Source organism: Myotis yumanensis, unplaced genomic scaffold, assembly GCF_028538775.1.
Source record: "Myotis yumanensis isolate MYYU_CA2020_CCGP unplaced genomic scaffold, mMyoYum1.0.hap1 SCAF_6, whole genome shotgun sequence".
NCBI lineage: Eukaryota > Metazoa > Chordata > Mammalia > Chiroptera > Vespertilionidae > Myotis > Myotis yumanensis.
The window spans coordinates 55,587,312-55,694,364 of record NW_027223757.1 but is presented as its reverse complement, the minus strand read 5'-3'; the positions used below and the strand labels follow the sequence as shown (position 1 = coordinate 55,694,364).

The 107,053-nt window shown below is 39.5% G+C and overlaps 2 protein-coding genes across 4 annotated transcripts; both read left to right on the top strand.

Moving 5' to 3' along the window:
• Nucleotides 1-23,322: 23,322 nt before the first annotated feature.
• On the top strand, nt 23,323-27,629 carry RIPPLY2 (ripply transcriptional repressor 2). Its single transcript, XM_070418161.1, has 4 exons — nt 23,323-23,432; nt 23,616-23,694; nt 24,022-24,077; nt 27,432-27,629. Exons 1-4 carry the CDS (start codon nt 23,323-23,325, stop codon nt 27,577-27,579), a joined length of 393 nt encoding a protein of 130 aa, XP_070274262.1. The 3' UTR covers nt 27,580-27,629.
• Nucleotides 27,630-29,990: 2,361 nt separating this feature from the next.
• On the top strand, nt 29,991-100,573 carry CYB5R4 (cytochrome b5 reductase 4). Of its 3 annotated transcripts, none has more exons than XM_070418158.1 (16): nt 29,991-30,181; nt 35,648-35,801; nt 53,613-53,713; nt 55,444-55,525; nt 63,278-63,307; nt 66,580-66,640; nt 68,268-68,325; nt 70,461-70,554; nt 73,348-73,380; nt 75,297-75,419; nt 81,304-81,444; nt 83,275-83,427; nt 86,449-86,599; nt 86,901-86,987; nt 98,316-98,480; nt 99,903-100,573. In XM_070418158.1, exons 1-16 carry the CDS (start codon nt 30,107-30,109, stop codon nt 99,955-99,957), a joined length of 1,563 nt encoding a protein of 520 aa, XP_070274259.1. In that variant the 5' UTR covers nt 29,991-30,106; the 3' UTR covers nt 99,958-100,573. The 3 variants fall into 3 exon arrangements, with proteins under 3 accessions (XP_070274259.1, XP_070274260.1, XP_070274261.1); XM_070418160.1 differs by lacking the exon at nt 29,991-30,181 and adding an exon at nt 32,391-32,414 and having other exon boundaries at nt 99,903-100,572; XM_070418159.1 differs by lacking the exon at nt 63,278-63,307.
• Nucleotides 100,574-107,053: the final 6,480 nt, after the last annotated feature.

Below are 107,053 nucleotides of genomic sequence, written 5' to 3'. Positions count from 1 at the left end.
TGTACATGTTCCAGTTTACAAGTGATATAGACGTGGCAGAAACAATAAATATATAAATATTATCTATTACCTAAAAGTAGATGTATAAAGTTTAACCCAGATCTAATTAATGATTTTAGCCAATGTATCATTATTACTTCTGATCCTATGACAATTTAAAAATGACTAGGGATAGTGTAAAGTGAGAAGATTGCTTAACATTGGGTAAAGCTTGATGTCCATATCATGTGGAAAATGCCTCATCTGATTGATGTGGATTGCCTTTTTCACACCTAAGCATTCCACGTGGACGAATGTTTAAAATTAAATCCCTTTAGTAAACATTTATTAGCATACCAGTTTCGGCATTGCTTTAAAATCTAGTACTTAAATTAGCTTTTCTAGAGAGGGGTTTATGCTCTAGCAAGATAGAAAGGCCTCAATAAATGATTAACTATATTCCAAGTCGCAGGAATATAGTGAGAGAAGAAAGAATAGTGCTGTCCTAAGTAGAGGGAATTGAGCTGAACTTGGGAGCCTGAATAGGAGTTTAATAACTTATCAGATAGATAAAGAGCAAAAGTAGAGGGGTAGCAGAAGCAGTGTTTCAAAATATTAGGAATTCTTCCAGTGTAGTTGGAAGAGACAGAAGGGAGAGAGGCTGGAGATGAAGTTGGGAAAGTATCCTGGGAGCAGGATGGAAAGAGCCTTGAGAACTGTATTAGTTTCCTTTTGCTGCTATAATAAATTGACACAAACTTAGTGACTCAAAGCAAGTTTATTCTTATAATCCTACTAGAGGCCCAGTGCACAAAAATTTGTGCACTCGGGAGGGTCCCTCAGCCTGTGCCCTCTCACAGTCTGGGACCACTCGGGGGATGACCACCTGTTGGCTCAGGCCCGCTCCCCGGGGGATTGGGCCTAAGCTGGCAGTCAGACATCCCTCTGGCAGCTCGGGAGCCACCAGGGGATGTCCACTTGCCAACGGGGAGCAGGCCTAGCTGCAGTCAGACATCACTAGCGCTGCTGAGGAGGCGGGAGAGGCTCCCACCACCACCGCTGTACTGGCAGCCATCAGCCTGGCTTGTGGCTGAGTAGAGCTCCCCCTGTGGGAGCGCACTTACCAGCAGGGGGCAGCTCCTGCACTAAGCATCTGCCCCCTGGTGGTCAGTGTGTGTCATAGTGAACAGTGATTCCCAGTTGTTCCACTGTTAGGGTCAATTTGCATATTACCCTTTTATTATACAGGATAGAGGCCTGGTGCATGGGTGGGAGCCAGCTGGTTTGCCCTGAAGGGTGTCCCGGATCAGGTTGGGGGTCCCGCTGGGGTGTCTGGCCAGCCTGGGTGAGGGGCTGATGGCTGTTTGCAGGCTGGCCACAGCACCTTCAGGGTGGGGGTCCCCACTGGGGTGCCTGGCCAGCCTGAGTGAGGGGCTGATGGCTGTTTGCAGGCTGGCCACAGCACCTTCAGGGTGGGGGTCCCCACTGGGGTGCCTGGCCAGCCTGGGTGAGGGGCTGATGGCTGTTTGCAGGCTGGCCACAGCACCTTCAGGGTGGGGGTCCCCACTGGGGTGCCTGGCCAGCCTGAGTGAGGGGCTGATGGCTGTTTGCAGGCTGGCCAAGCCCCCAGCAGGGACCCTCACCCCATGAGGGTGTGGCCATCCTGGGAGAGGGACTGATGGCTGTTTGCAGGCTGGCCACAGCCCCTTCAGTGTAGGGTTCCCCACTGGAGTGCCTGGCCAGCCTGGGGGAGGGGCTGATTGCTGTTTGCAAGCTGGCCAAGCCTCCTAGCAGGGACCCTCACCCCATAAGGGTGTGGCCATCCTGGATGAGGGTCTGATGGCTGTTTGCAGGCTGACCACAGCCCCCAGCCACCCAAGCTCCCAGCGAGGCTGGCTGGAAGCAGGTATCTGGGATTTATTTAGCTTCCCAGAATTGAAACTTTGTTGCCTTATGTGGAGGCCACAGCCGGCCAGTGCAGGCGAGAAGCTTGGCTTCCTCCATTGCCAGGGCAACCAAGCCTCCTGCTTGCTCCAGCTCCTTGGCTGCCGGCCGCCATCTTGGTTGGGTTAATTTGCATATAGTTGCTCTGATTGGCTGGTGGGCGTGGCTTGGGTGTAGCAAAGGTATGGTCAATTAGCATCTTTGTCTTTTATTAGTGTAGGTAGGCCAGAAGTCCAAAGCAATCTTATAGTGCCAAAACTAAGGTATCTCAGGGCTAGTGCCTTCTGGAGGCTCCAGGGGAGAACCCATTTGTTGCCTCTTCCAGCTTCTAGAGGCTGCTGCATTCCTGGGATCCTGGCCCCTTTCCAACAGCACCCAGACCTCTTGCTTCCATTGTCAGATCCCCTACTACTGATACCCATCTGATGCCCTCCTATAAGGAGTCTTGTGATTACCTTCGGCTCACCCAAGTAATTCAGAATAACATCCCATCTCGAGATCCTTCAACACATCTGCAAAGTCCGTTTATCATAAAATAGTCACAGTTCTGGGGATTAGGATGTGGACATCTTTGCGGAGATGCAGGTGTCCATTATTTCACCTACTATAGGTAATATGCTGTTGAGTGTAAGAATAGCTATAGGACTCTCAGGAACTATTATAGGTTTCAACACTTAACCAGATTTTCATGTGAGAAGATAACAATGTCTGTAGGGCAGAGACAAAGACTTCAGACAAGTCTAGGTTGATGGTGAGGAAGGACCTGAATTGGGAGGAGGACAATGTATATGGAGAAAAAGAACATAAAACAGCCATAGCAGAACATAAATATTCAAAATATTCAGTCACTCTAATGTGAAAATTTGATTGTTTTGTTCTTTTTCCAACATTTTTTTTTTCTGAGTTAAAGGGGTGGAATGTGATTATTCCTTACCCTTAGGAGGGTTCATATATTGAACCCTCCATGCCCTTGAAGCATCCATCTTATATAAAAACTGCTGTTTGAAATTTTAACCCTGTATTTTGGCTTCTGTAAATACTTGCTTAAATAATAAGGAAAATAAGACTACTCCCATTTCAGAGGGGCCATTAAACCTTCCCCAGACAAAGTTATCAGTGCTGGCACCAGGCCAAGCCTTTGGTTGAGATCTCAAAGCCCCAGCACATAGGGGCTCTTTAAAAGCTTGCAAAGGGGATCGGAAAACCCCATATTTGAGAGACAAAGAGGGTAAAATGGTATAAATACAGGAAACTTCCTGTGTGACTTCACCCAGAATTTGACATTTCCCTCTAGGCCCGCGCATAATAATAATAATAATAAATGTAACTCCATCTCTCTAAGCATTGCTTAGTTCTGCTCCAGTTTTCTGTAACACTTTTAGAGAAAGGGGTTTGTCTGTTTTGGCCTGCTGAGGAGCATATAGATGGCTTCGCAATTGTCTACCGAACAGTGTGACAGGGAGAAATATTTATCCATCACCCATTGGTTGAGGGTGGCAACAGAAGGCAATAACTCCCCTGACCTCGGGGCTGTGCATGGGGCCTGCGAGCAGGTTCTGTGGTGTTGGAACACCTGCCCTGGGGCAGGCAGAAAAGATGCTCAGAGCGTTCAGGAAGCAAGTTGTAGGCAGAAAAGATGCCCACAGCATGCAGGAGGCAAGGTGCTGGCAGAAAAGATGCCCAGAGCATGCAGGAAGCAAGGTACTGTCCGTGTGAAGCCATTTGAGCCGCCACAGCACTGTTTGCCAAAACCAAGGCTGTGAACAGAGCTGAGGCTGAGAGGGGGTGAGGGACCAACAGGTGTCTGACGCAAGCTCTTTTCCTGACAGCACCCTGATCTCTGTATGGGGAGTCGTTGGGGACATGAAATCCTCATTCTTATCTCCCATTTCCAAGAAGCTGAAAACCAACAGTACAGATCTGTCCTCTGTGCGGTCTAAGCACCCCTCACGGGCAGTGGATGACTCTGAGAGACAGGCTGTACACACCAGGAAAGGTCCTGGCAGGGTCAAGTCCAGTTTCCCACAGTTGTGGGCAACTTGATAACATCCTCTTATAGTGGCAGGAACATCCATGACCTTGAATCCTGAGAGAGCATAAGCAAGGATGGGACAATTTAAAGATCAGTCTTATACAGCGGCAGCCTCAGCAACAACACGCTGACCAGGCTGTCTCATGGATGACGGTCCATATTCCCTGCTTCCTGCACCAGCCTCTCTGAGTTTCTTTGTTCTTGCCATTCCTTCACTCGAACTCCAGCATCCTTTTGGGTCTATGAACCCCTAGTGTTCTTCTACCAAATTTACTTTTCCTTAAGTTAGCCACAGTCAGACTGATAGAACAATCAGTGAGCAAGACCGAAGACAAGGTGGGGAGAGGGACAGGGTGGAGAAGAAATACCATCTCCCTCCCTAAACAGTCAGGCTTGAACTAATTGCATGAATCTCCGTTAATCTGTGTAATAAACTACTGGATTTAACATCCATTATATATTATGTATGTTATGTGTACATATATGTATTATGTATACTATGGCACATTTTTAAGTAGAATGAAATTATCTATAGAAACTAGCTCAGGCACCATCTTGCTAGAATTAACAATCGTTAAGAAAAAAATCCCTCTCATTTTTGCTTCAGCAGTTATCAGTAATAGTCTTATCACAATAAGAGTCTACACTTCTGATTTTATACGGACCTAGAGATTGTTTTGGTTCTGCTTCAATCCAACTTACCTTTAATGATATCTGATAAGAGATATGTGAAAGTGTGGATTGAATATACACAGTTCTCTCAGTTCTCCCCTAAAATCCTATCAAATGACGGTAAAGGAATGGAAGAAAGCATAGGTGCTCAAGGGCAAAGAGAAGAGGAGTGAATGGAGGACTGGTAACTGACACATCAGTCTGAGGAAAGCTGACACCTATACCCGCAGTGGGAGATGGCAGCGACCAGAAACAAGCTGATTCATGCTGCAGAGCCCTGGGAAGCCTCAAGGATCAGAGGTGCCAGGTATATTGGAAGATGACAATGTTGGGAGGTGCTGAAAACAGAAGAATTCGTTCAGAACTATATTTGCAGCAGTTAGACGCCCATCCTCCTTCCCCAGCGCAGGCACCAGGCAATCAGCCCTCCCCCACCACAGCTGGGTCCTGACAAGGTCTGGATCTGATCCCAGTAGACACTGCTGAGGTGTGGGTGAGGCACTGTACTGAGATGATAGAGGGATTAAACGTACCTATTACACTCTAAAAACTTCAGATAAAACAAAAAATCCGTTGCCATATAAGTTACAAAGTTTTCAATATTTATGTGTCTAGCTTAACATAACCTTTCTTTGCTAGCATGTACAAATATGACTTCAGGCCCTCCGAGGGCTGAAACCTGCCTGGCTCTTGATCATCCTCTGTTGTGGAAACAGGATGAATCCATGACCATGGACCCCACCCCGGAAAGCAAACCTGCTCTCCAAGGTGAGCCACCCAGACACTGTGCATTCTGCCCAGTACTTCCAGTGTTCAGCTCCGGTCATTAATTCTTTATCACACGGTGGTTAGAGAGCACAGTCTCCGGAGTCGAGTTGCTTGGGTTCAAACTTGAGCTCTGCCAGTTACCCGCTAACTTGGCTAAGCGATCTTAGACAAGTTACTTAACTTTCCAGTGCCTCTTTATCTGAAATAATTCTTAAATGCTTCCAAATCTTTGATAGTTACCATATGCCAAGGACTTACTTCGGTTTTTTATTTAAAAACTACTCAAAAATTACATTGTGCTCAAAGACAGAATTTGAGGAACTTCCTGTTTGTGTCGCCTCAAAATTCATATGTTGACATCTTCACCGCAAAGTGTGATCCTAGGTTGGGTCCTGGGCCAGAAAAAGAAAAAAAGGTATTATAGGCATTATTGAAATTATATGGTGGCACTTGAATATGTACTGGGGATTAGATAATAGTCATTGTGTCAATGTCGAATTTCCTGATTTTGTTAATTGTGCTGTGATTATGAAAGAAATTGTTCTTGATTTTAAAATACACTCACAAAAGTATTTAGGGACAAAGGGGCATGTTGTCTGCAACTTACTTTCAAATACTAGTAATTGAGGAAAGTGTGTGTGCGTGTGTGTGTGTAGAGAGAGAGAACAATAAACCAAGTGAGGCAAAATGTTTAACAGTTGATGAACCTAGATAAAGTGCATATAAGAGTCTTTGCACATTCCCATAAGTTTAAAATGCTACAACATTAAAATTTATAAAAACAATAAACTATGGAGAAAAGATTTCCCCTGGTAGGAAATAATCTTCTCCAGGTAGCATTCAGTGACTAAGAGGGGTCCCTGTAGACCAATGTGCCCGTCATCTCCCCTTCCCAAACTTAGAGAAAACTTGATTTTGAACCATACCCAGTGCTATGACCAAAGGCAAGATAGCCCCAGCCTCCCAGAGCCCACTGAATCTGAGTGTATGAAAGAGGAAACCAACTCGTTTATGAATAATTCCTCTGATAATATTTCCTGCAGGTAGTTCTCAGTAGTACCTGCTACTGAACAAAGTGTGGCAGAATCTGCTAGTAGCCACACAAATATTAATTTTTTCTTGGTAACAAATCCCCTGATTTTTAGGTAAGGCTATAGTGTTGCTTATCATAAAATATAAATTCCCCAATTTCCCTTGCAGCTAGGTGTGGTTATGTGATTAAATCCTGGCCAGAGAGACTAAACAGAAAAGTTGAAAGGCAACTTCCAAGTTACCTCCTCAAAAGACATCCGTCGTAGGCCCTTTTCCTCTTCTTTGTCTCTTCTACCATAGTATTACCTGGGATATGGATGTGATGCTGGGATCTCTAGCAGCTGTCTTAGGCAATCAAGGCAAGGTCCACACCCTAAGGTTAGTGGATCAGAAAGAGAGAAGGAAACTGTGTGGGTCCCTGAATAAAAAGAGCTGTCATAACAAACCTGGTAGACTATTTTATATGAGAGAAAAAATAAACTTTCATTTTGTTTAAATCACTGCTAATTTGAGTTTCTAGTTGCATTATAAAACAAAATTGTATTTTTAATTGATTTTAGAGAGAAAGGAAGAGGGAAAGAGAGATAGAAACATCAGTGATGAGAGAAAAATCATTAATTGGCTGCCTCCTGCATATCCCCTACTGGGAATTAAGCCCAAAACCCAGGCATGTGCCCTGACTGGGAACTAACCGGGAATTAAACTGTGACCTCCTGGTTCATAGGCTGATGTTCAATCACTGAGCCACACCGGCCAGACCGGTTTTTGTTTTGTTTTGTTTTAAATAAAGAGCTAAGATCTGATGTGGACTCATAATTTCTATGAAATTTTCAGGAGATGGTTCATGAGCATGGATCCCATCAATGTTTCTCTCTAGAGCCTAACAGACTCTTCACATAGTTTCAGTTGAGGAATATTTTAGAATGAATGAAGATACTTTTAAATGAAAACAACTCTAAAATGTTGCCTTTAACAACATTAGAAATACATCCCAATTTGGTATTGTTTTGATTATAACAATTTGCTTCAAAGATCACATTAAATATATTTCTTTCTCTATCAATATTTGATCAAAGGTAATATAATCCTTATCTGGTATTCCAACTTGTTAAAATTATAGAGATTTTTTATTATACTTATTTTAATTTTATGATTATGTTATTTTATGATTTACTTCCATAGCATTCTGCATAAAGTAAAGTGAATCAGGCAGGTCAGGCTGAGTTATGCCAAAGGAACAAGCCATTCCAAAATCTCACTACTTTAAAACAACAAAGGTTTTAAAGGTCAGCAGAGGGCCCTGTTCCATTTTGTCCTCATTCAAGCTGATGGAATCTCCTCCATTCAGACAAGGGGGTAGGGAACATAACAAATTGTCCATTGGTTGTTAAAGCTTCCATTCATAAATGACACATGTCACTTCCACTCACATATTATTGGCCAAAGAAGTCACATGACCACACCTGACTTCAAGGAGCAGGGAAGAAGTGCACCAGGCAATGTATTTAGGATGAGCATCCCAAAATTATTGGAGAACACTAGTCACTACCAGATATAGCATTTCATAATTAATTCTGAGCTCATGTCTTCTCATTTCAGTCTTCTCCTGAATTTGCTTTCAGTAATTTTTAAAGATAAGAAACACTTGGTTGGCTAATAGAACAAGCCAACTACATTTATTATGGATAGTAATATTTTCCTGAGGAGACAGGGGATTGGATCTAACTCTTCTAATCTGCTTGTGTTTGCTTCTGACTACCTGATGATGAAAGGCAAAACAACATGGCTTCTTAAAGTCTTATCAGTGAAGCCTATATTATCTTAGGTCAGTGGCTCACTAAGTGTGCAGGACTCCTGGGGGACCTCTAGAATGCAGATAAGTCCACAAAATGCTTCCTTTTCCAGACATATCTGCTTGTGACCAGCTTTTCTCCATGCACTGCATCCAAGATAACATATTGCAACAGATTGAATGCAGAGCAGACATGAGAATCCAATCCTCTTTTATTAAGCCAAACATTAAAGAGATGTGCAAAAAAATCAGTTCTGGAGAACATATTCTTATGTAAATACATATTTATGATAATATGCAATGGGTGATTGTTATTTTAAAGAAATTAATAAGAACATGTAATTTAAAATGTTCTTACTTTTAACTTTTAATACAGTAAATATTGATTGATAGGTATAATCTACATAAGCCAAAGGTCTTTGGGGCCCTCAGTAATTTTTATTTTAACTTTTTGTTTTGAAATAATTATCCTCAACATATTTTAATAGTTTAAAAAGTCCTGAGACTAAAATGTGTGAGAACTACTGTCTTAGATAATAATACCCTGCTTGGTAAATTTTAATTTTCAAAGTAAAGAACCACTAAGTAACATTTTCTCTACAATGAGGATTTTAAGAATCAATAGTATAATTATGGCAATTTGTATTTACAAACTGGAACATGGCATTGTGAAAATGTAGCCTGTTGTTGCAGAGAGTAGTTTGACATATCTATATTGAAATACCAAATAAATTGTACATTTGGATTACAAAAGAGTATGTTCAGTTAATCTATTTAAGACTACCTGAGAATCAAAACCAGTCACTTAATGAAGATATATACAACTGGAAATAACTAAAACTCACCTACAAGAGGTTAAAAGTAAAATAAGAAAATTTATATTCTCATGGAAGAGTCCAGATGTTAGATGTTTCCACAGATGGTTATTTGATAGGCTCTGCAGCATCAAAATATTCCAGTATCTTTACATCCTTCCAACCTGCTAGTTTCAGGATCTTGGCTCATGTAAACTCTAGTTAGCTCAAAATCCTGATATCACACATAAATACAAGATCAAGAGGTAGAACATGGAGGAGTGATGTGTTTCCTTACATGATTTTCTTTTAGGCAGCAAGAAATATTTTTCCCAGAAGCACATTGGCAATCTAACACTGACTCCTTTTCAAAAATCACTGATCAGAATTGGATCACATGATTGCTCAAACCAATCATTGGGAAGAGGAATGAGGTTGCCATGATTGGCTTAGACCAGTGGTCGGCAAACCGAGGCTCGAGAGCCACATGCGGCTCTTTGGCCCCTTGAGTGTGGCTCTTCCACAAAATACCACATGCAGGCGCACACATACAGTGCGATTGAAACTTCATGGCCCATGCGCAGAAGTCGGTTTTTGGCCTGGGCAAGTCTATTTTGAAGAAGTGGCGTTAGAAGAAGTGGGGGGTGTCGTTCGGTCGGGCAACGGGAGACACGGTGCAAGCTGCAAGCGGGCCGCGGGATACGCAGCGTGGGGGAGTTGCACGCGATTCATGCAGGAGTTGAGTGAGCCAGTCAGTCAGCAGTCATATGTGCAGTGGTTAGTGCTAGTTGCGTCCACAAATCGTGCGCGGGTGACAAAAGTAAAGTTTATTAAGTTAATTTTAGGGAACGTTGTGGAGTGAAAGAAGATGTAGTGTCGAGGATTGAGAAAGGTATGTTGAGATGGTTTGGACATATAGAGAGGATGAACAAAAGGAGATAGACGAAACAAGTATACAAGACGGGTGTGGATGGGAGAGTTGGAAGGGGTTGACCTCAGCGAACGTACCTCAATCAGATTGAGGATGTTTTTAGCAAAGGCCAGCTTAGGAGTACCCTACTTAAGTTAATAACAATGTACCTACCTATGTAGTTTAAGTTTAAAAAATTTGGCTCTCAAAAGAAATTTCAATCGTTGTACTGTTGATATTTGGCTCTGTTGACTAATGAGTTTGCCGACCACTGGCTTAGACCAATCATGATTCTTTCTTTGTGTTTGAGGAAGGGCCTAGGTTTTCCAAAAGCACTTGATTTCTTCATATCTGTACAAAACTGTGCATTCAGTATAGAATAAGACCAACATATGCTTTTAGCAAGAATGGGGGTGCGGGGAAGTGGGGAATAGCTAAGCTAGTTAACCAGTAGGTTCTTACACAATCCTGACAACTGAAATTTCTCATCTTAGTAGCTGAGGCAATTATGGGATAATGGGAACATTCCAGAGAAGTTTTATAAAAATTATACTTGCCTGTTTTCTTTCTTTCAGTTAGTCGTTCGTCATTGAATTTCTAGCAGCATTAAAGTTATAGGAAGTCTCATTTTCTTAAATCTTCATTGACAGTTCATTCTTAACGTTTTTCTTCTGTAAATTCCATATATATCTCATTCAATAACAACAGAAAGTCAATTCTACTCAACCTCATACTACTACATTTTTGTTTCCTTATTTAAATTATCATGCCTTGCCGAAACCGGTTTGGCTCAGTGGATAGAGCGTCGGCCTGCGGACTGAAAGGTCCCGGGTTCGATTCCGGTCAAGGGCATGTACCTGGGTTGCGGGCACATCCCCAGTAGGAGATGTGCAGGAGGCAGCTGATCAATGTTTCTCTATCATCGATGTTTCTAGCTCTCTATCTCTCTCCCTTCCTCTCTGTAAAAAAGTCAATAAAATATATTTAAAAAAAAAAATTATCATGCCTATGTCATTGCTGACATATTGTAGTATCACACCTTTTAAACTTAATGCTTTCAGTTAAAATTTGGCTTCCAATTAAACTGGGAGCCATTCACATATTTAAAGAATATCAATTTCACTCTAAAGTACAATAAGTTCTCTAAATAATGAGTACAAGTCAGAAACAAATACAGAAAAAAAATACTAGTCAACATGTCCTTTACTTTATGGAACAACCTACATACCAGCTGTCTGGTCTCCCCCTAATGGTATGAGCCAACCAGGGAAGGTACATATTTTCTGCTATGATTTTGTGTTGTCTGGCTATAGCAGGAATGGTTTATAGATCATTTAGAAAATTTTTTTTTTCATATCTTAGTTTAAATGTCATCTCTTCAGAGGCTTTCCTTGACCACCCTGTTTAAAAGAGGCCTCCTCTAATTACTTTGTATTAAATCACTCTTCTAATTCTTTCTATAGCACTCTTGCAAATCTGTAATTATCTCCTTTTGCATTTGTTTATTTTCTGTTTCCCATTTAGAATATAAGCATAAGAAAATATGTTGGTCTTATTCTATACTGTATGCACAAAGCTTAATACAGTGCCTAGCACATAGTGGCTGATCAATAGATATTTGAGTCTAGTTTTCTCTTCTGAATTATCTCTCTATTTTATGCTATATCTGAAAGCAAAATTTAAAACCAAACCTTTGTGTTTACTATATTTTGGCATTTATATTTAATAATATACAATATTAAAATTGAATAGTTAAAAGATACTTACCATAAGGTGTCAAATGTGGTAAAACAGTAAAATATAGGAAAATTTCTTTTATGTCAAATTGATATATTTTTATATACTTTATTTTTATTTTATATAGCTTATTAGGTATGAAAAATGAACCTATTTGGGACCAGCAGAGTTTAGAAATGTCTAGAAGTGAAGCCATCAAGAACTCACAATAGTTTATTTGTACAAATCTTCAAATATATTGTACCTTCAATATACTTGGAATTGGAATTGCCTCAGGAGTCTCATTGTGGTTTTATTAATATACATCCAACTGTAACCATAACATACAGCATGGACTACTTCAGGCCTTTTAATATTATATGTTAGTGTTGTTATTAACCAAGTAAGAAAGTTACTTGAAGGGTACAACGAAATGTGGCTGTTTTCAGTGGAGATATTCCCATGTATGAGTGTGATTAGCACAGACTTGCTAAATCTCTCTCTGAGCCATCTGTGAGCACCTTCTTGGCTTAAAACAACACACGCTGGCTTTGCTCAGTTCTAAGCAGCTTTTACCACAACTGTTATCTTTACTTAAACCTGGGAAGATTCTCAAGTGCCTGAAGCTTGGAAAGCCACCTTTCGCTAAGAATCTGACCCTCAAATTGAAAAAAAGACTTCAATTAAATCAACTATCTCAAATGAGATTTTTTTGGCATAAAATGCTGACCACAGAAATTCGCATCCAATTGTAAGGGGGGTGGGATGTATTAGCTTACTAATAAATTTAGAATACATTCATGTGTTAACTTTTTAATGATGCAAAATAAAATTCCTAATAACTTGAGTATATTAGCTTGCTCTTTAATTCAATCTCAAGTTAGGGGGATGCAAATGCTCCTTTTATACTGGCCTCAGTGTGTGCTCCCGAGTTCTGGTAAATCCACAATAGTGGAGACCTCACTGACAAAGACCTGACAGATAGTTTGTCACTGCACTCAGTAGTTGGAGGCCTACCTCCTTATTGCAGCCCCAATATAATCTTTTCTAAAGAACCTGTTCTGACCAGAACATCCAGCATGGAGTGTCGGGGAGACTGCACTGCAGTAAAACTACCTAAGAACTGCCTGGAGACCAGTGTAAATGCAATAGATAAGTTCTAAAGTTCTAATAGACATTACAACAACCACTTTTCCTTCCAAAGATGCATGTGCTTCAAAACCTACACCTCAGAAACATTTAAAATAGGCTTGAATTTGATTGTGGTGTTTAGTTCTTCAAGTCCAGACTGAATGTGGTTAGAAATCCTTTAATGTCATATTTAAAGTTTTTATTTTGAGGTGTACTTTGCGCACCATAAAATGAACCCATCTTAATTGCACAGGGTGATGGCATTTAGTAAGTTACAGAGTTGTACACCCGTCACTCCATCCAATTTTAGACATTTCTATCACTCCCAAAAGATCCCTCATACATATTAAGTTTAGGGTTTTTGTATTGGATTTTTTTCACAACTTTTCTGCATAAAAACAATAATATACTTAGAATAAAATGTTAAAATGCTAATAAATTTGACTCTGTTGGCATTCAGAGACAAATGATTAATTTTCCTACAAAAGGATGTACACTTTTAAAAAGGAGACTAATTAGGCATATGTTACAGTTTTCCTTAAATAATTTTCATAAAATCCTGGATAAAAGGGGATGTGTATGAAATGAGAGTGACCCCGCTTTTGTGCAAGCAAAACCAACATTATTCAGATAGCACATGGTAGCCATAGCAGCTGTGAGTGATTATATTCCTCGCATTCCTTAACACTTCTGTTTCTCACCACAGCCTCTAATTGGAGAATAAGTCATACTCTAGCTGAGGTCATCCTGTCCATCAAAAGGGCAGGGCAACATCAGGTCACATTAAAATGGAAATCTAGTTCAAACTTTAATTTTCCTTCTCATTGGTTAATATTTTCTGGATAATAGAGAGAAGAACATATACATTGCTTTTATGTACTTGTGATCTCTTCCATTCTTCCTCCTCAGGGAACATCATCTAGCACCTTTTCTTCAAGGAATGCTTCTTTTTTGTCATCTTATAGTCATGCAAAAATCCAAAGACTAACAATAAAGCATGTTAGCTACATATGTATCATGTGTAATGTGAATTTATAATACTTTCTTTTAGTAAAATATAAAAGTTGATGGCTTAGATGTCTTAGAACTTTAGTTCCATGAAAATAGGGAGTTTTGTTTACTGACATGCACCAAGCTCCTAGAAATGTTTGTTGAATAAATCAAATGCAGTTCTTTCTTAAATTTTTCAATACTTTTGATCCTAAAAGATTATGTAGACTTTTTACCTCATTGATGTGTTATGAAAAGTATGTTGATATATTATATAAAGTACATAATATAGAAATGGATAAGTTCCTAGAAAAATACAACCTAACAAGACTGAATAATGAAGAAATAGAAAATATGAACAGATTGATTACTAGTAAGAAGATAAACCTCTCAACAAACAAAAGTCCAGGACCAAGATAGCTTCACTAGTGAACTCTCCCGAACATTTAAAGAATGAATATGTTAATCAAAATGTTCCAAAAAATAGAAGAGGAGGTAATACTTCCAAACTCATGTTACCCTGTTACCAAAACCAGACAGGGACACTATATAAAAAAAAAGAAAGAAAGACAATTACCTGTCAATATCCCTGGTGAATGTAGATGCAAAATTCTTCAACAGAATATTAGTAAAACAAATTCAAGAATCATTTAAAAAATCATACCATGATCAAGTGAGATTATTCCAGGGTTATAAGGAAGGTTCAATGTCTGCAATGTTACACACCACATTAACGAAATGAAAAATGAAAATCATATGATCATTTCATAAATACAGAAAAAGTATTCAACAAAATTCAACATCCATTTATGATAAAAACTCTCAACAAAGTGTGTATAGAGAAAATGTACCTCAACATAATGAAGGCCATATATGACAAACCCACAGCTAACACACTCAGCAGTGAAAAGCTTATTTTTTTTACTCTAAGATCAGTTACAATACAAGAATGCCCACTCTCACCACTTTTATCCAACAAAGTATTGGAAGTTCTAGCCAGAGCAGTTAAGCAAAAAAAGAAATAAAAGGCATCCAGAGTGGGAAGGAAGAAGTAAAACTTTTTCTTTTTGCAGTTGACAGGATATTATATATAGAAAACCCTAAAGACTCCACCAAAAAAACTGTTAGAACTAATAAATAAATTCAGTAAAGTTGCAGTAAACAAAATCAATATAAAAAATCAATTGCATTTCTATCTACTACACTTATAGCAAACTATCAGAAAGAGAAATTAAGAAATAATCCTATTTACAATTGCATAAAAAAGAACAACATACCTAGGAATAAATTTAACCAAGGAAGTGAAAGAATTGTACACTAAAAACTGTAAGCCATAGATTAAATAAATTGAAGACATAAATAAATGTAAAGACATTCTGTGCTAATGGATTAGAAGAATTAACATTGCTAAAATGTCCATACTATCCAAAACCAACTACAGATTTAAAGCAATCATAACAGAATTCCAATGGAAATATTCACATAAATAGAAAAAACAATCCTAAAATTTGCATGGAATCACAAAAGACCCTGAATAACCAAAATAGTTTTGAGAAAGAATAACAAAGCTGGAAACATCATGCTCCCTGATTTCAACCTATATTACTAAAGTAACTAAAACAATATGATATTAGCATAGAAACAGACACATAGATCAATGGGACAAAATAGAGCGCCCAGAAGTAAACCCATGTATATATAGTAAATTAATTTATGACAAAAGAGGCAAGAATATACAATAAGGGAAGGACAGTCTGTTCAATAAGTGGTATTGGGAAAACTTGACAGTCACATGGCAAAAGAATGAAACTGGACCTCTATCTTACACCATACACAAAAATAAACTCTAAATGGATTAAACACTTTAACATAAGACCTGAAACCATAAAACTAGAAGAAAACATGGGTGGTAAGCTCCTTGACAGAGAATTGTTATTTTTTGGATTATTATTATAATTAGAGAATTATTTTTTTGGATTTGACACCAAAAGCAAAACAAAAGGCAGGAAAAACTAAAATAAAGAAGTTGGACTATATGAAACTAAAATCTTCTTCACAGCCAAGAAAACCATCAACAAAACAAAAAGGGAACCTAGCAAATAGAATTTATTTGCAAATCATATATCTGACAATGGTAACTATCCAAAATATAGAAAGAACAAATACAACTAAATAGCAAGAAAACAATCTGATTTAAAAAATGGGCAGAGGATCTGAATGGACATTTTCCCAAAGAAGACATACAGATTGCCATCAGGTACCTGAAAAGTTGTTCAACACCCCTAATCATCAGGGAAATGCAAATCTAAACCACAATGAGATATCACCTCAAAGTGATAGAATGGATACTATAAAAAAAAAAAAGGCAAGAAATGGCAAGTGTTGGTGAGGAGGTGGATAAAAAAGGAACACTTGGCACTACTGTTGGAAATATTCACTGATGCAGCCACTATAGAAAACAGTATTGAGATTCCTCAAAAAATGGAACTACCATATAATCCAGAAATTCCAGTTCTGGGTATTTACCCAAAGGAAATAAATACAGAATATTGGAAAGATATCTGCACTCCCATGTTCACTGCAGCATCCATATATATATAAAGCTAGTGACTGTAATGGCCATAACGACTGTAACGACCGGTCGCTATGACGCCCACTGTGGCCAGCAAACTGGCCCGATCAGGGGGTGGGGCTGGCCAGCCAACCTCTCGGCCCCACCCCGCTACTGGCCTGCCCCTGATGGGACTCTCCACCCAGATCAAGAGCGGGCCACCGGCCAAATACCCCCTCGCTTCCCCCCAGCCAGCCCTGCCCCCAATCAGCCCACCCTACCACAATAGGCCCACAGCCTCTCCCCCTGTCCAGCCTGCCCTGATCACATCCCCCACCCCAATAGGGGGCAGGGCTGGCCAGCCAACCGCCTACAGCCCCTCCCCTGGCTGGCCACGCCTCCGGTGGGCCCCCACCACCCTGATCGGCCCACAGACCCTCCCTGTGGCCCACCCCACCCCTGAACGCCCCCCTACTCCCATAGGGGCAGGACTGGCCCTCCAACCTCCTGCAGCCCTTCCCCCCACCTGGCCCCACCCCAGATGGCCCCCCCCCCACCCCATCAGAAGCACACCGGCCAACCACCCATGGCCCCTCCCCCAGACCACTGACCCCCCCAATTGGCACCTCCCACCCTATTCAGGGGCAGGGCCGGAAGGCCCACCACCCACAGCTGGCCCCACCCACAATTGGCCCCCCAACCCCAATTGGGGGTGGGGCCCGCTGGCCAATTGCCCATGCCCCCTTCCTCCAGCTGGCCCAGTCCTAATCGGGCCCTAATTGGGGCGGGCCCTCCGGCCAACCTTCCGCCATCTCCTCCTCCCAACAGACAAGCCCCGATCTGCCACTACTGGGGCCAGGCCGGCCAGATCCCACCCGTGCATGAATTTGTGCACTGGGCCTCTAGTTATTTATAATAGACAAGATCTGGAAGCAACCCATCAATGGAAACTTGATCCACTGATAAAGAAGATATATATATATATATAATTCAGCCATAGAAAGAAGAAAATCCTGCCATTTGTGACAACATGGACAGGCTTCGAGGGCATTATGCTAAATGAAATAATTCAGACAAAGGCAAATAATGTATGATCTCACTTACATGTGGAATCTAAAAAGCAAAACAAAACACCAAACTCAGATATAGAGAATGAATTCGTTGTTACCAGAGAGAGGCAGGGGGTGGGGGTGAGTGGAATGGGTGAAGGTGGTCAAAAGGTACAAACTTCCAGTTATAAAAGAAGTCCTGGGGATGTAATGTATAGCCTGGTGCCTATACATTATATTCTAATGCATGTTTGAAAGTTGGGACTTTGCATACTTTCTCAGTTTTAAAATGTCTCATCATAAGAAATAGAATTTGTAATTGGCATGGTGATGGATGTTAACTAGACTTACTGTAATGCTCATCTTGCAATATATACAAAATATACAAATATCAAATCACTATAACTGAAATGATTATAATGTTATATGTCAACTATATCTCAATTTTAAATGCACTTTGGGGACCACATAAAATTCTAAAACAAATTTAAAATGTAACATGAATAAGTAATATTGGCCTGTCCACATTGGAAGTCAGTTTCAACACCTGTGTAAATAGGTGGCATAAACAGAATTTATAAACGGAAAATTTGGGATTTTCTAGCTCTATTAATCCACACTTATATTTCCCAGTCTACCTAAACTTGGTCAATCTTGCCATATATTTATCGATTGATTCTTCCTTTTTCTTTTTAGTAATGCATTCTTTCTTTCACGATTTTAAGACAATTGATGTTCTCTTACATTATACCACTCCTCCACACCAGATCTAATTACCTTGATTCAGCTTGTGTTCCAAGCCACGGATTACATCATTTATATACCATTTATATATACACTAGAGGCCTGGTGCACGGATTTGTGCAGGGGGGTCCCTCAGCCTGGCCTGGGGGGATCAGGCCGAAACTGGCTCTCTGACATCACCCAAGGGGTCCCAGATTGTGTGAGGGCAGTTCCTGGGTGACGCACCCTAGAATCAGGCTCCCTCCTCTCTGGTTCTGGGTGCGTCACCCAAGAACCACAGCTGCCAAGTCACCGCAGCTCAGCAGCTCCTGTGTTGAGAGTCTACCCACTGGTGGTCATTGCGCTACCAGGGAGACAGTGTGACGGTTGGACGGTCGCTTAGGCTTTCATATATATAGGTCATTATATATCACTAATGCACATTCTCCGACTGCATGAGAATCTTCCTCAGGGCTACTAACCTCATTTCTTCTTTCCTCCTAGGGGACCATAAGCCATCATCCAGTCCCCTCTCTCTAGAGCAGAGGTTCTCAACCTGTGGGTTGCGACCCCTTTGGCGGTCAAACGACCCTTTCACAGGGGTCGCCTAAGACCATCCTGCATATCAGATATTTACATTACAATTCATAACAGTAGCAACATTACAGTTATGAAGTAGCAAACGAAAATAATTTTATGGTTGGGTCACAACATGAGGAACTGTATTTAAAGGGCCAGAAGGTTGAGAACCACTGCTCTAGAAGCTCTGTTCTCCTGCCTCCTCTCATCATCTTATCCTTTCTTGTACCCTAAAAAGAAACCCCCTCTATTGACTCAGAATTCTACTTCTGACTCTTTTTTCCCCTCAAATGGGTAGCAAATCTTGCTTTTATTTATTTACCTCTACAGTTCAACATACTGGGGGGAAAAGGCTCCTGTCCTCCTGTCCCCATACAAGCAAGATGTTGTTTTAAAGTCGCTTAAACTCCTTAATTGCCAAATTCAATTAACACATATCCTTATCTTGTTGACCCCTTGGTGGCACTTAATGTCTTGGACCTTTCCTTCCTTGTTGGAATTCTTTCATTCCAAGTTTCCACCACACTTGCTCCACAAATGTACCTTCTACCACCTTCACCATTCCTTTTCAGTGAGATCGTAGTTGTTTTATTTATTTATTTATTTATTTATTTTATTGACTTATTTTGCATACTTTCTCAGTTTACAATTAAATGTTGCTCTCCAGAGCTTTGTACTTGGTTCTGTTTTCAAGCTACAAAATTTCCCTGGGAAAACCAATCAATTCCTACAGTTTTAGTTACCACCTAGTCTATTATGATTCCCACATGTAAATCTTTAGCCCTAAACTCCCTGCTGACCTCTAGATCTTATGTTTCTGGTTGTCCCCTGGGTACCTTCTCCACCTACGTGTTACCAAGCTTTCTAAAATCTATTAGATCACTTCTGGGTTCCTTTCTTTTTAGTATTTTACATTCAAGAAGGAAAGTTAACTAAATACTTGGTAGCCAGAGGGGCAGATTATGGGACTCTGATAATGCTGTTTATTTCTGTGCCCCTTCTTTGTGGTTACATGGTGGAAATGTATACCTGCTCCTTTGAAATTAGGTGTGAGATGACTTGTTTTGGCCAGTGAAAAATATTGGAGGTGATGTGTGTCACTTCTAGGTGGAAGCCTTTAAAAACTGGCATCCACATAATTTTATTCCCGTCTTCCTGTTATGGCAAGTGGCACCACTGCAGAGGAAAGAGGTTCCATTATCTTGTATCCTTCTGTGAAGGTGAGTGCAGCAGATCTCCTACCAACCAAAACTGGACATATAGCATGAGTGAGCAATAAACCTCTATTAAGTTAAACCTATGAGATTTTGGAGTTCTTTATTATTGCCATATGGCCCAGCCTGACCTGACTGATTCAAGATCCAAAACCAAATTCACCAATTTTTTGCTTGCACTTTATCCTATATAATAAAAGCCCAGCAACTGTAACGGTGTAATGACTAGAATGACTGTTCGACCAGTCACTATGAGATGCATTGACCACCTCTTGGTCCCTCCCCCGGCCCACAGGCTCCAATCGCAGGATGGCGAACGGGGAACCATGGGGAACCGGGGTGGGTGGTGGTGGGGCAGGACTGGGGACTGGCGAGCGGGAGGAAGATGGCCCTGATCGCAGGCTAGGCCTAGGGACCCTACCTGCACACGATTTTGTGCTCTGGGCCTCTAGTTAACAGATAAAAAAACATCAAATCATCTGACCTGACTTTCCTCCTGTATTCTCTGTTGCCTTATCTTTGAGCCATCACCATCTCTACCCACTTCACCAGGCCAGAAAACCTGGGGGCATATGTAATCTTCACTTTCATGTCCATCCACATTTTATGATTTGGCTAGTTCTGTAGATTTTATTCCCTAAGTATCCTTCAAATATAGTAATTCTTTTTTTTAATCCTCACCTGGGAATATTTTCCCACTGATTTGTAGAGAGAGTGGAAGGGAGGGGGAGAGACACACAGAGAGAAACATCAATGTAAGAGAGACACATCGATTGATTGCCTCCCCCTGCACCCCAACCAGGGCTGGGGATCAGCCTGCAATGGAGGAACATGCCCTTGATCAGAACTGAACCCAGGACCCTTCAGTCTGAGGGCTGACACTTTATCCAATGAGCCAAACCGGATAGGGCTCAAATATGTTCTTTCATGTACAGTCTATCTTTAATATCTATCTTCTCATCTGTTGCCTGAAATATTGCACTGACTTTGTAAATTATCTCCTTCTCTCTATTATCAGCGTTCCTTAAGTCCATCTTCCATAGGGCTGCCAGAGTGATTTTCATACAATGCAAAATTTGATCATTCCACTCTCCTGCTTAAAATCTTCACCAGCACTTACAGCATCAAACTGAAATGCTTTGGCATGGCATACTAGGCTCTTAATAGTCCAAGTCCTTTCTATCTCCTCAGCCACATCTCTGCTCTAGCCATACCTAGCCCTAGAACCACTGTTCCTTCTCCTCCCTCCCTGCACGCGCACACATGCACACACACACATACACACACACACACACACACACACACTGTACTATTTATAGGCTGAAATTGCAAATTCTAGAAATTGCAACTTACGTGCCATTTACTCTAAGAAGGCTTTTGTGGTTGTCCCAAACAGACATAGCTACAGTATTTCCTCCCTTGTGCCACTTCTCTGAGTAAAATATGCTTTTGTTCCTTAATATGGCACTTTTTAAAAACTTTTGCTTATGTGGCTATTGTGATGACCATAGATAGTGACGACCATATCCTCTTACAGAAATGGGAGCTATCTTATTCGCCATTATATCTGGAAAGCACAGTACTTAGCATATTACAGGTTCCTCAAAAGATGTTTACAGAACTGAAACAATAGGCCATTTGATCAAATAGCTCAACGTTTGGTAAAGGCCTATATTTTATTAAATAGCTTAAAATTTGTTGAGAGTTTACTATGTGTTAGGCACCATAGTAAGTATTCTGTAATTCCAGGGCAGTGATTTTCAACCCATGTGCCTTGGCACACTGGTGTGCCGCAATAATAAAAAAGAATGAATATATTTGAAGAATACTTAGGGAATAAAATCTACAGAACTAGTCAAATCATAAAATGTGGATGGACATGAAAGTGAAGATTACATATACCCCCAGGTTTTCTGGCCTGGTGAAGTGGGTAGAGATGGTGATGGCTCAAAGATAAGGCAACAGAGAATATAGGAGGAAAGTCAGGTCAGATGATTTGATGTTTTTTTTTTCTGTTAATAGAGTGCAAGATAAAGAGGTCAGTGCCCCTGACTAAATAGGCACTGACCTCTTTATCTTTAAATTGTCAAATTAAAAAAAAAATGACAACAGCCAACACAACAATAGCTATCTGGTGTGAATGAATCAAAATTAGACCTATTTTTTTTGTTAGATTGGCAAAAAATATATTTATTAGTGTGCCGTAAAATTTTAGTAGTTTATGTGTGCCATGAGATGAAAAAGGTTGAAAATCACTGTTCTAGGGCATTGAGACAGACATTAAGTACCTATCATTACAAATTTCATTATATGAAGCAAACCGTATCTCACCTTCCTAATAGGCCTTAGATATTAATCCAATGGATTATTTTCCTATGAGTAGCTGAATGAATAGCAGAGACACTATACTTACATTCAAAGTGTATTTTTTATCTACAACTTTTAAGGGGAAGTCAGCTCTAATATTTAAAACATTTTGAAAAAATATGGCATTTATATATCATCTTTCCTTTGAAGCACAACATTTATCACATTTAAGGGACCTCTGTAGTGAGGGGTAATTTAAACAAGAGAAACGGGTCACATAGAAGTTGACTAACTTGCCCCATATCATAACTTTTCAAGATATCATCATTCTATACATACTCTGCCCCCACAAAATAATGTTCTAATTATCATTGAGTGACAAACTGCCAAGAATTCTATATATAAAACTCAAGACTTATCTTCAGGGGACTAATAATATGTTGGGAAAAATCGCGACTCCAATTTCTGGCCTTCTTGGCTAGAACATTCAAGGTTGTACAATTTATCTCTTCTGGATTTTGTATTATCTTCAAATAATAAGAGGCAGATGTATGAACACAGGTATACTTTTTATAAGGAGTCCATTCGTTCACCCATCTTGTATTATGCCGGAAAGAGGAGTTAAGGTCATTTCTTTTCATTTATTCGCATCCCGTTTTTACAATATGGGGTGCAGAACCAGTTTCATTTGCCAAAGGCCAAAAAGCCTTGAAACTTGGGCGAGTCAAGCATTAATTACCAGCCACTTGGCCCATTTGCAGAAATACACAAAACGTGTAGAATCAGTTAATTTTATCCCCTCCTAATCTTTTCACTTGGAAATTGGCTGCTCGGGCGAATGTTGTTTTTCTCTCCGCAGCCATGTGTGAAGAGCGATTAACACTCGCTCGACAAACCCCTTCCCGGGCCATTTGGGAGCTGCACGCGTTCACACCCGGGTTCAGTCCGTTTCGCCTTCACGCGCAGCCTTTTTGTTTATGCGGCGAGCAGGGCAGAGAGGGGCGGAGAGGGAGCGAACCTCTCAATGTGCAGCAGGCCTCGGGGAGGCTATATAAGCTGCGCGGGGCGCAGGCCTGGTTTGTGCAGGGGCAGGTTTTTCTGTGAGCTGGCAGGGGCCTTCGGCCTAGCCCCGCGGCGCCATGGAGACGGCGGAGCGCGCGGAGAGCGGGGCCGGCGAGTGCGCGCACTGCTGCCGCCTGCAGCCCGCGGCCCCCGAGGGCCCCGCGCGGCACGGGAGCGCGGACTCCGGGTACCGCCCTGCACTTCCTTTACCGCATCCCTCCAGCGCATGCCTCTCCAGCTCCTCCTCTCCGCTCCCGCCCTCCACTCCTCCTTCCCTCCCCACTCCCCCGGGGTCCACGCTCGGCAGCGATCGGTTCTGCCGAGTCTGGGCTCATGTCTCCTCTGCGCGTCTTTGCTCCCCACTCCGCAGATCCGGAGGCTTCTGGAGACCGTGGGTTGACGCACGAGGAAAGCAGGAGGAGGAGACCCCGCACCACGCCGAGGAGGTGGTGAGTGAGCTGCGCGTGGCTGGCCGCGCCTCCGAGGGGCGCAGATAGTTCTCCTGGGCTGGGAACGCCGGCCCGAGGGAGACACGCGCCCGGCCAGCCCCTCGCTTAAGATCGCGCCCGCTGGAGGTCCTGCGGTGGTCCTACCCGTGGCCCTGTTGGTGCTGATGAGGCGAGAGCAATTGCGACACGGGGATCGGGCCAAAAGCGAGGCTGCAAAGAGCCCTGGGGTCACTCTCCCTGAGGGCGCGAGGAAGGCTTGGTCCCGCGAGTTTCCAGGTTCTAGAAAAAGGTGAGTGATAACTATGATTCATCTCCTTACGTCTCCAGATGCCCGGGATGACGGAAGCCTCTGGAAAGCTTTCGCGATACAGGCACCCAGTCAGGTGAGTGACAGGCCAAACCTAAGGTCTCCTGCTGCTCCAGCCCCTGGAAAGAGCCAGGGACTTTGCACGGCCCAGCTCAGCAGCTGGTCCTGCAGTTTTTCTATTGGAAAATCCTGTAGGTAATATCTTCAAGGTTACTTTATCTTCCCAGTCCCAGAGGTCTTTTAACTCATCGAATTGAAAAATGTAGGCGCTCACACTCTCACTTAGAAGAACTGTTAATCAGCGCATCCTCGGTAAGAGGCTGAAGGAATATTGTATAAATAGGGAAAGTGAACAACGATATAGTAAAAGTTGAACGTTGACATCTTGTGCCTGCAAAAGTTGTTTGCTTTTTAAGGTCAAGGCGTCCGAATGCAATTGACTTCACACCAGGCAAAGTGTATATATTCTTATTCTCCTGCAAACCAGAAGGAAGAAAGATGTTCACAGTTGCAGTTTCATAGAAGAGGGAGCTTGCTACCGTAGGAGAAAACGGAAATTCGATGAAAATTCTATAGGTCCCTAAGGGTCTTAAAAGGGATCACAAGTTGTAGGGCATAACAAGGAGGAACTAGTTTCCTACTCTAATCACAGGAAGTCAACCTTTTTGAATGATTCTCTGTAGCTTTTATTCGGGTAAAAGGTTAATTTTGCAGTTTGCCTGCTTCAGAGAGCTGTTAGGTGAAGAGCTATATGATGTTTGTAACTCGCCAGCCTGGCTATGTGTTTATAAATAACATGTTGCTTGCCAAGACCGGTTTGGCTCAGTGGATAGAGCGTCGGCCTGCGGACTGAAGGGTCCCAGGTTCGATTCCGGTCAAGGGCATGTGCCTTGGTTGCGGGCACATCCCCAGTGGGAGGTGTGCAGGAGGCAGCTGGTCGATGTTTCTCTCTCATCGATGTTTCTGACTCTCTGTCTCTCTCCCTTTCTCTCTGTAAAAAATCAATAAAAATATATTTAAAAAAATAAATAAATAACATGTTGCTTAATTTCCTGCCATGTGCTAGCACTAGTGCAGGACACAGGAAAAAAATAATCATGGCCCCCTGGGAAGTGTGAGAGAGTTCAATTGGGTCAGTGTTACACTTCAGGGCATGAAGTGGGGAGTGGGGAAGAGTCAGGAAAGTGTATCATAGGTTGTGGTCTTCAAGTTAGCCAAATGTTTGTAGGTGGGGAAGGCAGGGCCAGAAGAAACAGCATAGGGAGAGAGATAACAGGGTCATGGAACAGCATGGCTCCTCTGGGAGCATCAAGTTGCTGGAATTTGGGTGTGTGAAGCTGTGGTCATTCCAGAGAGGAAACCAGAGGCCAGATCTTGTGCACCTTGGTGCAGAGTTTTGCCCTGATCGTGTAGGTAGTATTGGGGATTACTCAAAGGATTTTAACCAGAAGAGTAGTGTGATCAGATTTATATTTCAGAAAAATCACAAAGGAAATTGTATATACTAGTAGTCTTAGAACACCAACGTGAAATTGAAAGGCATTGCAGTTGTTCAGACAAGAATGCTAAAGAGCCATTCTAAGGCTTTGGATGTGGGATGGGACTGGGTGAGTTGGGGGTATACCTAGGTGACAGTAGATTTAGGCTTATAATGTACTGGATATGGTAGATGAAGAAGAGGTAAAAAGACAGAATGGTTCCCTAGTTTGTGGCTGATGACCAGGTTGAATGCTGTACTAACAGATTGGAAATTAGGGCTAAAACAGATTTGGGGCACAAGATAATGGGTCCAATTTTCCATTTATGGTATTTAATGTGCCTATGGGGCATCCCAGTGGCAATGTCCATTAGGGAGCTGCCTATGTAATTCAGGGACTCATCATCAAGTTCTTAAGTGGAAAGGCAGACTTGGGAGCTTTGGAGAAATCATGGCAGTGGGTCAGGTCATTCTGGGGAGTCCAAGAGGGGAGATGATCACTTGTGATAAAACCATGGGGGAAGGCCAACACCTAACCCGTATACAGAGAAAGAAGCTCCACAAAGGAGACAGAGAAGACTTATCCAGAAGGGGGAATTCAGGAATGTAGGGGGTGCCTGGAAGAAAAACGGCCAGTGGGAAATTCTGGGGAGGATATGGTAACAATTAAACAAGGGTCTTTGTGTTGAGCAATTCCAGTAACACATTAAAAAATCTATTTGTTTCATATACAAGCAATTCTTTCCTATTCTGAACTACTGTAGAATTATGTTTGCACTTCTCTTGTTTATTTTACTTTTTAAAATTTCTATCTTGAGTAGTATTATGTGTTTCTAATTCTTTTTACTCAATTGTCAACTTCTTGAGGGTAGGGATTGTGATTTATTCTTCTTTTAATTATGAATTATGTCCGGCATAAGAAAGCACTGAAATATTTATTGAATGACTGCATTATTAATGGTTACTAATTTGACACCAAAATTGTAAACTATTTTTTACCACATTGCTAAAAACAGTTATAAACTACATTGCCTTTTTTTTTTTTTTGCCTTTTAAAATGGAGTATACTGAGCATAATGTACCATCTCTTTGTTAGAATCACTCTATTATATGAGTTCATGGGGCTATTTACACTGAAATGACTACACTGTTGTTGGACATTCAGCCTTATCCCTACTCTTTTCTTTTCCTTGGATGAAAAATAATAGATCAGATGACAAGTTTAGTATTTTTCAAAAATTTGAAATTCTGAGGTAAACATGTTTACTGCAAATTATTTGTATGAAACCAGTGTCATTCTAATTCTCAATATGGTGTCCCAAATTTGATTGGATGGGGAAAGGGAAGGGAGATGGGATCAAGATTGGGCTCAGAGGTAACCCTGCTGTACCTCAAGTTGTGAGCGCATAAGCAAACTTTTAAAAATAGTGCTTTTTGTACTTTTCTAAACTTACATTGGCTACATCTGTAAGAGTTAAATGTGTGAGCTTTAAGCAAGATTCTTGGTAATTTCTGCCTCTGTGTAAGGGCATAACATTTTATTGTTTTTATGAAGCTGTCAGAATTTCTAATGTAATGGTAGGATTCATTTTTCTCCCTAAGAAATTTGGAAATTGGAAGATAAGCCTGTTTTTGTAAAGAATAAATATATCTATAATGCCTGAAGTAAGCTAAATATTGATCTTAGGTTTACACAGGATTCAGTGTGAATTTGTTTGACTCAATTTACAACTTGGATAAAGATTTAAAATAATCAACCAGTTATTGATACTTTGGCAAGTGGACTCCATGAAAGCTGTGATAGTAGCATTTTAAACCCATTTCTTAAGACTGTGTCAAAGTACATAAATCAATTGTTAAAAATACATGGAGTTCTTGACTTTGAACATTTCATGAGTAGAAGGATTTTAAATATAAAAAGATAAAGTGTATTATGTTGTCTGCTTTTTTCAGACTATTTTGGCCAAAATCAAAGTGTTATGATTACTTATATCAAGAAGCAGAAGCTCTTCTGAAAACTTTTCCAATTCAAGCCACAATTTCATTTTATGAAGATTCTGATAGTGAAGATGAAATTGAGGAACTGGTCTGTGAAAATTAATCTGATTAGTTACTTTTGATGATATTAAACATTTGTAGGTTTTAAATTTAGTGTGCAAATATATCATAATTCTTTAAATTTATTTATTTGTATGTAAATTATTAATAAAATGAATATTTTGTAAGTACTATAGTAGTTGGGCCTTTTTTAAAATCCCTACACTGTTATTCAATGCTGGAATTTAAAAGTAGATGCCATTTACAAATATCTTGATTGTACTGTAAACATTTGGAGCTTACAAAAGATAATTTTGATCTCAAACTATGAAGTTTATCTCTAGTAATAATTTTGCAAATATTTAGTTATACTTTTGCATAGAATGACAATATTTTCAAACTGAATCTTGTAACATCTGCTATTTCCTATTGATTTCCATTGGATATTGTAGTTACAGATGAATATTATTTGATAATGAAGAAAATCACCTTATGTCCCAATTACACGTTATTATTATGTATTTGCTAGCAGATGGTGAAAAAACACTTTAAATCATTGTCTGTAATTGAGAATGGGAATTAGTATCAGGACTATTAAATTTTAGGCATTTTTAATGAATGATGAGTCAAATAATTCTCTCTTTAATACTCTTCTGCTGTCCTTAAATCCAGTAATAAAATAGCATGGATGTTCAATACTTATGGCAGTACATTGAGGAATCCCTAGAATTAAAATGTCTAAATGGGCATTACTTACATGGAGTCTAAAAAGGGCAGCCAAATGGTCAGAGTTTGATAGTGTTTTTTCCACTTTCTCTCCAAGGGGGAATTTGGGCAGATATGAAACATTCTCCAACAACATCACCTTCCTTTGCTCTAGTTTTCTGCTCTGATATTCTCATGAAAGCATTTTCTTATGGAACGAGAAATAAGAAATTCTCAGTGATTAGTGTTTTAAAGTAGATTTATAGAATACAACTCTTTTAATGTGAGAGAAAAAGAGTACTTTGCAAGGTAAAGGTAACAATAAACTATGGTAATGAATGAAGTTCCTTTTAGCTCAAATACAATTTTTTTCACAATAAACATTTCAATTGCAAATAAAGAATGTTTCTGCAATATTTCAGAACAATAATAGGCAGAGGTAAAGGTCTGAGATGGTTACCTAGCTAAGAAATGCCTCTTACTTGAATGGCTATTTATACTCCCTCATTTTCCTGTCTAACTGAAAAAAATGACAGACATTAATTTACAGACACTTTAAGGACAAGGCAATTGAAATAGGGCAAGTTCAAACCATAGTTCAGACTCAGGAAAAGTTAGTAATGGAATGAGGCTGTGGAGAGTTATTTAGAACTATATTTCCTCTGAAAACTTTCTCCCTTCACTGCATTCTGTTCTCAGATGTGTGTGTTCCCCAAGGAAAATACTCATCAGGTCTCCAATATGAAACCTTGAGACTTAGAGACTGCTGTTTACCTGCATGGTATTTGTGCTTCTCATCGATATGTTGGAATAGTATGAAGAACCACTGCCATTTATTGAGTGCCTTCTTTTATTTTTTTCTTTTTGATTAAGGTATTACATATGTGTCCTGATCCCCCCACAATATGATGTATCTCAAAATCACCATGCTGAATGAAAAAAGCTGGATGCCACCAAAGAATGCATATTTATATGATACCATATATACAGAATTCAAGAAAATACAAATTAATTTATATACCCACGGATATGTTTGAGTGCCTTCTTTTAACCAGGCACTGTTTTATGTAGTTTACATCATCTTATTTAATCCTTACTAAAACATAAATTCATTATGCAGATGGGAAAGTCAGGCTTTGAGATACTAAAGTACCTTGCATAACCTGACTCTTAAATACTGCAATTGGGGGTGGGCTGCATCAGTATACAATTCCTTGTATCTTTCAGGGAAGGCAGGAAGTTAGATGAAGAGGGAAAACTCATGAGCAGGCGAATGGAGCAGAAGACTGCACTAACGTCTTTGACCCATAATGTCAGCCATTAGCGGGGGTTCTTAAAGGTGAAGTTTTCTCTTCACCTCACAGGAGTGGCTGTTTGCATTTGTCACCTTGGTTTTTAAAGCTCCCCTTTCCTGTACAGCTTGGTGCCTTAGAGGAGAGGGTTTCAGAGAAATCAGAATTCTAAGTTGTGTAATGGTAGTGCTTGTTTAACAACGGACAGACACTTGTGGGTGAGTCCGCAAGCATTTGGTCTTAGATGCGGTCAGCACCAAGGCTAAGGAACAGCTTCACTCTGATCTTACGCAGAACAGCTGTCACGTCCCCGCGGTGCTGAAGTTCAGGCAGAACTAACGGAGCATGCGTACTTTCCCCCGGCTCCGCGTCTCCTCCCCAGCTAACTCCCTGTCCGTCACGTTTGCCCCGCCCTCCGCGACTCGACGTGCTGCGTCATGGCGCGCCTCACCCCGGGCGACCCCGGAAGTGGGTCGGGGGCTTGGCCTCTGCCCGGCCTCGGAGCCGGCGCGGGAGGTGTAACCCCGGAGGGGTCTGGCCCAGCGATCCCGTCCAGCGGCGGACCCTAGGCAGGGCCCGGGCCGGGGGTCCAGGATGCTGAACATCCCTTCCCAGTCTTTCCCAGCCCCCCGCTCGCAGCAGCGCGCCGCTTCCGGGGGGCGTAGCAAGGTAAGCGGCTGACAGCAGCGGACGGTCAGGCTCAGCGCTTGCCTCCCGCGGCGCTTCGGGTTCCCGCACAGCCCCTTCTCCCCTTCCTCCCCTCTCCCACCTCCGGTTCTCACCGCCGGCCCTTCCTTTCCTAGTTGGCAGTCTTTCTGATCCCAGGCTGCCCCATCCCTCGAACTCTCCTGCCCCCCTCTCCCCTCCTAGTCGCTTCTCTTCCCAGCCTTTACCCCGTCCTGTCCGTTCCCTTCTTCCAAGTCTCCCCGCGGACTAAGTTCAGATGTAAATGACAGGCCTGGCACTGTGCTTCCTGACTATAGGGACTGGGTATTGGCTTTCTTCCCTCAACCTGTCCTCCTCTCTGGTCTTTTGTTCTCTTTCTGGGGGAGTTCTGAGGAATGGGCGTCTCAGCGGAAGGGAAAGGTTGGGCAGTGGCGACAGTGACCCGAGACTATCCCTGCAGGGGTGGGGGCTCCCCGAGCTCGGGGAGATCGGAGAAGGGAGACCGCATGTCTGCAAACCTCCGGTTTACGGAGCCTTATCCTTGTCGAAGTCATACTGCCCTTCTTTCTTCCTCTGGGACTTCAGTTTTTGTGTTGTTGTTTATCACTGCCTTTTCTACAGATAACGCTTGATGACTTCGAAGCGAATATCCCTGTTAAGTTTTTGTTGAACCTAGTTACCGTTAGCAACAGGTGGAATACAATGTATTTTACATTTGCAAGATTTAATAACATCGTCTCCTTTGCTCATTGCAACATGAATTGCTGGCTCCTGCTATTTGTTGGTTCCTCATTCTGTAACCACATCGTGTTTTGTTTTTGAGACTTCCACCTGCTTGGACCACTCCGTTTTCATTTATGGGCTCTTAGGGCTTAGCATCATTTGGGACCTTCACCGTCATCTCTTTTCTTTTCTCTTCTTTCTTTTCTTTTCTTTCCTTTCTTCTCTTCTTTCTTTTCTTTTCTCTCTTCTCTTCTCTTCTCTTCTCTTCTCTTCTCTTCTCTTCTCTTCTCTTCTCTTCTCTTCTCTTCTCTTCTCTTCTCTTCTCTTCCTTCTCTTTCCTCTCTTTCTTTCTTTCTCCACTAAGACCTGGAGTTTGACTCTAGATCAGAATTATGAGTTCAGGGATCTGTAGCTCTCATTAGCTTTTCAGAAGTCTGTAAACCCAACTATAATAATAGTACAGCCGAGATTTATTCAGTGCTTACTGATGGCCATGTATGCTCTAAGTCAGCGGTTCTCAACCTGTGGGTCGCGACCATCGGAAAACACACATAGCATATCAGATATTTACATTACGATGCATAACAGTAGCAAAATTACAGTTATGAAGTAGCAACGAAAATAATTTTATGGTTGCAGGGTCACCACAACACGAGGAACTGTATTAAAGGGTCGCGGCATTAGGAGGGTTGAGAACCACTGCAAGTGTTCTCATTGCTTTACTTGTATTCACCCGTTTACTCTTTACAATGATCCTATGAAGTGGATGCATGTGTTATCTCCATTTCACAGAAAAGGAATCTGGTGAAGAATGTTGCCTTAGATCTTACAGGCTTGATGTGATGTGACTCTGTGGCTGTGGTTTTTTATTTATTGTTCCACATGTCATCTAGCCATTTAATTATTTGTCCCCTCTTCCTTGATATTTGACCTGTTTCTCTTCTTAAGCTGTAGGGAGCAGCTAAAGGGTCAAGCCTTGGATTGACCTGTGGCAGAGCCACATACAAGTCCCAGCTTGAAGGGCAGAGCCCTCCTAGCACAATTAAGCTTGACCTTATAGTCCTCCCTTGTTCCTTCCTAGGTAGCTAATGGGCTGCAGGAGGTGCAGCAAGTGCTGCCAAAACAAGGCTTGAGTAAGGAAACTCGAAATAGCATTGTAAACATGTTGACCACTCCCTTGTTTTGCTTTGTGTGATCTGACTATAAAGTTGGGCTTACAGGCTGGGTCACTGTTTCCTCATCCAGGCAGTGATCCACCTGGTCCCAACTGTATTCTCTTGTCTGTTTTCTTTAATCCTTCACTGCCCCTCCTCAGGTTCACCCTTGGCTGTGCTGGACGAGGTTCATTAAGCTAAATGTTTGAATAGGATAGCCTTTCCAGAGAAAGAATCTATGAATTAGATGATAAGTTTCTGCCCTTCTCCATTAAAACTACTAATCATTTTCTCAATATCCATTTAAAGGAGACAATTTAGAGGCAAAGACAAAAGATTCACAGGTGGTGATGGCAAAGGTGAATCTTTGGGTCCAAAAAAGAGAACAAAATAAGATTATTGTGCAACTCAAAGGGAAGCTAAGACTGTTTTTGTTTTTTCTTTGTGAAACAAGCTACTCTTGAACATGTTAGAAGCTGAGTCAGGATTGTATGAAATGGGTGGACTGAGAAATAGAACCTAGTTGGGGAGGTTGTATATCATAGTAGTTAAAAATCAGAGACTTTTAAAAAAATATGTTTTTATTGATTTCAGAGAGGAAGGGAGAGGGAGAGATAGAAAGAAACATCAATGATGAGAGAGAATCATTGATTGGCTGCCTCCTGCATGACTCCCACTGGGGATCGAGCCCAAAACCCAGGCATTTGCCCCAACTGGGAATCAAACTGTGACCTCCTGGTTCATGGGTCGATGCTCAACCATTGAGCAACACCGGCTGGGCAAGCACAGACTTTTGAATGAGAAAGACCCAGATTTTTTTCCCAGCTCTACCACTTAACCTCTTTGACTCAGGTGTAAATGGAATGACAGTACCCATTTTATAGGGTTGTTTATAGGATTAAGTGAGATAATGTTTCTTGTAGCACAGTCTTGGTATACTGAAAGCACTCACTAAATGTAACTAAATACCTCTCATCTTTTATTTAAGTATCAAGGATTGTGTGTACAACCCTTAGCACAGTGCCTGGCTAAAGTATGCACTCAGTATTTGTTAGCTATTATTATTTCTACTAACACTAGTAAATAAATATTTACTGAGAACCTACCTTATTCTACAGATAGGTCTCTGTTTTCAAGGAGTTTACTTTAGTAGGCTGCATGGACTAGTAAACAGGCAGTTATAAATGCCATAAATACTTTAATAGTGTGTTATGATAAGTTGGGGTCAGAGAAGGCTTCTGGAGGAAATAATGTCTGCAGTGGAGTGGGGTGATAGATCCAGGCATGGAGCAAGTGTTTCATCGCAGTCAAGGAGTCTGTTTCCATTTTCCCATTTAGCTAAAACGTATAAATGGGAAGGAGCAAAGTTAAACCAGGGAGCTAGTGAGGTTAGCTATGACCACTTCTGAAGGGCCTGGTAAACCACTGTAGGAAATTTAGAGACATCATTAGAAGGTAATGTAGGGAGCCACCAACAAAGGAGGGAGAGCCCATGATTAGATTAGCATTTTCAAAAGATTGCTTTTAAAATACCATGTAGAGTATGGAATCCACACAGACAAGAGAGACAAGTGAATTTGGTTTGGGATGGGAAAGGTCATAATCTTACCCTTTACTTTGTTTATTGGGAACAAATGACCTAGAAAGATTCAGTGATGGTAAGGATGAGATGATATAGGTTGATAGGAAGGAATATAAAATTAGAAAGGCACCATAGACCTGTTAACTTGGTTATTTTGGGGGTAAATAAATGCCTAAAATAGGTATGACTCAGGAAAGTGAGGTATGTACATGTCTTAGTCTGTTCTGGCTGCTATAACAAAATACCATTGGCTAGGTGGCAGATAAACAATAGAAATTTATTTTTCACATTTCTGCAGGCTGGGAAGTTCAAGATCAATGCACGAGCCAATGGCCAATTCTGTGTCTCATAAAGGCCTCATTCCTGTTTCATAGCTGACTTTTCCCTGGTCTTCAAAGGACTGAGGCATCTCTTTCAGGCCTCTTTCATAAGGACATTGATCCCATTCATGAAGACACTGTCCTTAATACCAAATCACCTGCCAAAAGCCTCACTTCCTAATTACCATCATGTTAAGATTTAGGATGTCAACATAAGGATTTGGCTAGGTGTTGGGAGGCACAAACATTCAGTCTGTAACAGTAAACTTCCTTGACTGTGTCTGCTTTTACATTAAACATCCCTCTGATCCTATGTTACAAACTAGTTATACAAGTTTAGATAGTAGTCCTATTCCATAGGAATGTCTTGAACATTTCTACTGGGTTGTCTTAACTGGTTAGAACACTAATAAATACTTCTCATCTAAAAGTTTTGAAAATGTATTTTGGGAGAAAAAAACACACACACACAAGAAACCAAACATCCTATATAATAAAGAGGTGATATGCAAATTGACCATCACTCCAATATACAAGATGCCGCCCCATGTGGTCAAAGATGGCCCGCAGGGGAGGGAGGGCAGTTGGGGGCGACCAGGCCTGCAGGGGAGGGCAGTTAGGGGAGACCAGGCCTGCAGGGGAGGACAGTTAGGGGCAATTGGGCCGGCAGGGGAGGAGTTAGTCATCAATCAGGCTGGCAGGGAAGTGGTTAGGGAGTGATCAGGCTGGCAGGCAGAAGCAGTTTGGGGCAATCAGGCAGACAGGTGAGTGGTTGGGAGCCAGCAGTCCTGGATTGTGAGAGGGATGTCCGACTGCCCGTTTAGGCCCAATCCTACCAGTATCGGGCTTAAACAGGCAGTCAGACATCCCTTGAGGGGTCCCTGATTGGAGAGGGTGCAGGCTGGGCTGAGGGACACACCCCCCGCACCCCCATGCACGAATTTCATGCACTGGGCTTCTAGTCTTGTTATAAATCCTCTGGGCAAGGGTAGGCAAACTTTTTTGCAAAGGGCCAGATAATAAATATGTTAGACTTTGAGGGCCACATAAGGACACCCATGTGAAAATTATCCTTAGCTCAAGGGCTTTATAGAAATAGGCATGGGCCAATTTGCCAGTCCTTCCATATAGTGTTACAGTGTTATTATTTTCCATTATTTGATAACCTTTGTTTTTCAGTGGATTCTTAGAAAATTAATTGCTGCCTAGTGATTTCCAGTATTCTGTGTATATTGACAATAAAAAAAAAACACCAATTTTAGCCAGTTGTTTATATTTTCTTCTATCAAGTCTCTCTTGATTTTTAAGGCAAAGAAATTTTGGTCCAAATTGGTAAGTGACTATAATGTATTAGTGACAGAGCCAGGACCAAAAGCTGTTTTCTGACTCCACGATTAATACTGTTCGTGTTACCATTATGATGGACATTTGTGTGACAGAATTTCTAAGCCCTGCCTCATAGCCCAGGAATTTTATGTGATGTTCTGTTTTTAATTCTAGTTGTAAGAAAATGATTTTGACAATCTCCTAAAGCTATAAAGAATATTTATAAAATTGTTAGATTTGCATTTTCTTATTCTTTTTAATGGGAATAAGAGTAATGAAGTAGCCTGAAGACAAGCAGCAGGAGAGAAGAAAAATCAACTAACTTGAAGAAGCCACATATAATTCTTCCCTTTTCCTTTTTTAGGTACCTCTAAAACAGGGCAGAAGTCTTATGGATTGGATTAGACTGACCAAAAGTGGAAAGGACTTAACAGGATTAAAAGGCAGGTTAATTGAAGTAACTGAAGAAGAACTTAAAAAACACAACAAAAAAGATGATTGTTGGATATGCATAAGAGGTAGGTGGTGTTTATGAAGTACTGCAAAAATGTTGGGTGGACCTTCCTGTTGTAATGCTTCCTGTTATTTGATTCACAAGTAGATAATAAAAATATGCCTTATGCTGGGCAATAAGTTATATAATTCCAAACTTGGGCAGTATTTCTTCCTTCTATACCTGTTTACATAGTATCCACACTATATTCTCTTTTAAAGAAAAGAAGTGTTTGCCAGGCAATTTAATACCAAAGTAGTAAAATTACTCTGTAACACCTAGTTTATAAAGAATAACGTTCCACCTTAGTGCTTTATAACAGAATTCTGTCAGAAAAGTGTCTCTGAGAATCTAAAGTATATCAGAAAGCCCATATTAAAGCCCAATCTTTAGTTCTCACTTGTAGCTGTCTTTATTATTTAATGTATATTTCTTAGCAATATTAGTTACCTGATTTTTCTAGCCTCTAGCAAATTAGAGGCTTCAAATTAGAAATGAGTGGATTAAAGAAGGTGAGCAGGAATATAAGAGGGTGGCTGGTAAAAGCAGACTTTATGGTATCTAACAACCTGACATGTAGATGGGAGCAAAATAATAAAAGGGCACAGAACTGTACAATAGGCCTCCATAGCAATGTCCTTGAGTCACTCAGATGTGGTTAAATATGTCCGCTATTCTCTATTGGAAGTGTGTCATTTATTGCTATTACCACAATTGCAAATTTTTTTTGTATAATTTAGGTGTATTTTTTTGTTGTATAATTTAGGTGTATTTTTGTTGTATAATTTAGGTGTATTAATTTTGTTGTATAATTTAGGTCAATTATACTAATTACACTAACCTATATGAAGGCAGGGACCATGTCAGTTTTACTCCTTTGTCCTTGGTGCCTGGAACATAGAAGTCATCAATATGTGTTTGTTGATTGAATGTAACTGATCATTCTTAAGAAGTTTGATTTCTTAAAGAGGTGTATGGTTGTCATAGTAGATTGGTGCTATGACAACTGGAAAGACACCAGTAGACACCAATTAGTTTGCTAGGAATGCCCAAACAAAATACCATAGACGGGGTATTTTGTTTGGGCATTGAAAACAACAGAAATTTGTTGTCTCAGTCTGGAGGCTAAAAGTCTGAGATCAAGCTGCTAGCAGGGTTGGTTTCCTTTGAGGAAGAAGAATCTGTTCTGTTACCTAGTTTCTGGTGGTCTGCTGCCAATCTTTGGAGTTTCTTGGCTTATAGAAGCATCACCCTGATCTCTGCCTTCATCTTCACATGGCATTCTCCTGTGTACTGTGTCCAGATTTTTAAAACTTTTTTTTTCTCATTACTCCTTGCCAGAGGATATTTTTTCCATTGTTTTTTTTTTTTTTTAGACAGAGAGTGGGAATGAGGGAGACAAGAAGGGGGAGAGAGAGAGAGAGAAAGAAACATCGATGTCAGAGGGAGACACATTGATTAGTTGCCTCCTACATGCACCCAGACTGGGGCTAGGGATCCAATCTGCAACCCAGGTACGTGCCCCTGACCAGGAATCGAACCAGGGATGCTTTGGTCCGCTGGCTGATGTTCTAACCACTGAGCAAAAACCGTCCAGGGCCAGATTTTCTGTTTTTATGAGAACACCAGCCTTCCTTATTTCATTAGGGATTTACCCTACTCCAGTATGACCTCATCTAGTTACATCTGCAATGACACTATATCCAAACAAGTTCACGTTGTGAAGTATTCATGGTTAGGACTTCAACATATGTATTTTGGGGTTGTACAATTCAACCCATAACAGAAATAATTAGAAGGTGAAATATTTTCAGTGGCAAAGAGGACGGAATTTTGCAGCAGGTGATGATATAACTCGTTCAAAGGCAGAAGAACAGCTGCTCTACTCTCCGAGGTTTCTCAGGGAAATGCAGTGTATAATACCAACAACTTGGAATGAGGATTCTGCCATGCAAACATTCCTTTTGTCATTTTATAGGGCTTTTAATACCCTCCTTGCCCTTCCGCTATGCTGCCTACCTATTTATCAGATGCGAGTAACTATCCAGTGATGGCGAACCTTTTGAGCTCGGCGTGTCAGCATTTTGAAAAACCCTCACTTAACTCTGGTGCCGTGTCACATATAGAAATTTTTTGATATTTGCAACCATAGTAAAACAAAGATTTATATTTTTGATATTTATTTTATATATTTAAATGCCATTTAACAAAGAAAAATCAACCAAAAAAATGAGTTCGCGTGTCACCTCTGACACGCGTGTCATAGGTTCACCATCACTGAACTATACAAAAGGACCTCCCCACCCTGCCTGTGTGTTTTCTGCTAGACTGGGTGAAGTGTGTATGTGGAGGGGAAGGAGGAGGGGATTCCGTTTTCCAGGAACATCTCAGCTGGCTCAGGCTGTAGGCATGTCTGAGCTCTGTTTCTTCAGTAGGAAGCCACTTCTCCAGAAAACTCATTTTTGTGAACCCCTCATATCCTAGTTATATCAGATAAAGGAGGTACTGTTGTAACATAGACATACTTTATTGTTCATTTGATGGAGTTAAAGGACTGGTTTGCTGTGTTCGAAAAGTAACATGTACTTTTACAGTTACTACTCCCAGTTACATATCTCCTTACTGGTCTGAATGCATGGCTCCTCTTCTGGTAAAGGTGTTGATTTCAGGATATATTTTTACAAGTTTTTGTTGGAGAATTTGTTCTGCTCTGTTAATAATAAAGCCTTTTTTTCCCCTCCTCTCGGAAGAATTTGGTTTTGTATTTTATCCAGAAACACTTATTCAATATAAGTCCTGCCCTTAGAGTTTCAATTCTAGTAGGAGAGGATAAGTGACTATTAGACAAGTCTGAGTGAAGTGCCATAAGAGGGCTGTAAAGAAAGTGGTATCAGATTGAAGAGAGGGAGGCATGTGGTTTAGGAAAACAAGAGACGCTTCGTGGGAGAGATGAACTTTGAAGTGATAGACAGGATTTCAACAGGAAACCAGGAGGAGGTACATCCAAATAGAGGGAAGGGTCTAACCAGCCGTGGGCAAACTATGGCCCGCGGGCTGGATCTAGCCCGTTTGAAATGAATAAAACTAAAAAAAAAAAAAAGACCGTACCCTTTTATGTAATGATGTTTACTTTGAATTTATATTAGTTCACACAAACACTCCATCCATGCTTTTGTTCCGGCCCTCTGGTCCAGTTTAAGAACCCATTGTGGCCCTCGAGTCAAAAAGTTTGCCCACCCCTGGTACAGACCCAGAAAAGTCTGAGATATGTGCTGGAGCTTAGGTTAACTGGTGGAGAATTATAAGAAAGAGGACTACAAAGGTGTGTTAGGTCAGGTTGTGGAGGACCTTGAAAGCCAGGCTGAGGAATGTGTTCTTAATTTAGACATCGCTGTAAGTTATGGGAGGTTTTTGAATGTGGGGACAGTGTGATCAGAGTGTGCCTTGGAAAGATCAGTTTGGTGGCGGTATGTCAGTTGAAATGCGACTAGGAAGGCATTTAGCTACGTATGGAAGTTCAGGTGGCAGTAGGTGAACCAGGATATTGACAAAGACAGTGGAGAGTTACAGGATGAACATGAGACAGATTACTGTAATTTCTAACAGGATCCTAAATGAAAGTAAAAGAAAGCACATGACTAAACGTAACTATCTTTTTCTTCTTAGCTTTTCTAATTTAAAATATTAATGATACCTTGAAGGGGGGATGTGTGCCAACTTAGCTTTACAGGTCAAAACTGTTTGGACCCAAGTTTTAATCAAAGCTGTAGAACAGAGAAGCAAAGTATTATAGTATCCTTTTTTTTTTTTTTTTTAAGTTTTAAATTCTTTATTTACTTTAACAACTGCCCCATTTTTAAATCAGGTCAAAATTCAGCTGACTGGGTTGTGGGAGGCACAGTTAGTCTCTTCAAGAAATAATTTTTATAGATATTTTGGGGACTTTTCTTTTTGGGGAGATACAGGAGTATTTCTGCCAGGTTGGGTCATGTTCATAAAAATGATGGTGTGAGAAGAGTACTTGGCTGGCAGCAGCCTTAAATGTATAAACTGTGGGCATTCTCTAAGGCAGGTAATATGGAGTTTCTAATTTGTTCACTCAGGTCTTAACGTTTTCTGTAAAGTTTGTAATTTCTTTACTGCAGTGGGAGTTAGATCATTAAGGGGATGGGCAGAGGAAAGATTGCTTTTTCAAAAACTTTGTTGAATTTCCTACTCATTCGTGCTTTTGTGGTTTTCTCCTTTATTGCTATTTCTCCCTCATAAGAACTAAAAGTGATTTACAAACATGTAAAGCTTTGAGCAAACATCGAAATTGCTCATATGTAAGAGTTCTATAGAACCTAGATCAGACTTTGTTTTTTCTGTAATATATTTTACTGTAGTATGTAGTCACTTTGGGTAATGATGTGTTAAGTTGTGAAATCATCATTGGCAGCATGGTGCAATCTTTGATCTTAATGAGGATGATAGGAAGTGTGGCCTGACCAGCAATCCATTTGAATAAATGGTATTTAGAAATAGTTGATTATAGTCCATAGACTGGTGGCCCTATTTTAAAAATCTAGTGGATCAATTCTCCAAATAGGATTTTATTTATAGCTTAGAAATGAACATGCTTTGATTTCTCTTAATGATTGTCATATACTAGTAAATTAGAGGTCTGCCTGTGACCCCTGACAAAGTGACTTTTAATGTGTCGGTATTTTCTTTTTTCCATAGTTTAAAAATCGTGGGAAATTGATTCTAAGAAGTAGTGTGTAGCTCTATTATACTTTATCACAGCTTCCTATTTTTACAGTACAATCCCCTTAATTCATCCATTTCTAATCTAATCCATATATTTTTCAGATTGCCTATTGTATTCCATTAATGCAGATAATCTAGTCTTTGTTGATTTGTTAGTTCTGTCTAACTGTTATCCAAGTCTTTTTGTTTTCTTTTACTCTGTCTTGATCTGTTTAACTGTCATTCAGTCTCTTACTTTTTTTTTCCCCCGATTCCTCTCTCTGTACCTCCCTTCCATTACTAAAAATCTAATAGAGTGAAAAAACTGTGGTCTTAGGGCCTTATGTAACACTGAGATGTTTGTCCGGCTGAACAAACTTCAGCCTGCATTTTGAAATTTTCGTTGTAGGGGAGTTTTGGATTATAAATTCAGTTTTAAAGAAAGATATGCGGTTATTCAAACTTTCTCTTGTTCTTGTGTCAGTTTTTTTATATTTTAGTGAATTTGTTAATTTCATCTGCTATTGATTATAGTGGCATAAAGTTGATTACAATATTCTCTTATTAACTCTTTATTGTATGTAGGTTCTATTGAGATATGCCCTCTTTTATTCCTGATATTGCTAATTTTTAGTTTCCCTCTTTTTTCCCCTCAATCTTACTAGAAGTTCACCAATTTTATTAACTTTTGGTTTTGATTTTTTCTGTTGCTTGTCCATTTTCTGTTTCACTGATTTCTAGTCTTATCATTATTAGGGAGATGGCTATTTTTTCCCCTGCAGCCATGGCATCATTATCTTTATGAAGATAACTTGGAATAACTCTCATTATATTTCTGGTGAATGTTTGAATTACTTGGTGGTGGCAAATTTAGTGTTGTGATTTTTAACCTCATTTATGTTTTTGCTTTTGCCATTATCCCTTCGCCAAAGTTTTTTTTCTCATTTGAACTTAGTATCCAGTCATACAATTTTCATTTTTTTAAAAATTAAAATCACATATATAGCTCAATTTCTCTATAAGGGGTGTCAGATCTGTGCTGTGTACTATTTTATTTTCATAACAAACCTGTGAGGTAGGTATTGTACTTCACAGATGAGGGTACTGAAGCTTGAGAATCCTTATTTTCCAAATGAGGAGACTGAAGCTGAGAGAGTATAACAGTGGGAACTCATAGATATAACTTGTAGAAACTCCAGTATAACCTGGTTTAACTAGAAAACAAAGATTGACTACAAAGTGGCAGGTAGAGCTAACTTGAGGTGAAGGTTGGTGCAGGGGTTCAGATAGTGTCCCAGGACCTGTTTTCACACCATCTTGTAGTTTCCTTTCTGGGATTGCTCCATTTTAGGACTCACTCTTTATAGCAGCAAGATGGATGCAGCAAATCTCCCTCTAGTTATTGTCAGGTTCTATTCAGTTTATCTAATAGGTAAAATAAAAGTCTTGGAATTGGCTCCGATTGACATAGTTTTGATCATGTTCATATTGCTGTAACAATAATTCTGTTTAGGAGCAAATGATGTACTTAATCACGTAAACCTAGGCCACAGATTTCATCCTATAGCCTAGTTGGGACCACACTGGAGCACACATGGCTCCTTGAAAAAACTGTGACCTTGTTGCTGGAAGGGGAGTGGATGCTGGTGGAGAAAATATTGATGAGAGTAAAGTAACTTGTTGAAGACATAGTAATGAGAATGGAACCTCCATTTTAACCTATGCAGCCTGATTCTGAGCTGTTATGGTTAAACTATACCATATTCAACTTCTAGATTTACTCCTGGTTTAGCATTTACTTTGAGTGCCATATGTAAATTCATTCATTAAGAAATTAGCATGAGGTGCATATTACTTGTTCTTCTCATGTGCTAATTAACATTGCTAATTACAGGATATCCTTCACTCATACAGGATATCCTTCTGAGACAGTTTTTAATTTTAGTAATTTAGTGAAACGTAGCTTTTTTTGTGACTTTGTGTATAGTTGTCATTCATAAAAAATAGAAAAGATAGATTTTAACTTTTTCTCTATCTTAGTTCATTTATTTAATCAATATTTCTGAGAGTCTATTATGTGTCATGTATTGTACCAGGTTCTGGGGTGGGTAACATGGAAATTTAAAACAGAGGTGGCCCCTGATCTTATGTAATTTCCAATCTGAAGGGGAACATACAGTATTAATCAAGTCTGCTGTGTATTGTAAAGGAGAGAATGCTGTGCTGAGTGAAGACTGCTGAAGACTGAGCCTAGATACTCTATATAATAAAAGCCTAATATGCTGAGTGCCTGGTCATCCGGTCATCTGTTCAGCCAAAGAGTAATATGCTAATGATATGCTAAGGCCACTCAACCGCTCGCTATGGCGTGCACTGACCACCAGGGGGCAGATAGTTGACTGGTAGACCAGTCGTTATGATGTGCACTTACCACCAGGGGGCAGATGCTCTGACTGGTAGGTTAGCTTGCTACTGGGTTCTGGCCGATCGGAACTGAGTGAGACAGGCCAGACATGCCCTGGAGCCCTCTTGCAGCCTCTCCCCGGCTGGCCAACCTCCCGTGTCCCTCCCTGGCCCCAGTCATGCATCAGTGGAGTCCCTTGGCTTGGCCTGTGCCCTCTCACAATCCAGGGCCCCTTGGGGGATGTTAGAGAGCCAATTTCGGCCTAATTCTGCAGGCATAAAAGGCTAATATGCAAATTGACTGAACGGCAGAATGACCAGTCACTATGATTCGCACTGACCACCAGAGGGCAGATGCTCAACGCAGGAGCTGCCCCTGGTGGTCAGTGCACTTCCACAGGGGAGCACTGCTCAGCCAGAAGCTGGGCTCACAGCTGGTGAGTGCAGTGGCGGTGGCGGGAGCCTCTCCCGCCTCCGTGGCAGCACTAAGGATGTTTGACTGATGGCCATCAGTCGAACATCCCGAGGGCTCCCGGACTTCAAGAGGGCGCAGGTCGGGCTGAAGGATCCCCCCGCCCAAGTGCACGAATTTCATGCACCAGGCCTCTAGTGAAGGATAAATGGGAAGTAACTAGACCAGTGGTTCTCAACCTGTGGGTCGTGACCCCTTTGGCGGTTAAACGACCCTTTCACAGGGGTCGCCTAAGACCATCCTGCATATCTGATATTTACATTACGATTCATAACAGTAGCAACATAACAGTTATGAAGTAGCAACGAAAATAATTTTATGGTTGGGTCACAACATGAGGAACTGTATTTAAAGGGCCAGAAGGTTGAGAACCACTGAACTAGACAAAGAGGAATAGAAACAATATTCCAGGCTCCTGGAAAAAGCATGTGCAAAAGCTGGGTGGTGTGATTGTATGAGAGAGAGGGAGAGAGAACACTCCATGTCTGTGAACATAAGGAACATAAAGCTAGTGATGTCTGTGTTTTTTTTTTCTTTTTTCTTGCATCAGAAAGATGTACTCCTTTCAAAGACTCCATTCCTAAGACACTCTTTCCTAAGTGGTAGTTCTTTTATGTTCTCTTAATCTCTCCAGCTTCCTCTATGATTTTGGGCAGTTGGTTGCTCATCCTACATTGTTTAACATCCTCAGTTCTTTCTTTCTTCCAACAGCTTCTTTCAGTCTCCTCATCTTTGAAAACCTGACTCTGGTCCTCTCTGACTTTGCTTTCTTCCTCAGCATTTATTGTAGGACCTCTGTTAGAAAACCTATAACATTTTTTGGCCACTTTTTATATTTCTGTCTTTCCATTTGACTTCAAATTAATATGCTGCTTCTCTCCCTAACCCTAGCACCTATCACAGGGCATGACTCATGGTTAGTGGTCAATAAATGTTCTTTGAATCATGTAAAATACTTTAAAACTACATTATAGTAAGGATATCTTAATGATTTCACAAATAAGTAACCAGTTGAGGAACTTTCATATTTGCTATTTCCAGATTATTGGTTCCTGGAGTTAAGTTATATACAAGTTCCCTAATCAGAAACATTATTTCTGGATAATTTTCTAATATGTATTAATGGCCATTTTTTTTTTTTAATATATTTTATTGATTTTTTACAGAGAGGAAGGGAGAGAGATAGAGAGCCAGAAACATCGATGAGAGAGAAACATCGATCAGCTGCCTCCTGCACATCTCCTACTGGGGATGTGCCCGCAACCCAGGTACATGCCCTTGACCGGAATCGAACCCGGGACCCCTCAGTCCGCAGGCCGACGCTCTATCCACCGAGCCAAACCGGTTTCGGCAATGGCCATTTTTTTTGAGCCTCATTTTAGAATGTGAGCTGTAGCCTGAAGGGATCATATGTTCTATTTCCTTTGTACAGCTTCATATTTCCTTTTTGGGGAGTTTGCATGCTGTGGGGATTGGGTAAATATTTAAGATTGCTTAAGGGCCATTTTGTCATTAAATATTTTTAACTAAACTTTGTATTTTGAAAAAAGTTTCAGACTTACAAAAAAGAGTGATGCAGTGAACTCCATAAACCCTTCACCTGCCTGGATTACCCATTATTGATAAAATCTTCATTATATTTTGATGAATTCATTTTATTTACATTGTTAATGTATTCTTCATACCTCTTTGTCTTCATTTTAGTAGTCATTTTAAGTTTATGATATACATTTTTACTTACCAGTCTATCGTCAAATAATAATATACCATCTCACATGTAGTATAAGAACCTTATCATATACTTCTATTTCACCCTCCTATGTCTTGTACTATTATTCATTTTACTTCTACATGTTATAAATCCCACAACATGTTATCATTTTTGCTTTAGACCAGTGGTTCTCAACCTTCCTAATGCCATGACCCTTAAATACAGTTCCTCATGTTGTGGTGACCCCAATTTCATTGTTACAAATTGAACATAATTAAAGCATAGTGATTAATCACAAAACAATATGTAATTATATTTGTGTTTTCTGATGGTCTTAGCGACCCCTGTGAAAGGGTCGTTCGACCCCCAAAGGGGTTGTGACCCACAGGTTGAGAACCGCTGCTTTAGACAGTCACCTTTTAAAGCAGGGGTCCTCAAACTTTTTAAACAGGGGGCCAGTTCACTGTCCCTCAGACCGTTGGAGGGCTGGACTATAGTTTAAAAAAAAACTATGAACAAATTCCTATGCACACTGCACATATCTTATTTTGAAGTAAAAAAACAAAACGGGAACAAATACAATATTTGTATTTGCATGTGGCCCGAGGACTGTTGTTTGAGGACCCCTGTTTTAAAGAGATTAACATAATAAATGGTGCAAGGGATGACTCTCAACCATCGGAGCCACACCGGCTGGACCTGATATCATGTTTTTTATTTTTAGTATTTTCATTAGACTCTTTTTTTATAGTTTTTATCTCTGCTGAACTTTCCCATCTGTAAAATGTCATTCACATTTTCAGATAGTCTTTTAAGATATTAATTATAGTTATTTTAATGTCGCTATCTGATAGTTCTAACTTTGCAGCATCTCTATTGTATTGCTTTTTCTCTCTTGACATGGGTTGTTTTATCTTTTGTAAAAATGCATCTTATAATTTTTTATTGAGTGTCACACATTGCATATCTATGAATGGTAAAATTTATACTCAGAAATAGGTATACTTTTTCTGGCAGACAATTAAGTTGATTTAGTCTAGTTCAGTGATGGCGAACCTATGACACCCGTATCAGAGGTGACATGCGAACTCACTTTTTTGGTTGATTTTTCTTTGTTAAATGGCATTTAAATATATAAAATAAATATCAAAAATATAAGTCTTTGTTTTACTATGGTTGCAAATATCAAAAAATTTCTATATGTGACACGGCACCAGAGTTAAGTTAGGGTTTTTCAAAATGCTGACACGCCGAGCTCAAAAGGTTCGCTATCACTAGTCTAGTTAGTTGTTGAGCTGGGTTTGGTGTTTATTGTTGCTGTTGATATCATCAGTGCACCACAGACTTCAAATTCCTTCAACAGTGGGTTATTGCTATCTTGTTTTTTGCATGGATCCAGCACTGCTAGAGGATTTTTCTCATTTTTCCTGCTCTATTCTTAGCTTACAGCTTGCTCTACGTACCTGGATAGGTTCTCTCTCTATGCTCTTGCTCCTCTCCCAGTGGCAGACTGCTTTTGCTTGTTACTTGGGACAAGAGTTGGGGCAGAAGGGGTTTTGCAGTTTGTCTTAGGCAGGTCCTGTGCACTTGAGCCCCAGGGGCTGAGTTTTCTTAGTACTTTTGTCACTTCCCCAGTGGCCATGTTCTCTGTCTCCTACTCAGGGCACAGGATAATTTAAACAGAATGTGATAAAGGTCGCTGAGCACTTCAGAAGGTCATCTGGGCATAATTACCAAAGATCATCTTATGTGACCTTATTAGTATTAGGAAAGACAATAAATTAAAAGGAAATTTACCAGTAAAAGCATTAAAAATTAACCAACATTCTGAGCAGTTACATTCTGAAGGAAGTTGATCAGATTGAAAGGTAATGACACCAGATGGAAGTTAAGATCTTTAGGAAATGGTAAATATGTGAGTAAAGAGACAAGATTACTTTTTTCCCTTTTAAAAAATGCATGACTGTTTAAAGCAAAAATTGTAACATTGTATTGTGACATTATATAAAGTATAGGGATAGAGAGTGGTAAATTGTCCTTATATTAAATGTGAAGGGATATACAATTTTAACCTAAGTAAACTAAATAACGTTAAGTATATATATATTATAATCCCTAGGACAGCCACTTAAAGTATAACACAAAGAGGTATAGATAACCACCAATAATATGAAATTCTGAAAAATATTAGTTTAACTCAAAAGAAGTCAGGGAAATAAAGGAACAGAGACACAAACAGAAAATTTGCAGGGTTGGGGTGGGGAAGAAAACTTGGGGTTGGGGAAAGAAACTAATAAAATTGTAGCTCTAAATTCAGAAAGAATGTTTATGCCTGACAAAGTTTCAGAATATATGAAGCAAACATTAACAGAATTGCAAGATAATTAAAATGCACAATCATTCTTGCATATTTTAACACCCTCTCTTAGCAGTTAGAAGAACTAAAAAAAACACCAGTAGACCTAAAATAGTAATATGCAGTTTCTTCACCGAACACCAGATGGCACAGTAGTCACATTGCTTGCAAAAATGGATGTGTACCTGAACATAGTGACATATGCAGTTCTTTTATTATGCAAACATACCTTTTTCCTCCATTTATTTTAGTGCCAAAAAAATGAACAATGGTAATTAATGAAATAAACAGAAATACTGCAATATGGTGCCATAATACTTGGCACATACATAATAGGCATTAAATAATTTTTTTTTGGAATGAATATAATGTGGGGCTTTGAAGTTAAATCTGTGATTAAATTTTGAAACAAAAATTATTTATTTTAAAATCTAATTATAAAAATACTGCTTTTACTTAGAGCAGTAGTTCTCATACTTTTTGGTTTTAAGCTCTCTGTACTCTTTTAAAAATTATTGTGGGCCCCAAAGAGCTTTGTGATGGCTCTTTATGATGGAGCTATTGATATTTACCTTTCAGAAATGAAAAAATTAAGAAATGCAAAGAATATTTTAAAGTTAAAAATAAGCTCCCTGTGTTATAAATAATACATATTTGTGAAAAATAACTACATTTTACAAAAAAATTTAGTGAGAAATTTGGTATTATTTTACATTTTGGCAGATACTTTTACTATATTGCTTAATAGATGACCACAGTAGTCTCATGTCACCTTTTGTATTTCATCTTATACACCTGTGAAAGAATGAGATTTAAAAAAAAAAAATTCGGATAGCATCTTCATAATATTACCAAAAAGTTTTGGTCTGGGACCACCCAAAGAGTCTTGAGCTCCCTCAGGAGCCCCTGGACCATGCTTTAGACTCTGACTTACAAAATAGCACAAAGGAAAAAAGAAAAATTATTGGTGAGTATATGGCCTAAATCATGGAGATGCAGGTCACTCCTTGGTGGAGGGCTATTAGGTTCCTGTGTATGGTTGCCTAACCTGAAAAATTGTGGGAGCCTCAAATGGGGGATAGATTAAATAGGTAAGTACAAAATGTCACTTAAGTCTAACATTGTACTGTCTCACATAGAGCTGGGGATTGAGAATAAGTTGGAGCATGCTGTAATCCAGTTCTGAGTTCAGTTATCTGAGAAATGTGGTGTGACTCAGGTTCTGTTGGTGGGAAAAGGCATTTTCTCCTATGCAGAGTTGGAGTAGTGCCTGAAAAAGAGCTCTTTGAAATTAGAATGTTCACATGTTGCTGCTGAGAATGGAAAACAGTCTGGCAGTTCCTCAGTAGGTTCAACATAGATAGCTATGTGACCCAACAAATTCACTTCTAAATGTATACTCAAAAGAAATAAAAATGTATGTCCACACAAAAACTCATACATGAATGTTCATAGCAGTATTATTTATAACTAGAGGCCCGGTGCACAAATTCGTGCACTAGTGGGGTCCCTCGGCCTGACCTGTGGGATCCGGCCGAAACCGGCTCTCTGACATTCTCCGAGGGGTCCTGGATTGCGAGAGGGTGCAGGCCAGGCCAAGGGACCCCACCGGTGCATGATCGGGGCGGGGGAGGGATGCGGGAGCTTAGCCAGCCAGGGAGGGACCGCGGGAGGGCTCCAGGGCATGTCCGGCCTGTCTCGCTCAGTCCTGATCAGCCGGACCCCAACAGCAATCTAACCTACCGGTCGAAGCATCATAGCGAGCAGTTGAGTGGCTTTAGCATATCATTAGCGTATTATGCTTTGATAGGTTGAATGGCCGACCGGTCGACCAGACACTTAGCATATTAGGCTTTTATTATATAGGATAGCCCCAAAGTGGAAACAATGTAGATGTTCATGAACTGATGAATGAATAAACACAATGTGGCATGTCCATCCATGGAATGTTATTCAGCCATTAAAAGAAATGAAGCATTGATACATGTAAAACATGGATTAACTTTGAAAATATTATACTGAGTAAAAGAAGGCAAACACAAAAGACCACATACTATATGTTTCCATTTGTACAAAATGCCAAAAATATGCAATCTGAAGAGGGAGAAAGTACATTTGCAGTTACCTAGGGCTGGGGAAGGTGGGAGGGATGCTAAATGAATGTTTCTGCATAACTGTTGTACTATCTGTTGTGGTCAATGGCCCCTACAGAGGGACTCATAATTCTTCACAATATCAATAGTAAATGCTCAAAGGGAGTTTCTGTCTTTTAAAGAACTAATGAATCTCTCTTTTTTTGTGGTTTGTTTGCTTGGCTCCTTGTAATGCTTTTTAAGATTGGATAATGAGACCACTGTTACTAGTATCTCTTTTTGGCTTTGGCTGCTAGAAAGTTCAGGACTACTAACAATCATAGTAACATTGTTAACTAGGTTAAGCGACTAGTGTATTTTCTTTTCTTTTACATGTTTTGGTGTGGGTTCTTTAAATTTTGCACACAAATGTAAGTATTTTATTGTAAGATGCCTGTGGTCTTTATCAGTAGCAGTTAGGATTTAAATTACAACAAATATAAAAAGTATATGTGAAAAACTAGAGGCAGCAGCTGCCAAGATAGAAAAGAGCTCTTTCTATGTAAAATAGCGACTTTAGTTTTTAGGCATAAAAGCAATATTGATCCTTAACTAGGTTTTTAAACAAACAGTGAGCTTGCACTCCTAGACACCGGTACTGTTGAAGCAGATTCTAGATGACAGTCTGTCTATAGATTTTGTAGAGGTGAATCCTGTACTGGATGAGAGGTCAGACTTAAGACTATCATTCTGTGATTGAATTGGCAGTGTAAGTTTCTGACTATACAAAGCACTGAGTGGTAATTTTAAAGTGGGTAATTTTTATTCTAAGAATTTATTTGACAGCTCAAAGTTTCAAACATATAATACAAAAGAGATAATTTAGTGTGAAACTATTAAAACAGGTACTACTAGTGCATTGCCTAAAGAACTCAGTATAGTGATTGTTCTGAATGTATGTTTTCAGTTGCATAGCACCTCTGCTAGGATGAATTAGTATTAAGTGTACCCCTGAATATTGATTGCTAGGGCATTTAAAAATTATGTATTTAAACATTAGAGTATATGTTCCTAACAGAACTGTTGTATTTTAACTTTAATAAGTTGCTGCTGCCCCTTCTTCCCCTCTCTTTCTCCTTCTTCCCCTCCCCCTCTCCTTCCTCCTCCTCCTCCTCCTTCTTCCTCCTTTTAAAAAAATACCATTTTCCCTAGTTTCATTGAGATGTAATTGAAAATAACATTGTATAAATTTATTGTTTGGTGAAACTAAGTTGCTCTTCTTAGCATTAGTCAGTCCTTTTACTGGATCTACTCCTGGTTAAAGTTTAAAAAACAAAATATAAAACAAAATAAAGTATTAGCAAAGAGGAGATAGCTAGATAGACAGATAGACAGACAATAGACTGACTCCCTAAATCTCCCTCTGCTACTAAAGGTCCCGTATAAATGGATCTAAAAGCACCATTCATGATGTTTCATGAATCTATTTCTGCCTGTTTTTGTTCTTAATGTCATTATTAGGATTTGGGTTTTGCCGAATTGATAGCTTAACATCAAATTGAGATGTTCCAATTTGATGGGTCCATAAATACTATTTATTTATATTGTTGTGCATATCTGCCACACCTGTGCCATTAGAGCTATAGGAAGAATTTAATTGTGTCATTGCAAAGTTTAGAGAATTGCAAAATTCGTTTCTAAACACCAGGTGATAGGAAGCAAAAAGCTTGCACAGGAGAGATGGCTGTCTAAAAGCCATGTGTAGTACAAATACTAGTAGATTACAATAAAGCGTGAAGGAAAAGCATAAAATTAAGTTCCTTGTGTTCCTTTTCTTCTGCCACATTCAGGGGTCCAGGTTTTAGGAAATGTTAGGAAATTTGTTAGGAAATGATTTTGAAAAGGAAAAAAGGAAGGAGACCTTAAGAGGGAGGATAGAGCCTCTGGGCCAGTGGAAATGTACCAGTTGCATTAAGGAGCAGGGTTTAAGACTCATAATCAGCAAATCACCGACACTGCCAGGTGTGGTTGGATCTAACAGTCTTAATTCCTTATAGCAGGGGTCCTCAAACTACGGCCCGCGGGCCACATGCAAATACAAATATTGTATTTTTCCCGTTTTGTTTTGTTTACTTCAAAATAAGATATGTGCAGTGTGCATAGGAATTTGTTCATAGTTTTTTTTAAACTATAGTCCGGCCCTCCATCGGTCTGAGGGACAGTGAACTGGCCCCCTGTTTAAAAAGTTTGAGGACCCCTGCCTTATAGTGAGGGATTTTATCCTTCCTAGTTTTGTCCTTTTGAAGAGGATGGGAAGTTCTTTAGGTTTGTGTCTTAGTCTATCAGAAAGGAAAGGAAGATTATGAAAGGATAAGTGTCAGTCTAAAGAGTTTAGGAAGCAGAGAACACATGTGGGACATTGCAGCCTTTATATGCTAATCATTGGTAGATAGTAAAGCTACCCGTTTATCCTCCTGCTGGTTGCTGAAGCACATGAAACTCTGTCCCAGAAGGTTAGATGATCATGTGTTGCAGATACCATGTTCCTGAGAACTCAAACTCTAGTCAAGGTTTGGTGGCAGAGAACGTTCAGAATTCTTTTGTTTGGAAGGGGGTTCTCTGTTTTAAAAAGTCTGTTGGGAATAATCTTGATCCTAATCCTTACCTCCAACATTTGTGGTCTTTGGATTTTGGAAAGGTGGACAGCAGGAGAAAGGAAGGACTCCACCAGTTCTTTCTTTTTTAGACTTATTTTGAGGACTGCTGGGAGATTTTGCGAATTTACTTCTTTTTGTTGCCTAAATTGCATTTGAGCAATTCTATGAAGACATCCTGACTGGTTGGTTATTTTCTAAAATTAAATTGGTAGAAAAACTGTAGTTATTTTCTTGGGTCTGAAATCCAAATTTTTCTTTTCTTCCAAGGTTATTATATAGAATGAACATTTTAAGTTATCCAGGGTTATTTAAATTCCAGAGAGTCATCATATAGGAGGGACAAGTCCTAGATATAAGAAAACCAGTTGTTCTCATTGCACTTGTTAGGTGTCTATAGGGCTGGATTTGCCTATTATTGTATCTGGTTTTCACGTAAAGGATTAAAAAGCAACTCACTTCCCTGGTAAGGCTATTAATTGAGCTGATCTCTAGTTGTTGTTTCCTATTCCTTTTTCTGAAAAGATAAAACTATAGTTAAAGATATGACTAGATGAAATGAATATTTTGGGAAGATAAAAGGATTATTAAGTTCTAAACAAGAAAAGAATCTTTGTTCCTTGGGCAGCTGCAGAAAAGAATTATACTTGCTTTCCTAGAGCATGCCTAAGTGGCCTGGTCACATTGCTCTGCCTTTCCTGAGATGATCAGACACGTGGATGAGAGTTCAATTCTTTTTTTCATCAGATTCTTCAACAAGGGCAGTAGAAGATGATATAGTGGAAATATGAGGGAGGGAGAGAGAGAAAAAGAGAGAGAGGGGAGGAGGGGAGAGAGAAGGAAGAGGAGAGGGAAGAGAGATCTTGAAAGCAGAGGCATGACTGTCTTTGCTCTGGACAGTCTTTTCAGGGATGTTTGCATGGCTAACAACCTTGAATAGTAGTAGAGTTAGTGTCTTCCTCTAACATGTTTGCTTACTGCTAAGTATAGTATTGTCTCCCTCTAGAACAAAGGGCAGGCACACTTACTGCCCATTCATTACAAAGATTCAAGTTTCCTAAGCTCAGAGTTTCTTTCCTGTTCTGCAACACATTGAGTATACAGGTGTTATCTGGCCCTCTTCACATAGAAGAGGGGAATTGGGAATTGGGGTTTAGGGGACTGTGCACATGCTGCTATTCTAGCTGCAGGTAGTGATGTGAGTATTAAACTGTCCCATGTCTATGACCTAGTAGTCTCATGTTTTCTTATAGGACCCATGAAATTTCAGGCTAACTTACTAGCTTCTAAGTATGGTGAAATCTCAGACCCTTTATATTCTTAGTACTTGAGCATAATAAATAGGATGTATTTTGAAAGATTTATTGGAACTTATATTTGTAATTTGTACAAGTTTTAAGAAGTTCATTTAGGATATTATTTCTCCTTGCTTTGACACAGGGTTTGTTTATAATGTTAGCCCATATATGGAGTATCATCCTGGTGGAGAAGATGAATTAATGAAAGCAGCAGGCTCAGATGGAACAGACCTTTTTGATCAGGTAAGATACTGAAAGTCATCATAGTATTACAATGGAAAAGTACTCAGAGATTTAGCAGTGTGATAGTTGTAGGAAAAAAATAAAATAGTTGCATAAATTTCAGATATAAGTAACAATAGTTCATTTAGGTTGCCTTTGAGTTATTTTACTAAACTTTTAAAGATGATTTCAAATCTGTGTCTAGGAATCTACTCTTTTATAAAAACAATTTTTAAAAATATGTTCTTACTAATTTTTAGAGAGAGAGGGAAGGAGAGGGAGAGAGATAGAAATATCAATGAGAGAGAAACATGGATCAGCTGTCTCCTGCACGCCCCCCACGGGGGATCAAGCTTACAACCTGGGCATGTGCCCTGACCAGGACTGGCGACCTCTTGGTGCATGGGTCGATGCTCAACCACTGAAGCACACTGGCTGAACTAGCCGTCTGCTCTTAAGTGCTTATTGCCTCTGTTGGCAGTTGTTTACTCAGTTTTGATCACTTTTAATAATGATTATGACTGAGTTATGGGAGGCAGTGATGATGAGAGGAAAGCAGAGATAGTGCTTTACACATTATTGGATGCTCCAAAAATAGTTGGTAAATGAAATTTTAATTTATGTTAATAAATGAGTGTCTATTTATAATTACATATATTTTCTTTACATATTTTCTATTTTAGTGTATACTTATTTTCTCAGGAACATACATAAAGATTCTGACATCAGAAGTATTTGACCTGATTATTTTGGTGATTATATAGTATTTTATCAAATAATATTATAATTTTCCTATACTGGTCTTTTACAATTGGACATTTAGGATGTTTCCAATATTTTGATGATATAAATAGTGCTGTGATGAGTATCCTGGTACTTGTATCTTTGTGTATATAGACAAATGCAAATATTTTCTCAAGTAAATTTAAAATTAATGAAAGAGATGCATACTTTAAGGCTTTTATTGTATGTATATTGGGAAGGTACCCTTCAGAAAAGCTGTTTAAATTAAATTCCCACTATAAGTCTGACAACAAATACCCTAATTCGTTTTCCTTAAGTGACAGTCTTATTGTGTTCCTTTTCAAGAAAATGTCTATCAGATATTTGCCTGAATAAAGCTTGTTTATAGGTCATTCTTTTTCTCCTAAGCCAGGAACAGCCTTTCAAGAAGAAAACTCACTTCAGTTTGCAAATCAAACAATTGCCTAAGGGATTTTCCGCAGGGCCACCATCTTACCTTGCAGTAGAAGTGCTTTTGAGGACTTCCATTTTGTCACACGGAATATAGAAAAGATTTGTACTCAAGGGTTGAGATTTAAGAAATTTAATAATATTTTCTACTTCCTGAAAGATGTTAAATGAAACCACGGGTCTGGTGAAGAATATAATGATTGAAATCACTACCTTAATTTATGCTAAGATGAAAGCAGCTTTATCCACCATTGCAGTTTTGACATTAGTGCCAAAGTTAACACAATGAAAAAGGCAATTTTTTGTATATTTTGAAACTAATCGAGACCTCATGGATATCTGAAAGGGCATCAGGAACCTCCAGGGGTCTATGGACAACACGTTGAGAACATTGTTACCCTATGTATGCTACCTTTCCATCACTCCCTTATTGGCAAATAATCTGCTTCTTCATTTTTCAGAGCAGTGTAAAAATGTTTTAGTTTTGTTCAGAATAAAATCAGAGCATCTCATGGAGTTAGTCATGTTGCTTTTCTGTCATTCCTATCCCATACCAGGTTCATCGTTGGGTCAATTATGAATCCATGCTGAAAGAATGCCTGGTCGGCAGGATGGCAGTGAAACCTGCTGTTCCCAAAGGTATGTGGTGCCAGTGCTGAGCTGGCATTGATGTGTGACACACATGTACTTTTTTTAACTTGGATTTCAACAAATAGATTTAAATAAATCACTATATTGTTCTTATTTTCACGGCTGCTATAAAGGTTTTACTTTAGTTCTTCTTTAAAATAAAACAATGACTAACCTTTCCTCTGTAGTCAGGGATTATTCATCATTGATCTCTACTGGCCTGACACTTATGGACAGAGACTATTATTAGATGGGTTAACTGTGTAACTGTCCAAACTGGGGCAGGTTTGATTCTGTTAGTAATTATGCTGGGATAACGTGGTAAATTGACTCTGACAACCCAGGGCATGTGTTCACTTTATAATCAGAACTCCTGGATGCAGTAAGAACAGAGGATGAAAACAGAGGTGAAGTGAGACTAGAGGATGAAACTAGATTAAGTAGAAATAGAGAATGAAAACATGAAGTGGGAACAGAGAGTGAAAAGAGATAAAGTGGGAATAGTAGGGGGAAAGAGACTTGCTGAGATGAGGATTTATGGAGGTGGGGTGGGGGTGGGGAGACGGTGGATAAACTGAAGAGGAATTTTATATATGGACTTCTCTCATTACCAGACCCCTGACACCATCATTTAGGTGGGGTCACCTGCCAGACATCAATGCAGGGGCATCCAGAATTGGCATTTTGTGGGCACCCGCACAGTTGGGCAGTGTAGTTTTCATTTTATCTGGTGGTTTCTAGTGTGGCAGTGGTGAAATGCCTGAGTATCTAGGAAGGAAACAGAAAAGCCAGCAGAGTCAGAATATAAAGCACTAGAGGCCCAGTGCACAACATTCGTGCACTCAGGGGCTAGGGGGTGGTCCCTCAGCCTGGCCTGCACAGCCTGGGAGTCCTTGAGGGATGTCCAACTGCCAGCTTAGGCCCGCTCCGCAGTCAGACATCCTTAGTGCTGCCACGAAGGTGGGCCACTAAGCTCGCCAGCTGTCAGCCCGGCTTGTGGCTGAGCAGTGCTACCCCTGTAGGAGTGCACTGACCATCAGGGGGCAGCTCCTGCATTGAGCATCTGCCCCCTGGTGGTCAGTGCACATCATAGCAACCAGTCGTTCCACCATTCGGTCAATTTGCATATTACCGTTTTATTATGTAGGATAATACTAGTGGATCCTTATTAAGCTAACAGTGTGATTTTTATATTTCATTGTTTTAAAAAATATTATGGTTTATGCTTTAGAAAGATATCAAAGAATAAAAAAGAAACGTTGAAAAGGTAAGCTGTAGTTGCTGATAATTTCTTTACATTCTCTGTCAAAGATGAAAATGTTCTTACTCTTTGCCCTTATTCTAGTCCATTTCTGTCATGGTAGCCACTAACTAGCCCCATGTGGCTATCTAGCACTCAAAATATGCTTAGTCCAAATTGAGATGTGCTGAAAGTATAAAGTATACACTGCATTTTGAGACTTTAAGTATGAAAAAAAGTGTAAAATATCTCATAATTTTTATATTGATTACATGTTAAAATGATAATATTCTAGATATAGTATATTAAGTAAAGATATATTATTAAAATTAATTTAACCCATTTATTTTTACGTTGCTCATGTTGCTGTTAGACAATTAGAAATTATACTGTGGCTTGCATTGTATTTCTTTTGGACAGTGCCATTCTAGATCATAAATCTACTTTTAAAAAATTCACCATAAGTCACATTTCTAAAATCTCATATTTTCCAGTGGCATAGTACGGTCTCAGGAATGTTTCTTCTTTAATTTCTCATTGCTTTATCATGATTTCTAATACTTTATGTTTTAGTTTTCACCCCACTCTCAGGCAGTTAATGACTATATGTCACTTAGAACCATGGATCCAGAGAATAGTTAAGATGTGGAAGAGGGCCTTAGAGCTGCTCTAACACCCTCAGTTTAAAAGTGAGGATGCTGAGACTTGTTTGTATATGTACATTTCCAAAGGCTTTAGTCATTTAATTATCCATTTTTACATAGTCAGTTTTCTTTTGCATATGCCAGTGGTTTTAACTGGGGTTGATTTTGATCCTGGGAGATAGTTGGCTATGTCTGGAGACATTTTGGTTGCCACAACTAAGCTAAATGCTCCTGGCATTCTAGTGGTTAGAGGAGAGGTTCGGGATGCTGCTAAGTACTCTATAACACACAGGATAGTCCCACAATAAAGAATTATCCAGCCCCCAGTTTTTATAGTGTTGAAGTAGAGAAACCCTCATATATGAATTAGTTTTTTATCCTTAAAAAATTATAGTATTAGTGGCACATGTCTGTGAAGTTGGTATGTAAACAAGACAGCACTGGATGGGCTGGAAGCTCAGCTTCTAAAGAGTCAGTGTTCTTTTTCCTAAGAGCATCAGTTTCCTCATTGGTAAAATAGGGACAGTTCAGGGCTTAAGTAGGTGGGCAAAACACAAGCTCAGAGGCTTATGTTGGGGGAAGCTAGACAGTTACTAGTGGAGGAAAAGGGACAGGGTGTCATGATGAAATGGCCTTTATTGAATGAGCAAATTTGATATCTCAGATTACCTTAATTTGCTTTTGCTACTAAAGAGTCTCTTATATTAGTTTAATCTTGGGATTTTTTCAGAGTATGTATTTGAACTATTCAATTCCTATTGTAATTCTACTGGTAAACTGCTTCTAGGATAAGGAGTAATTCTGGGCCTTGAAGTTTCAAAGATGTATAACATTTAAAGATGATTCAGAAGATGATTACAATGATGAATAGAGGAAAGTAAAAGGTAAAGAGAGTTAAGAAATAGAAAAATTATGAAATTTTATAACATTTAAAGATGATTCAGAAGATGATTACAATGATGAATAGAGGAAAGTAAAAGGTAAAGAGAGTTAAGAAATAGAAAAATTATGAAATTTTATAAGATACTAGAGGCCCGGTGCACAAAAATTTGTGCACTGGGGGGGGGGGGGGGGGCCCAGCCCGGCCTGTGCCCTCTCGCAGTCTGGGACCCCTCGGGAGATAACAACCTGCTGGCTTAGGCCTGCTCCAGGGTGGCAGAGGGCACGCCCAATCCCTAGGTGCAGCCCCTGGTCAGGCTCAGAGCAGGGCCGATTGGGGAGTTGGGGCGCCGCCCCGTCATGCACAGAGCAGGGCGGATCGGGAGGTTGCGATGCCTCAGGGTAGGGCAGATTGGGGGGTTGGGGCACCGCCCCCTGTCACACTCAAGGCAGGGTCGATGGGGAGGTTGCGGCTCCACCCCCTGTCACGCACAGAGCAGGGCCGATCAGGGGGTTGGGGCGCTGCCCCCTGTCACTCACAGAGCCGGGCCAATCAGGGTGTTGGGGCGCTGCCCCCTGTCACTCACAGAGCAGGGCCGATCAGGGGGTTGGGGCGCTGCCCCCTGTCACTCACAGAGCAGGGCCCATCAGGGGGGTTGGGGCTCCGTACCCTGTCACACACAGTGCAGGGTCGATCAGGGGGTTGGGGAGCTCCCCTCTGTCACGCACAGAGTAGGGCTGATATGGGAGTTGGGGCACCGCCCCCTGTCACACACAGAGCAGGGCCAATCAGGGGGTTGGGGCGCTGCCCCCTGTCACTCACAGAGCAGGGCCGATCAGGGGGTTGGGACACTGCCCCCGTCACTCACAGAGCAGGGCCCATCAGGGGGGTTGGGGCTCCGTACCCTGTCACACACAGAGCAGGCTCGATCAGGGGGTTGGGGAGCTCCCCCCTGTCACGCACAGAGCAGGGCCGATCAGGGGGTTGAGGAGCTCCCCCCTGTCACTCACAGAGTAGGGCTGATAGGGGAGTTGGGGCACCGCCCCCTGTCACACACAGAGCAGGGCGGATCAGGGGGTTGGGGCACTGCACCCTGTAACACTCAGGGCAGGGCCAATGGGGAGGTTATGGCTCTATCCTGTCACACACAGAGCAAGGCCCGTGGAGGGGGGTTGGTGCGCCACCCTCTATCACCCACAGAGCAGGGCCGATCAGGAGGTTGGGGCGCCGCCACTGTCACACTCAGGGCAGGGCTGATGGAGAGGTTATGGCTCTAACCTGTCACACACAGAGCAGGGCCCGTGGCGGGTGGGGGGATTGGTGTGCCTCACCCTGTCAAACACAGAGCTGCAGGGCGATCAGGGGATTGGGGAGCTCCCCCCTATCAGGCATAGAGCAGGGCTGATCAGGGGGTTGGGGTGCCTTCCCCTGTCACGAACAGAGCAGGGCAGATAGGGAGGTTGTGGCCCCGCCCCCTGTCACTCACAGAGCCGCAGGGCGGTCAGGGGGTTTGGGCGCTGCCCCCTGTCATGCTGATCCCGGTGCCAGGAGACCTCGCTGCTCCGCTGATCCCGGTGCCGGGAGGCATATTACCCTTTTACTATATAGAATAGAGGCCTGGTGCATGGGTGGGGGCCGGCTGGTTTGCCCTGAAGGGTGTCCTGGATCAGGGTGGGGGTCCCCACTGGGGTGCCTGGCCAGTCTGGGTGAGGGGCTGAGGGCCGTTTTCAGGCTGGCAGGTGACTGAAGCTCCCAACTGCTCCTTTTTTTCTTTTTCTTTTTTCTATTCTGGGCCTGCTTTAGCTCTGAGGCCTCGGCTGCTGAAAGCAGGTTTCTGGCCTTTACCTTCTGTATTTGATACAATGTTGCGGTCCGGCTGGCTGAAACCCGGCTGACTGAAAGCAGGTTTCTAGGGTTTTGTTTAGCTTCTATATTTGCAACATAGTTGCTTAGAGTTGCAACTGAGAGGCCGGCAAGTCAGGCGGGGAACGTTGGAGTCCGCAGTCACCGGAGCAAGCAAGCCTCCCTGTTCGCTTCAGTGCATGGCTGCCGGCCGCCATCTTGGCTGACAGTTAATTTGCATAAGGATATGCTGATTAGCCAATGGGAAGGGTAGCGGTCGTACACTAATTACCATGTTTCTCTTTTATTAGTGTAAATGAGAAATGAGTATATAACTTTTGAAACAAAATCAAGAATTAGGCCTAAGTTGTGTTATGAGGAGTTCCATTTAGAGATAATGGAAGAATGTCTAGAGACAAAATGGTTGTTAAACACATTGTAGAGAGCCAAAGAGTCTTCTGTCAAGGCTAAGCAGTGAAGGGAACACTATGGTATGTTTTGGACTTTGTGACTAAGATCTCTGGTAACAAGACTAAACTTATATCTGATGGTTTCATGATATCAACCTTTTTAGAGTCAGAAGGGAAGATGAGATATGTAGCTACATGATAAATGGAAAACATTCTGATATAAATGCTCAGTATATATCTTCCTAAAATGTTTTTTCAAGGCCTTTCTGACAAATGCATGTATAGTTTTAAAATGTAGCTAAATATTACTTCCTTAGTGGAGTCTTTCTAATTCCTTGTAAGTACAGATGCCCACCCTCTGTAGGCTCCCATACTACCTTCTACATACCTCTTTTACAGCATTTATCACATTGAATGAAAAAGAATATATGTAATGACATTTTGTTTTTAGTTAGGTTTACTTAATTTTTGAGTCAGTAGTGCATTCACACTGTTCAAGAATGAGAAGTGCTCTTATCATACTTGTCTCCCCTCTACCCTTCTCTCCTTCCATGCACACACAAAGGTAACCATATTACTACTTTTATTGTGAATCCTTCCAAATTATCTTCATTCATGTATAGGCAAACTATCTATATATTTACATTGTCCTAACTTTTTATCCAAATAGTTTCTTATTATGTCAGTATCCCTGTTAAGATGATGATCAACAGGTATATGTTAAAAGAATGAGCATACTGGCAAAGCAGGGTTTTTGTTTCTTTTTCACCCCAGGGGATCTGCCTGTGGCTCCACTCAGCAGAGGTGAACTAGATTGGGGTCACACACAATTAAAAGTGCTTACCTAGCCCTCTTACCAGAGAAGAGCAGGATGCTAATAGGTCACAGTGCTAGCCTTCCTAATGACCCTGACCTCTCCACAAAGCAGAGGTTCCAAGCAGAGTAATGCAGTTCATACGACATTATGAGAAAAGATAAATTCTCTTGGCCATGGAGCCAACCAAATGATGAATTAGTTATCAAGACAGAATAACAGGTTTCTAGTCAGATAGCAAAGTGTCTCATGTCAGTGACTAAAATGATTCAGATGTAAATATGCTTAATAGCCAAAAAATTGTCTTTTTATTTCTATGACTCAGTTTTTGAAAAGAGCTGCAAAAGTAGACTCATAGAGTTTTTAAAGATAATTTAGATCATTTGGTTAGAAGTTCTTTTCCTGATACTTTTTGTATTAAAAAAAGAACCAGGGAAAAATTACTAATTTCTCAGGATCCAGAAGTTTCTGACAGATTCAAATCAATTCAGATCAAGCAAGAAGTGAATACATATTTTTCAGTGGAAACTAATTACTTGGACAATTTCTCAAAATCTGTGAGCCTCTTAGATAAAAACAAATTGTTTTACATGATAAATGAAATTCATCAAACTGCCAGCTGTGTGGTACACTGAAAATAGATTTACTTGTGATACTGCTGTTCTAAGATAAAACAAAGAATCACAACTGCAGTAGCAAAGACAGATAAAACTGATGGAATGAGAGTGACTAAGCAGGGACATCAGCGGTCCCTTGAAAATTATAATGACTAGATTTTTATCTGGCATTTGATAAAACTCATTTTGAGGTATAGTCTAAATGGCTTTTAGGTATTTTGTGTTTTCAGTGAGTATTAACTCTAGCAATGTTATAGTAAGTGTGGTGCTAAGTTTCAGAAAAGATGGAGTCTAATCTTGGCTTTGCTGCTTAAGAACTGTGGATTTCATTCAAGTTCTGGACCTCTGATTTTCAGTCATAAATAGAGGATCACATGATAATTTGCTATGTGTTGTTAAGATTCCTTTCAGCTATGAAATTATTTTGGAAAATGGTGAAAATAAACAAAAAGGCTGGTCATCTGGTCCCCTTAAACATGATTATTTTATGACAGGTGCGTGAGTGAAATGGAGGTTATTATGGGATTCTCTAGTTGATTGAAAATCAGAACATAAAAAATGTGAAAGCTTTGATTTAAGTTTCTTTTTCTGTAAAACAAGGTATTATCACTCTAACAAGTGATGTCTTTCAATTTACTGCTTGATATTTTGTGTTAGCTTGTCATTCAGTTATTTTTTTAAACCCTGGCAACTTGCTGTGGGTTTTATTTTGACCATATGGTATAACTCTTGTGATCAAGCTATATAGATTGGTGAGTTGGCTGCCATCCTGAAAAACAATACCTGTTAAATTTTTTTTCTGGGTTGTAACACTAATAATTGCATTTTATATACATATGAAAGTCAACATATTTTCAGCATTATGGCTATTTAAATTTGGAGTAACAGTGGCAATTTTAAGTACTGACCTAGATAAAAGAGAAACATAATAAAGTATCATCCTTTGGGTTGTTAATATGTACGTTTCATTTCTAGAATATAATCTAATAAATTCTTGTTAATTTTGACTAATTTAAAATATGATAACCTGGAAAAAACTTGGGTTTTTATATGTTTTCTTAAAAAGTTAATCAGGATATTAGAAAAAATACTCAAATAGGTAGATAAAAAGCCCAGTGAAATGCCTGGAGAGATGGCCTGCCAATCTTCAGAGCTGAAACTTGTTTGAAACATGAGCCCTTATTTCTCTCTCAGACCTTAGAAAAAAGCCCTTCAAGAAAGAAGGGCTGATATCTTTAAGTCAATAATATTAACTGATATTCTCTTTGGCATTATAATATTCTTATCTGACTTTTTTTCTAAATCACTGTACAGACTATCATGAGGAAAAGAAAGTCTTAAATGGTAAGTCATACACTTATAGTGAAAAATGAATCATACTCACTTGATAATACATAATATTGCTTTACAGAATTACCTGGGGTATTCAGATATATTTTTAGGCTAATGATGTCTTTACTTCCCCAAACTTAAAGGATTGACAGAACTCTATAGATCCCATATTCCAGCCATTACTCTAATAGTAATCCCCTCTATGACATCCCTGAACATGTGTTCATCTGCCCTCAGCTTGAAGACTTGTAGTCATTAGGAAGCAAGACTGAACAAGTCACCTCCATCGGCCATGTGAGGTCACCTCCAGTGTTTGCATACAGATGCTCATAGCCTGTTAACCCACTCTTCTCTAGCTGGGCTCAGCAGCAGTGCCTTCTTCAGACATTCAGTATGACTTGGAACTATAACTGAACTATATTAATGTGTGTGTAGTAATAGGGTTTTTTTCTCTCTGCAAAAGAAAGTTTTAGAAAGTCAGCTAATAAGCTAAATTGCCAGATGAGTTATCTGTATATAAAAAAAGCCTAAGCGACCGTCCGACCGTCTGACCGGTAGCTTAGATGCACACTGACCACCAGGGGGCAGATGCTCAATGCAGAAGCTGCCAAGCTGTGGTGACTTGGCAGCTGTGGTTCTCGGGTGAGGTATCTAGAACCAGAGAGGAGGGAGCCTGATTCCGGGGTGCGTCACCCAAGAACCACCCTCTCACAATCTGGGACCCCTTCGGGGATGTCAGAGAGCCAGTTTTGGCCTGATGCCCGCAGGCCAGGCTGAGGGACCCCACCGGTGCACGAATCCATGCACTGGGCTTCTAAGTAGAGAAAATAGACTGTACTGTAGACTAATTTATGCAGTTTGCAATGTAACAACCGAAGTTGCTTATCCAATAGTATAACACTGCATAAATGAGACACTGATCTTAAATTCATCTGAAGATTGGCTCTTCTGTAATACTACACAAACAACCTTCACTTAAAGACTAATGACTGATGGACTGGGCATTTCATTTCCCACCACATATGGTTTCCAGAACCTTTACTTTCTTATTGCCCTGCTTTGGATGCATTGCATTTAACTACTACCTCAGTTAAAGGTGTCCCTAAAAATGGACTATAACATACCAGTGGTCTGGCTAGCACAGTTACCTCTTAAGATCTTAGATCTCTGAGATTGTTATACACACACATATACATATGCAGGGGTAAGAAAAAGTAGGTTTACACTTATAAGGAAAAATACATGCAGGTTATGATTATAATAATAATACAAGAATAAACTTTGTTTCACCTACTCACAACTGTAAACCTACTTTTGCTGTATTAGCTGCCTCTCGTGTTCAGCTCATTTAAGTCTTGGTGGTAACTGTATGCATTTGTAGATGTGATCTACCTGCCTTCTAAGTCTTTATTCATACAGTCGTTTAAAATACTGAATAGAATAAACTATTATAGTATTCCACCAGAGTCTTGATCCCTTCAATTTGATATAAGTCCATCAATCAGAATTTTGGAGAGGGATAATATCCATTCAGTCCAACTTGCTTTACCTAATTATTTTACTCCACCCCACATTAATCTCAGATTCCTTCAACTTATCCCAAGGATATAATGTGTAAGGTGTATATTATTTGGCCTATGGCATTATTCTCTCCTAATAATTTATATGTGTATGGTACTATGTAGTTTTTAGAATGTTTTTATTAATTCTGTTTATAGTTTTTTCTTATAGAAATTCTTAGATTGTGATGTGTTCATTTATATAAGAGGCCTCCAAAAGGTGATATATATATATATATATATATATATATATATATATATATATATATATCTATCTATCTTAATAAAATATCTTTTAGGGCTTCTCAAAAACTTATTTTGTTTTTTCTTGTTTTTATCATTTTAGAAAGAATATATTTTGATTTATTGTAGTCTTATCTCTTCTATTATACCTGTAGTTTTGTGGTAGAGCATTCTTTTTTAGGCTCACTACTAATTGCTTCATATCTTTGGCCTTACGTCACATCTCAGAGACTTCCTTTGTTTATCTGAAAATTAAGTGTATTCTGCAGAGTTCCATGGGATGAGATGGACACTAAGTGAGTAAGGCCTGAATTCAGGGTTCTCTGTCAGCCTCATCCTAAAAATATGGCTGTTTGACACCTGTGCTTGCACTTAAGCTTGTGTTTCAACGAAGATTTTCAGACTAAAAAGCATCTTGAAACCTCTAAACTAGTTTGTCTTAAAGGCACCTCCCAACTCTAACTTTATATAAATACTGTGACTTCTGATTTGAGAATTTCAAGACTCACCAGAAACTAAACATTACTTTCCTTTCCTACACAGTTTGAAAAATAATATAATCAATGTAGTGATTTTTAAAAGTCTTTTAGCAGTAGTACTCTTTTTCCCAAAGAAAATTTTATAGATACAGCAGTGCATTCCTGTTGTAGGAGGAAAATATTTCATGTTTACAGTATCTACAGAATTCTTACATGTCTCAGAGTTTTCCAATACAACTTTGAAAACCACAGCTTTAATGGACATTTAGAATGTTTTGTTGATGTATGCCCAAAAGAAGGACTGAAATGGAAAAAAACAATACCGCATGTCAGTGAGGTTGTAGAACAACTGGAACCCTCAAACACTTCTGGTGAAAAGTGTAAATTGGTACAACCATTTTAGAAAACTGTGTAATAGTATCTAGCAAAGCTAAGCATATGCACACCCTATATACCTACCAGAAATGTGGATATATGTTTTAAGAATATACATGTACAATAATATTTATAACAGCACTTTGCATAATAGTGAAAACTGCCCAAATGTCTGTCAACAAGAGAATGAATAAATTTTGGTACATTTATAGAGTGTAATACTACTCATTAATAAAAACGAACAAACTACTGAGGCATTCAACAGCGGATAAAATCTCAGAAAGTTCCAGGTTTGATTTATTGCTATCAATCATGCTTATTTGACATAAGAACTGTAATGTCTAAAATGCTGGACAAAAAAAAAGTCAGACCAAAAGAACATGTCATATGATTCCACTTTTAGAAAGGTCAAATACATGTATAATCTAATCATGATGTTCTAAGAATAATGATTACTGTTGGAAGGGTGGTGATCAGGAGGGGTTACAAACAGGGTACTGGGTACAGGGTATGTTTTACTTTATGAACATTTATTGAGTAGTACATAAGAAGTTTACTGAAAAGGTTAAAATAAAGAAAAGTACTGCCTCGATGAACTGTGGCTATTTTGTTTATTTTCCTTGTGAAGGCATGCTTCCCAAGAGCCAAGTGCCAGATGCACTTGCCAAAGAAGGCCCGGTTTCTCCAAGGTATGCCTTCTTGTTTTACTCTTTCAAAGCTAAATCAGTTTAGACCAAAATATACACATTAAAATATAAAACAGCGATGGGTTTGATTTATTGCTTACTATATTAGTCATGTTTCTCTGACACAAGGACTTTCTTTATCAGACATTATTGGAGAATGAACTATTCTGTAAATTTGAGTGTTTAATATAACTTACGTTTGATTCATTTTAAACACCAACACTTTAATAAAACTATCAAAATACTTTTTATTATAAAATATACATTTTTGGTAGAAAACTTGGAAAATGCAGAGAAATGCAAAAGAACATTATAAAAATCAATTGTTAATACCACCAACCTTAGATATATGGTCTTAATATTTGGTTTATTCTACCCGGTTTGATTCATATAATATCTACTTCAATATTATTCTCTTTTGAAAATATTGGTATTATGATATATTCTGTGCCCAATTTCCTATGTTATTAAATATTCTATAAAAGCATTTTTGTCTGCATTCTTTTATATGACCATACCATAATTTATTGAACTATTCTGTTCTTTGCATATCTAATTTTTTATACAATTTTTAATACTAGAGGCCCAGTGCACAACATTCGTGCACTGGGGGGGAGGGGTCCCTCAGCCCAGCCTGCACCCTCTCACAGTGGGACATTCCCCGAGGGGTCCTTAACGCTGCTGCAGAAGTGGGAGAGGCTCCTGCCATCACTTCTGCACTCGCCAGCCATGAGCCCGGCTTCTGGCTAAGCGGTGCTACCCCTGTGGGAGCACACTGACCACCAGAGGGCAGCTCCTCCTTTGGGCGTCTGCCCCCTGGTGGTCAGTGCACATCACAGCGATGGTTGTTCAGCCATTCGGTCGATTTGTACATTAGCCTTTTATTATATAGGATATGAAATGTCCATAGTCCATAAATATATATGGGCTATGGATATTTCACATGTCCTCAGAGTTATTTATGTTCTTTGTAGTTTTTTCTCTTTCTGCCTTTTCCCCTATTGTTAGTCTATATTATATCAGCAGCATCCTCCTATATTTGTTAAATTATTTCATATACAATCTTCTAAATTATTTTATATATGTTAAGGTCCTAAGGATACCTCCTCTAGGATTTACTTATGGGTGCCTATATATAGGTAATAAGTTCAAAACAGTAACAGTTTGATTAATAGCTATTACAAAACAGAAGACTTAGTTTTACCTTAAGTTTTACTGTTTACTCAATAAACCACCTTGATGAATTAATTTCTTGAGTAATAATATTTGTGACAGGGAGGAGTAAAAGTAATTATAAGCATGTAGATTTTGTTATGTTCCTTAAGAAAACCTATTGTATTTTGTTTGTTCTGATGAAAGAAAATTTTAGTAAGGAGATGTGTAACTTTTATAAAAAGTATCTTGTCAAAAATACCTGTTTGTGTTTTTTTAACCCAAGTTGGAACATGGAAGTATAGGTATTTTAAATTTGGAAAAAATTACCAATTATATAATGGTAAGACCACTGATTATTTAGGAAAAAAGTTTACCTAGAAGATATATTTCTCACTGCAGATTTTTAGTTATTTTAATTATGTTAATGCGCATTATTATTGATGTAATAATTCATTTTTTTCTTGATATTTTACAGCTATGACTGGTTCCAAACAGACTCTTTAGTCACCATTGTCATATATACTAAACAGAAGGTAAACATATCTTTAAAAATCAGAAAAAAAATAAGTGTTAACTCTGTGCCAGGTACTTTTCTAAGCACTTTTCTTGTATTAACTTATTTACCCCTCACCATTTACCTCAATGAGGTAAATACTTTTGTCATTCCTGCTTTACAGATAAGGAAACAAAGAGAGATTAAATTATTTACCTAAAGTCACATAGTAAGTTGCAGATCTGGCATTTTGAACCCAGGCAGGCTAGCTCCATTGTGTATGCTCTTAACAACCACACTATGGCCTCTTAGAAAAAACTAGACTAGCAAGTATTATATGTGCTTTTCTATGATTTTTTTTTTGAAAGCATGGATGGCAAAGCAAGAATCCCATTTAACTTCACCATGAGAACTAATTTCCTGACCATAAATTGGGATTTGAGAGACAGGAGAGACTGCTGCTGTGGCTTAGAATAGGTAAACCACTAATGGGGTTCAGATGCCCTCTTGAAATTAAAATTCAGGTCATAATTCATTCACCATCTCTTGAACACCTACTTTATTTGCAGTGCTCTCTTAGATGTCAGGGATCTAATAATATGCCAGATACATAGAGACTTGGCTTTTATTTGGCTTATAGTCCAGTTGGGAAATCAGATAAACAGGCAACTTACAACATTTCCAAACACATCCTCCAGCAACTGACAAGGTTCCCACACCTGAGAAACCATGTGGATTTAAAGACAAGCTAGGAGTTTCTGAGAATCCATGCTACTTCTGTAAGTAGCAAAACCACATCTGAGCCAGTGAGCTCCTCTGACTCTTGTAGCAGGACTTGACCATTCCATAAGAGCCCCCAGCCTCTGCCTGACAGAGCCAGGAGTGCCACAGGCACAGCTTGTCCCGCCTTCCACTCCCCCTCCTTATTGTCTCATTGCACATTCCAAAACCAAGAGGGCAGCGCCTAAGGAAGCTGGGTTTACTGCCTTTAGTAATATCAGCGAGGCACAGAGGATGGATGACTGTGTGTTATTATGTGTTCGGTGTAAGGTATAAATGAACAATTCTCAACCTTTTTATTTCATTGCACACATAAACTACTAAAATTCTGCAGCATACGAAAAAATATGCTATTTTTTGCCAATCTAACAAAATGTGGGTATAATTTTGATTTGTTCACACTGGATGGCTATTGTGTTGGCTGCTGTCGTGTTTTTTTTTTTTTAATTTTATTTGACAGTCTAAGGCAGCAGTTCTCAACCTGTGGGTCGCGACCCCTTTGGCGGTCAAACAACCCTTTCAAAGGAGTCACCTAAGACCATCCTGCATATCAGATATTTACATTACGATTCATAATAGTAGCAACATTACAGTTATGAAGTAGCAACGAAAATAATTTTATGGTTGGGTCACAACATGAGGAACTGTATTTAAAGGGCCAGAAGGTTGAGAACCACTGGTCTAAGGGAAAAGAGGTCCATAGCCCTGCCTAAATAGTCAGGTATTGCATTTTTAAGTTTTTTATTGAATTAATTAGAGTGACATTGGTTCACAAAACCATACAGATTTCAAGTGCACACACAATTCATTAAAAAGCCATCGGCACACTGCGTGGTGCACCCACTGCCCCAAGCATACTCTGTTTGCCTCTGTATCCACCAGCTCTTTGCCTAGGCCTCACCCTCGTTTCTCCCTCTGGCTGTCACCACACTGTTATCTGTGTCTGTGTGTTATGTATATGTTTTTTGTTTAATCCCTTCATCTTCTTTCATCTAGTCCCCCATTCTCCCTGCCCTCTGGCAGCTGTTAGTCTGTTCTATGTATTTATGCCTCTGTTTCTATTTTTGGCTAAGATCAAGTGTAGATATTACATCTTTTAAAAATTCTTTTGGCCTGGCTGGTGTTTCTCAGTGGTTTTTTTCCAAGGAGAAGAAAAGGGAAGGGTAAGAGGTCCCCAGTTAGATTCCTGGTCAGGACACATGCTCAGGTTTCAGGCTCCATCCCTAGTAGGGGGTGTGCAGGAGGCAGCTGATCAATGATTCTTATTGATGTTTCTCTCTCTCTCTCCCTCTCCCTTTTTCTCTGAAATAATAAAAATGTATATTTTTAAAGTATAGTTGTAGAAGTTTGGAAAAAAATACCTTTTAATCTTTCTCTTTTTGCTTTCTATTTAAGGATGTCAATTTAGACTCAGTAATAGTTGATCATCAGTATGATTCCTTTAGAGCAGAAACTATCATCAAGGATTATTCATATCTTATACATATTGGTAAGTACTTTATTCCTTATTAGTGCAAACAACTCCAATGTCCTTTACATATGGCAATAACTTGGTCTGAAGTCTAGGTACTAAATATTTATCTTCTATTATTTTTTAATCCTCACCCAAGGGTATGTTATTTTTATTGATCTTTTTTTTTTTAGAGAGGAAAGGGGGAGAGAGAGAGGGGGAAAAAAGAGACATTGATGCAAAAGAGAAACATCAGTCGGTTGCCTCAGTATGTACCCTGACCAGGGATCAAACCCAAAACCCAGGTATGTGCCCTGACTGGGAATTGAGCCTGCAACCTTTTGGTGCACAAGACAACATTCTAACCAACAGCCACCAAACCAGGGCTATCTGCTATTATTTTGGTTTAATATTTGATATGCTATCATTTTGGTGTATCATTTTTATCACTTTTTTCTGATATTTCTTTCTATTAATGAAATTGCTAGCAAATGGCAGTATAACTTCACCTTTCTTAAGTTTAAATAATTAGATGTAATCAAAATAAATAATAACATGAAATATTTGTTGGCCCAGCTTTGTCAGACTCTTCCTGACACCTACAAACTAATCTCTGGAAGCCTGTCTGTCACATGCTTCTAGTAGGCACCCGTCACCGGGTGCTGGTTTCATTGGCCTGTTTCTTGCCAGCTGGGTCACAAGGAAGTCAGGCTGCACTGAAGCAGCATGGACTGCAAGGTTGTATTATATCCCTCCATGGTCAAAGAACCACTGTACAATTCACTTCTGTCTGTTTTGAGAGATTACAGATCTATCAAAAGAAAGAAAATCAGGACTGAAATTTGGAATAAAAGATACCAGATTCTGAATCCCTTTTTGACCCATAATGAACTTAACTCTAGGATTTTACTCTTTTCTCCTTTTATGAAGATGATATTCTAATTAGCAGGTAGAAATGAAATAAACAAAAACAACAGCAAGTAGAAAATAATCTTGGTAATTGGTTTAAGTATGAATTCTTATGTATAGAACCTTTCATTTACTTTTGTAAAACACAGACTGAAATTCTCTAGATCTCAGCTGACTCAGGATTCTGCTTGATGCTTTGTTATATTAGTGAAGTGCCTAGAGTCCTAAATTTGGTCAGAGTTGATAAATGTCTTTTTCTTTCTTATTTCCTTTCATTCATTAATCAAAATCAAACCCTTCTCCTAGAAATATGTCCTATCCTACTTTTTGTTAGCCTAAGGTCTAATGTAAATTGCCTCTTTTGGGTGATGTCTAGAAAACACTTAGATGTCTAGAAAAGTATACATTATTCATTAGCACTGTCACAATTTTTCTTTAAATGAAACCTCAGTGCCAGCATCTATTATGTTTCAAATATTATGGCTAATAGTGTTCACACTGCATGTAGCTAACATATCTCTGCACATTTATTAAAAAACAAACAAAAATTCCACATTCAAAAATATGACACTCTTGGTTGGTAATATTGGATCAGAAGACCAAAATAATGTAAAATTTTAAGTTCTAGGTAACCATATTATCACAGTGAAATTTAGAGCAAATGTTTGTAAAAAAATATTTCTTGCATCTCTCCTTCTGGAATGTAAGTTCCAGGGATTTTTCTCTTTCACCACCTGCTGTGCCCATAACACCTAGAAAGTGCATGGCACACAGAGATGCTCAGTAAGCTTTTTTCACCTTTAGAGAACAATGAGAAAGGAGAAGCCGAGCTAAACCGGTCTGGCCTATGTTCACATGTGCACCTGCACACCCGGAGCATGTGTGCATGCCTCGCTTCCTCCCCTGCTCTCTTCTTGGCTTGTAGAGTTGTCAGTGTGGGACCCACACTTGGAGTAGTGTGGGTTACCACCTGTGAGCAATTGAGTGTTCACTCTTTAATTAATAGGGAGAGAATTAAGCAAAAATGAAGAAATGTATGTAGTATGTTTAAATGATTTGACTCTACATTTTGGTTGTATACAGTTTCTTTCTTTTGGTCTCTCAGAATATGTTTTACTTATCTTGAGAGATTTGAAATAGTGCATAAAAGAACCATTTAAATGATCTTCTTTGATGTTCATGAACTGTGTGAATTGAAGTTGGGTTTTATTCTATTTTTTTTTTCATATTCAATATTATTCTGTATTAGTTTCAGGTGTACCATATAGTGGTTAGACAGTCATATACTTTACAAAGTGGTCACCCTAATATTTCAAAGTATCCCCCTGGCCTGCACATAGCTATTACAATATTATATTTTTCCCCCCATTGACCTCTCCTTGGCCACTCCCACCCCCCAGCACATGTCCTCACACCCCTAGTGTCTGTGTCCATTGGTAATGCTTATATGCATGCATACAAGTCCTTTGGTTGATCTCTTACCCCCGCCCCCTCCCCTGCCTTCCCTTTGATGTTTGACAGTCAGTTCAATGCTTCTCTGTCTCTCAATCTATTTTTGTTCATCATTTTATGTTCACTATATTCCACAAATGAGTGAGATCATGTGGTATTTATCTTTCTCTGACTGGCTTATTTCGTTTAGCATAGTGCCCTCCAGGTCCATCCATGCTGTTGCAAATGGTAAGAGTTCCTTCTTTTTTACAGCAGTGTAGTATTCCATTGTGTAGATGTACCACAGTTTTTTAATTCATTCGTCTGCTGATGGGCACCTAGGCTGTTTCCAAATCTTACCTATTGTAAATTGTGCTGCTATGAGCATAGGGGTGCATATATCTTTTCCAATTGGTGTTTCTGATTTCCTGGGATATATTCCTAGAAGTGGGATTACTGGGTTTTAACAAATATATAAATTTTCTTTTCCAGAGCTAAGCCATGTGATTCAAGAAGATTTTTCTGGTAAGCTTTACCAAAAAACAATTATATAATGCATACATATACACATATGCACATACATATGTACCTACATATGAAGGAGGGGGAAATAAGCATTTGTTTTATTTTTCATATTTATATTTCTGTTTTAAAATAAAGATGTGACATTTTTTATATAAACAAATGCATTAATTTTTAAATATACTCTCCCTCTGATTTCAGGTTCCTCCCACCTATTTTCTTTCCCCTTGTTCTTTCTATGTCTTTGCTCTTCCCTTTTCTTCTCCTTAGGAAAAAAAAAAATATCTCCCTTTTATTTTTTCCTTCCTTCTTTCCTCCCTCCCTTCCTTCCATCCTTCTTTCCTTATCTCTGCCCTATTGCTGACATTCAGCTTGTAGAAATATTCTAGACCAGATAAATTTTTCTTTTTGAATGTTTAATGTTGATAAAGTATATTAAATTGTAAATATTGCTGCATATAAATACACAATGTGGATTTTACACAGCTGTTTAACAACAGACGACTCATTATAGAGTGGTGGTTTCTTGGGGATTTTTTAAGCTTTATTTTAAATACAATAAAATCATATTTAATATGTACAACAAGATGATTTGATACAGGTATATATTGTGAAAGGATTCGCACAATTGAATTAATTAACATCCATAATCTCACATATTTACTTTTTATTTTTTGGTGAGAACACATGTTCTACGCTCTTAGTAAATTTTAGTTATACAATACAGTATTATCAACTGTAGTGACCATGTTATACTTTAGATTCTCAGATTATTCATCTTATAACTGAAAGTTTATACCCTTCCCAATTTTCCCTAACCACCAGCCCCTGTTTCTATGAGTTCACCTTTATTTATTTTTTTTTAAAGATTCCACCATAAGAGATACCATGTCATATTCATCTTCTCTGTCTGGCTTATTTCACTTAACATAACACCCTCCAGCTTTACCCATGTTGTTGCATGGCAGGATTTCCTTCTTTTTTAAGGCTGAATAACAATCCATTTTGTGTGAGTGTGTGTGTGTGTGTGTGTGTGTGTGTGTGTTCGTGCGTGTGTGTATTCTTGTTTTAAGATACTGTCAGAATACCTTACCCTGGGTCTGTCTCCCCTTTTTATGTACTATAGTAGCTATAAATTACATAAATTTAGCTCTTTAAAGTCACAAACCATATTTTTATGTTTGGTAAGCTTCAGATCAGTGCTTATTAAATTGAATTCATTTGACTATCATAAGTAGTTAAATTGCTATGAAATTTTGTGCTTATGGTGAGGAAAAACAGATTGTTTCTTAAGACACAATGAAATATACTTTAGGTCTTCAACACATTTGATTTATAAAATTTAATCAATGTATGAAAGTCTATAGTTTATTTACCCATATATTCTAAACTATTTTAACCATTCAAAAATAAAGATAATGTATAAGACTTTTAATTATCAAAGATTCACATGCACTTTATAGGGACTCATTCTATTGAGGCAGTTCCTGTGTTTATTAGCTTCATTATGGTCTACTGAATTCACTCATAATACCCAGATCCTTACTAAGTGTGTAATTATATTTGCTTTTATGGGTCCATTCAATGGCTGGTTGTATATATCAGCCCTCTCCTTTTTTATATATATTAAGTAGTTGCCATGGCTATATTTGAGCTTGTATGGAAATTAGCAATACATATTAGTTTGGTCCTTGATGAATTAGCTTGAAAGAAGTTAATCTAAATTTAAAATAAATTAAACTTGTCTGGCCAGTGGTGCTCAGTGGTTGAGCATCTAACATATAAGGTATAAAAGTTTTGATGAATAAGTACACAAAATCTTATTTATTTTACTAATTATCAGTATAATTCATACAGATTGGGACATTTGGATTGTTTGAGAAAGATTGGTTTTAAAATAAAATTTATATTCTTTTCAGTGCGGGTTGTTGCAAATGTGGGAAAGATAGAGATTGTCCTAAAGAAAAAAGAGAATACTTCTTGGGAATGTCTTGGTCATCCCCTGGAGAATCATAATTCACTTATTCCAAAGAAAGATACAGGTATGCTGTGCTGTTATTTTGAGTCCTGTGTTTAAGAAATTGTTGTGTTGGCACATTTGTTTCAGAGTGTGAAAGGCCACTTTGGGTGAGCTTTTGCTTCTATCTCCTATTTGAAATGGGGGCGGGGTGTGTGGAAGGATTGAGCAAAAAAAAAACAACTCTTGGATATGGACAACAGTGAGGTGATTGCTGGAGGAGTGAGGGTGAGTGGTGTAGGAAGTTATGGGGGGATAAATGGTGATGGACGGAGATTTGACTTGGGGTGGTGAACACACAATACAGTGTACAGATGACGTGCACCTGAAACCCTTATAATTTTGTTAATCGTTGTCACCCCAATAAATTCAATAAAAAGGAAAAAAAAAGTTGAAATGGAACACCTTTTTTTTTTAACAGATTAAATTTCAGATTCTACTGTCTAATGTTTAGACATAACATGAAGTCATTAGGTAACGATACCTAATGGAGAAGCCACTGTGTTTAGAATGCTGCCCAACCATTCACTTCTTCAGGTTATTTTTATAAAAGGTGCCAAAACAAGTTTAAGTTTATGCCTTGTATGCTCATTTTTTTTTCTATTAAAAAAGGCATGTTTATTGTTTTTCTGCTTACCTAAACCAGTTTCTCAGTTTACTCCTAAAGGATGTAAATCATTTCCTTTCTTCATCTCATTTCTTCATTCACTTCCTTTCTTCCTTTATTTTTTAAGCATTTATCTTAGTATAACAGATTTATAGAAAAGGGTTCATATTTATGTTCTACTTAATGAATTTTCAGAGTCAACACACTATATTTTCTCTCAGGAAATTGGTAGAATTGGCTCCTTGTTCTAAATGTTTAGAAGTTTCACAACTTGATATGCCTTACTATGGATCTCTCTTCATTCTTTGGGCAGGATATCCATCCTTTTGTGCTAATCCTTGTTATGGAAACTTAACGACCCTGATTTTTCTTCTACATGGTCTGTTTTGTCTTTCTAGAAGTATTCTTTTTTTTTTTAAACCTCCTTAACCAGTCCTTTAACCATCTTATCTTTTCTCTCTTATTTTCAGTTTAGTCCTTTTGTTCTACTTTGTGGGAGATTTTTTCAGCTGTGACTTCCAGCTCTTTTATTGAATTATTTATTTCTATTCTCATATTTTTAACTGCTAAGACCTTTTGGTTTTTGATTCTTTGTTTTAATATGCTATTCTAATTAGCTTCTCTTATGTTTTTTAAAATTACCATAATGGTTTTTTGTTCTCTGTGAAATCTCTGTGTCCTCAAAGTTTCTTTGTTTTTTAATATTTTATTGATTTGAGAGAGCGTAAGGGGAAGAGAGAGAGAGAGAGTGAGTAGAAGAGAGAGAGAGAGAGAGAGAGAGACACCATTTGCCTCCCATATGCACTAGGTTAGGGGGATGGAACCCGCAGTCTGGGTGTGTGCCATGACCGGGAATTAAACCAGCAGCCCTTCCGTGCATGGGATGATGCTCAATCAGTTGAGCCACACTTATAAAAAAAACTTGTGGGTTTTTTTGTTTTGTTTTGTTTTTAATATTAGATGCTTTCTTTGAATGTTTATCCTTGACTACCTGCTCATATTTCAGGGTGGAACTCTAAAATTTGATATGAAACTGTGCATATAGGTGTGACTTGTTGACAGTAACATTTTCACTGTATGGCTGATCATTTCTTTGGGAAAGTCTGATGCCATTATTTTGTCAGCGTCTCCAGAGTGAACATTCTCCTACCTTGCACCCAACAATTCAGAAGTCATGTGGGGGAAAAATGCTAGGTGCCTGTAAACTTATGTAATTTTCTTTTTCTGTGTCTAAATACGGTGACATTCCGAGGAACTGGGGTTATGACTTTAGCATATGAAAATTGAAGGAGACACAGTTTGGCCTATAACATAAGCCCAAATTCAGGGGTCCTCTGTTCTACCCTCTCTGGAGAGCAAGCTTCACATGCTTTGACAGAATAAGAGAGGTTCAGTGACTATGCTAAATAGGGGAGGACTTCAGGAAAGTTGACGGTGGGAGGGCATCTAAGCTTCTTAAATGAACTTTCTATCCAGAAAGTGGTTCTAGCTCTGCCTTCCCTCTGATCCAGAGGTATTTGGTCCTGCCAATTTCTGAGCCTTAAAGGGATCTTGCTTTACAAATGGGTTATTGATTCTTAACATTCTGTACTCCTCTAGTTTAGGATTTAGCTTTATTGACTCTGCTACGTCAGTTATCAATCATCCCTTTGGCTTCTCAGCTCGCAAAGTTTTGTTGCTACTTAAAATTTTTATTCTTCTATCCTTGCAGGTTTATGCCTGAAAAAAAAAACAACCAAACACACACGCACAACATCTTTGCTTTTATTTGGGATATGGGGGAGTTAGAGGGAACTAACTGCATGTATTCAGTTTACCATCTTTAACTATTTAAAATTATTAAAATACTAGAGGCCCAATGCATGAAATTCATGCAAGAGTAGGCCTTCCTTTCCCCGGCTGCCTCCACTGGCTTCTCTCTGGTACCCGGGACCTGGGCTTCCCTCGAAGCCCCGGCTTTGTCCAGAAAGTCGTCTGGTCTAATTAGCATATTATGCTTTTATTATCATAGATGATTGTGGATAATATTTTAATTTTTAGAAAAGTACCAGGTAGCCATATTTTAAGAACTTACTATGTTTTGAAGGCTCTTTTAGGTACTGTGTTATGAAACAAAGGCATCAGAAATTATTTTCCCAGGTAGAAGAAAATTGTACACAATATATGAGATTGAAGAATACTTTTTGCTCTGCTGGGTGGCTCAGTTGGTTAAAACATTATCTCGATATGCCAAGCTTGTGGGTTTGATCCCCAGTCAGGGCATATACAAGAATCAGCTAATGAATGCATAAATAAGTGGAACAACAAATTGATGTCTCCCTCTCTCTAAAACTTTTTAAAAAGAATACTCTTATAATGAAACAGGCTGATAAGGGCACATTATATAGTACAAATAGAGCATATTCTGAGGTAATCTCAAGGGAACAGATGCAGATGAATTTGACCTTGAATGACTCACTGAAGAAGGTGGATTTCAAGCAGTGTTTTGAAAGTAGCTTTCAAAAATAATTACAACAACTATGAAAGTCTTCCCAGGTAGAGCTTCAAATTGTTGTTACTGGTACTTACTGTGCTAGGTATTTTGCGGGTTTTTAGAGGGGGGCGGGGAGAGTAAGCCTGGTGTGGGAATGGTTAAATAGATTCATTTTACCAGAGCAGGAGGTATTAGGTAGGGAGAGAGAATGTCAAGGAATAACAGTATGATCTAACAGACCCGAAGAGATTAGGTGAAAGACAATAAAATGAAAACAGATATTATGAAAATGAAATATCTTGCCCTAATAAAAGCCAAGTCCAAGAAATAAATGATATTGAGAACCAAGGCTGACCTCCATTTGGAAATAGTTAGGATGAATATTGCTCAGTTATTCTTCTCAGTAATTTCTCAAGGCTTTCCATGAACTCTTTATCCCAGCCATACATTTCTCCTTGAGGTATGAACCACCATAGGTAGCTTTAGCTTTCTTGTCTGAAATTGGAGCCAGGCATGTATTTTTCAGTGAATTAGGTTTTCTATTTTGTTAAATGACTCAAAGTTTAGGGGATATTTCCATATATGTGACTAAATTAACAAAGATAATTCTTATTTTTTCTTTCCCTTCTTAAACCAGAATAAAAGCTATAGATTTTTTTAAAAAAGGAATCATTTTGAATTATGTTATGGCATTTCATTATTTTTAAATTTATATTTTTTAATAAATATAATATTTTCATTGATTTCAGGGAGGAAGGGGAAGGAGAGAGAGAGAAAAACATCAATGGTGAGAGAATCATCTATTGGCTGCATCCTGCATACCCCGTAATTGTGACTTCCTGGTTCATAGGTTGACACTCAACCACTTAGCCACACCGGCCAGGCTGTAGATTATTTTATTCACTGTAGCAAAACTGAATGTTTATATCATCTAAGTATTATGATTAACTTGATGTCAGTATCTTTAAATGTTTAGTCCATCACATGGTTCTTAGGTTTTCAGTATAGATAATTTAAATTATTGATTAGTATACTGGCTTCCTCCTCCTGAAATTTCTTAGCTAAAGGAATTTTAGTTTGAAAATAAACATACATGTAAGTTGAATACTTTTAATGCAGTGTCTTCTCATGTCAAATTTAGAATTTACTTTGACATTTTCTTGTGTAATTGTCTATGCTTACAAAGCCAAAAACCTGACACTTAAACTTAAATAATGGCATTGTCCAGACTGCAATAGCCAGCACATCTGATTTCTACTCCTTTTTCCTCATATTGTGTCAGCTATAGCTTTCTCTGTCCTCAGTCCCATTGAAATAGAAAAACTTTCTTAAATTTTTCTTAAAACTTTTAGAATCTTTAGTTAGGATGTTCTTTTGAAATGATAGCAGCCTTTTGTAGGAAAGATGTTGAAATTAGTATAGTTAAATAGACTGAATGGCAGAATAACTGAACAACTGAACAACCGCACATCTGGTCGCTATGACGTGCGCTGACCACCAGGGGGCGCACGTGGAACATGGTAGGCATCGGCCACAGTGGGATGGTGGAGCAGGTGAGCAGGGGTGTCAGACCAAAGCTGGGTGCCGGTAGCTGTCATCGGGGCGAGCCTTTGGTGGTTACTGAAAATTCTTTGCTCCCGTGCACCATGGTCGCACCAGGTACTTGCACCTGCTGCTGGTGTTGGCCCCACTCGCATCCGCTGCTGGCGCTAGAGTTGCCGCTCGCACCCGCTGCTGGCGCCTGGTACTGGCCCAAATCGCTCGGCACCATCAGCGGGTGTGAGCGGAGGCTGCTGGCCCAGATTGCCCCTCAGGGCTTCTCCACCTCCCCCTGCTCCTGAGGGGTGATAGGGGCCGGCAGCTGCCTCTCGCACTCGCTGCCAGCGATGGCCCCACTCGTGCCTGCTCATGGCGCCAGCCCACTCTCACCTGCTGACGGCTCGAGCCCTGCTCACACCTGCTGCTGGCGCCAGCCCCAGTCGCTCTGTGCTGTCAGTGGGGGCTGGCACCATCAGGGAGTGGGAGCAGCAGTGGTGGCGGGAGCAGAGCTGTTGGCAGACAGGGACCAGGGGCCGCGGCAGGAAGGGCTGGGCGGGGGGGGGGGGGGGCATGGAGGATGGGCTGAGACCCACCTCTGTGCCCACCGCAGCCTCACAGCCCACAGTTCCTTTCAAGGTGCACAAATTCGTGCACTGGGCTCCTAGTGTGTGTGTGTGTGTGTGTGTGTGTGTGTGTGTATAATGTACATATGTATAGTACAAACATAGAGACACAGGAATGTATATTTTTCCAGTCTTTATCAAAGAAATATTTCTAAAGGTATTTAGTAGTGCTAATATTGTTAAAGTTTCAGTAGTTGAGTCTCAGAACTTTTCCATTCTGTAAGAAAAGAATTTAGAATGTAAATTTGTTGCTTGTCAAATATTTTTCACATCTACTATTTATATAACTTGTTAATATAAGGCTTTAAAATAGAATTATAAAGAAGAGTGAATTTAAGAAGAAATAAATTAGGTTTTAATTACTTAGAATGGAATTTTAACATGCTATAATAGACATGAGGAATATAATACTCATTTATTTTATAAAGTTTATTTTCAAATTATAGAAGTATTCATAGGTTTTGCAAAATAGATATCTCAGGAAATAAAATGGAAAAAAATTAACACTAGACAATTTTCAAAGTACTGATAAATTTTAAAAACAGGTCTTTTAGTGAAATTCAGCTCAATCAAAGAGCAAAAGCTGAGTTTGTGCTTTTACTTAATGGGTCTAGTATTATTCTTACTTAACTTATTCATCAATAAGAGAAAATGAATCACTTTTTAGGTTTGTACTACAGAAAGTGCCAGTTAATTTCCAAGGAAGATGCCACTCATGATACGAAGCTTTTCTGCTTGATGCTGCCACCAAGCACTCACCTTCAGGTGCCAATTGGGCAACATGTTTACCTCAAGCTAACTATTGCAGGTAAGGCAAGTAGAGCCTTTGGAGGAACAGTTTCTTTTTTTATTAGCTGTTCTAAAATAGCACTAATCTCTTTAGAAAGCACCCATGGAGATGATTATTAAGTGTTTGGGGGCAGCTGGATTTAGGGATGGCCAGATTCTAGTGCTCCTGCATGTTGGAACCACAGCCATGCCGTAGTATTGCATGGAACAAAGAAACTGCCACTAGTCACAGAGATGGTTCCACCAGCACCGTCATTTATTAATAACAAAGCCTTAGAGCAGTGGTTCTCAACCTTCTGGCCTTTTTAAATACAGTTCCTCATGTTGTGACCCAACCATAAAATTATTTCCGTTGCTACTTCATAACTGTAATGTTGCTACTGTTATGAATCGTAATGTAAATATCTGATATGCAGGATGGTCTTAGGCGACCCCTGTGAAAGGGTTGTTCAACCGCCAAAGGGGTCGCGACCCACAGGTTGAGAACCGCTGCCTTAGAGGAAAGAGGTTTGGGAGTGCACAAATGCCCCTCGTGAAGACAACTCCTGCAAACATACCAGCATCTCTAAAAGCCACTTGCAGTCTTGTCATTTACAGAGTTGAATTTATAAAATTTCAAGATGAGTGAATGATTATAAATGATGTCCTTATCTGTGCCACCAGTATAAGAAGATCTGTAAATTCCTTACTGTGTGAATTCTTTTCCTCTCCTTTTCATCCTAAAATTACCTCATTTATTTGTTTTAAATACCCTTCTTACTGATGTGTAACATTTTCTTGGCTTTTTGAAGCTGCAAAATGTAACATTCTCAAGTCAGTCAAGGTGTTTCCAGCCATCAATCTAACAGACTCCCAGCCAGGCTCTGGTGGAGGTGGTTGGTTATGATGGCACTATGAAGTCTCTCTCTTCATCATTTAATGCCAGGTCATCATCCAATAACTGGTATCTTCCTCAGTGCAATGTAATTTACAAATACATTCATTTTGTATATGTCAAGCAGCCATGTGTAGTATTGTGCTCTTGCAAATTTGTGATGATTCCCCTCTCTTTGGAATTTGGCCAGCTAAAATATAACATGAAACTAGAGGCCCAATGCACGAAATTCGTGCAAGAGTAGGCCTTCCTTCCCCCGGCTGTCGGCACCAGCTTCCCTCTGGCACCCAGGACCCGGGCTTCCCTCCAGCCGTTGGCAGGCACCTGGGACCCAGGCTTCATCTGGAAGGTCGTCCAGTCTAATTAGCATATTACACTTTTATTATAACATGAAATATTAACATTTACCCTTTTAAAAAACTATTCTTTAAAGTAGTTGGATTAATATTCTTTTCATCCAGTTACCAAAGCAGTATATACTATATTAAGCATTAAAACAATTTAAAATGTATAAAGTAAAATGTGAAATTCTTGCCTTTCTCAAATCCAAATAAATGATCAGTAACCATTGCAAAAAACTTATGTATAATTAAAATTATTATGTCAGTACCAACTTAAGTCTCTGTGTAAACTATTTATGCCATTTTTGTTGTGGCTTATTACAAAGTTTATATGCTGATAGAAGAGATGATTGAGTTTATTAACATAAATCCCAATTGTATGTCACACTTAATAAAAACAGATTGTTTATATTATAGATAAAATATTGATTTGTTAAAATTATTTCAGCTCACATTAACCCGGGGTATATATCTATCTGTACTATACACATATAGACTATAGAACTATTTAAACATTAGGAGTACAGTTTTTAATATAGGCTGATTGATTGCATCATAAAATTTGTGTGTTTTATCTTCATTCAGAGCTTTTTAGATTTTTAGAATTGAATTTCTTTGTCGTGACTTTTTCTAGGTACTGAAATAGTGAAGCCATATACACCTGTATCTGCTTCCTTACTCTCAGAGTTTAAGGAACCAGTTATTCCCAATAATAAATACATCTACTTTCTGATCAAAATCTATCCTGCTGGACTCTTTACACCAGAGCTTGATCATCTTCAGATTGGTTAGTATTTTATGTTTGTTTTTTTTGTTTGTTTGTTTACCCCATTTGTGTTCTGGGTTAGATCACATGTTATACTGCCCTCTAGTTATCTCCATCTGGGAGTCTATCAAATGTCTTAAACTCAACATGTCTGCAACCAAAATCATGTTCTCTTTGTCCCACCCAACCTATCATTACTCCATACTCATCTCTATTATTTGCAACATCACTCACTGTTCATTCTTGACCCAATCTGGAGATTTGAGCCAGCTTTGAGTCTTCCCATTTTATTCCTCCCAATCCAGTCAGGTACTGTGTTCTATTGAGTCTACCTCCCTGTGACTTTCTAATCTTTTCTGTCCCTTCAGCCACCCTCTTAGATCAAGCCTTCATCATCTCTCTCTTGGCCTCTAACTGGTCTCTCTCAGTTGCCTCTAACTGGGTCTTTCTCTTTCTGTTTATCTGAATTTTCCAGTTTTTTTTTCCAAACTGCCCTGAGAATAGATTTAACCATGTTGCTCTGCAGCTTTAAAGCCTCTGCTGAGTCTCCATTATCTAACTGATTAAGTCCCCTGCGTGACCTACAAATATTTTCATGATCTTTCTAGCTTCATCTCTCAGTGTACAGATCCTGGTGCTATTCAGAGTTCCACAAGCCTGGCATACTCACTCATAGGTACCTCACCTCTGAGTTGCCTCACTTAGGATGCCCAAAAACCCTGTCTCTATCTATAAAGTGCCATTTTTAAAGAACCAAACAAAAATATCACTTCTATGAACATTCCCTCCTCCTCTGAACCCCTGCAAATCCTGACACGTTGTTCATAGCTCTAGGATAAGAATAAATAATATTTCTTCTTTACAAGACTTTGAGTTTAAAGGGAGAGTGTCTTATTTATCTTTGTATTTCCTGCACCTAGCATGGCATTTGGCACATAAAAGGCTCCCGATAAATATACTTTGAAAGAATGACTAAAAAGACTATAATGAAATTGATTAAGGTTTAGAGACTATCTGCTTTTACTCCTTTTTCTGTGTCTTCAGTTTTTCACTGTCTGAGCCTAACAGTACAAGTGTTCTTCCCCTTTTTAAGGCAGTATTAACAGTGCAGTGGAGTAACAGTGAGGTAGATCACGAAAATTTGGAAATAAAGAAAATTACATTGTTTTTTGAAAGTTAAGCTTAGAAATATTTATGCAATGATGTGATTAGTCATCTTGGGTTACATAAATCAAAATATTGACTAAAAATGTGAACCTAAAGAATTTTGGAATATCCACAAATCTAGTGAAGGTATCTATTTTGTGAAGGACTGACACGTGATTGTAATACAGCAAGTGGAAACAAGCAGCGGTATTGTAGCCTGTTTTAGAGCTTGAGTGAGCAGAGCAAGGTGGAGAGTGAGCCTAGAACATGAAAAAGGAAAGCCTGCAGCTCAGGATCAGTGTGTTTTCACCTCTAACCACAGAGCTAGGGCTAGACATGGCACACACACTTGTTTCACTTAGAGGCATGTATGCTGCCATCGTAGTGATAACTGCAGCCTCATTATGTCCCAGACAAACTGCACTATAATGTTATCCACTTTGTTCAATCCTATGTTCACCAAGCATCTTTTATATGATTGTTTTGGCCTTTCAAATGTCAAATGAATGAGATGCCCTAAATGGGGTGGGTAATTTTCAGGTGAGTGGATGCAGATAGCCTGACTGGAAGTCAGTGACCTTTCTGGCATGTGTACTTGAATTTCTTGTGAACTTGATTAACAAGAGGTACATTGCCCAAGTCTAATCAGTGTTATGATGTTGGACTGTGGACAGAAGTTACCAAGTTGGTATCACTCTTTGAGGCTTTTTTAGTAATATCCCAGGGATATTCTGATCTTATGGTCCCTTTCAAGCTATAACAAGGAGCTCTTTTACTTCTAACAATCAATTACTGCAAGATTCTTACTATACTGCTATGGAAAAGAAAGGAAAAATTATGAACATCCAGCATTTAAAAATTCAAATTGTTTTTTTAAATATGGACAGCTTTAATTTTTATTTTTCAAATTACATTGAAAATTTCTGAAATGTCCTAAAGGCAATTCTCCTATATGAGTGGTACATAGTGGTTATTTCAACTGCATTTCAGAAAATAGTTTTTCTCAGCTATTTTGATTCTATATTGTGAAGTAACATGCTTCAAGTACAGTTTTTGAACTTGCTTTGTTTTTATAGAAGTGAATTAAGAACAAACTCTTCTTGCTTTAATCCATTAGTCTTTTAAAAGATTTGATGGAAGTGAAGTCAGCACATTTACTAACAAAAGATTTTACAATACATTTTTACTTCAATTTTCTCTCCTACTAATCTTATTACTATGGTTAAGAATCAATATGTAGCCCAGCCAGGTAGCTCAGTTGGTTGGAGCATCATCTTGTACCTCAAAAAGGTTGTGGGTTCAATTCTTAGGGCACATACCTAGATTGCAGGTTTGATCCCAGTCGGGGCAATTACAGGAGGCAACCAGTCGATGTTTCTGTCTCACATCGATATTTCTCTTCCTCTCTCTCTGAAATCAATAAACATGTCCTCTGGTGAGGATTAAAAAAAAAAAAAAAGAATCAATATGTAAGTAGAAATATCTTTTCTCTACCCTGTACTGTGCAAGACAGGGAGACATGGACTCTGCTTTTTAGGTGCTTATAATTTAATTTAGCAATCTATGTAGAGCCTGTATTTATTGGTAATTTGTACTTAAGTACTTGGCAGTAGTACTTAATTAGAGTCCAGATAGTTTGGGAAATTAATTGTGTAATTAAATGAGTGAAATAAAACATGATTATTAATTTGATTATAGTGATATAATCCAGACATACTTGGAGGCCTAATGAATACTCTTAAAACTCCTTACATACTACCTTAAATACTAAGATGGAGTCTGAAAGATAAGCATTCATCCTGTGACTCACCAGTGTTCTAAATTCAGCTAGGTGTAGCCTTCTCAGTTTCCCTGCTTTTTTTTTTTTTCTGATTTAGTTTATATTTTATTGTTTAGGAGATTTTGTTTCCATAAGCAATCCTGAAGGCAATTTTAAAATATCCCAGTTCCAAGAATTGGAAGATCTCTTTTTATTGGCAGCTGGAACAGGCTTCACACCAATGGTTAAAATACTGAATTATGCTTTGACCAATATATCCAGTCTCAGGTATGTAATTTTATCTTTAATTACTATCCCTTATGAAGCTGTTAGATTAGTACAAGGTATTCTAAATTGTTTGATTCCTCAGTAGACCTTAATAGACATGTTCTCATTTCCTCATTCATTTCTTAACTCTGCCTCCTCAAGTCCTAGCTAATTATAAACATAATTCTCTTTTATTTTGATTCTTTTAGTTACCTAATTGCACTAAAAAAACATTTTTGCTAGTTTACTTTTAGATTGATTCATGCATATTTTAAATGTAATTGAAATAGTTTTTTTTGAGTTGTTGCTTTTTTTTTTTAAGGAAGGTGAAGCTGATGTTCTTCAATAAAACAGAGGATGATATAATTTGGAGAAGCCAATTGGAGAAATTAGCATCTAAAGATAAAAGGTATTAAACTGGTACTAGCTCTACATTTAAATATCCATACACGTGTAAGTCAATCTTGGCAGTATTTCCTTTGGGTGGAATTTTTAATTGACCAGGAAGCTTCGTCAAAGAAACAAAAACTAATCAATAATTTTCTAAATGTAAATAATGTTCTACCCTCCCCCCAAAGAAATAGTTTGCTAAGATCAATTCATTTCTTAACTCTTGATCATATATGTATCAATATATGGGTTTTATGTTTATACTAGAGGCCCAGTGCACGAAATTCGTGCAAGAGGGTGGAGGGGGTCCCTCAGCCCGACCTGCACCCTCTCGCAATCGGGGACCACTGGCTCCTAACCGCTCACCTACCTGTCTGCCTGATCGCACTAACCACTCTGCATACCTGCCTGATTGCTCCTAACCACTCTGTCTGCCTGCCTGATCACCCCTAACCCCTATACCTGCCTGCCTGATCATCCCTAACTGCTCACCTGCCTGATCATCCCTAACCACTTGCCTGCCTGCCTAATCGACCCTAACTGCTCTGCATGCCTGCCTGATCACCCCTAACTGCTCTACTGCCTGCCAGTCTGATCGCCCCTACCATCTCTGCCTCAGCCCCTGCCGCTGTGGCTTCGTCAGGAAGGATGTCCAGAAGGTTGTTCGGCTGTCCGGTCTAATTAGCATATTATGCTTTTATTATTATAGATTATGTTATCTATACAGTTGGGTTTCAGTGTAGCCAATTTGGTAATTGAAGATTTAAATAAATTTGGTGGATAGATTATGCAAAAATAAACACGTTTCCTTACTGCCTTTAATATGGTCATGTCCATAGTGATTTTCCATTGTTTACAAGCTTCTCTTCATTTGTGTTTATTGACATTAACATTTGCTGATAGCTGTATCATCAGTGGTCCTCAGGGTAGGCAATAGGAAAAGTTTGAGTTAAGCTGAACCCAGTGGTAGAATGAGGCAGCAAGGATAGCAAAGTGAAAATTTGTTTCATTGGAAAAAGGGCCCTAGCACAGGCCACTGAGAAAATAAGATAATTTAAATGAATGTATGCCCATTTCCCCTAAGAAATCTGAAAGCAGTGGGAAATTCTAAATAAACTTTTTAGAAGAAAAGTGAATTGGATAACCTAACATAATGTCTATACTTATCAGAAGCTATTTCTCATAATTTCAGGACTGTAAGCATCTGAAGTAAATATTTATGTTTATGATAGTATGGTATAGATCAGGGGTGGGCAAACTTTTTGACTCGAGGGCCACAATGGGTTCTTAAACTGGACCGGAGGGCCGGAACAAAAGCATGGATGGAGTGTTTGTGTGAACTAATATAAATTCAAAGTAAACATCATTACATAAAAGGGTACGGTCTTTTTTTTTTTTTTTTAGTTTTATTCATTTCAAACGGGCCGGATCTGGCCCGTGGGCCGTAGTTTGCCCACGGCTGGTATAGATCATTCTAGGCTTTATAAAATTAAAGTTAAAGACCACACAAACTCAGCTGTTTCTCTGGGGGCTCCAGGTTCTTCTGAATATTTGCTGAACATCCTATCTAATAAATTAAGAATATGCTAATTGACCCTCAGGCCATTGCAAAGATGGTGGCACCCACAGCCAATAAGGAGGGAATATGCTAATTGACTGCCCCACCCTCAAAGATGGTGGCACCCACAGCCAATAAGGAGGGAATATGCTAACTGACTGCCCCGCCCTCAAAGATGGTGGCGCCCAGTCCCCTCAGCCCCCCAGCCGCCCAGTGCCGGCGGAGGCTTCCGCTGCTGGCAGTGGCAGCAGCAGAGGTGTGATGGGGCGTCGCCTTCCCCTGATCGCCAGGTCGCCTCCCAACCCTGAGGGCTCCTGGACTATAAGAGGGGGCAGGCCAGGCTGAGGGAACCCCCCTCTAGTACATGAATTTTCATGCGCCGGGCTTCTAGTTCTTAATAAGATAATGCTGAGGTCTTTTCTAGTTTTTTGGTTTTTTTTCCTATTGTCTCCCATCCTCCTCCTCATTTTCTTTTAATAAATGACTTTCACAAATGAAGGATGACCTGAACTTACTTATTCTTGAAATACTAGGTGTACCAGTTAATAATAGCAGATTTTGTAATCAAAGAAAACACGATAATTTCAAAAGAAACATCAAAAGTGCTTTATTCAGAGTAATGTCCATCGCTAGCTACACATTCCCCCATCTATCAGGTAATTTGTGGATACCGTCCCAATAGAACTTTTCTTGTTTTGAGGCAAACCATTCGGAGACCCAATTTTCCACTTCTTCGTAAGTTTTGAAGTGCTGCTCAGAAAGTGGGTGTGCCATCGATCGGAACAGTGGTAATCTGAAGGAGCAAGATCTGGTGAATACAGCGGGTGGGTTAATACTTCCCAGGCAAGATCTTTTAATTTGTTTTTAACTGGTTTTGCAGTGTATGATGGTGCATTATCATGAAGCAAAATTACTTTGCCATGTCTTCTGGCACATTCTGGTTGTTTCACAATCAAAGCATGGTTCAAATTGATTATTTGTTGTCGGTAGCGATCAGTATTAACGGTTTCACCTGGTTTTAGAAGCTCATTATACACCACACCTTCCTAATCCCACCAAACGCAGAGCATTGTCTTCTTTACGAAGCGATTTGGCCTTGCAGTCGATGTTGATGGGTGACTTGAATCAACCCATGATTTTGTACATTTGGGATTCTCAAAATAAATCCACTTTTCATTGCCAGTCACAATTCGATGCAAAAAAGACTTTCTTTGGTGCCGTTGAAGCAACATTTTACTGATGACTTTTCAGTTTTCCATTTGTCTTTCGTTTAGTTGATGTGGCACCCATTTTCCTTCCTTTAAAATCTTTCTCATTGCTTATAAACTATTGGAAATTATTTGCTGAGCAACATTTAATCTTTCTGCAAGTTGTTTTTGAGTTTGACATGCATCTTCATCCAATAATGCTTATAATTGTTGGTCTTCAAACTTTTTCGGTTGACCTGGATGCTCTTTGTCTTTCACATCGAAATTGTCACTTTTAAAGCGTTTCAACCAGCGTTCATAAGTATCTCGAGATGAAGCATGTTCACCATAAGCTCCCGGAAATATTCAGCAGCACTTTTCTTCTAAATAAAGTAATGAATTATAACTTCCTGCAAATGCTCTTTTTTTGACACGAAGTTGGACATTTTTAAGTGTAAAAATATCTATGATGTAAACACCTTCAGCAAATTCGACATATGAAGTTTTGAAGCTTGTTGTCAATACAACAAAATAGCATACATATCAAATCGCATATAGTAAGTATATCAACATATGTTGCAGGCTCGATCCTGCAACATTAACCGGTACACCTAGTATTTACTCTTCTTACATAGTCAAGACATAAACCTAAGAATATTTACAATATGTAGGTAATTATATGGCAATTAGAGCATGATTTAGAAAGAAATACAAAGTCCTAGGTTTTCAGGTGTCTTTTACACTAGTTTTCAAAATGGAAGATTGGAAGTAGCACTTATTGAAAAGCCTAAAAACCTAAATTCTAGTTTTTATTCTACCTTTACTAGCTTGAAACTTTATTCAAAAATTACTTAGTTCTGTGGGCCTGTTTCTTTAGCTTCAAATAAAATGATATCTTTCCTACTTTCCTACTTCATAAGGCTATTGTGGGGATTAGAAAAGGGTAAATGCTTTGGACACTGTGACGCCTACCTCAGATATTTGAATTGTGGTTATGGAGGACCTCTGTCTACATGTTTCGTTTCTGTATTATCCGAGTTCCTGTTTTCCTAAGCATTTAAAATAATTTAAACACACCTAGGAAGGTTTTTTTTAGTTAGGTTTTTTAAAAAGTATTTTTGGCTATGTTTTTATATTCTCTAAGATAGTTCCTTTATAAAAGAAGAGTCAATTTGCCAACATTTTAATGAACAGACATGTACTTTCAGTCAATAGGCATGAATTTGATTTAAGAAGTAATTAGTAAATCGGAGTGTGTTGATAGATAGCCTCCGAGCATGAAGTGTCTTTCGACAGAGTCACCTGTGTGTTTTGTTCTGTTTTGTTCCCGCCTACATAATTTGGGTGGTGGAATGGCATAGGCTGTGGTGTGGAGGATGAGGAAAGGCCCCTCTTTCCCTCACCTGGATGCCTGGCTCTAGCAGCACTCACCAGGTGAGTGACACTCCAGCTCGCTGAGAGAAGTGACAGTGTTCGGCTTCTGGTCTGCCTTTATCCTCCCGCACTGCTCCTTCTCTCTGTCTCCTTGCTCTCACCTGCTTGCTCCTGTGTGCTCTCACCCCCTCTACTCCCTAACCTCTTCCTCCTCCTGGAGATGTGAGGCACCTTGCAGAGGCGGTCCATTGGCACCGACTGCTAGCACCGTATCATTAATGCTCCCTGGAGACCCATGGTCAGGCCCTCACTGGGAATAAAGAGCCATGCTTGTGGAGATGGCTTTGGAACATTTATCAGGGGTTTTAAATATTTTGAGGGTTCATGCAGATACAAGAGAAACCTGGCCTTAAAGGCTTATTGAGGGTTTTTAGTTCCCTCATTCAAAAACATCATTGTTGAGTTTCATACATAAAGGGAAAGTAGAAGTTCAGATTCAACATAAGGTAATTTTAATTAGCCACATCTGTATTTTAGTTAACATTCATAGCTAATTTTATATATTAAATTACCTTTCCTACATCTTGACTCTCCCATGTCACTCCTAGTCTTAGTAATAAAGTTTCGGATGATAAAATGTGACATCTGAACACATCTCTTGGTTAAATTATAATTGGATTGGAATATATAAAATAAATTTTTCTTACATTTTGTAGTTAAAACAAGTGAAATACTTTATTGTTTGTATTAGGTGTTAGCCTTCCACTCAGTGCTTTGTAGGACAAGGAGGGATAGGGAGGATGGATAATGAGGCTGATGTATGATCTATTATTTTCATTTCAGCAAGCATGCTATGCTTGTCCTCAGTTTATCTAGATTATATCATTCATTAGCAAATGAAATTCTTAGAATTGTCATTATATAATGGAAACTTATTAACCTTGTGATCTTGGCAAGTTATTTGATCTGACTGAGCCTCAGTCTTTCTATCTGTAAAACAGGTATATCAATACCTACTTTACAGAATTGTTTGGACATGGGGGCAGTGTGAGAGCATATGTAGGTGCCTAACCCAAAATTAGCATATTAGTAACATTCATCCATTCATGAAATACATGTGAGTATCTACTATGTGCCTATACACAGGGGGTCAACAGTGAACAAGATACTGTTATTTTCTCATGCAACCCAGGGAATGTGTATCTTCATTTTCCCACATTGCTAAACAGGAAGCAAAAATGTACAGTAGCAGATGTAGCTAATTACTATGTACACTGAAATCCAGATTAAGTTTCCCTCATCTCTTAACTCACTGAGCAGTGTTAAGGGCTAGCTAGCTCAGCGTTACACAATGGTCCACCCCTCTCCTCAGTAAAATACACCAACTCTGCTGTCTCGGCCTTTGCAGAACTAGTTTCAAGGGACTGGACAGTTTGACAATGAGGTTGAATTCTGGGCAACATTCATAATATATAAATATAACAAGTACTTTTCTCCCTTTCAAAGCAATCATTTTTGAGATAGTGACCTTATTTGAGTAAAGGTAGTAGCATGTACTTTTATATAAATAGTAGAATTTGGCCGTGGCTCAGTGGTTTAGCATTGACCTATGAACCAGGAGGTCACCGTTTGATTCTCGGTCAGGTTACATGCCCAGGTTGTGGACTCGATCCCCAGTGAGGAATGTGAAGGAGGCAGCTGATAAATGATTCTATCTCATCATTGATGTTTCTCTCTCTCCTCCCTTCCTCTCTGAAATCAATAAAAACATATTTTTAAAAATAATGGAATTTATTGATTTGCTGATTTTCCTGCTCTGTTTACAAAATTATTACGTATTTATTATATTGAAAAAATTAAGGAAACATAATCCATAACCTTACCATTTAAAGAATAATTATTAACATTTATGGTCTGTATCTTTCCATTCTCTCCTTCCCTTCCTCTCTACCTCTCTTGCTTTCTGATACACACACACATACTGACACATACATACATGTTTTATTGTTTTGTATTTTTTAAATAAAATAGTTTTACTGCTATACTTTTTATAATTACATTTTCTACTTAGTGTGTTGCATATATTCTGTGTATAGAATACTTTAAATAAGTGGTTCTCAACCTGGAGTGATTTTGTCGTCCCCATCCCCCCAATACCTTAAGGGACATTTATGTCTGGAGACATTTTTTTGTCGTAACAGTTGATGGAGGGGGTTCAACAAGTACCTCGTTGGTAGAGGCCAGGAATGCTGCTAACATCCTGCAATGCACTGGGCAGTCCCCACAACAAAGAAACATCCAACTCAAAATGCTGATAGTGCCAGCTGGGAAAACCTGCACTATACCATGATTTTTTATAGCTGCACTGTATTCAGTCATGTGAGCATACAATAATTTATTTAACCAATCCCTGCTGTCTGACATAGTGAAAAGTTGTTCTGTACCCCTCCAACTATGCAGGATAAAAATGCATCATAAGAGTCACCAAGTCAAAGTGTAGAAAGGCTGTTGAAGCATTTTGACAAATAGCCTCTAGAACAGTGGTTGGCAAACTGCGGCTCGCGAGCCACATGCGGCTCTTTGGCCCCTTGAGTGTGGCTCTTCCACAAAATACCACGTGCGGGCGCGCATGTACAGTGCGATTGAAACTTCGTGGCCCATGCGCAGAAGAGCCACACTCAAGGGGCCAAAGAGCCGCATGTGGCTCACGAGCCGCAGTTTGCCAACCACTGCTCTAGAAAGTGAGGAATATTGCTGCCAGCACACTCACACTGGTAGTGTCCTTATTTTTGCTCTGGAAATGACGAGGTCAGTGGTGGAGCATACTGGAAAGAGAAAGAGAGAGGATTCCAAGCAACAAGAGAGTGGGGCACAACAGACAAGTGATTATGTACCTATTTGTATGCACCACTGATCACGTGCCTCACTTCAGGCATCTGTGTGCTCATTTGCACAATGTGCTGGAGAAAGATACAAAATGAGTAGGACTGCCCTAGTGGGGAGTTCTGAAGAGCAGCAGTGCCTAGGAAGTCTGGGCTTTGGGAGGACAGATCGCATGTTAGAGAACTCTATGTCAGAGAATCCCATGTTAGAGAATTCTAGAAGAAGTAATCTTGTTTGTGAGGGGAGATCAGAGCTTGTGGAAGAAGTGGCTTCTGAACTGTGCTTTGGGAAATGGCATTCCATGAACAGGAAAAGAAATTTGGGTTATAGGATTTCATGAGCAAAAAAACATGAGGGCCAGGATGTTCAGGGCATTTTAGCAAAAGAGCAGAGTCCAGTTTTGTTGAAGTAAATACAGTGCATGAAGGAGAACAATGAAATAACTGTAAAAATAAAACCATAAACTTTATGTGCATATTAGAAGGAATCTTAGTGGTAATCGCTTCTAATCCTCCTGTCTTACAGTTGAAGAAACAGGCTGGGCTAAAATCAGGTGATGGGAGACTTTGAATATAATTCATATATTAAATAAATATGTATTAGATGGATATGAGAAGGCCCAGCAACACTGGGCAGCATACCTCCCTTTATGACAGGCTCCATAGACAATGGCCCACTGAGTTTCTGTACTCTGGCATCAGTATTGGGATGAGCGGTTTGTTATTCCCCTTTAAGACAGCAGAAACATAAGTAAATCAACAATGTGCCTTAACCCTCCCCCCCCCCCCCCCCCCAGCTTGTGATAATCACAGATATATGGGCTCCTAGTCTGGACTCCTGTACCACTTTCTGTTCCTCACAGATACTCCTCATATGGAATGTTTCATAGAATGTTCATGTGTTCTCCCCTAAGGGCTCTGTCATTAAAAAAACAAAACACAAAAAAAAACCTTTGAAAATAACGTGTATCATATTACCTTCTTTAAGATTTACTCGGAACTTAGCATATTTAAGGCTTTGAGAAATTCTAAATCTATTTAACTTTTTTTAAAAAACAACCCAGAATCCCAAATTTATTTCATAGTTGAACTTTTTTCATGGAATACCACTAACATCTTGAGGAACACTAGTGTTTAATAGATTCATTTTGAGAACATGTGCATTTTGTATAACTTTAACTCTTAGCTGTTTATGTTGTAAGCTATTTTTCCCGTGAGAAAATACCAAGTTTTCCTGCTCTTTCTAGTAATTTCCTTTAGCTATTGAAACCAGAAAAGGCTGGGGCCCCCATACTATGAAATCCTCTTCTGTGGGCAGTGACAAACACTGAAGCTGTTAAAGCTAAGACAGTGTAAGATGGGGCCTGGGTATTAAGGAGAACTGCTGGCAATGGTGTGTCAGGTGGATTAAGGCTAAGGCTGTTAGAGCAGGATTTTAGACAAGATATAAGGCCAGTATTTGGAGCTGTCCCACTGAAAATGGAATGTAACGGGACATATGTAAGGAAAACAACAGAGGTAGGTGTTTGAAGCTGATTGGCTAGAGGAAAGTTAGTTGTTGGATGATGGCAGGCTCTGCCCATGTGCCCTCAGGCCTCAGCTGTAATTGCGCTAGACAGTAAGTTGGCCTTCATTCAGAACACTTCAGGAGAGGTGACTGATTCCGCAGTAACTATCTGCATCTTGACGTGGTATAAGAAATCCTTCATTAAAGTATTCTTGAGTCTTAACTTGGGATTGCACCTGCTCCAGTTAAGCTCTTTTCTAGTCCTGTGAAGGAGGAGATAAGCAGGATAGCAGGCTTTTTACAAATATCCTTAAAAATTGCATTTATGCCCCTCTTCACTCTTTCTATGGAGTTAAGTGATAGGCCAAGGGACCGTTATGCTAATAAATACGAATGCATGAGATGTGTACACCTTCTTTATAAGGATCTCGGGTACTTATCACTCTTTAGCAGATGCCTGCAGAAACTATGCCACTGACTAGGCTTTTTTTTTTTTCTTTAAAGCATCTCAGTAAAGGAAAGTTATATTTTCAGATGACAGGAATGCCAGTATATAAGACTTATGTATCTTACCAGTTTTATTCCAGTGATTTTTATTTTTAATTTAACAAGGTAATTGCTATCTTTGATCTAATAGTCTATGTATAATTGGAAATGTCTTAGGATAGTGGTTCTGCAGATGCTTCTGGGTCCCCTTTGATGTTCTGATGAGAGCTGTGGACCTTCTTCCTCGGAAAAGGCACTAGGGAATTCACAGCCATTTTTATGTGTCATTTCATGGATGCCAGCCTATGGCTTTGTTCTTCTATTGACAGTTTTTATTTTTCGTCAGTACTGCTTCTTTGTAAGCAAATGCCTTATTCACTCAACAAGTATTTTTATGCACTTACCTTGAGCCAGGCCTGGGTACTGCATTGAACAAGACAAACAAGGAACTTGCCTTCATGGAACAGTAAACAAATACTACATTCCAAAGTTATTGAAAACTATCTTAATTTTATTGGCTAGAAGGGAAAAATAAGTTAGTGAAAAAATATTTGGGAAGTTATTTTGTGTAAGGTGGATTAGTATACAGGGTGGAGTAAAAGTAGGTGTATGTGAGTATGTGAAACCATTTATTCTTGCATTATTTATTAATTATTGTATTTTCCACATGGGCAACTCTAAACCTACTTCTGCCCCACTCTGTATCTGCTAAAACTAAATGGGAACCTTGTAGGTAAGAAATAAAACATAATTCTGTAGAGCTTTTTAAATATAAAGTCAAAATATTAGAATTATAAGAGATGAAGTAGTATTCGCACCTTGTTGCACAAATGGACAAATAAAGCCTAGAGGTGGGGCTAGGTGAGAGCTGGGCCGGTTCTCTGCCCCCGACTGGCCCTCTGAGTTGGTCTGTGTGCTTGTGCCAGGCTCCTCAGTTCCTGAGAACCTTAACCCAACTGCAGCACAGCGACCTGAGCTGCTGCACCACCACATTCCTGTTTCTGTTCTCATATCTGACTCCCAAGGCCCTTTCACAAGAGACGCTGTTCAACTTTGTTTTAAGATTGAGATTAATATGCAATTAACTCCTTCTACTCTTGAGAAAATATGTCAGTTACTCACTGGAAAATGTGCAAATGCATCTGATCCAATGCTGTTGAAAATGATAAGAATGACTTGTGTTTTGCTAAAATGGAGCAAAGGGAACAGGCAGAACATACAATTTTGAATCATTTACCCTTCACCAGCCATTTGCTGAACAGATTACAAAACTGTGGTGGGAAATGGTCTGTAGTCACATTGTGAAATTTGGTTTGATGTTCTTCTTTCTCATTTTAATTCTGAGGGTTGAGACCTTTGAGACAGCAACAGTACGAAGTCAGATAGGCTCTTGGTACCCTTCCTTTTTTTTTCCTACCTTTCATTCCATAATACTTGAGTGCTTCCCATGTGTTGGCACTAGGGACACAGTGATAGCCAAAGCGAAATGGTCCCTGCTCTTATGGGGCTTATGGTCTAGTGGGGAAGGTAGACATTAATAACATTATCATTTTGGTGGCCGCATACTTAAAACCTGAAGTAAGGTCTATAAAGAAAAGAAAAGGAAAATATTTCTACAACACATATAACAAAGGACCCCAAAGGCCACAGTGCTTCCCTGTGGAAATGGTGCTTAGCTGAGAACTGAAGAATGGGACATAACAGCATTACAGAAAGAAGAAAGCATGCAAGTGTATGGCAGTGAAGACTCAAAGAAGTGGACAAATAGCTGGAAGATAGGTCTTGAGGATGTGGATATGGGGGGAGATGCAGAGAGAGGTCCCCAGGATAAACCCCAGGTTTCTGGCTTGTGCAACCAAGTGGACCTTGGCAGCATCCACAAAGAGAACGTCAGGTGTGGGGCAGAGAGATTGTAAGATGAGGTTGAGGCCTTTGAGACAGCAACAGTACGAAGTCAAACAGGATGTTGGTTATACGGGTCTAGAACTCATGAAAGGTTTGAGTCAGAGATTAAAGTGCATGTCACTGATGATTGCTGTTTACTTGACTTACACAAGCAGAGTATTAATAGGAATGGGTAATTCTTTGAGATCCCTTTCTAATGAGTGCAATAAAAGATGCCAGATTACTCCTCTTTTCTGTAGCAAAAGCTAATCCTTAGTAAATATGGATTTACCTATATGTTTTTGTTAAATCTTTGTTTATAATCCACTGCAGAGCTTTTCTAGCGAGTGTATCAGTTTTTACATATTATATCATTTTCAAGAGAGAAAAAAGATGTTTTAGTGAACTTGAGACATGTTAATCATATGTTAAAATAATAGACTTTTAAAAAATGTTTTTCTCCCTCTAGATTTGATGTTGAATTTGTTCTCTCAAAACCTACTTCTGAATGGAATGGGAAAAGGGGACACATTTCATTAGATCTTCTTTCTGAATTTTTGAAAAGAAGTTCAGACAAATCCAAAGTTCTCATCTGCATTTGTGGACCAATGCCATTTACAGAACAAGGAATGAGGTGAGTAGCAACGTGGTAGAAAAAAGAAGCCTTATGCATGTGAAGTGCTTAGCACAGTGACTACATACAATAAGTACTAAATAAATGTTTATTATGTTCAGAAACATTTTAAACAACCATTTCTAAGATTTCAGTCTCCATTTATAGTGTTTTCCAAGTTGAATTACCCATAAGCAGTATTTCTACTTTTTCGGTTCAGTGGAGAGAGTAAAGATAGAATGCTGTGGGGATTAACTCCTTACATTGAAAACTGGTGAATAAAGGAGGAAAAAAATCAAGCATTATGTTGCCTTTTCTATATGAGCTTACTACAGGGTAACCACATAATAAATGAGAAGTTTTTCTTTACAGAGTTCCTGAGCTTATAAATGAAGAAAGAATGATAGGAGTAGAATATCACTAATTTCAGATCCTAATGAACTACTAATGGATAGACCATAAATCATGGATAATTGTTAGCATCCCAAAGGAGAGGCAGTCAAGTATTATGTGCCTCCTAATGGGAGAATACTACCTATGAAGTAGTCTTATCAAAAAGAATTTGACCTGACCTATCCTGTAGATTCAAGTATTAAGTTATGGACAATAAGAGGATATAAGTTCATATTATTAACATTTATCACAGCGATGCAGCAAAATGAGGACTGTGCGTGACTCAGCGCGTAAAGATCTGATTTTTGTTGGATAAACTGCAGTACACACACAGAAAGAGAGAGGGAGATGAAAGAGAATCTTATTAAAAGACTAGAGGCCTGGTGCATGAATTCATGCACCAGTGGGGTCCTGGCCTGCGGGATCAGGCGAAATCGGCTCTCCAACATCCCCTGAGGGGTCCCAGATTGCAAGAGGGCACAGGCCAGGCCATGGGACCCCACCCATGTGCACAATTGGGACCAGGGAGAGACCTGGAAGGTTGGCCAGCCAGGGAGGGACTGTGGGAGGGCTCCAGGGCGTGTCTGGCCTGTCTCTCTCAGTCCTGATGGCAGGACCCCAGCAGCAAGCCAGCCTACCAGTTGGAGTGTCTGCCCCCTGGTGGTCAATGCATGTCATAATGAGCAGTTGAGTGGCCTTAGCATATCATTAGCATATTAAGCTTTGATTGGTTGAATGGCTGACCGGTCAACTGGACACTTAGCATATTCGGCTTTTATTATATAGGATTTTATTAGCTAATCATAATGAGTAGATTTAAATGGATCTTGATTCAAATAAACTTTAAAAAATTATGGTACTTATGAGATGAACACTAGATATTTGGTAATATTAAAGAATTGTTAATTTTTTAGAAGTGATAATTGTGGGGGTTTTTTTTACAGTACATAGTAAATGAGGAAATTAAAAAAGTACTATGCTTATGATGCTAAACTTTGATGTTACTTCTTTACTTTCCCTAAGAGACTTGTGCTTTGTATTTGTTTTCAGGATGCTGCATGATCTTAACTTTTCCAAAGATGAGATCCATGGTTTTACTGCGTAATGAAGAGCTGTCGTCTTTTACTCAACTGTTTTATCTAAATTTGTGATGGCTTAGGGTTTTTTTAAGACAACATTTTTGTATATACTAAGAGGTTAACCGGATTCCAGGCTTGTTTCTTAAATGAAATCAAATGTTCCGTCACTATGGAAAACCTGTTGACTTTATTTTATACCATAACTTATTTTACTACTGATATTTGACCTGGAAAGTCAATCATGACAACAAACACATGCAGGTTGTTTGTTATGAGTCACAAGTTTCTTACCGTTTAAATTGTCTCACTGTTCTACGATGAGCTCTTGTGTTTTATGACATGATAAAGTAAATGATCATTTGGATCATGTTTCTATGCTGTAAAATGTCTTAGCAATACAGACGAAATTTTACATTGCACTGTTAACTCAGGAAATGATCATTTCTGTTATTGTTATTAATATTAAAACATGGAATGTTATACCTTATTAAGTGGTTTAAACAATTTCTGTGTGTGTGTATGTGTGTGTGTGTGTGTGTGGCATTGATACAAAGTAGAATAAAAATATACTAAAGTACTTTTTAATCTTTGACCTAGAAATGTGTTTGAATGCAACAATATTGGGCCCGTGTCTAAGGGAAATTTTAAAAGGCAACAATAAAAGATCCTGGAGCTGCTTAAGTCAGGTGTGGTGGAAAATTTAAAAGAACCTTGGCAGCTGGTTTTATTCTCAGCCCAAGCCAGAGGCATTGGGAAAGAGAACGAAGATGTCACTTCTGGTCCCATGGCCTAATCCTTTGGTGCTATGGAATGGGTTAAGTGTAATTGTTGCTAAGCCCATCCAGACCAGCAGGGAAAGTGAAGAACACAGCCAGCTGCTTCCTCACAGCTGGCAGTCGGCAGGGAGCCCCCCTCCGTTTCGTGCTGGACACTTACTCTCCCTCCCTGCTGCTGTGCGCGCAGCTTCAAATGCCTTCCCAGGTTGGGATGCAGACAGGCTCTCAAAACAAGTCTTTGTGCACTTTCATGAGGAAACTGTTGAATGCAAAGGTGACTGTTGCATAAGCTAATAGATTCTTCAGTCTCGTTTAAGATAGCAGCAATGTTTTCACAAAAATAGGGCGATGGGAGGGGTCTCCAATTTCCCTGCAAATGATTGTGCAATAGCTCAATCTTCACTGAATGAGTGATGCACCCAAGTGGAACCCAGTATTAATATTCCTCAAATTGCTAACACCAGCTTATGAAACTCCTTGTGTACCAGTGGCTGGTTGGACACTGTCATCTTTTCCTGTGCCTCCCTCTTATTTTTTTTAATTGAATTTATTGGGGTGACATTGGTTAATAAAATTACATAGGATTCTATAATACATCATCTGTATATTATAATGTGTGTTTACCACCCAAAGTCTAGTCTTCTTCCATCACCATTATCCCCTCTCTACCACCCTTCACCCCCTTTCCCTCTGGTAATCACCATGCTGTTGTGTGTCTATGGGTGGCCAGTCCTACCCACATCACCATTCGCCCAGGCAGGATCTAGCCGTCCTGGGCCAGTAGTGCTCCTTGCTGGCTAACAGGAACATTCTCTAGCTTCACACCTCCCTACTGCCTCCTCCTTCTCCTCTAAGAGGGGTCATGTACTTTCTGGACACTTTCTCATCGTTTCTAACTTCTTCCTATTTTCTCTCTCCTTCAATCCTTTTCTAATTACCTCATGCAAACGAAATCGCCTCTCTGTTATTTCCTATGTGTATCTCTTCTTCATTCCTTTTCTTATTATATTTTAAAGTAAAAGAAAACCCATAAGCATCTTCTGGGTTATCTCTTGCACTCACATGATTTTATCAACCTATATGTTAGTAATTCCCAAATTGAGAATCAGCTGAGCTTCAGTTTCCAATATCCACTTACCTGCTGGATACCACCTCGATATTTCTTCCACAAGCCCCTCAAACTCAACATGTCCCAAACTAAATGTACACCATGATCATTTCTCCCCAAGTCTATCCCTCCTCTTAAATTCCATCTCTAACTCACTGGGACTACTTTCCACCCAGCCAGCCTTTCTAGACCCATTGGCTACCAGCATCTCCCTCTCCAATCTGATCTCCTACCAGCTGACCATGCCTATCTCCCCTCCACTGGATTAGTACAGGAGCCTAATAACTGGTTTTCCTGTTGAATTGTGCTCTCACTGAAGCCCACTCTCCATCCCAGTGTGTTCTAGCATGCCTTGGAGAGAAAATCCCCTAAATAGAGCCTCAGTCTCCCAATATACAGTGTGCCACTGAGGGAAGTAGAGGTTGTCACTATTGTGCTTGAGCAGTAAGGAAAGAGAACTACATTCAGTCACTTTTGCTTAAGAATTCTGCTTGCTTGCTTTTTTTTTTTTTTTAATGTGTTAATGTATTAGTTTTCTATTGCTGCCAGGACAAATCAACACAAACTTGGTGGCTTAAAATAACAATAAGAATCTCTTTATTATCTTCCATTTACCTGGCTTAGAAATCTGGGCACAACTGGACCCAGCGGGGTCCTCTGCCCAAGGCCTCACAAGGCTGGACCCAGGTTGTCAGCGGGGCTGGGCGCTTCTCTGGAGGCCGTGGGAGGCTGGGCTTCCAGGCTCATTCAGGTTGCTGGCAGAATTCGGTTCCCTGTCACTGTAGGTTGAGTTCCACTCTTCCTTGCTAGCTGTCAGCCTTGGACCAGTCTTTGCTGGTAAAAGCCACCCACATCCCTTCTCAGGCTGTCTAAGTGCCCCTCCAGCGTCGGGTGTCCTCGCATGCGCCACGTGCCTCTCTCGCCCCAGCTGGAGAAAGTTCACTGCTTGTGAGGCCTCACGTGATTAGAGGCCTCACGTGATGAGAGTGGCTCCACCCACATCACCCGGGATGATCTCCAGATTTGAAACTCTAACTTCTCAGCTGCTAAGTCTCTTTTGCCATTTAATATAACATTTTCAAAGTTGTAGACATTAGGGTGCTGACATCTTGGGAGACCCCTTCTGCTTACCACAGTCCATAAAGAACAGAGAGGAACCTGTCCAAGGTAAGATAATTGTGTTTTGTCTAGATATCGCTACGGGCCCTCGATGTGCACCTCAGTGTAAATGGGAGTAGTGAGACGAGCCTTCACACTCCAGAATACAGGCATACCTCAGAGAGATTGCGGGTTCGCTTCCAGACCACTGTGATGAAGTGAGTCTCACAATAAAGTGAGTAGTAATCTTTTTGCTGGTGGAGGGTCTTGCCTTCAATTTGTAAGAAATGCAACACCTGTGAATTACAGTAAAGCGGCGTGCCATAAAACAAGGTGTGCCTGTATCAGCTTCATTATGCTGGTCAAGACCTGGCTATACCCTCCTCTGTGGTGCACTTACTCTGCCACATGAACTTGACCTAAACTAGTTCGGGGCTGTTCTGTTGATAACCACAGACCCCCCCCAACTTTGGACCAATGAACCAGACCCCGTTTGGTCCGTAATATTTCCAATTGGGGCTAAGCTATTGAAAAGGAAAAGTGAAACCTCAGCCTGTCCCAGTCTCTTGCTATCTTTCTGCTTTTTGTGTGTGTTTTTGGTTTTGTTTTTTTTGTGGGTGAATTATCTTCACCCGGGGTTGCCAGTTTGGCAGGCCTCAAAGCAATGCCAGAGCAAACTATCTAAACGCAAAGACGTGTTTTCTTTCTCCGTTAAAGTTCCCTTCTGTTGCCCGGTCCCCACTCATGCAATGGAGGCCCTGCGTTGGGTGCAACACTCCAATACTGAGCCCTGGAGTGAGGCAGTGGTTCCACACCGGGAAAGCAAGCTGAGAGGACCCTGGGCTGCCGCCCTCACCCTCCAGCAAGTGCTGGGCTCTTCGAAAGAAACTTGCTATTGTCCCCATCCCCAACATTCAGGTCCCAATCTTTTGGGGGCTATAATATTTCATTTTTCTTGAATGAAATGATTAGAAATGAAATTGCTGGGTTCTATGGTAACTGTATATTTAACTTTATTTTAACCCTAATTTATTCTGTGTATATTTCTAGGCCTAATGTAGGTATGCATACCTGTGAATCATGCTTTTTTTAATATACTATTTCAAACTTTTAAGGCAATACCAGATTGTTTATTTTGTTGTGTTTTGTTATTTTTACAAATGGTCCATACCATTTTATAATGTTGCCAGTATTGTAAGAGACTTCCAATTATTCCACACTAGAGGACCGATGCACAAAATTTGTGCAAGAGTAGGCCTTCCTTCTCCTGGCTGCCGGCTTCCCTATGGCCGGCAGGCACCCAGGACCCGGGCTTCCCTCACAGCCCCGCCTTCGTCTGGAAGGACGTCCAGTCTAATTAGCATATTATGCTTTTATTATTATAGTTTCTCACCAACTTTGAATTAGTAATCTTTTAAATTTTAGTGTTAGTGCTATCTGATTGGGGTTTTAATTTGCATTTGTCTGATGTGTGATGATATTGAACATATCATCATCATGTGCTTATTGCCTTGGTGTATTATCTTTTGTAGGGTGTCTATTTAAATCTTTTACTATTTTTAAGTTGGATTGTTTTTCTCCTTGTTATGGAGTTGTAAGCATCCTTTACATATTCCATACCCAAGTCCTTTATCAGATATTTTTTTGAATATTTTCTGTTGTGTGACAGTAAGTCATATGTGTGCTTTCACAGCTGTTAGTGTGTAGGGCATGAACAAGCTTAGAGACATACACCAATTTAGATTTGAGCAAAATAAAATAAATATTAGTACAGAAACCAACTGTGAAGTTGACATGTGGATGACAGATCCTAGGGGGAGAACTCTGGCAGCAGATCAGGGGACGTCTGGAGGGGACAGGTCTGGGAGGCAGTCAGCCAATGGGTTGACAAGGCACCTTCTGCTCTGCTTCTGTGGGGAACACAGTACGTAAAGGAAGTCATAACTGTAGCCATGAAGGGGTGGGGGGGGGGGGGGAGGGCGCCAGACCATTTCCATGCTGTAGCACATGCCGTCTGTTGCTTTGTACTTACAGGAGACTTGGAGGTAAACCTGAAAATGCACTGGTAACTTTTTTGAATTCAGAGAGCTTGTGTTCTGACTTAGGATTTTCTAATTAGCCATCTCAGCCCACGGTGATTAGAATAGCAAGGGGAGTGTTTGTACTGTAGTGTTTGCTGAGGCAGCCTGCGTAGATTCATTATGGACAATTTCCTCTCATTTAGAAAACGTGGGAAAAGCAGTTATTTGTGCCCTGCAATTGCCCTTTAAGCATGTCTGAGGGAAAAGCTACTGACATTTTCAGTAAAAATAGATTCAGGTGTTTGTTATGCTGAGGATTTCTCACTTTCTGAGCAAGTTAATGTTTTATTTATATAACAGTTGTCACAGGCAATTCTCAGACTTGCCACATTCTTGTGCGGTTTAGAAAAAATCACAGAAATAATTATGCAGCATGTAGATTTTCATCATTAACGTTCAGATATTAAGTGTGATGTTTTTAAAAATAGATACGTACATTTTTAAATCTTTAATTTATTATTGTAAACCTTCGGTGAGGTGGGAATTCTGCACAATAAACTGTGAAAAGAAGGAATACTCTTCCTCACCCCGTTAAGATGTGGCAAAGGAAACAGAAACAGGAGACCCAAAGGCGAGAGTCCCTGCACTTAGCAGGGTTTTAGGAGGAGCACAGCACAGTCAAAAGTAACAGGAGATACCGCCTGCTCACCGACCCTGGAGCTCTGCCCCTTGTGCTGGGTGATGGAAAAAATTTCTGGTTGCCTGGACCTGCCAGGCTGGCTTGGGACACAGAGGGCCTTAAACTGGGTCCTGGCACGAGGAGCTCTGTGAGATGGAGAACAGCATTCTGGTGATGGTGTTTTCAGCCCTAAAGTTTCTCCTTTTTGTTCTTTCGGCCATGAGATCTTACATATATTATATACACGGATTACATAATACATGTAATCTAATACTTATATAACGCTTTGCAATTGGCAAAGCAACTTCCAACAACCCTGCAGTGGTTACTGATAAATGTTTAACAACCAGTTTCCATGATGGCCCATGTCAGCGTGAGGTGACTGAATGTGGAGTTGGGAAGAGATGGCACCATTGGCTCTGCCCAGTGGGTAACAGTCTTTGGAGCGGTGTGGACCAGCCACTGTGCGTGTTTGCATTAACTCCCTCAGACATACTCAGTGAGCTGGTGTAAGTACTCTCTTTTGCAGGGATGGCTTACAGAAGCTAAGTGAGGCGAAGTAGTGGAGCCAGGACTAGAATGCTGAGGAATATCTTTATACACAACACATTGCTAGCGTGTATCAGTATGGTGGGTACATTTATAGCACAAAAATGGGCAGATGCAAATGAACTCCCTCTCTAACCCGCAGGGAACAGTAGTTTCACACACTAGCATGGCACTGGAGAACTCTTTATACAGAACCTTACTATACACGACTTTCAAACTGAAGGTCAAAATAGTGCAGTGGTTATGAAATCAATTTTGTGAGTTGCAGCAATTTTGTGAGTGTTACATTTTTATGAAACGGGACTGAGTAGAAAATACCAGAATGTATCACACATTGTAATTATAACTGTTCTTCTTGAACCCCTTGTTTTTGTTATATATGTATATTTACCTATGTACACAAAACTGTGTGGTTTGGATTGCAATATGAAATAAATTTCTTACTGTGAGTAGTTGATATGAAAAAATGTGAAAAAGACTGGGCTGCTTGGTCCTTTCATGTATGATTTGAAAAGCCATTCTGCCATATGTCAGGTTTTCACATGTGAATATACTGATACATGGGGTCTCTATTCTGTTCATAGGTCTGAGTCTGGTCCCGCCCTGGGTATCACATTGCTTCATTCTTCTGGGTTTAGGGAAGTCTGTAAGCTGCTAGGATGAGGGTTTTACCCTGAAGTTCTTAAAAATTGTCATGTCTGTACTTGGTTCTTTTCTCTTCTATATGAATTGTAAGACAAAGTTGTCAAATTCTATGAACAATACTGTTGGGATTGTAACTGAATTGCCTCAGTTTTATAGATTATTTGGGGGGAAATAACAGCTTTATAATATTTGTTCTTCCTATCCTTGAACATGGTATATATATATATCAGGTCCTCAAATTACATT

What these genes read in the sequence shown, in the direction of transcription:
- RIPPLY2 (XM_070418161.1), top strand. Translation starts at nt 23,323, where the DNA reads ATGGAGACGGCGGAGCGCGCGGAGAGCGGGGCCGGCGAGTGCGCGCAC. An exon ending in CACGGGAGCGCGGACTCCGG is followed by an intron (nt 23,433 to 23,615) that starts GTACCGCCCTGC and finishes CCCACTCCGCAG; the next exon opens with ATCCGGAGGCTTCTGGAGAC. An exon ending in CGCACCACGCCGAGGAGGTG is followed by an intron (nt 23,695 to 24,021) that starts GTGAGTGAGCTG and finishes TTACGTCTCCAG; the next exon opens with ATGCCCGGGATGACGGAAGC.
- CYB5R4 (XM_070418158.1), top strand. Translation starts at nt 30,107, where the DNA reads ATGCTGAACATCCCTTCCCAGTCTTTCCCAGCCCCCCGCTCGCAGCAG. An exon ending in GGAAAAGAAAGTCTTAAATG is followed by an intron (nt 63,308 to 66,579) that starts GTAAGTCATACA and finishes TTCCTTGTGAAG; the next exon opens with GCATGCTTCCCAAGAGCCAA. An exon ending in GATTCAAGAAGATTTTTCTG is followed by an intron (nt 73,381 to 75,296) that starts GTAAGCTTTACC and finishes TATTCTTTTCAG; the next exon opens with TGCGGGTTGTTGCAAATGTG.